The 142688-nt window shown below is 41.9% G+C and overlaps 8 protein-coding genes across 26 annotated transcripts in view; 6 read left to right on the forward strand and 2 right to left on the reverse strand.

Moving 5' to 3' along the window:
• Positions 1 to 1360: 1360 nt before the first annotated feature.
• tead3b (TEA domain family member 3 b) lies at positions 1361 to 21026 on the forward strand. Its single transcript, XM_053869215.1, has 14 exons — positions 1361 to 1382; positions 3306 to 3527; positions 11165 to 11229; positions 12507 to 12569; positions 12708 to 12770; positions 16550 to 16675; positions 16747 to 16790; positions 17277 to 17333; positions 17600 to 17661; positions 17889 to 18025; positions 18108 to 18281; positions 18489 to 18632; positions 18699 to 18851; positions 19275 to 21026. Exons 1-14 carry the CDS (start codon positions 1361 to 1363, stop codon positions 19386 to 19388), a joined length of 1446 nt encoding a protein of 481 aa, XP_053725190.1. The 3' UTR covers positions 19389 to 21026.
• Positions 21027 to 21090: 64 nt separating this feature from the next.
• smpd2b (sphingomyelin phosphodiesterase 2b) lies at positions 21091 to 28404 on the forward strand. 3 transcript variants are annotated; one of them, XM_053867500.1, is made up of 12 exons: positions 21918 to 22108; positions 22489 to 22635; positions 22703 to 22783; positions 22850 to 22946; positions 23520 to 23596; positions 23990 to 24083; positions 24281 to 24370; positions 24452 to 24534; positions 25383 to 25515; positions 25618 to 25722; positions 25799 to 25970; positions 26557 to 28404. In XM_053867500.1, exons 3-12 carry the CDS (start codon positions 22740 to 22742, stop codon positions 26922 to 26924), a joined length of 1263 nt encoding a protein of 420 aa, XP_053723475.1. In that variant the 5' UTR covers positions 21918 to 22108; positions 22489 to 22635; positions 22703 to 22739; the 3' UTR covers positions 26925 to 28404. The 3 variants fall into 3 exon arrangements, with proteins under 3 accessions (XP_053723473.1, XP_053723475.1, XP_053723474.1); XM_053867498.1 differs by lacking the exons at positions 21918 to 22108; positions 22489 to 22635 and adding an exon at positions 21091 to 21287; XM_053867499.1 differs by lacking the exon at positions 22489 to 22635.
• Positions 28405 to 28518: 114 nt separating this feature from the next.
• Positions 28519 to 43030, forward strand: LOC128760262 (plakophilin-1-like). Its single transcript, XM_053867496.1, has 13 exons — positions 28519 to 28864; positions 30479 to 30567; positions 32179 to 32567; positions 32637 to 32775; positions 34040 to 34247; positions 36120 to 36273; positions 37132 to 37249; positions 38148 to 38324; positions 39525 to 39695; positions 39768 to 39921; positions 40749 to 40935; positions 41005 to 41089; positions 41323 to 43030. The coding sequence occupies exons 1-13, from the start codon at positions 28534 to 28536 to the stop codon at positions 41395 to 41397; spliced, it is 2277 nt and encodes a 758-aa protein (XP_053723471.1). The 5' UTR covers positions 28519 to 28533; the 3' UTR covers positions 41398 to 43030.
• Positions 43031 to 44057: 1027 nt separating this feature from the next.
• Positions 44058 to 49404, reverse strand: LOC128760877 (troponin T, cardiac muscle isoforms-like). The gene is made up of 10 exons (XM_053868599.1): positions 49385 to 49404; positions 49290 to 49311; positions 48290 to 48353; positions 48115 to 48231; positions 47978 to 48055; positions 47804 to 47905; positions 47628 to 47734; positions 47458 to 47548; positions 47161 to 47201; positions 44058 to 44246 (listed from the first exon to the last, which is right to left on the reverse strand). The coding sequence occupies exons 4-10, from the start codon at positions 48211 to 48213 to the stop codon at positions 44207 to 44209; spliced, it is 558 nt and encodes a 185-aa protein (XP_053724574.1). The 5' UTR covers positions 48214 to 48231; positions 48290 to 48353; positions 49290 to 49311; positions 49385 to 49404; the 3' UTR covers positions 44058 to 44206.
• A 7027-nt stretch (positions 49405 to 56431) lies between these two features.
• tnni1b (troponin I type 1b (skeletal, slow)) lies at positions 56432 to 58983 on the reverse strand. Its single transcript, XM_053868600.1, has 6 exons — positions 58474 to 58983; positions 58361 to 58399; positions 57658 to 57789; positions 57503 to 57592; positions 56862 to 57038; positions 56432 to 56635 (listed from the first exon to the last, which is right to left on the reverse strand). The coding sequence occupies exons 2-6, from the start codon at positions 58367 to 58369 to the stop codon at positions 56531 to 56533; spliced, it is 513 nt and encodes a 170-aa protein (XP_053724575.1). The 5' UTR covers positions 58370 to 58399; positions 58474 to 58983; the 3' UTR covers positions 56432 to 56530.
• A 5547-nt stretch (positions 58984 to 64530) lies between these two features.
• nav1b (neuron navigator 1b) lies at positions 64531 to 120450 on the forward strand. Of its 14 annotated transcripts, none has more exons than XM_053867664.1 (32): positions 67516 to 67891; positions 79358 to 80022; positions 80355 to 80437; positions 92368 to 92470; positions 93927 to 94274; positions 103488 to 103638; positions 104479 to 104779; positions 105489 to 106242; positions 106981 to 107373; positions 107803 to 107844; positions 107922 to 108082; positions 108544 to 108717; positions 109313 to 109365; positions 109570 to 109593; positions 109935 to 110012; positions 110373 to 110384; positions 110870 to 110953; positions 111854 to 111965; positions 112113 to 112243; positions 112666 to 112841; positions 112970 to 113126; positions 113241 to 113427; positions 113494 to 113591; positions 113661 to 113756; positions 113914 to 114082; positions 115261 to 115508; positions 115583 to 115737; positions 115810 to 115881; positions 115957 to 116153; positions 116224 to 116342; positions 116411 to 116608; positions 116786 to 120450. In XM_053867664.1, the coding sequence occupies exons 2-32, from the start codon at positions 79376 to 79378 to the stop codon at positions 116867 to 116869; spliced, it is 5607 nt and encodes a 1868-aa protein (XP_053723639.1). In that variant the 5' UTR covers positions 67516 to 67891; positions 79358 to 79375; the 3' UTR covers positions 116870 to 120450. The 14 variants fall into 14 exon arrangements, with proteins under 14 accessions (XP_053723631.1, XP_053723632.1, XP_053723639.1 ...); XM_053867665.1 differs by having other exon boundaries at positions 115273 to 115508; positions 116786 to 120447; XM_053867656.1 differs by lacking the exon at positions 67516 to 67891 and adding an exon at positions 64531 to 64679 and having other exon boundaries at positions 113241 to 113591; positions 115273 to 115508.
• A 590-nt stretch (positions 120451 to 121040) lies between these two features.
• On the forward strand, positions 121041 to 130626 carry mybphb (myosin binding protein Hb). Of its 4 annotated transcripts, XM_053868416.1 has the most exons (12): positions 121041 to 121424; positions 122276 to 122365; positions 122486 to 122620; positions 123574 to 123741; positions 126491 to 126579; positions 127159 to 127354; positions 127444 to 127583; positions 127652 to 127811; positions 127896 to 128032; positions 128798 to 128984; positions 129069 to 129122; positions 130376 to 130626. In XM_053868416.1, the coding sequence occupies exons 1-11, from the start codon at positions 121172 to 121174 to the stop codon at positions 129098 to 129100; spliced, it is 1587 nt and encodes a 528-aa protein (XP_053724391.1). In that variant the 5' UTR covers positions 121041 to 121171; the 3' UTR covers positions 129101 to 129122; positions 130376 to 130626. The 4 variants fall into 4 exon arrangements, with proteins under 4 accessions (XP_053724391.1, XP_053724390.1, XP_053724393.1 ...); XM_053868415.1 differs by having other exon boundaries at positions 127652 to 128032; XM_053868418.1 differs by lacking the exon at positions 122276 to 122365.
• Positions 130627 to 137315: 6689 nt separating this feature from the next.
• Positions 137316 to 142688, forward strand: part of LOC128760625 (synaptotagmin-2) — a 26132-nt gene continuing 20759 nt past the window's right edge. Inside the window, exon 1 of the mRNA XM_053868175.1 lies at positions 137316 to 137531. The gene's annotated coding sequence lies outside the window, so the exon portion shown is untranslated. The remainder of the gene's footprint in view (positions 137532 to 142688) is intronic.

Below are 142688 nucleotides of genomic sequence, written 5' to 3' on the forward strand. Positions count from 1 at the left end.
GTGTTTAAGATTGGGGATGAAAAGCTTTTCTTGTCCTGCATGAACCTTACATAAAATGGAATTCTAGCCTTGGTAAGCAAAATGCCATAGAGAAAATGAGAACGGGGATGTTCCTACACAGCGTATTTATCTCACAATGTTACCACAACCCTGGTTCAAAGACTTTGTCGTGTTCAAGTAAGAGCCAATAAATTGCTCCCTGCTTGCAATCAGCTGGTCAGAGACTTGGAAAAAGACATGGCGAGACTCTGGACTCACGCTTCACCACCCATAGTTCATCAAAACTTATTTCTTGCTCATGAGCATTCGTAAGGCATGAGCCACTACCGCTAAAACCTTTATACATTTCTTTTCTTTAATTTCTTTCCTTTCTTTTTTTCTTCTAATTTACAAGGTCAAATATGAATTATTATTATTACATATGGCTCATATTTCACGTCAAATTATCAGTTATAATTGTTGTGTTGTTGTTTCTGTAGCCATTAGCTGGACAATTCACTTCCATGAATGGATTTGTCTGCCACTGTTGAATCTGTTGGAGACTTTTGCACCTTATTATTATATATATTTTTTTATTGTTATAAATATTTGCGTCATGGTTGTTCCCAGATTTTTTTAAATTATATTTTACCATGGGATATTTTAAAACCTGGACTGCAGCGCCATGACTTTCTCATCTCTTGAGAAATATATAAAAAAACATGGGCGCTCAAGTGTGGCACCAAATTGTATAATGGAAATCAATTTAATGTATTCACTGATATCTTGAAATATAGCCTGAGGCTTTAAAGCCCTGCGTGTCTTCCAAACACTTGTCCTTTTGCTCTGCTATTCTCATTAGGATGCTCATGACGTTAATTAGCTGGACGCACCGATGCTGTCGTTGGCAGTCTGGACTCTGGTCACACTCAGTGTCATCTGCAGGGTCTCGGGGGATCAGTCGAGCCGTCAGTGAGTTCTCAGTTTCAGTGTTAAGTTTTAACACTATGACCCCTTCGCATGGTGCCCGTCATAGTCTATATATTATCTTACGGCTAATATTAGCGGCCTGACGTCTGGGCGGCCTCGGGTTTTGTATGCTTCTTGTTGTTGGTGCTATAAGAGAACGAATATGAAACGGCCTCAGGAAATAGAATTGGGTGTATGAGTAATAGCTATGGCTATGGCTAGGACAAAACTTAATATCTTGATTTCCACAAACTGTCAAGTTCAAGTTTATTTTTGTAAGCCTGTGCTGCATTTTGTCATATTATTAAATGTATTTGTGTTCACTGGTTATCAAACTAACCACTAAGACAAGCAACTGACATAGAAATGCGCAAACCGTATCAATGAATTCAGAAAATGGTAAATCTGAATTATGTTTTTGGGTGGCAAGCAAGGTAACACTTACTATGTTATGACTTTGAACATCACATACGTTCACAAAATGAACATGCATGATCAATGTTCCCTTTATTTTTATTGTCAAAAACGACTTCTTAGGCCTTGCAGATGTGCCACAAACAATACATCCATTTGAGAACATACTTGAGAGGTTTAATGTTTTTAATTATCATTGTTTCATTTGGAAAAAGCAAGAAAAAAAAAGCCATAGTGGGCGTTTCCTTTTGGTCAGAGCAAATTTGATGGCTGTTATTATTCACTTAACTGCATATTTTATGCAATGTGCCATCAAAGTAATTAGTGAAACAGGGACTTTGGATGCCATAAATTCTAGAGTTCCTAAAACAAAGGCATGTTGAATGTCATCTTGAAAACGTCTTAATAAGTTTGCCTGTAGTCAACCACAGTGGACAAAGTTCCCACACCGCAAACATTCTCTGTGACCACATCTCATTAGTGAGTCCTTTTTAACTGTGTTTTATGGAATTACTTGTTTTCTTCAGTGCTTATTAAATCTAGGAAATTATAATAGTCATTATGGTGTGTGATTCAAATTCTCCTGTTCTGTTGGTGATTATGCTGTAGTGTAGCTTTATTATTAAAGCTAAAAGATAAAAGTTCATTCTGCAAGTTTTTTTGCAGGATGCTCTCAGAATTTTCACCCTTGTTGAGCTCTGTTTTGACTCCAAGAGCATTGTTGTTGTATTCTGCTTTCAGCTGTTTCAAACGATGCCACACTGAGATCAGATGAAGATGCAAAATAAACCCATTTTCCTAAGCATGATTCTGACTAAAATGAATACCCATTATGAATGAATGATTAAATCTGTTCCCATATTAAGTGATAAAATGCTGCAGTGTTAGAGCACAATACTATCTTTCATGACTTAAAACAGTCTCAGCACAATCCATTTTGTCCATCCTTATCTAGGGTTTGACAGCTGGAAATAAGTTATTAACCAGGCACCTCAATGGAGTAGCAGTTAATCTTTCTATACCCCTACCCAATGTGACCATGGTATGACCCAGTAATAGGAATTTACACGCTTTTAGTCGTTCACTGAAAATGACTGATGATCACATTTTCTTTATTTTTATCCTTATTGGTCTAATTTGAATTTCCTAAAATGATTTAGGGAAGCAGGCATTTTTCCAGATCTTATGACATTTAATTCTGGCTGTTTCAAGTCATTTAAAGTCAAATTAAAGTACTAGAAATTCAAATTGTCCGAGCAAAACAAAAACATAGCTTGCCCTGTTGGTCATTCAAAAACATCGGTCCCCGATCTATTTCATGAACACACTTTTACCAAATATATTCTTCCATGCACATCCAAATGTTATTATTTATATTATGTACATAGCAGTGGTCATCTTGGAATGATATGAATGAATATTTTTGGACTTGAATTGATGACCCAAGAAGTCATGGATAATCAATACTTACTCTTTAATCTGGTTGTTAAGTCTGGCGTCACTTCCGCTGCCACGCTTACTTGCAGGCACCGAACGCTGTCATTGAAGCTGACTATGAGACAGCAAAAAAAGTTTTCTCAAATGACTGACGTCATCAAACGTTTATACAGTTTTGCTAGCCTGTGCCAACCTTACCCTTAAGTTGCTTTAAAAAACAGTAGAAACCTCTCTGGATTGGGGAAGTATCATTGTAGGGGGTTCAAATATATGCAGCTAAAATGCTGGTCCAAACCCTGAAATTACAGGAATTGTCCAACTTTATAACATTTCTGTGGCCAATGGACTGCCTGAGCAGGTCGGCAGTTGACTGTTCAGGGAGTCTAGCTGGGCTAGCACAAGATAATGAAAGCGCTTCATCAAGTTTTTAAAAAAATACAGTTTCCAATCTCACATTTATTTCTCTGTGCTAGGGCTTCTACAGATCAGCTGACATTGGGGCTCAGGGTTGAGCCCAGGGGGAGCCGCCACCATTGCGTCCAACGAGTGGAGTGCCAACGGTAGCCCAGAAGATGGGCTGGACGGGGACAACGAGGACAAGGCCATCGACGGAGACGCCGAGGGAGTGTGGAGTCCAGATATCGAGCAGAGCTTCCAAGAGGCCCTCGCCATCTACCCACCATGTGGGAGAAGAAAAATCATCTTGTCAGATGAGGGGAAGATGTATGGTAAGTCACTGGAACAATTATATGGAAATTTGCTTCATAGCACAAAAACAACAGACCACAGAACTGTTTGCCAGAAAACATTCGCCTCAGTCTAACTTGAGGAAAATCTTTCCTTTTCTCCTGCTATCAGCGTTGTCTAGATGTGTGCTTTGTCTCAGCCAGAACTTGCTTTTACAAGTCCGTTCTTGTCGGGATGTGACCCGAGGGCAGGTTCTTCCAGTCTCACCAGCCGCCTTCGGAGCTCCTTATAGCTCTTCAGCATATGTCTGTGCCTGATTTACACCTGTCTTTCTTCTTTGAGTGTTCACTCTTTACGGCCCGTTTTTAGGTTTTATGAGCTCTTCCTCACAGCACACACAAAAGTTGTTCTTTTAATCACAGAACGTCATCCCAGCACTGCCTACTCCGCTATCACCGGGAGACTTCTGCCTGTAGGTGACTGGTTCGAGCCAGTAGAGCTCGGAAAGCGTTTGATGGTTTTCGGTTCTCTTGAATTAGCGATGATTAGCGCAGCAGGAACTGAGACTTTGGAACAAAAACATCACGTTGGCCTGCTGCTCCAGCCCAGATTTAAATATCCGTACGGGTTAAGGATCGTTCATTAAAGTGCAGGTGTTGAGCCCCAAATGTCTTGACAAGCTCCAGATGGGTTTGTTGGCACCGATTTTGCTACAATTGCTAATATCCAGGTGGAAACAAAGAACATTTTTCATGCCGTCCTTCCTTCTCTGTTGCCGAGACAGTTCAGGTTCATGTAAAGTTGAACATTTGTGGTTACTAAATTTTGCTGAACTACAATAAATGGACAGACATTGACTGTTTCACTTGGCCATGTCCTCGATGAACCTCATGTCTGCTTATTGTAAAATGATTCCCCCAACCTTCAATTATTGGCCAAACAGATTCCATCTTCAATGGAGCCATAAAAACATACGATTTTTATGAAGAGTCTCAACTGACATAATGTGTTAGAAGCATTAGCACTTCCTTTTTACTGTGCGGCCCCTCTCCGGATGCTCTCAGTGATTACATTATTTGCTATGTCATTCACCTGAAAATGGAATGCCATGGTTGTCAGGTGTATCTGGATACATTCCCTTACTTGCTTTGTTTTAACTTTAAATGCCCTTCGATTGTGTCTTTCTTGTCAAAGCTGCTTCACTCACACTTGAGGCACTCAGTCAGATTATATAGACTGAAGTATGTCTGGGCAATAAAATGATTAAGATATGCGTCACAAATATATTTCCTTGAAAGACCTGCGAGACAAGGCTGGAGAAAGCTTTGATCGATGGTCCAGGGCTCCGTACTGGGACCAAAGGCTCTCATTTTGTGACCAAAGATTGAGTGACTTCCATATCCACTTGCCAATGTTTGATGATTGAACGGAATGAGACCTGTCAATCTTTGGCATGTCGAGACTGCAAAGGTAACAGCATGCGGACATGCCGATATGATGCTGTTTGAGTGCCGTGTCAGTAGCTACAGTTACGTGAGCACTTTTGCTGTGCCACAATGTATTCTGAGAAGGATTTAAATCTTCACTGTTTACATGACACTGAAAGATCGTATTGGCTTCAGATGTGCGTGCAAACAAAATATTTGGGAACAATCTTGTCTTTTCATTCTTTTGATTTTTCATTTATGGTATATGCAGTATGTTAATTTACATCAGACAATTATTTGAGTGGTCCTTGTAAATTGCTAGCTACAGTTACTGAGCAATGGCTGTGAGAATATAAGGCACGGGCTTAGAGAGAGAACAAAATCCCACTTACAATACTGTCGTTGTATGTTATGCACTGTACGCTACGCCCACGTTATGTTCGTGAATTCATGTGCGAAGTGGAAAATGCTTATTGATGGTCACTCGAGTTGTCTGTGTTTCTCAGTTTTTCTCCATCAGTAGTTTGTAAGCGTTGCTCAGGCATAAAAAAAATAGAAGCATGTCCAAGTCGCATGGACTTTGAAGAGATGACGGCTCAAAAGTAAACCACTGAAGTAAAGCTTAAATATGTCTGAGTGTGACACTCTGCGATACATATGACTCAATCACACATTTGGGCATTGATTCATTCTGATGTCTTCAAATGCCGCAAAAAGAGTGACAGGGAACGTTTCAGATTGTCACAATAAAAGGGTTTTGTTCCATGTTGTGATATACAGTGCATCAACATCGACCCATATGAAAAACATTTGTCAAGGTTTGATTTTTTTACCCCCAAATCACCCAGCTCAATTTCAGGGTAGCGGTCTCATCTTCATCAGTGTGGTTGGTTGCCACCACAGAGTTGTAAACAATGATATGGAGATTTTGGATGGGACATCAAAGGACGAGGAGCAAGTCTCACATAGGGTGAACAGCTAATCAAGTCCTCCACGTACACAGCCATGCAATCCCAGCCCCCTGCAAACTGTAACCACTGTGTGAATCTAAAGGTTGTTTTTTTAAATTGTTTTTATTTTAATGGTGAAGCATTGCTAACGATAATGAACTGGTGTGTAATGTGCCTCCATGTGTTAGATGTCGATCATGTGTCACAGTTGGATATAAATATCAGCCACTTTTTCAATGGGACATCAGCAAAGAGGGTGGATTTGCATGCACCTCAGCAAGAAACTGTCAGAGCCCATTTTAGAGCCTGTATGTTTTTTTGTGGCACACAAAACGCGTTCTCCATTTACAATAAGTCATCTGAGGCTTTGCTGGCAAAGCAGAGGCATGCCCCAGATGAAGCCCTCTCACCATGGCATTACCTCAGACGTCTAAAAGCTGCTCTGACGTGAGGTCGAGGGAATGCGAGCGGCTGAAACGTTTGTAATACTGCCTACCTTGCAGTCTCAGACTTCCAGTGGCCACCATAAGGAGGCAAGTCACTCCGCCTCATGGGAATTCCAGATATTCTGCCAGGATTTTTCTCATTTGGTGGGAAACATTTTCACATTTCCATTACCTTATCAAGCGAGCCAGTACATCCCTGTTCAAGTCTGTGCCCTGGTGAAGCGTCTAGACAGCTCAGTTTCTTTGCCATATACAGCTCAGAGTTTACCAAGAGTTCAAAGGAAGCAAATCTGGTCTTCCTAATAGGTCACACATGTTTTCTATCACTCCTCTCTCTGAACAGGGACATGCAATCGAGCCAGATGACATAATTCCGATGTGAAATCGGCACATGTGCCATCCACCTGTTGCGTCCGGAATTTGTTGAACACTCATGTCGAATATTTTACATATTATCAGGTCTTACTGTGGAAGATTTCTGAACAAAATGATGACTTGAAGCAAGTGCAATGCCTGTCAGGATTTCATATGGATCTAGTTCTGTTATGAGAGACCTTAAATGTAATTTATTTAAAAGCCAAGGACATCAATCAATAATGATTGACGTGTGTTTTTAGCGTATAATAAGTGACACACAAAAGTGTATATATATATATATATATATATATATATATATATATATGCTTTGTCATTGTGATCTGTATTGTGCGAACGGTTGCTGCTTAGAGAGTTTGAAATAATTGACTCTAGTTGTTTAACAGCTTCAGAGGAAGTATTCAAAAGTTTCAGAAATGTTGACAGTCTAGTTTGTCACTGTGGACTGTACTGACATGTTATGCACCTGTCTGGTTTGCCAGGAGAGGCGTGCCATACCGTATATGCATTCTCTGCTTTTCTTTTCCTTGTGTCTGAAAACACCAGTGCAGCTTTGCAAGAGCCAGCAGCCAGCTTTGCACACGCACGCAGGGAGGTTCAAGATAGCTTGCTGTGATATGTGAGGGGATGCAGAGTGACCTGAAATGATGACTGAGCAAGTCTGCAGCATCACAGCCGACCCCATCCCTGAGATGTGAGGAATGTTTTTAGTCATGACTGAGCAGTATGTTAGCTATTTAGGATTACAATGTGAAAGGGGAAAGAATACGGGCGCAGGGAAGGGTGATCATGTCGTTGGGATGAAGGGAATGTAAGGAGATTTAACTTTCGTCTCTCTTTCTTAGCGTGGAAGCGGAAAATTCCAGTGGTCATGTAGTAAAAGAAGAAGATAGGCGTGTCCTTTCACTGAGGAGGTGAAGAATGGCAGCCTGCAGCGTTCAGTTGGGGTGTTGAGAAATCCACGTGGGCAATAGAGAGAGGCAGGAAATGGCAGTTGAGAGATGTAGATGCTAAAATATTAATTAAAAAGGAGCATTTGTCTTGGACTTAGAAAAAAATCTAAGCAGCTAAAATTTTGTGAAAACTCACTCACATAGAGTTGGAAATATAATAAATAAATGATCATACAGTTTTTCCCTTGCAATGTTGCTTGCAAATATGGTGATAACAAAGGCAAGATACCCAGACATTCACAGGTAACTCATCAAGACTTTCAAGGCTGCCTGCTGTTGCAGTCACAATCACATGTCTAACTGCAGAAATGTAAAGGGATCGAGATGCACCTTTCACTTTCCAAGATATTATTGATGACACTGACGAAGGCAAATGTGCCTTTCTGGGTTTTATTTAATTGTTAAATGAGGCGTGCAATCACTTTGTTAGTGACTTCAAGGCATTGGATTTAAAAAAAAAGAAAAACTATACTTTAAAAGAGCTAACTGACATGTTGTTTGTGGTTTTACTCACTTTCTCTTCCAATCCCTTGAACGATGGTGTGCTGTGCTGCAGATAAGAGTGCAACAGTAGTTCTTTCACAATAATTGGAAGTTACTTTTTCTGTCTCTGCTTTGGTGTGCCTGTTTTTCCTATGGTGTAGTGCATTTTAGAATGAAAATCCCAACAGTTTTAAAAACACACTGGAAACAGTCAGACAAAACAACATCTTATGACCTGGAAACTGATAAGAGGAAGACAAAGAGATTTTATTGCCGCTGAATATGAAAGACTGGTTTAGCCTGAAGTGCCACTGATGAGTCCTGAAATGCACAACTCTGCCTCAAGCTCACATCATGACATGTATATCACACAAAGTATGTTTTATAAAAATAAATAGTTGTGAGAGTTTAATATGGAACTAAAACGACAACAATAATTTCACTCTTCTAAATGACCGTGAGGATGTATATTGTTGGTGTTCTGAAAGCTTGATTCACTTTTGCGATCGTACTGAACAGAAATACATTCGTAACACCTCAAAACAAATCACGGTGTTTGAATTTAATGGTCTCACAATTGCTTGGATCAGCACTTTTTATGGCTTCTGTTGAAATGTTCTAGAATGAAAAGAAAAAGTAGCTTCTACTTCCAAATATAAGCAGTTTTGTTTTTTTCAAAATGAAAAGTCATTTTAGCATATAATCTGGGACGTCACCTTTCACAAAGCTCTTTGGCAAAGGGGGCTTTACTTAATGTGCTGTATTTGTTCGTAACTAAATCACAAATGAAGATGAAAATCTGATGAAGCTCAAATTTGCATAGGAAGTACATTTTGGTACACATAAACAACATGCACTGTAATTCAGTAACTCTGTCGAACAGGAAGATTTTTTTTGCACTGATATGTAATTTTTTGGTTGAGTTGTATTTGTATTTTGTTTAGTGACTCTATTCATATCTCATATCTTATTTTTTTAATGTTGTCACTTTGACCACAAGCATAATGTCGAAGAACCTAATAGCTAGTTTAGCATAGTCACGCTAACTAGGTGCTAATTTAGCAAGGCCATGCTAACTAACAGTTAATTTAGCCCCATCAATTGTCATGCAAATAGAGAGCTAGCTATCACTGCTATGCTAACTACTGCGTTCAAGGAAGTGTATATTTGTCTGTCTTCATCCCGAACCAAAATGTTTGCGTCACACGAGCAGCCATGGTTTTAGTTTAATAGCAGACAGAGCAGAGGTCAAGACGGGTATTGGCGCTTTGTCCTCGCCGAGTCAAAGTTGGACAGAGACAGTTGTGTTTGGGGGTTGAACTGCCATTGTTCTCTTGCTGCCATCCGTTGCTCGATGGTTTGCGGCAGGTGCTCGTGTCAGGGGAGGGCAGGGTCACACAGTGGTGTTGTTTTGGGAAAAGGGGCCTGCTCTGCTGCCAGGTGGCAGTTGTTGGCCGGACACAGTTATGGCTTTGTATTTCCCTCTAAGAGTTACAGCATCAGCTGCTGACCACCCCAGCCCTCCACCCTTGCTGCCCCTCACCCGGGCTCTAACCCCCGGCTTCTGCCAGAGCTGGGAGTGCGTGTCTGTTGGCCCAGAGTCTAGCTGTGTTCGCAGGCCCAGGCCAATCAGACCGACTCGCACAGATGTGTCAGGCTCTCAGGAACGTCAGGAATGCGGAGGCGCTGGAGCGGGCGTGTTCGTCCTGGGCCCGGGGCATAAGGGGGTGGGGGGGCTTACGTCAGTATCGGCAGACAGTCGAGCACAGAGGGCTCTGATGGCCTGCTGTACTTGTATGGTAATTACAATATGAGAGGCCTTCTGGAGGCCAAGAGCTCTCGAGTGTTTGAAGAAAACAGGACGTTTGAGTTTCTCCTGTTATTATGGGATGGAGCTGAGAAACGACAGACTTCCTTCAACACTCTGTTCTGTTTATGCTCGCTCGCACAACTCAATGTGTTGACCCATATAGCGTCACAAAACAAGTAAAAACACATTTAATGTCAGTGGACGTTTTTGGATATTATTGTGCCAAACTGTTCATTTTTATACGGTTTGGTGCCTCACTATACATGTAAAGAAACAAATGTAAAATTGTGACTGATTTCTGATAGGTCTACACACAATACTTATTCGTATAGTCTATGGTGTCATGTTTTTGTTGCAAAAAATACGTTTAATTTCAAATACCACAACAACATGGTCTTGGATGTTCATGATATAATAAAACTACATAGCTCTGAAAGCAGAGCAGACGTATGAATGGACACTTCTAGCAATACAGAGGTTTGGTTTGCTTGGCTCCCAATAGAGTTAAAATGATTTTCCATTTGGAGGGAGAATGACCATTGAGTTTCGTTGATCACCTTAGGTTGTGGGTTGTGCTGCAGCCTCACAGCAACAAGGTCGAAGGTTCCATGCCAGGCACCTTGTGTGCTCTCTCTGTGCTCAGTTTCCTCCCAAAAACACACTAATTGGTGACTCTAAATTGTTTGTAGGTGTGAATGTTTTATTGTCTATGTATGCCCTAAAACAGGCTGTCCAGGGTGTCCGCTGTCTTTGGTTCTTCAGCTGGGGTCGCCACCCACGACTCCTGTAGGGAATAAGCGGAAGAAAATGAGATGAGACAATGTTGACACGGCCGCACGCTCACTCAGATTAGAACTCTATTCTCACCACAACCTGTTTGTGCAGAATTTAGAGAGTAGATGTTATGTCTTGAAAAACATGGTTGTGTTTTCCGAGGCCTCTCTGTAATTAAGCTTCAGGGCCGTGTGAGCAGACAGTGGGGGAGTGTGAGGTTGCCTGATGGAAACACAAATCAGAAGAGGAAGGCTTTGAAAACTGGTCCTGCTTAATGATGGAAGACAGTTGGAAGGACAGAAACGTCAAGCGTTGATGTGGCCGCTTATGGGATAACAGCGCCACCCCTTGTACAAAATAAGTACTGCATTTTTGAGCGGTTATAGAACTGAGTAACGCAAACCTCGTAAATTTAAAGTTATATCAGCCTTAAATAAGCCTCGTTTTCTTTTTTTTACAGGTCGAAATGAACTGATTGCCAGATACATCAAGCTGAGGACAGGAAAAACCCGCACGAGAAAACAGGTAAATCATTTGTTTGATCAGCAACTAAACCAAAACTAAACTGCTTGCATTTGGCAAGTATATGAGTGAATTGAAGTGGTTGTGACTGTCCGTTCTTCTGAAACCACTTTTCTATTAAGGGGTCTGATTCGCCGCAGCAACGTTCCCCGTAGCCATGGTGGTGATCTCTCTTTGCAGGGGCTTCTTGGAAAGGAAATTCAAATGAAATGAGCGTGTGTTGCCTTCTTAGTTTGCCAAAAGCTGCAGCTCTATTCCGAGACATGTCAGCTGAGGAGAACTGTTCCACTCACTGCAACCTTGGAGCTCATCTTTCTGTTCACAGAAACAAAATATCCTTAAATTATAGAACAAACAGAAATGCTCTTATGTGAAGTTTCGGTTTCAATATCAAACAGCATGTCAACATTAGGTTTGTAAAAAAAATGTTTAGTAAATTAGTCACACGACTCCAGTGCGGGAGGAATAATCGACTCATTTATGAGTCAGGTCAGGGCAAGACAACCAGGTGCAATGCCACTTACCAATGACAAGTGGAGAACAGATGAGTAATCTGTACGACAGAACTCCTGTTTACTTTCATGATTAACTGTGCAACTATGATCACCAGTTACAACAATCTGGAGCCACAAAATGGACTTGAGAGTGTGATAAAAGAATGTCATGTTTTTGCTGGATTCATTAAACGACATTAACAAGTTGTTGTGAAAGGATTTATCACGTATGGTCAACTGATACTGAGACAACAAATGACTTTGTTGCTTTGTGGTACAGTTTTAGATGTTAACATCTTCAGAGGGGAGAGCTTGCAATGGTCATTGGAAGCAAAATTAACTTTTCGATTGAGATGATGCTGATTGGCTAGTCTAGAAGGGGAGAAAGTGGTACTGGTCTGTTTTGTAGAAAAGCACTCTGAGAGTGCAAACCTGCACCAATAAAGACTGAAGAATACGTCAAAAAACTCCTGGATCCACACAGTGATACGGAGCACCCCCAAAATTGAATAATTCCTTGTCTTAGTTCACATTTTTCCAAATTATTCCATAGCGTTTGAACACAGACAAACAGACAGGCAAAACAAAATGTATTGTCTAATTGTTTTGTACTTTTCAGTAAGGCTAATGGTGAAGAAAGGAATTGAGAGAGTTCAGACTAAATTTAGAAGGCGACGAAGATAATCTGAACATGTTTGTTGACAATACATGACACAGATGTTCACCTGTCTCTGTGCTTGCGTGTGCATGTTGATGTTGCTCAAAGACTGTTTCACACTCCTTCAGGTGTCTAGTCACATACAGGTGTTAGCACGGAAGAAAGTTCGTGAATACCAGGCGGGTATCAAGGTAGGTGGAGCCACCGGGCTTCCCAGGCCACACTGACTGGGCGTCTCTTTCCCTCTTTGGTTAAGGCTTCTCTTTCTTCCCTTCTCTCTCTTCCACTCCTTTTCCTCCTTCCCTTCTCTTGGCTATTCTTCTGTGCAGGTTTCTAGCCACTTGCAGGTTCTCGCCCGAAGAAAATCTCGCGAGATCCAGTCAAAGCTAAAGGTATGCGCTTCACCGCTGGGGGGCCGGCGTGGCTGCCAGATGCTCGGCTTTGCTCTAACACCATTTTTAATTTCTGTCTTCACTGGCTCTATTTGCTTCGACACAAGGGTCCGCTGAACTGGAGACACGCATGGCAAGCAAGACACATTGACCTTTGTGTTGTTTGTTTGTTCAGCATTTGATAAAATAAAAGGAATTATCAGATAGTGCAAAACAAAAATGTGATAATGTAAGCAGTTGCTGCAGGGGGCATGGCAAAGGTGGCTGGATTGCACACAGAAAAGCTCACTCCCATGAAGTATCTATTTAGTTCTTCAGGCATAAATTCATTCAAAAATTGCAAATAAGACAAAAGTGAAAGTTAATTTTAAGGCTTAATGAAATGCATATTCATATCATATCTAGACTTTAATCATTGGATGTCACAAATTTTAAAAACTGCTTCAGTGGGTGTCCACTGATAAAAGACAAGATGCAAGATCAGATCTAGGGAAGGGAAACAATTTGAATATTGGCTTTAATGTGTATTTTAATTTCTAAAATCAAATTAATATTTACAAATTACCTTGGAAAAGAAATCAGAAGTTTTATAGTTTCAAAGCGAAAATAAATGTCTAACCAACTAGTATTTGTTTTTGGACCAGTATTTTTACTAAGTATAAATATCTAAATAACTAGTATTTTTGATATTTTCTATTTTCTTCCCAAAAACAGTTAAGTTGCTTCACATTCCCATTTTATAAAACATATAAAAGGCACTTTGTTGATCCAAATAAAATGACTGTGTCTTCAACAGAAAATGTGTAAATGTCATTATATTTATTTGACGTTCAATTGTTGAATGTTAGCTGTAGGCTCCTCTTGTGCCTTAAGGTGAAAATAAAGGGAATTTTAATGAAGTGTTGAAGTAGAGGAAACCTTTTGTTTCAATAAATAAAATAAACATTGGTCACATTTTATCAAATTTCATTGCTTCTAGTGCGTGCATGCCGATCATAAGCCAGCACAGTCTCACCTTCATTTTCAAGTGTGGGAACCACCTGCTGCACGACTGATGCTTGAGCTGACAAAGCCAGTGCAGGTTCTGTTTTGCTGCATGATGCTTCATGGCCTGATCAAGCCTCTACAGCGTCCTGTCCTGCTCCCAGACTGACTCTATCCCCGAAATCTCTCTCATCTGACATCTTCATTTCTAATCTCTCTGTTTGTGGTGTCCTCTCTGAGTGATGTGTGATCTTTTCTCATGATGCATCTTGTTCAGACTATGATGCTGTTGGAACAAATCTTTAAGTAAGAACACAGTTGACAGGGACAAAGTCTGCTGTGAGTTATACAGTACGTTACTAAGGGCAGTAACTTCATAGGCACCTTCTTTTGAATTTCCCCTCTGGTTGCTTCACATCTATCCACTTTGCTGTCATTGTATCTTGAAATTGTTCAGCATTACATACTAGTAAAGAGGAGGAGAGGGTGTTTTTAAGATTTCTGTTTTATTTAAGTTTAAATTTGCAGTTGGTTAACACCATACATCCTAGTTTAGTGATGCGATCATCATCCTCATAACTGGTGTACGTTTGAAAAATGCACATACAGGATCACACCTGCCAACAGATGTATTCACATTTATCTCACTACAACACAAAAGAAGAAACCTCACGCTCAGTGATGATGGAATAAATCATTTTAATGCCCCCAAACTGTCCTTCTTTGAAGTGAAGATGAAACCTCAGTGTGCTGTAAAGATAAGACTGCTACTCCTCATGCAAGCTGCACCTGAGGATTACTCAACAAAATAGGGCAATAACCCATGAGTTTAATAGCTGTCATATGCACATATGATTCGTAATTCGATATAGAAATGTTATTTACAAATTTTATTCTAAAACAAATTTTATTCTAAAAAATTTGATTATATTTGTCTTGTTTTCCCAAACATTTTTTGGCAATTACAGCAGGATCTATGCACATACCCACACACCCACTGAAAATCTAGTTAAACACAATGAAAATCCATTGGATAACATTTCATACATTCAGTGACTGCAATAAGTGCAAGGACATTTGATGCTTAGCTGCTTACTTCGTCTTTATCATGTTATCCATCATAAAAATAATAGCCAAATAATTGTTATCTCATTTTGTTTTCTCCAAACTCTAAGTTGGAATAGCCGTCTTTTGTTTGTTTGTTACTTTTGCCAACCATGGTCATCGGATTCCATCAAAATCCCTTCTCACATGGCAATCGTAACTTATAAATACTTACACGTTTACATAAAGGTCTCATCTATAATGGATTAGTACTACATTCATAGGACATCATAATGCATTTCTAAGGCTTCGGAGAATATTATGAATCTTCATAGTCATTAATGAAAACCTCTGGTATTATAAAGTGCAGAACATGAAAGAATAATGTCATCTTATTTCTCATAATATTATACGGTGTGGTTGGGGCTATGGTTATGGTTAAGGGCTTTTGACGAGATAAAGTGAAGTCCACAACTTACAATAATACTTAAACATACATGATTTTACATGATACAATGAGATCTTTAAGCAAAATCTGACCCTTATCTGCGCCTGTCGCACACCAGACATTTAGTGGCCGTTTCAGACATCATCTAGTTAGAAGTGTATGTTATGAAGAGGTTGGAATCTGAGTAAACTCTCAAGCTCTTGCCAGCATTAATGATTCTTCACTGAATAGAACTAACAGTTTTTCTCTCCTTTGGTTTAGGCGATGAATTTGGTAAGTGACCCTGACTCGTATTTCTGTCTAGCAGCAGTCTGGCATGGCTTCCCTCCCTATTTGCTGCCCTGTGAAGGGCGATGCTTGGGAATCTGCCTCGTATTGCATCCTGCCTAATGCCGCACAGCGCCACTCCCCCTGCAGCCTCATTAGCTCAAAGATTCTCTGCTTGCTTCATGTGGTGTTGCTTTGATTTATTTGGGAGTTTTGCTGGTCAGGCGCCACTGCTTTAGCAGAAAAAGCATAAACTTCTTCAGCTTAAACTTCACGTCAAAAGAAAGTTTGTCTGCTCTGCGCACCACCAATTTGATTTGTCTGACTTTCAGTGTGAGAATTTCACTTCCCGTGTAAATGTTGCAGCTTAAATCCAACTGAGTTCAAACCATTTTTTTTCTTTAAATCTGACTGACACTAACACTGCACTTCATCTTTGCCTTTGTTCTCATTGCTATATTCTCTGTATTCTCACTAATATGAACTCAAAAATCCTGATCTGACTGGTGATTCTGATGAAATGCTTCACAATCTATACATTATTTGAACATGAATGTGTACGGTTGCAATGACGTGAAGGAACGCAGATAGAAACACAATTTCTTTTCCATAACTCATATCACTATTGTCAATAAACATAAGCTAATAAGCGTTACTCACTTTATTATTATTTAAGCATTTATTATCGTTGTTATTATTATTCTACATATTAATTTATCATTATTTAAAAGGTTACTGACTGACTGTTTTGTGAATTCACATTGTAAATTATGTGAATTTTTAAAATCTGCCAACAAACTTTAGTCATCATTTTATGTTATATTAAAGGTCTAATCATATGTAATATTATACTTGATACTTTTTGTGATAGTTTTTGTATTGATACTTATAAATATATATAATTTGGCGAAATATCCCCATCCAAATTAAGAATGCATTTTTTCTACAGAACACCACAAATTCTTCTTCTTATCTATCATCTTAGCTTGAGGCTCCCCCTGGTGGTTGACCCTTGCCTCATTTCTCTGTTCCATAGGATCAGGCATCTAAAGACAAAGCCCTGCAGAACATGGCCGCCCTGTCTTCAGCTCAGATCGTCTCGCCACCTATAATGAAGAATCACCTTCCACCACTTCCCCCGACCCCATACCAGCCCCCCAGAGTAAGAGACACCTCAATGGTACATTTAGTTTTGAAGATGTATTTGGAATCAAAATGTTCTCTTTCTTTTAGTTCTGGCCTGCTCCAATCTCAGGACAACCAGGACCCTCTCAGGAGTAAGTTCGTCCACAGACATCAGTGCTCATAGCTATGATGTTAGCTCGCCTTAAAAATGTCCCTTTTTTGACCCATTGATTTGCGAATTTCTGCACATCACTGTTGTCACTTCATCTTTGAGAAAGGAAGGGTCGGTGTGAGGTCGTCTCAGATCCGAGGTTTTCTTGGCAGTCAAACCAATCTCTGAATTGAACTGCCAGACCTTTGACCTTGTTGCGTATAGCCGCTGGGTTTTTCTTGATCATAGCCATGAGTGCGAGTGGCCTCTCAGTACAGGAGTCCATAAACAAAACGGCACTTCACTCAGCATATCAAGGAACACTTGGACTTTATTGTTCCCTGGGATAAAGTGCATAGAGCTCTCTGAGTACGCCTCAACATCAGAGACTCTCTGGGATTATTGGTTGGATGCCCAATACTATCTTCGTGTTTGTGTACGTCCCATATCAAAAGTCTGTTTAACGGATCACATTTTTGCACACCAGGCTGGTTCTAGATCTCAACCAGGGACGGACTCCTGGGCTTGTCCGCACCAGCCATGCGTAAGTTCCCCCCTAGCCCAGGTCCAGCTGCGAGCACCCAAACCAGTACTAACTCTGATGTTTGACACTGTATTGTATGTTTCCTGCACTGATGTTAACAACCACCGAATTGAAGTTTGGCAGCAATTGAAGCAGGTGGTCTTGCGCTTAGCTGGTGCAGCAACACATGCATACACACTAATACAAACACTTCACGAATGCAAGTCATCAGAAATGCATGACCAAGCCGTGAATGTCCTTTTGAACTGTCCATAAATGTCTTTCAGTATCAAGCCGTTTGCACAGCCGTACCAGAGCCTCTCGGGTCCAGTTCCACAGGCCATACCAAGTGAGTTTCACCTATATTTGCAGTCAATCAAAAAATCATTATAGTTTTTTGGGATTGATTAATATGATGAAATGCATCTGTAGAGGACAAAAACAATAATTCTGAAACCGAAGTGAATACATTTGTTTTACTATTTTATTGAAATGAGTCTTTATTTTTATATCAAGGTGTTGGTCCCATCACTATTTACATGTCTTCTGTTTTGTTTATGTGAACTGGATATCCAGGTTATGAGCCTCTGGCGCCCCCTCAGGCACCAACCGCCACTGCAGTACCAGTGTGGCAGGACCGGACCATCGCCTCCTCCAAACTGCGGATGCTAGAGTACTCGGCCTTCATGGAGGTTCAGCGAGACCCAGACACTGTGAGCCCGACCTTTGACCCCTCACACTAAAAGATAGATTGACTGACCTGCTTGTATGTCGCCCCACCTCCGGATCCTGCAGTACAGCAAACACTTGTTCGTCCACATTGGACAGACCAACCCGTCGTACAGCGACCCACTTCTGGAAGCCGTGGACATCAGACAGATCTACGACAAATTCCCAGAGAAGAAGGGCGGCCTCAAGGAGCTGTATGAGAAAGGCCCTCAGAACGCGTTTTTCCTGGTTAAATTCTGGGTAAGAAAATCAAAGTAGTCTGGACCTCGAACTGGATTTGTTTTTCTGTCTTGTAAACACTGCATTTCTTGTCTAAGAAATATCAATAACAGTGAAATTGTTTTTGTTTGATTTTAATGTACTTTTTATGTCTTTGCATTTTAAAGATGGTATAAAATAAAATAAGAAGCTGTAGCTTTAATGTACTGAATACAACTTGAACTGCAGGCAGACCTGAACAGCAGTGGCATGCAGGACGGTCCTGGTTCCTTCTATGGCGTCACCAGTCAGTACAGTAGCGTGGAGAACATGACCATCACGGTCTCCACCAAGGTCTGTTCCTTTGGGAAGCAAGTGGTCGAGAAAGTGGAGGTAAGGACTGCTGTTCATCTTCATGAGAAAACAACAAGTGATGCCCTTTTGTCACCTGCGTTGCAGACGGAGTACGCTCGACTTGAAGGAGGGAAGTGCGTTTACCGAATCCACCGCTCACCGATGTGCGAGTACATGATCAACTTTATCCACAAACTCAAGCACCTGCCTGAAAAATACATGATGAACAGTGTTCTTGAAAACTTCACCATCCTTCAGGTACTTCCGCTGACGTATGCTGGCTCCGCTGTTTAACCTGCAATACTACAGTTTCACCGTTAGATGGAGGCAGCGCTCACGACTTTTGAAATGTACTCACAGGTTATAAGAATTGAACTTTCATAACAAAACGCAAAAAAGCCGTGGACTAATTTGGTAATTGTCACTCATTTAATGGGGTAAAATATAGATTTAAAAATCAATTAGTCAAAATAGGGTTTGGCGTTTTGGCATAGAAATTTGCATTTCAACACCTATTCATTTCCCCTTCAGTTCATTTGAAACAGAGAAGACCGTTCCTGGACAATGGATTAGCCAGGATGGTTTTGATGTGTTAGAAGTCATCACTCCCAAATATGTCCATTTGTCTGCTTCTCGGAATCTGTTGCCATCACTCACTGTTGTGTCTTTGTGCTCTCTCAGGTGGTGACAAACCGCGACACCCAGGAGACCCTACTGTGTATAGCATTTGTGTTTGAGGTTTCCACGAGTGAGCATGGAGCTCAGTACCACGTCTACAGACTTGTGAAAGACTAACAGAGCCTTGGGAAAAGCGTAAAAAGCGTGACACAATCTATCTTCAACCACCTAGGAAAATCAAAAGTAGCAGTCAAAATCGTTTGACAGAACCTACTTGGACACAAACACAAGCTGCGTATGCAAGGATAAATGTGGACATGCAAAGAAATTCTGAAGATTTTTTTTTATTAATTATTATTTCTCTTGGACAACCAGCGTATATACATGTGTTTCAACATGCTTTCGATGAAATGGGTTGATGATGGAGCTTGACATGTTTGTTGATGGGGAGAGGATGTGTTTAGGGTTCGCAAGTAGAGCAAAGAGGTGTTGGTACGACTGTTGAAGAATCGAGAACTGGACCACAGAAGAAGAAATAAAGCAGCTGTCCCGTGTTTGTTAGGAAAAAAATGCCTTTTTCTCCAAAGATGAAATTGTTGCCATTTTTACTACCTCTTATTTTTCAAGTGAACAGAAAATAGTTTTGGATTTGGAAACCTTTTGATCACCAGCTGTTGTATTTGGGCACACAGTCGGGTGACTACATTGTACAGGGAGAAGGTTTTGTGTCACTAGAATGCCTTTATTGCGTGGCTATTTTATAAATCAGGTCTGTCAAGCATCTGACTTTGACACCAGGGATGCCTTGTGCTGGTGCTTGGTTACCTGACTCTCTAAAGACGTGTGCTCGGCTGCACTGAAAATATCAAGAAGGGGTACTAAGCAACAGCGTATTTTCTTCCTTGACCTTATGTAGCCTTTAACAAAAACTTGTTTCTGTACTGTGAGGCAGCGGATGCTAAAGGAATATGTGTTACATAGGAGTATTTCGGGGGACTTCATGTTCATATTTGTGATTAAATTACAGCACAGAGACAATAGTTGAAGAGGAGGGAAGTGAATCACTGTTTCTTTTGTTTAAAAAAAGACATGTATGCTGTGAAGTCACATCATTTACTTCGTTCTTTTTCATCCATGGTGGGAAATCCGAATCCAAGTGTTTTATATCTGACACATTATTTTATATGTATTACAAGTGAAATAATTAGACAGAGAGAGAGAATTATTGTCTCTGTGCTGTGGAGTATGACCATTGATTGTTATTTATAGGGTAAGAATCGAGTATTGGGAGGGGAGGGACGGGCACTGGAGACAAACTCATTTCCACTTTGATGGAAATTGCCTGTCGACACAGACAAAGAGTCTACTCTGTGTGGTTCACTGGACTGTTGTGCCTTTGGTGTTCAAAATGCAGTTGCACCTGGCTCTGATTATCATTTTTCACAGGCTACATACAATAATATCCAGCAGGTTTTTCTCCAACTAAACTTTTATACAGATATATTTTTTGCTGTCGCCATTATCATGTTGTTTGTTTTGTTGACTCTCAGTGTTTGCCGAACGCTTCACTGAAATTGTGTGATTGTGCTAAAAACTAATAATGAGATATCTATTGTATCATATTATGAATGGTGTGGGCAGTTCTTTTTTTGGTTTAAGGTTGTTTACTATTGTCTTTGTTTCCATTGCGCATTGTAATTTTATACTTCCAAGTAGAGGTTGGACTATGTAATCAAACAATTGTATTAACAATAAAAGACACATGGTTTTTGAGGTCATGTTCCCCATGCAAATGTATTAAAGTATTTTTGTGAATGATAGACTTTAAATGTTCAGAACTTCAGTTTGGGTTTTCTTTTGTGCGTTCCTTCTGTTTGTCATCATCCACATAACATTTCATCCAGTGTGCAGGCAGTAGTTGGGTGGTTCTGACTCAAGACTTGAAAGAGTGTGAGGGGTCTTCAGCGTCCTCATCATTTTATTGACTGGATTACTATGCCCTTTTATTTTCACCTGAGCGCAAGCTTAATATCCCATTAAATCCTAGACTATGCCTGGAATACAGAGCTGGACAAGGTGAGTTTAACAAACAATATCATGAGTCATCAGATCTGCATATGGTTATACAAAAGAATAGTGTTGTAGTCAAGACCACATCGACTGAGACCAAGACATTATCGAGACTGGAGAGTATTGATTCAAGACCAAGTTATTTGGAGGTCAAGACCAAGAAGGTTTTGAAGGCCTAGACCAAGACAAGACCAAAACAGTATAGATAGGAGTCTCAAACTGATCCACAAGTGAGCCGCAGAGGGTGCAGGCACACACACACACACACACACACACATATATATATATATATAGAGAGAGAGAGAGAGAGAGAGAGAGAGAGATGCGAGTTTGAGACCCTAAAAATGTGGTCTTGAGACCGTACGACTTAACTGAGACGTCGAAAAATGGAGAAACTTCATCTCCCATAATGCCTTTCAACTGCGTAAACATGGAAGCAGCGTATGGGTTTCAAAATAAAGGTTTACAACGTAACTAAACTTTATAATACTATAATACATAACATGACATGTGTTTCAGTGATTACACCAAGTAATGTCGGCAATACAGTTAATTGTGTTTTTACTGCAAATAAAAAACAAAACATTTACGTGAAAGAGGAAGTTGACAACCGGATGTTATGACGCAGCGCTTCTCTCTTGACTCTCACCGGCAGGCAAAGCACTCCGTGGAGTTTGGGAGCTAATATTTACTTGCGTGTGTTTCTTTCGAAAGATGCACGTACGTTAAAATGAAGCATAAGATGATGGTGATGAATAATAGCTAGTCCGCGACACTAGCTCCAATAAGAATTGCAGATAGAAAGCCCAGCAACTGACGGTTCCTCGGTAAGTGAAATGACTTATGAATAATCGATCATTGGAAACCTTAGCTTGCAACACTGGAATGACAAGCTTTTGCCTCGTCGTTGCCGTGTCATTTAGTCGACCTACTTCTCCTAGAGTGACGGTGAGCTCCACTAGCTCACTAAAACTCCCAACTAGTGGCTGCTAATAACAATAGTTGACATTGGTGTTTGGTTCATGGTTCCCTGCTCCCCCTATTTCTTTCTCTCGGAAAGCTAATTCAGCATTATGGCGATACTTTGTCACCTTTCAACTTCAATCTATTGTTCTGTCTACCACTGTTATCTTCTATTGTTCCTCAGCAAGTCTTATTTGAAACCAGTTGATGCGGTCTGTTTGCTTCCTCTCTCTCCCCCCTTAAGCTGCTGATGTCAGTGAGCCAAAACAAGAAATGTGATTTAGCGGGTTAAGTAGCTACTTAACACATGTTTTAAAGATGCCCTACTCTTCGGACTTGTTTGCTTTTTAAGAATTGTGGATTGTTGTTCTACTGCTTCTAGTTGTTTGTTGTAAGTAGTGAACAAGTGTTGGTATTCTAAAAAGACTACCGTATGTCATAATTTCATTTTGCCCCAGGTCAGTTCACCATCGTGACCTCCACTGCTTTGTCACCATGTCAGACCCGATGTGTGTCCGAGTTTTCTCTCTCAACTGCTGGTGAGTTATCATCAAGTGATTCTTGATCTGTTTTCTTGCCCATGCTGATTCTGTTTTCTTCTTCAGGGGCATTCGGTTCCTGAGCAAACACTGTGCTCAGCGCTACGCCATGATTGGCGAGATGTTGTCTAAGGAAGGACATGACCTGGTCCTGCTACAGGAGGTGCCACTAAACAGTATTATGTGTTCTTTCTGAACACATAAATACTGAACAATTTAAATATGATAATTAGTTTGGTTTTGATTAGGGCTGCACAATATTGGAAGAAACGAACCTTTCTAAACATTTCTCTGCGATATATATATTAACATATTAACACAGATTCACATGAATTAACAATACTTTTCAACACATAATTTAGTAGCTATATTTGGGAAGTATTTGGTTGATTTTTGGTCATCTGAAACAAATAGACAAATTGATGCTATTTATGACTTTATTAAAGCACTGAAGTGTTTTGTTCTAAAACCACAGTGCGCTCTTTTAGTCTATAAAATCATATGATCAAAGTATATCCATATTTCTGCCATTGATTTTCTTTTGGGGACTTTAAGCTCAAGAAGAGCTCCTTCGAGAACCATAATTTCTCAGTGGTTCTTAAGTGAAGGATAAGAAAAGTCGACACGACTCATATAAAGTGCTTGCATAACACCTATGTCCACTACCAAATCGTTTGTTTCACTATGTCCTAAAAATGGTCTCCATTTTAACCGGTAAACCAACATTGTCTTTCAGGTATGGAGTGAGAAGGATTTCCTCTTTTTGAAGAAGAAACTGAGCTGCAGCCATCCCCACTCACATTATTTCAAAAGGTGAGTTGCACCACTTCCATTATCAAATGTTTGATGTTTACCAACAGAGTTATCTGACACCTGGGTGTGCATGTTATTTGTTTAACTAGTTTTCAGGTATTCTGTTGCTCCTTATCTGGAAATGCTGCAGTAGAGTGTTAGAAATAGACTAATAATAGACTAATGTCTAAGATCCAGCACATAGGGTTCAAACAAGTTTTAAACTTCGGTGGATCTCTCGGCCAAATCACAAGACTCGGATGAATGTGTAAGCCTGCACTTCTAATCCCTCTTTGGTCTTGTACAAGTGTCGCGTCTAGTAAGTTTAGCTCTCACATCTTCCTGGACAAAATCCCTTTGGTGAGAATGTGATTTGATATTTCGCCCAGTAGCTTTTCTCTGTTTTAATTGCAGTGGCGTTATTGGGAGTGGACTGGCAGTTTTCTCCAAACACCGGATCCATGATACATTTCTTTATCGATACTCACTCAACGGTTATCCTTACATGGTGAGTGTTGAAGGAAGGGCTTTGAACGTGAATGTTAATGCTCTTTGAGGACTGACTTAAACACCTCCATGGGTTTGCAGTAGTCATTGCATTGTCTTTAAAATACAAGTTTAGCACATGTTGAATTTCCATGCTGTGGGACTGATAAAGGCCATCTATTGAAAATGTCTCATCTGCACAACCCTCTGCACCTGCAGGCCCACCACGGTGACTGGTTTGGCGGCAAAGCCGTGGGATTGGCTGTAATCAACATCGGGAATTTGACTGCAAATGTTTACGTCACACACGTAGGTTTTGATCTGTAACTGAAGTTGTCCAAGATACTGATCCTTCAATCTTACACCATATTGATACTTGACTCTGCCCAGCTGCATGCAGAGTACTGCAGAGAGAAGGACTCGTACCTCCCTCACCGAGTGGTTCAGGCGTGGGAGCTGCAGCAGTTTGTTCGGTGAACCACAGATTTGTTTGCTCTTCCCTTTCTGTTTTGTGTCGAAACTAAGGTTGCTTATGTAAGCAGCTCTATTAGCATCTTCACCAGAAACTTACTGCATATCCAGTGTTTTTATCTTCCTCTTTTAGCTCTATTTAGAACAGTAGTTTTCCCACCTAAAATGAATGACCTTTATTGTCATTGCATGGTAAAATAGCACAAAATGTTCTTATGCCAGGCCGTGACAACTTAAATGGCAAAATAGACTAGTTAGAGAATAGATTAAAAAAAGATTTGTTTTGACATTATAGCGCGGTGTGAAGTCTAAAATGGCATGAATAGACAAACTGAGATAATGAATCTAAACTTTTGACTGTTTCGCATATTTGCAATAACAAACTTAAACTCATGGACTTCATAGGAGTTAATAAGTTATTAAGTTCAATAATAGTTGATAAGAGCAGTATTCATGCGTCTCTCGCTTGCCTGTAGGACGGAGCAACTTGGAAGTCTCTCTCACTGTGGATGATGGTTGCATCAAGGATTGGAGTGAAAATCATGCAAAACACTGTGAAACACGACTCCCTAACTGACCATTTACTGAAAAAAAAATGGCCTCATAAATGTTCATTAAATCGGAATGTGAAACAAGGCTGCAACAACAACCTCCTTTTCTCTAGCTTCCATCTGCCTGTATTTTCAATGATCTTTGAAATGTTTCAGGTTTCAGGAACGGTTTACATTTTTAATGTTGTGTGTGGGTGTGGGTGTGTATATATATATATATATATATATATATATATATATATATATATATATATATATATATATTTTTTTTTTAACTGTTTTTCTATTGTATCTCTCAGCCACACCTCTGCTGGGGCAGATGTGGTGATTTTAGGAGGCGACCTCAACATGCACCCTCAGGACCTTGGCACCAGATTGCTTCGCTCTTACACAGGACTGAGAGACTCCTACTTGGAGACGGCTCACTTTGATGTAAGCAGTGGGGATGATGGGTAATCAGCGCTACTCTTGCATATGGTGCGACTGAGAGTGCAAGACCTGGTTTTTAGGACTTCTTTCATTGGAATCATTCAGGGATGTGAGAATGGCATGACCCTGATCGAAGACAATCCTTTCATCAGTAAAAAAGAGATTGTTCCTTTTGAGAAGGGCATCAGAATCGACTACATTCTCTTCAAGGTGAGTTGTTTTCTTTGTCTCAACAGAAGATCAAAGTCATTTTATCTGAAAGCCTTCCTTCACCGGTGCTGTCCAGGGTTCCTCCAGAGCCAATATGAGCTGTACGTCCTTGTGCACCACCAAAGGCTCAGTACCTGACCACCCATTCCCGTATTCTGACCATGAAGCTCTGACTGCTATGCTGAAGTTTGATCCTAGGTCTTCCAGTGTGACCGATGGTGTTGCACCAGAGACTGATTTGACTGGAGGTATTGTTCATAATCAATCCTTGTCATCATTGTCAAATAATAAATAGTAAGTCAGTATCGAGAGACATCACATTCATCCAATGTAGTTCATTTAGCAACACAAATCAAATCTTAGGAACCAAACGGTTCACTCAGATCTACAACACAAATAACACAACAAATAGGGAAATAAAACAATCTACAGAAGACATGCAACAATGAATGCTGAGTTTTAAAAAAAATGAGTGTCCGACAAGACAAAAAAGTACGTGACAATCTTTTGCTGAGACTGCGGAGAAAATTAAAACACACACACACGCAACCGCAGTGAACGGGTCGGTCCAATTGATGCGACGCTGTTGCGTCTCTAATGGCCCACCAGGTGGCAGCAGAGTAATTTGTTGAATCTTCGTTGAGCCGACGTTCCTTCGGCTGACAGGTCTGCTCTTGCCGCGGCCTTTTACTAGGTGTAAACAAGTTTTTGTGTGCGTTTATTTATTTATTTTCTGTTTTTTTTTGTATTTGATATTTTAAACTTAATGGATTTGTGTTTTTACAATAGGAACAAAGTGGGTCATTTTTGAAGATTTCTGTTTTCGTTTTTCAGAAGTTGCTGAACTCATTGACATTCTGACTGAAGCCCGTACGGAGGTCAAAGTGGGTCTGCACTGCGCAGAGAGAATGCGCAGCTCCGCCGCTCGCACCGGGGTGATGGGTCTGGCTCTGCTGGTCCTGGAGCTGGCCATCCTAGCCGTGTTCTGGTTGGCCCTGGGAGCAGAACAGCCTTTCCCGCGGGTCTCCTTCTACCTGCTGGCGGCTCTCTGCTTTGCTATCCTGCTGACCACCTTCCTGCTCTACATCTTCTACACCATCGAGATCAAGTCTCTGCAGGGGGCCGAGGACCAGATGAGACTTGCTGGTGGGAGTTTACAGGAGAAGTTGAGGGGAGTTCCTCCGCTTCGGAGCAAGAGTTGAAATGAGAGCCAGGGAAGTCGCTTCATATTTAGTTTCATCAGAAGCTTTAACAGAATCTGAAAGAATTATGTCGCTGAGATGAGTCATGTTTGAAGGAAGTGATTCTTTTGCACTCTTGTGATCTAGTCTTAATCTGAAAGTTCAGAGATACAAACCTATGCACCAACCCAGACACCACAGTACCTCCCTGATAAGGCCGCTCTTAATTTTTGCCTTTCATTCCACCCAAGTGGGTTTCCGTCTTTGGCTTCACTCTTCCACACTCCAGCTCAGAACGCACTTGAAGCAGCACTTCTTCGTTTGTACGGCCAAGTAACATTGCTTTATGAACGTTCTGTAAAAAGCTTGGTTGTCATGTAGCATTCAAAGTGATGTAGGAAGAATTGAGAGAGCGAGAAACATTGTTTCCTGTTCCCCGCAGTTTAGTTTTTGCGGATAGCTGTGGGCCTTCAGAAGTACATCGCTGTCATGTGCGTTAACAGTTCCAACTCCACTAACTTGAACAAACAAACCTGTGTACAAGCAAATACAAGCATATTTATTTCTTCAATTACAGCAAGTTCTGTGCGTCATGTTAGCTTTGTTAAAAGCAAGTATCTGCATTTCATGCACAGGTATACTGACTTGTTACAGCCAGCAAATTTTAGGGCCGTAAGCCGTAACATTATGACCACCTGTGAAACGGTGTGCAGTGGTCACTGGTTTTCAACATCTTAATTCCTTTGACCACTTTTAGTGCTGATGACGCTAAAGTGCTTTTCACAGGTTATTTTTAATGTTCTTTTAAAGGTTTCTATGTGAAAGGCGAAGAATGTTGTTTTGCGACTGAGGGTTTTACGGTCTCAATGTGACTAGTCCATTTTGTGGACAGACCATGGATGGATGATCCCTGTTGAAGTAGTTAGTGTGCTGTGCACGTATTTAACCAACGGTAACTATCAATCAATCTGTAGCCAATAGATTTGGCAAATTGAAAATGTTTCAATGCATTAAAAAAAAGGGGGATTAATTTAATCACTAATTTAGATGATAAAAGACGTCATATTTAATTCTTTTTCACAATAGGCAGCTTTCGTTTTTGGTTTCAAAATGAAGTCAGGAGGCAACAAAATACACTCTAAACAATCGATGACTGAATTATTGTTTCTCTTCATTGTAAATTTTTTAATTAATGGAACTTGTCATTGTTTTCTTTTTAATTCACTGCGATACTTTGAGGCAATAAATGCAAATAAATGAGCAATAAGATGCGTGTTTGGTGAGTGGTGACGTCAAAGGATTATTTGTAAATCATTTGATCTCAGTCACAGTTTAACCTCTTAACCGTGTAGACACACTGGACGAGTTTCTAGGGCTAGAAAGGTCAGAAAATTGCTCTTATATAAGTCAAGTTTGTGCATTCTACCTCTGCTGGACTTTGAAGATCGAGAGACTTCCGCCTCCTTTCTATTATCTCAACTCTTATAGCACCATATATCGAGCGATCGTTTCAAAATAAAACCTCTCCATGCAGACAAGGTTCTTACTTGAGCAGCATGAACTGCATGAAAGCACTGTGTGAAAAAGGTTGTCGACCTTATAAGAAGTCGCGAGCGCGTAGTCAGGAGTGATGCATGTGCCGTTGCCTCCCAGGGCGCGGTCTGGCAGAACAAGGTGCACTCCTGCTGTCAGACGAGGATCCGCGAGTGCGCAGCCGTCCGCTTCCACTCATGTCTCTGAGCCGCTCTGCAAGCCGGAAAACGCTGAAGACATGACCAGTCAGTACCCACTCAAATCCGCTCTTGCTATCGGGAACGTGGACGACACTTCCCTGGCTCTTCCCTCGGCAAACCAGCAACTCTCCAGAGAGCGACGGGTAATGGAACAAGTGCTGACCATCAAAAAGACCAAGGCCAGGCTGAACAGCAGCAGGAGCGGATCCACTTCTCTGTCCCCCGCAAGTAAGACCAGACTCCTGCAACTGCTCGGAACACTGTGAAGACTTGTCGAAGATGAAAGTGTCTTGACTTTAAAGAAAAAATACCAACATGCTAACGAGTAGCGTGAAATATGCGTCACACAAAATGGAGACTTTGATATTCCTAAACAAATTTAGCATTGCTAATCTGCTAACCTGAATAAAATGTTGACTAACCGCCTTTTTTTCATAGTTTTATGTTCGTGCGTTGTCATTATGCTATTGTTTAAGTTAAATATAGACACCGCTGAGTTATCTCACATGTCTGACACGTTATATATAAGGCCAACAACAAATACCTCGGTGGAATAATTGTTTCTTAAATATATTCCTGAGGCTGTTAAATCTGTCTTATTTCATAGCCAATAGCCAATGGTTTGTGAGATAACGCCATGCAGTTCATCGCTCTTCGACGTCATAGATTTCCGTTCAGGCAGATTCAAACACATATCAGTGTGAATACAAAAGATGAAGCTCCGTTTTTTTTGCTTGCATCAAAGTCCTGTCTTAATCAAAACTATCTTTAACATGCAGTTTTGGTTTTACCTTTTGGACAAACATGATGGCTACAACCCTCTGAGACTTTTCTTTATTTGATGTTCATCTAATTGAATCTAGATTTTACTTGTAAGTCAAAATGTGATTGCATGTCATTCATTGCTATCAAATGATTCTAACCAAATAAGCGATGAGTCAAAACTCATTCGGAAGTAAGAAGCCTGGAAACTATGGGTGCATTTGGGATATAGTGTTGATGTTATTGGACAGACATCAGAACTGAGGTGCGTCTTGACTTTCTTCTTTTTTCCTCACATAAATCTGTTTTTGCATATCTATCCATATTTTTTTTTCCTGAAAACAACCTAAAATTGGCCTGTAGTATAATTACATTCAACCTATGACATTGTTTTACAATGTCTATTATAGGGTCTATTCCTACTGAAAAAAACTGTCCATGTCCTAGGATGCACTGCAGTAACAAGTCAAAGTTTAGAATCAAATTTGCTCATTAGACTTTGTGTTTGAAGCCACTGTGATTTATGATGGCCCAGGAACTTTGGCAAGAGGGTTGTGTTCCAGGTAGATCACACTCACTGCCTTGTATTAGGTGTTAGATCTTCTCTTATCACTCATATTTTTGAAAAAAAAAAGTTTTGGAGCGGTAGACACTGGAGCTCACAATCTTAAAAGAATGAATGTTTACTTCAAAAGCTGTCGCACCTTCAAATGCTGATTGAAAAAAAATAAATGAATGCATTATCAGATTGTTGCGCAACACATCAGCGCTCATTACTGTTGTTTTTTTTTCTCTAAATAGCTGACAAAGGAGCTCTGTCCTCTGCCTTTATCTGGCATGATAAAGAAATATCTATTAAGTTTTTATTGATGCATGGTCATTGTAAAAGCTAGTCATAAATGTCACTAGCATTTTTTACGTCAATTTAAATGGTTTTGAAGCTCATTAGTTGATTGTTTATTTGACCTTTTTCTGAACATAAATTTAAGTTTTGATAACACCTTGTTTAACTTGACGGCTCATGCGTCCATTTTAAATACAATTGTTGTACTTGACCTTTGCTGATGTGTTTCTCGGCAGGCCCATCATACGAATCTGTTTTCACTGACGTTTCCAGAAGTGGCGCATCGAATGGACCTGTCTTTTTTGGCAATGGCTTCAGTAAAACAGTGAGTCACTTGAGATTTATTTCCTTGTGACACCGTGGGAAAAAGTGATTGTGACAGTTTTATCTGCACAAGCACTGATGTTTGATACCAACATGCGGATGGTGTTCACGGCCACGTCGACCCCATGTTTGACTGTGCATTATTTTGACACCCTGGCCAATGTTCGACCCACAGTGGAGAAAGGAACAGTGAACAAAACGAGACTTAATTAGCCCAAGTAAATCAAGAACTAGAATCCCCGGCATGCCCAAACTTCCGCGTAGCCATTGGGCCTCTCACCTGATACAGGGTTTCTGCGAAATGTAAATGGCTTAAATGACAGCCGCCATGGCTTCAGAATTATGATCTCTTCCACCGCAGTTCCTGGCGGAAACCCTGTGATACTCTTGAACTTTTTGCCAATGTCTCTGGCATTATTTGTTGAGATAGAACACCCCCATTTTCCAACATTAAATAATACCTTGAGAAATTCCTGGCTGCAGATAGTGAGCTAAATCAGCCCCAATATGGAATTGTGTATTTCTTATCCAATGTCTGACATGTCTGTATGATTTCATTTAAATTGGTCCATACCTTTGAATTATCTTGCTCTTCCAACGAAGCAAACAGACATATATATATATATATATAGTCTGGGACAGAGCGTTACTTGGTTTATGACTTTGTCACAGCCAAACTGCACAGAAGCGCACATTCAGAGCTGGACACGCACCGGGCACCTCTTCACTTCTGGAGAGACGTCACTCACTCGGCAACCCCTCCCACATGCAGCGGCCACACACATAGACGAACAGCGCACTGCAGCAGACACTCTACATTCACTCCTACAAAAGTGTATTTTAAGGCTTGGAACGCATTATTTCTTTTTCCGTTAATTGTAATGGGAAAAATCGATTCAGATTTCGAACAAATCGCTTCTCGAACGGCCGTCTGGAACAGATTGTGGTCGAGAACCGGGGTACCACTATATATATATATATATATATATATATAAAATGGAGACTTTATTTACTGTATTTACTGCATAATCTAGAGCACACCTACAAATGTTGCTCAGATAGAAGTCCAGGTGTCCGCCATCTGCTTGAGTAACTACATCAGGCTTCATATTTACAGCTTGACCTGTATAAATGCTGCGATGCTGCCTGTCGCGATTTTACGACAGGTTATTAAGATAGGTGATTAAGAAATCTCCTGCTAACATGAAAGCAGATGTAGAATTCTGTTTTAAAAAGTCACCGTATTAAACACCAGACAAAACAATACATTAAGTAGTTGAATAGAGTTAAAAAAAAAGAAAGAAGAAAGTATACCTCTGCATTTCTTTCACATTGGCAGCTGTATTCATATGCAACAAATAACTCTACTGCGACAAGAGAAAATCTTTCTGGAGTCAGTGTCTGTCACTCTGTGTGTTAATAGCTGCCACTATCACAGTCCGGTAGATAGGAATTATCTCCAAAGTCAGGGTTTTGCCATTGAGTTGGGACTGGATCACCAGGTTCACCGTAACTGTAGTCCTTGAGGAAACATTCTTCCACTATGGTGATCACAGTTTTCATAATGTTGATTTCATTTTTAATTGTGCTGAATGGATTTCTGTTTCTGCAGCTCAGCCGTGAGAAATCTGTCCCCTCAAGTCCTCTGCACAATAAAAGCTCGCCAAATTTCTACATGGACCGTGGTTACGGCACTATCAGCACCAAAACGATGACTCGCATGGACACCTGCCGCAGCGAGCCTAGCCTGGCCTGGCCTCGCCCTGTGTCCTACTACCGAGCGCCTGCCCCCCAGCATTATTCCAGTGGCACCACTTACAGGGGTGCCGAACGGGCCACCAGACAGCTTGTGACTGGCTCTTCCCCTCAGCCTCTACAGCTGCAGGTCAAAACGAACGGCACACAAGCGCAAAACAAAGGTTTCATTTCAGGCAAGTTGGAGATGCGTGAAAAACAGTCCACTGGGGAACTGCCGCTATCGAAGAGCCAGAGGCATTCTGTGTGGGTATTTAACATGTTTCTCTTCGTTCAAGAAGAATATTTAAACATTTAGCTGCTTGTTTTTTTCAGGCCAAATGGAAACGTTACCAAAGACCTAACCATGAAGGAGGCTGTGGAGTACCTTTCCAACCAGAATGAGTTGTTTAAATGCTGTGGAGCCTCCTATATTCAGCACAATACTTTTGTTGACGAAAAAGCAAAAGATGAGGTGACTAATCTTTTATATAATAATAATAATACTTCATTTGTAGACAATAATTGGGCTGTTTTTGTCCAGATTTTGCCCCTGTCCGAACAAGAAGGGCCAAAGCCTGATTGTATTATCTGTTACAAGATCCACAGACTAGATAACCCTGTGGTCTGAGGTGTGTAAGACTGAATTTGTCCCCATAGTTAAGGCAGACAATTGTAAATGTTGAGCGTGTTAAATATTTCCCATCAAGAGTCTTTATATATACAGAGTGCCTCTTGCTCTCCCTACTTGAATTGTGAATTGGAAGTGACAATTGCAGGGCTGTCCATTGATAAAGAAATGTGATCTCAATTTATCAGACTATTGCTATGTTAAACACAGTAAATAGTTACATTAAATGTAACTTAAAGAATGGTGCTATCAACACAACACTTTCCTTGTGCAAACACACCAGAACAGGCAGGATCATTGTTTAGAATAACCTCAGAGGCACTGAAAAGGTTCCTAAACATGCTAAAAGCATAACATTGTAACTGATAACATAAATGGGCACCCTTGTGTTCATGACACCTTCTGATAAAGTTACATTTAGATTAGATATATAATGTTATTAACTTGCCATTAAACACAAGTTAACTCTGCTTTAGTGCCATTCATTGAGATTAAGAATTTAATACAAGCCCTACAATGTAGGCATTCAGGAGGCGATTCTACTGAGACACAAAAAGGCAAAGTTTTGGTGTTATTGATTTAATGACAGTAAGAACGCTGACTTGTAATCTGAGGAGAAAATCCCTGTCCCATCTGCCACTGTCTTCACCTGGTTGGCTCCTTCAGTTGTCCAGGCGTGTTACTTAGGATCTGCAAGTAGTTACCATTGTTTAGTTGTTATCAATACACCCAAAACCACCATCATCCTGTGCACTTCCATCTTGTGTTTTCCTGTTTCTTCCTTCTTTTATCACGTGTGATCGATTACTGGCTTGGAGGACAAGCACCGAAGCGGTTGCTGGAGCAGAAGCTTGATGTGTGTGGTGTGCTGCGTTGAGATTATCGCTGCGCTCACCAGTCTTACCGATCAACGCTAGAATTTTTTATCTTCATTAGTGTTCCGCTGACTGATTTAAAAAAACGTTACAGCTAAGTTGAACTCTTAAGTCTTTAGTCTTCTGTCTTCCTCATTGAATTCTTGTTGGAATGAAGAGTGTTTAATGAGTCTTGAAGTCCAGTTCGCCTCATGAGAGAGACAATTCACTGAGGACCTCTGGTCGCCTTCCAGGTGTTACGGTTGAACGGCATCCCTCCGCTGGTGGCCATGCTGCACGACTCCAATCCTCAGGTCAGCCAAGCGGCCTCTGCTGCCCTGCGGAACATCTCCTTCAAGAACGTCAAGAACAAGGAGGAGATACATCGCTGCCTTGGCGTTGAAGGGGCCGTGACTCTGCTTAAAGAAACAGACTCAGCTGAGACGCAGAGGCAGCTCACAGGTTAGAAAACAATCATGTATCCACCATGTTGTGTGGGTGATGCATGTGTGTCCGTCTTTGCCACATTGTTTTTGTTCTGTAATGTCCTGCGGTCCTTCCTTGTATGCATGAATCACTCAAATGATGTTCCTCCATACGTAGTTGTCAGATTACAAATCTGTTTTTTATATTACTCAAGAAGTCCAGTATTCCACTCCTCACTGCTAAACAAACCTTGTTTCATCATTAATTTCTCCTCATACTCTGTTAAATGCCGAATTAGTGATGGAGTGAACTCAGTTGCAATTGTGTATTTTCACTCATGGAATAACAATACTTAATGATTGATTTCAAAATATTCCTTCGGTGTTGTCTGTAGCAATGAAAAATGTTAAATTCCCCCATATTCAAAAAGGCTTGTGTTCGATGCACGATTCATGTTTCAGTAGTGTCTGAGGTGAAACAGACTTGGCTGTGACTTATTTTTCAGGGGTACATTAGAGGTGTAAGGGAATAGTGATACTCTCAAACATTGTCATCCACAATGGCGCGATACTTTCAATTTGATATCAGATTAGATTTGATGGCCTTCATTTACGTTTATGTTTTTGAGTTCATTGAAGTTCCATCCACTGGTTGGCAGCGACTCGACTTCCCCCTTCAGCACCTGGTAATGGGCAACAAGACCTTGCTGGTGTTAGAGCCAGACTGGAATATCTGTGTGAGCCAGCCTCTAGGAATCTGAAGGGATAAGACCGTCACCTGCAGAATTCAAAGGGCATTACAGACCAGAACCGTGACGTTTGTTTGATGTGCCACACTAATATCCATGGGACATACAAACCTACGAACCTACCACACCACTGTAGCACTACCGCTGAGCTGAGTGAATGCTGTGATGACAACTATATATTTGTGTTCAAGTTTAGCCTGTCAATCTATGTGTATGCTGGTGTATAATATCTACTACTGGTCTGCGTATGCAGTGTAGCCACGATAATTGTGGGGGTTGTGTTTCAGGACCACATGCTATAGTTGAAAATGTGCAGAGGTAGCAGCACCTCAATGTAACCCTGGGTTACTGCAGGGTAGTGGAGTTCATAAATGAAAGAATATCAGAGTCTCTGTAACTACTAATGTCATTATTGAGCACTTTCCTGGCTCAAACACGTTAAAACTACGATTGTGAAAATAAATTCTCCAGTATCTGAATGGCATCTGAGCAGCAGGAGCGGGTCATAAATCAGCTGATCAAAGACGGCACGTCTGGAATCTCATCAGGGCAGATCTCATCAAAGTTTCTTGTGTTAAAAGTATCATTAAAACTACGATCATGAGCTCTGGCACGCTCAGCTTTGGTGTCAGGTTTCACACAGCGCGGAGCTGCGCTCCATGTCGTAATGTTCCAGTTGTCTACACATCGTGCTTTATGAGGAAATTTTCCCAGATTCATGTCACTTTTCATGGCCTGATTTTCTGTAAAAAAACAGCGATGAATCTAGGGATAAAAGCGAGGGAACACTGTACTGGTTATCAATGCTGTCATGAGTATTTGACGACTACTGCGAAATCGGCAGTGTCACCATTGGGACATCCCTAGTTTTTCCCTGAGAATAAATTCTGTCATTAAATGAATATTATGACATACCATTCTACTTACAGTATTGCAAGAGCTCATGATGTATTGTATCGTCACTCCTGTATTGGCATACAAATATTCCTGCCAATACACAGCCATAGATTCTATAGTCCGTCTGAATTGCTGTTGAACGTGCACCTCTGGTCCAGTGGCTTCATATATCATCATGATGTCTCTTTTTCCTCTGTCCTCATACAAAACCTGTTAACAAGTATGCATTTTAGAGCTCCCACTAACAAGGATGTTTCCCCCAGGCCTCTTGTGGAATTTGTCCTCAGCAGACACACTGAAGCCGGACCTGGCTAAAATCGCACTGCCTGTCTTAGTGGAGAAAGTGATCGTTCCATGCTCAACACATCCTGACTCGAGTAGCAGCGAGATCTTCTTTAACGCCACAGGATGTCTGAGGTAAGAAAAAGAACATCTTGCCAATTTCACGCACTGTTCAAAGGCGCACATCGGTGAAGTCATCAAATCTATCATCACAATTGTGTTTTGAGGATGTGTGAGTAATAAGCTGCATGAATGTTCCCTCTCGGTGTTATGCTGTATGTTAAGAAAGATGCCCTTAGTTTGTCAGTAACAACTGAGAAACTGTGACTACTGGCATCTTTAAAGACTCACTTTCTGCTCTCTTTATATCCTATATCCTGTGCTCCGATTGGCTCAGCGAAGTAGTGTCATTGTGCTACTTATTTCAGCATTCAGCTTCCTGTCCTCTTCAAACTTACATCCATGTGAGAGCACTGCATGTAGACTGCAGAGTTGTGTGCAACTATCGTCGAGATGTTGACACCCCTTGACGTGTTTAAGGCAATGGTGTTGACCTAGCTGCAGCAATCCAAATGTCTCAGTGTGGTGCTCTGTTTAGTGAGAAGGTGTTGCACAAAATCTCAGTTTGTCGGTCAACGGGTTTGAATTTGTTTGGCAAGGAAGATTGACCCACTTCTGCTGCTGACGATGTCTGCATGAAAGCTTTTATCGAATATTGTATGCGCACCTTACGCATGGCTTGGCTTGACTTCTGTTTTATGTGCCAACTTCTATTAGTTATATAACAACGTCCCAGCTTATCACTCAAGATTGTTCCATTTGTCAGTGAAGGCTGCAGTTCTGAGAACATGAGACTGGACTTTGCTCTTTTTTTTTAAATGATTATTCATTTGAATCCTTTGGAATGTTCTCCTATGTAAACGTTTTTTTCTGTGGCCTCCATAATTGTCTTGAATTATAAGTGTCTGATTACGGTTCTTTCCACCCCAACAGAAATCTTAGCAGTGCAAAGCAGAACAACAGGCAGGCCATGAGGAAACATCCTGGTCTGATTGACTCTTTAGTCACGTATGTGAACAACTGCGTGGAACAAGAAGAAAACGATGACAAGGTGAGATCGCTATCACAATGTAAATATCCTGCGAGCTGTCAAAGCCTGTCAATGCTGACAGCCAAGGCAAAGATATGAATGACGTCTCTGCAGCCTCTCTCTTCGAACATAAACATACGCTCTGATGGAGACGTGAAGAGGTGGATCTTGTTTATTTTGCTGTGCAGTGAAGATGATGTCAGCTGTTTAAGTTAGACTGATGACTGTTATTATCACCCGAAGAGAGGCGTGGGATTTCGTGCTTGACCACAACATGACTGCCTATGCTTGTATAATGTTTTAATTCTATGGATATCATAGGACATAGAAAGTTAAATGCTAAACAATTTTTTTCAATGTGAAGTTGGAGTTTTTGGTGATTGATTTCTTGTCATTTTTGTGGAATTTGCGTTGTTTGTGTCCAAACTTAACCAGGTGGATTAGATGAGCCGGTCTCTTTAGGACAGTGCCAGAAAATGATTTATTTTTTACGCTCAAATATTGCAATCCTTGATTGTGGTGTTGTCTGTGTATTTTAAGCCATCTGTTTCGATATTTAATACATAGGTACTTGGATATGCTGCTGCATTTGAGATATGTTTGATGCTATCGTTTTCAATTTGTATGCTGAACTTATTTTGTCCATTAAGGGAGTGAGTCATTCCTCTATTGGGAAATTTAACTGAAAGTCTAAATGGGCTAAAAAAATTAAATTGTTTTCATGCACATGGTATTGTAATGCAATATCCGATTTCCCCCCTTAAAACAATGGTTCTTATTACAGTATATTGCAGAACCACTCCTGCATTGGGATGCAAATTGTATTGCAAGATACCTGCCAGTACACTGTTGATATTGTATATAATTCCGTCATCCAGTTCTGTTGAGGTCCACATGTCTGTTTTGTCGCACCTGGCAGTCTGTGGAGAACTGCGTCTGCATCCTGCACAACCTCACCTTCCAGCTGGAGAACGAGGCGCCAACTTTGTTCAACAAGTACACAACCTTGGCCAAGGCTATCGGGAAGAGCCCCAGCCAGGGTGACACTGGCCCCATCGGGTGCTTCAGTCCACAGGGCAAGGGGTCAGTGCCTGAGGTGAGACCAGAAGAAGCTGATGATCAGTAACTGTAAATGTCTTGACTGAGTGAGACCTCATCATTCACATCAAGATTTCAGTGTCCAAGTCTCTCAATCGCTGATGCTCTCATTGTGTCTCAGTTCAGTAAGTTGCATCTATTAAAGTATGAATCATTTCAAGCTCCTCTAATACATCGTAAACATGCTACATGACAATTGTACTCATATATCACATGGCTTCATAATTGATATATTGCGTACAATCCAGTCAATATTTCTTCTTGCAAGGTACAGTAATTGAAACGGAGCGGAGTGAAGAACAGTTCTTATCATTTCTCCCACTTACTCCAACTTTCAAAGTATTTACTGCATTACAACATCCTAGTTTTTTCTTATACATCGACTTCTTCATTATTCATCTACATATATGTCTTGTTTTTTTCTGTTGTTTGGGGATGGATCTGTGGGTCTCGTGACAACGGTAATATTGAAACATACTTATTGTCTGAAATAAAAAGTTGTGGTAATTTATCTTTATTAAATTACACTGCAATTATGTGTAAAGATGTGCAAGTCTTTGAGGAAATCAGATTCATAGAGAACACGTTATTGGAATCATTATTTAGTTAGTTAGTTTTTTCTTATACATCTGCATCTTCATTATTCATCTACATATACATCTTGTTTTTATCGTCTCACTCATATGAGCAACTTCACCATCAAGTTAAATTGCCAGCTCTCATACTATAAGATTTTTCTTGTGCTACCGGTTGTTTTTCAAACATTTTAAACCTGCCGTGCTTGTATTTGTAAATATTTGGATTTTCTTTTGCATATACATAGAAATATGAATGTTCTATGCATTCCACCTCTACAGTTCATTTGATGTTGCGATGAATGTTTTAGTATTTTTTGGTTTCTTAAAAAGGCTTTATATGTTAATCAAATTTTGTTTTATTTTACTTTAATCCACTGTATTTTTTATGTTTCAATAATTGCACTTTGAAATGAAGCATTCAATTAAATATATGAAAATGAGATATATGTATAACTGAAATTCAGACTACAAGTGTCATATCAGAAATTCCTTTTTAACAAGACAAAAAAAAACAAAGAAAATAATCTCTTGTAATAAATGTGTGCTCTTATATACTACTGAAAATCCCAGAAAGTTGGTGACTGAAGGTATTGCAATAACAAAGTCTCATCTGATTTCAGCACCAGCTCAATCTACCAATAGTGGAGGATCCCAAACCATCTGGTGCCGGTTGGCTGATCCACTCCAAAACTCTGCAGAACTATCTTGCGCTACTGGGGTCCAGTCAGCGCGAGGAGACGCAGGAGGCGTGTTGTGGAGCGATGCACAACCTGATCGCACGTGACGGCATTGTACGTAAGCCGACCTCTTCAGACCTGGAATATTGATTTGACATGACGTTCTTTCTCCACTGGTGTTTTCAGGTCTCCATGGTGATGAGTCAGATTATCGTGCAGAAACTAAAAGGCATGCACGTCATCGGTCCACTGCTCCGCTCCAACAAAGTCAACCTGCAGAGGAGCTCGATGGCTCTGTTGGGAAACCTGTGCAAGAACCCAACCCTGCATGGTACACTCGGTAAGAAACAAGATTCTTTTCTTCTTCTTGCTTTGCTTATGTAGGAAGTCACGCTTGGACTGGTTCCTAGGACTCTCTTGAGAGTGACACCTTCGGGGGACTTTATTGAGGTCTTATGGCTGAGAAGAAAGATGCCCATTGCTGTGCTCAAGTTAGAGTCCTGAGACCAAAAGATATGACCGCCTTACTACGATTGGAACAACAAGATTATATTGTGGCCTCAGGGTTCAACTGCCGGTGGATCTTTGCTGAGATTGATTATAATCTGGTAATCTGGCTGTGTCATTTTGAGTCACAATGGTGAGGCTGTTACAGACTGTTCAAGCATGGTGGCAAATGACGATGACCAAAAAATGCTCTTAAACTTCCTTAACTCCTGAAAGTGGAAACACTGAGCACAACTAATGTAAGACGAAAAACGAAGTAAAACATTGCTCACTGTTGATGGAAATACTGCTGCAGTTCTTAAAACCTTAAGATGACTTGACTTGAAAATGCTCACTTGGCGAGAATCATCTTTATTTTTTGTAATATTACCATTCTGTTGTCAGGGGATGGATCAGTGGGTCTCATGTGTGAAGAACATTTTTTCTGGGTTTTATAATTACATTTTTTATCCATTTTATTTAATTTTATGTCCGTCATGTATGTTTTTTTTTCGTTTGTATTTTATGTCAAAAGTAATTAAAAAAACTAGTTTTCAAAATTGTAAAAGCTTTCCCTCGCATCATAGATAAATGGTGACTGATAATGTTGGGTGTCGTGAACTTGAGTGACTCTCGATGAACAGAGCTCTTGTTGCTCACTGCAACATTGTGTCGCTGCAGCCCGTAAAGGCCTACCTGAGCTGCTGGCCGTCATCAGCGCCGGCACCTCTGAGGGCAACGAGTCCGACGACACGCTGGCCATGGCCTGCCAGACCAGCAACTCCCTGCTACTGAAGGACAGCGAGCTGAGCAAGCACCTGATCACCAGCTCTCTCATCCGAGCGCTCAACGATCTCAGCCAGAATCGGTCAGCACTCGAGTTCACCCGAGTTCACTCAAGTTCCTCTCAACTGATATCAGCGATTTCTTTCCTCAGTTATTTCCCCAAATCCAGCAAGGCTGCCGCTCTGCTTCTTCACAACCTCTGGTCAGACAAAGAGATTCAGAGCTACCTAAAAAAGGTGAGTCATGTCTGAAGCCCGCACGGGATCAGGGTGTGTCCTCGCCTCCTCAGCGTCCACGCCTCGCTCAGGTATGTGAGAGAGACAGAGGATTAAGGCAAAGTTTTCTGCAAGTGGCCAGGGCTTTCAGAAAAGATTCTCCTGCAATTCTGTGAAGGAATCCAGCACCTCTGCTTGCTTTGTCAAAAAGCCTGCAGGTGAAGGACACTGATCTTTCGCTCTCTGTCCCACAGCAAGGAATGAGCAAGGCTTCATTTGTCAACGATGTCACCACGGCGGCGCACAAGTCGGTTCAAGTCGTCGATTAGCTCAAGTACATTTAACCTGGCAAACCCAAAGAAGTCCATCCTTCCTCATTTCATCCACAGTTGAATCACACTAAGGTGGTTTTCCACAACTTGTGGAAGATGAGCTGAAAAGAAAACATTCACCGTGTATTGTTGTGAAATAGATGTTGGCAGGGGAGTGCAGCTCACTTTGCTATTGTAAATATCAAGTGAAGTAATTCTGCTCCTCTTCATCTATGACCACGCCACACGCCTCATCGAAACCATCTATTTAAGATCATTCCAAAACTCCTGATCAGATCAGTCCGGCTTCATCTGCGATGCAAGTCTCCTGATGCAGGGATCCCCCTCAGCTTCACCACGCCTGTGCAGTACTCTGCAGTGGCCAGGTGGTGCGGCTGAGTAAATAAGCGATGGAATCCAGATCATGCTGTTTGATGATTATGTATTATTGACACAATATTTATGAAGTGATAGGTGTGTTTATTCTTAAAACGTCTCCACGGATTTGCGGACTCCAGTTACATCTTCAACGTCAAAAAATGTCCACTTTTGATTATTTTTAAAGGTTTTCCCACATGCCTCGGCAGCGCCAGGAAATATTGAATTTTGCGATTTGTCAGTGTAGATTTTGACTGGCAACACATAAATTGTTTTGGGTTTTTTTCCATCTACTCCTTCAAATATGAATAACTTAGTGGCGCATCCCAAACAAAAACAAAATGGGTTAATTGCTTTGGCAACATTGTACCCAAGCAATTTGAGTGTCAAAGAAAATCTTGGACTGTTCGACCAGATGTTTCTAGTAGGTACGGTTTTGGTCCTCAATTCCTCAGGAATGTAAAAAACTATTTCTCTCATTTTGTCTGTTCATTGACATTTGACATGTGAAAATGCCATTAAGGTGATGGCTGTCAGAGTGGACATTTTTGTGACTCCAGAGGGTGGAATCTATGTCACAATGGTGAGCTGGTCTGCACACATGCCTACTTTAAAGTGTTCATAGAAAATTTCAAATGATTTTCTTGAAGCTGAAAACAAACAGCTGCTTCCTCCTAGTGGGGGAGCCAATCGGAGTTCCTTTGATTTAAACACCTCTTCTACTCACTTTTAAAGATTTGTTTTTAAAAAAGTCTTTTTACAACATAAAACTTTGTACTAAATGTTGTATTTAATTGAATGTCACCTGTTGTCCCTACCTTTGCAGCTTTTTTCAATATTTGACACCAAATGCCTAACAGAATTGGTTCAGTATGGTCGCATTGTGAAGTGGACTCAGTCAGAACCAGTGGTGTTGCATAACTCTTATGCACAACTCCTTCTGCCAGTGCATGACTTCAGTGCAGACCAATGAATGAAATGGACAAAGGAACGAAAGCACCTTTATCATTTTCCTTTGGGTGGTTTTGTTTTAGCTTGACTTGAAACCTATCGACTACATTCCTCCTCCACTTTGTTAAAAGCCTCAGAGTCAGCTGTTCTGCTTTAGTTTGCCACAACACAATGGGTTTCTTCAATCTCTCCTCTCTGATTCAGTTGATTTGTTCATGGAAAAATGGTGGCCTGTTCGTTTACGTTTTGCATTTCTGTTCATGGTGTGTTTTGTTTGTACAATTGTGAAGATAAAACACTGTGAAATATCAATAAAACTGAATGACGCAACACTTGACTGATAAAAGCGTTGGCTGGGAAATTGGCTTGTTGCAGTGATATGTAGTTATCAGGTGTGTTATCAAATGTACTCGGTGCACTCAAACAGCAAACTATAAAGTCAGGACTGCACATTTATACAGTAGATACTTTGAATTGTGTTAATCTTTTTTTAGAGCACCACAGCTTGTGGTGTGCTCCTCCCCACCTGGTTTTCGCCAGTGAGCAGAAGATGAGCTTTGGTTCAAATAGCAGTGAGGGCCTTCAGATTTTACAGTTTATTTCACCTTGGTGCGCCTCAATTGTTCCTGCCAGAAATTGTTCTGGTTCCGTCTTCCATTCAAGGTCTAATCTTCCAAGGTAGCGGCAACTTACAACCCACCTCCATCCCTGCTACCCTTGTGCTGTCCACGTCAGTTATTTTTGTTGGCATATGTTTTCTTCAAGCTGTTCAAGGGAGACTGCTGAGCTGAACACCATCCTGGTCGCCCTCACGTCTGCCGTCCCTGACTCGGTCACATGTCTTCTCTCTTTTCAGTGGCTTCCTTAAAAATGTGATTCATTTGTTAAGAAAAGTAAGATATTTACTCCCAGTCATCTTTGTCCATGTCAGCGGTTGTTTGGACACCTCGCCCGTTGTCTCCACCCTTCCTCGCTACTAGCTTGTTCTATTGCGTAACACAAGTTAAACTTCAACCTGCATGGTTAAACCAACACCATCTAATCGCACTGGCCTATCATTTCGTTGGAACGAAGCTTCATGACAGAATTTATAATATATTTTTCTGTGGCCGAGGATTTATGATGTCATGTGAGACTGAGCCACTCGACCTGCTGTAGCACGCAACACCAGAAAGGGAGAGTGTCAAAATGCAAGAATGATCCTTGGTTAACCATTTGCCAAAATCCACTGCCTGGTTGGCAAAGGCGGTTTCGACCTGATTATATAGGGTGTGGTGTTTGTCATTATCCGAGCCACAACAACCAGGTTCCCACAACTCAAAAGAAAACTCAATGTCTCAAACTTGTCACATGGTTACACAACGATAGCTTTATTGATGCAGCTTCAGTTTTTTTTTGTTTTGTTTTTCCAAATGCTAATGGGATTTGTTTCATTCTCCGGGTGATCCTGGGACTTTGGTACGCTGCCACAGTTTCCCTCCAGTCAGCGCTGCAGGTACTATTTCCTCAGGCCTCTCTTGGTTCTGCCGCCCTTTGAACTGAAATTAAAGTCAGAGTCAGCAGAAAAAACAGCGATCAGCGACAAGCCGTCCGACCTGAATGTTGCACAGATGTGTGTTCAAACACACTGAAACCATACTAGTCGATGGAAAGTCCCGGTGCTTTCTGCTAGTAAAGTAAGATATCATCCTGTGTTGCACATTTTAATGACATCTGAAAAGTTTGTCATCAGTCATGAGTCGGTTTTCCTCACGCCTCACCTCCACCCTTACTCCTCCCGTTCAAGGGAGGGTCATCTCTGTCTTTTGAAACTTGCACTCGATTGCTCCGTTCAAAGTCACACGAGTGCACAGTTCGCCCCAACACTGTGACCACCTTTGTAATGGGTTGCCAAAACTGGACGCCTCATCGGTTGTGCTAGAATATCAACAAAGCTTAGAGAATAAAGGGTCATTAAACTGGATCCAGCAGACATCGACTTGGCAAAACTCAACCATTGCTGACTGTGATTCTAATATTCTTGGACTTGTGATTCTAATAGACTTGGACAAATGATATATGATAGATATATGCTTTCTCTGCTCATACACTGACGCACCAAACGCGAATCAGCGATGTTAGTTGCACCACACGCAAGTGCCAATAGCGTCTTCCCCGCGACTCTCACAGGAGGGTCGATCTGCTGGTCCTTATCTCCTGTAAGAGATTTGAACGCACCCGTCTCTGGGTCATAACATTCACACTTCAGTCGGTCGTCAATGCAAGCAGCCGAGTGAGTCAACTTCACTTCCACTGTCTTTGTCTTTTGGAATCAGGGATCTGATTGCTTAACGTGCCACGAGAAACGCATTGAAGATTAATAAAAACATTATGACCAGCAGTGTTATTTTACTGTATAACATCCCATTGGATGAGCGGCGTGAAAGTGAATTTCCGCTTTACACCTTCTGGTGCCTTGTTTGAGTTTTGGAAAACACTTGGCTCATAAAATGATGTCCTGGGTTAAGTTCCAGGGCTTTCAAATGCCAAATAAATCAGACATCCATCATCCTTTATTAGAACGATAGAACGATAGATACGCATATTGGAGCTCAGTCAAAACAATCGCTGCTCATGGAGTCCTTTCATGTTGGCTCCTGTCTGAGACAGTGTTTCCTTGTCACTGCGGGTGAAGCTGTTGTTTCTGAGATGGAGAGCGGCCATATTTTAGCTGGTTGGCTGCTCCAGACTTGGAGCAGAGCCAATGTGCCGACAGTTTGACTTGAGGTAACTTGAGGTGTTGCAAAAATCATTTGTTTTGGGATTATCCTCTTAAGACACAAGTCAAACACACATCTGTCATGTTGCCATGGAGCGAATCAAAGTGCTTTTCATCTCCTGACCACGAAGAGTGAACCCTCACCGTCAGAGCTGCATGCCGGTACTTCAGTGTTGAAGTGCTCCATAAATTGTTAGCACTTTTGTGAGCCAGTTGTGGTTAAAAATAGGTTGATTAAATTTTAGCTAAGCTGGAGTTGACCACTGGTCAACTTTCCAGAACGGCAGAAGCTTCCACAGCCGCCTGTTGTTGAGAGAGGATTTGCTAGCACATAGACTTCTATCTTTATCTGCTGTTGCTACCGACAGTTGCAGCCTTCCTTGGCTGTTACTGCGCATTTATTACATGTATCTGGCAAATATTGGTCGGCACTGAGTTCAGCAGCTGCAGTGTGGTGACGGTTGACTTGTTCAGTCATAATAGTAGAAACACAAATATAGACCCAAAATCAGAGTCTTACATGAGTTATTCTAAACGTAAAACCAAAGAGCTGTTCACAGTCAACTGGACCAGAGCTACAAGAAGCGCATGAAATATAATTGAATGGACAAACATAGTTCGTGTTTGCTAAATCATCATAAATCATCTTCCAGATACCTGGCCATGTCTCCCTTTAGGTTATTGGTTCTATCATTATTCTCTTCCACAAACCACTGGTGCTGGTAATTACAATATTATTACATAGCTCCTAAATGATACTCCATGTTTGAACTGCCTTCCAGTTCTACATGGAATTGGGAATTTCTGAGGTGCGAGTGCAAGTTTCTTATGGGGTCCCTGAAGTCGGATTTCCACATGGCTATGTGGGAGAATTCTTCCCACCCCTGAGTACAGAATCCAAGATGGCTTCCCTAGGTGTAACCAGGAAGTAGAAGAACAACGCCGGTGGAGAAATGCTTTTGTGTTTGATCAATATTTGGTGTCTTTGGCGTGTATTTTGACAAGGCAAGTGCAAAAATCATTTCCATGGACATCTGCATCTTGTTTTCAGACTTTGCTGACTGTAACGCATCAAACTTGGCCGTGACAACGTTTCCGGCACCGAGCTGAACGCACTGTGAGTGGTACTGACCACTGCAAATACACGAATGTGCCTTTAGCAAGTGAATCAGCTACAGATCATAATGTTCAGTATCTGAATGTCGAGTTTCTGGTTCTTAGCACAGCCTTCACACGCCCACTGTCTCTGGAACCACTGCCAGTTCTGATATCTGCGGACCTGGGTCACTCTGTTGCTGTGCTGGAACAAGTTTGACAAAATGTGAGGAGACCATGACAGTAGCGATGTCGGGAGTTGAGGACTTTACAATATTTATCTGGTGGTCACAATGTTTTGGCTGTTGATATGATACGTGTGCGTGTTGTGAAAATAGTTGGTGAGGAAAGCTCATTACTTTTGAAACAGCAAATGAAGGAGTGGTCCAGTCAAAATAATGTGTAAACCTTACAGTGTCAGTTTGATGTATGAGCTGATGACGACAGTCAGTGTCCGTCAGCTGGGTCAACATTTGTTCCCCACGCTTGCGAGATGATTATTAATGTGGTGCTCAGTAGTGCCTCCGGGGCTAGTGGAGATCATCATCATGAGAGAGTTCCAGTGTTTGTGTACTGTAGGTGTGAGTCAGGAAACTTACACTTTCTGGTGATCGCTGACCCGGTTCCTCAGCACGGTGACCTGAAGAGAAACATGAATACCATTTGTCTTTCAGTGCAACATGTTGAGCAGGAAACAAGGCACTGTTTAATTTTAGACAACTTGTATGACTCGAAAAGGAAATACATATTAAAACGAAGTGTTTGGATGAAAAATTATTGGAATTTAAAATCTAAAAAAATGCATTTTACACTAGAACAGTCCGATGGAGAAAAAGGAAAAATGTCAAAAAGGGCCGTATGCTGGTCTGTCGTGAGGGTTCAGGACCGATTCTGACCTCATACTTCTGCTTGGCGTAAGTGTGCTGCAGCTCAAACTTCTCTGCTTCCAGCTGTCGCAGCCAGTCCACCAGCTCCTTTGCTTTCTCCCTGCACACACACACACCACACACGAATGAGCTTGTGCAGCTGCACGGGAAGATTTGAAGCTTCTTCTCCTCCTCCTCACTTGAGTTTGTCCTCCCTCATGTGCTCGATGTTCAGTTCCTTACGGCGGTCGCTCAGAATCTTCTTTTTCTTTTCTCTCTCTGTTTGTCTTTTTGTCCCGGTTTGTGTCTGTATTGGTTCAGCCAATGAGATCATTCGGTGGTGTCGTCACAGTTGCCAATATAAAATGAGTGTCACCTTATATCCGGTGAAACTCAGGTTGGAAAGAATCAACTTCTTCCTGGCATCGTCGTCGGCTCTCTTCTTCATCTCTTCCTCCTCTTTTCGAGCCTTTTCTTCCTGTTTTGTGGGAATCAAGTCTGAGTGATAAGTTCAGATGATGGTCAGCAGTGACCATGCTGTAGTCAGTACCGCCATTTTGTTCTGCCGCTCTCGCTCCCTCTCCGCTCTGATCTTCATCTGCTCGGCGCGCTCCGACCGACGCTTCTCCTAAGGGGAGTTACATTTAACTCGCGTTGGCAGCCATCTTGAGAGTCACAGAAACATACGATCCGATCAGTCAGGTTCAGAAGCTCCTCCTCTTCTTTCTTGCGGCTCTCAAAATGAGCCTCGATCAGAGTCTGCAGCTCGTTCAGGTCTTTCTCCATACGTTTGCGATGAATGTCCTGAGGGTGAAGGGACATGGAGTAAAACACAAACGCGGCCGCTTGCTACTTAGCTCACATCGAAGTCGACTTTTTCTCCATCTGGGATTTTGGGAGCGGCCAAGCCGGGAACAAAGCCATGTCTGAGGAGGAAAGACCAACGTTGTTAATGACCATGACATGAATTGAGCTCATGATTTGGAACGTTTTGTTGATCCCTTTTCACAAACGGATTAATGGAGCTGAGTCACTACCTGCTGCATGTGACTAAACATGAAAGCGGATCTGACTCATGGTTTTGTTTTTTTAATCTCACAATTCAGCTGAATCCATGTGACTTACGACATAGAAAGTGAAAGGATCGGAGTCGCTTTGCCTTGAGATGCAACTCAGTCAGCGATTTATTCCACAGATCTCAGTGCATTTCGTTGACTTGGCAAACTCAGCAGGAATTGACTTTGGCTCGTGGAATCCCACAGATCTGAATGAGTCTCCAGCTCACCACAATCATGGGCGGGCCTTGAGGACATGCAAGCCAGCAGGCACTTGCTTGGAGCACCGGCCACTCGAGGATGCCAACATGTATTCCTGGACCCCACTGAGAACTTTAACAAAAAAACAAAACAAAAAAAAAAAAACAACTGCAGTGTGCACGGGTGGGGCTCCAGCCATTTCGTTCATAAAAGGTCCCAGACCAGTGTTTATTTTGCGGTTAGGTTTGTAGCTTCATGCTCTCAAATGAAATTGGTGCCAAAGATTTTGTGATGTTCATGTTGTGAAGTGGCGAATGGTTTCCGGAGAACATGGTGAAGGCGGGGAAAAGAGCAGTCTGCCTTCACGAGATCTCGCAGCGGGAAGCACTGCTTGAAAGTCTGACTCACCGAGGGCCCATTCTGCTTTTTAAATTATATTTCTTTCCTAAAAACTACAGCGAAGATCATAAATATGTTACACACTGAAACACCAGCTGCAGAACACAGTAGAGCCAATGAAAGGCGTTTTACTAAATCAATAAATGAACTGTCGCAGTCAACAATAGTCATAAGATTGTAAACCAACAATATTAACACAGTCCTTACTTTGTTTTCGGCTTGACGTCCTCTGCAAGAAGACATGAATTAGTTAGCTGACTCAGTTAAAACAACACTTTTAAGGTGGGCTCGCACCCCCGTACCTCCATCATGTTCATCACCGTCATCTGTCAGGAGATAAGATAGGACAAACCATGAGTCAGCAGAAAACATGTGAGGGGAGAAGGTGCCCTCAGGAGTGAAACCAGAGTCCAAAACAAGTGTTTGTTGTGAAGTGTGTTTTCATAACACACTGTTGTGTAAGCATCACTTACAGGTGTACATATTTTTGTGTCATTTTTCTAATAATGTTGAAACGAAATAACTTGTCATAGCCTCTTGACAAATGAAGATTGAGAGACGAGTGCTTCGTCACTTCTGATGGACCGTGTCAGAACAGGTGCACATGGTGAGCGCAGCTCTGTCAACTCCTTGACTTTTAGAAAATGTGGTTTAAGTGGTGGTGTTCTCAAAATTTAAATTTTAGTCAAATGTGAATGAACAACATCAATTATTTGGGCTGGAGATTTGGTTGAAAAGGCAGGTGGTCATAAACTCAACTCACTGAACGTTTGTGAATATCAGGTTCAATGTTGACATGAAAACACTACAACTGATGGAGTATTATTCTGAAACTTAGTACTATGTGAAACAATAAACCATCTCTCAAATAAGTAATATTTATGTTCAAAACAAAACAACACAGTTTGGAAGTTCCTTAAAGGACAATTATATCCATAAACACTGTCGCTGCCCAAGACAGGAAGTCTTTGTTTTAATGTGTCAATGATTTTAAGTGAATGCTCACAAGTGTCATTAGGGAGATGTGCATTAAGAGTTATGTAAACATTGAATTAGCATAAGCAATGCTACCTTCCTCCTCCTCCTCCTCCTCCTCCTCCTCATACTCCTCTACCTCTTCCTCCACCTCTTCCTCTTCTGTGCAGAGCAAGCATTCAGAGTTAGAAGCAGACACTGAAAACAAGTCTCTTTGGAATGATGAAGCTTTCTGCCACTTTTTTGCCCTTTATTGACATAATTATTCAAATGTTGTATAGGTATTCTAGTGGTGTTTTTGCCACTTGCATGGTGGAGTTACTTTCCTCAACATGCCTGTCTCCAGCTCAACAGTTTCCTCCCCCATTCTCTGTGGGAAGCGGTGAGACATGAGCTGGACTCTCTCTGCTCTCCACATGTAACTCTACCTCTCCCCAGTAAGCCAAGCTGCACCTAGAGGAATTTTAACAGGCCCAGAAATCAAAGTGGGTATTGTACTTGCGCCACTGACTTCCCTGAGGTCCCCTTTTGGGAATATACACTGACCTACATGTCTCTCTCGCCACCGCAACGAGAGACAGGTGAAGCTTAAGCCCCGGCCCTCACAAAGACGAGTGCTTTGAAGGCTACCTACTGTTCCATCTGGACTGAAAAAAAGACAAATCCTCCCGGGTGTTTGGGCGAGGTGAACAATTGCCAGCCTCTTATCAGGAAGGCCTGACTGCGAGGACAAAGCTCAGCAGCTGCTGGGACAGTGGCAGTAACACGCCAAAAATACCGAACGACGCGAGGCTTAGCAGATGAAGCGTGATGAGTAGCTAAGAATAAATGCAGCGTGCGTGTGAAGCGGGTAACAAAGTGGCAGAAAAGAGAATAAAGGAACACCGGTTGATATTGTTCGTAGACAAAGGATGTACCAACAATATCGCCCTCTGCAGAATTAAACCAGAACAGAAGCGTTGATGGACATACATGCAGCATTAGTGCATGGTACGTGCATTATTCTGCTTCAGTGAGGCCAGGACTTGAGTGACTTACGGTTTTCGCTGCAAGGAAAGAAACATATATTGAGAGTCAGTCAGGAATATCATCGCGATGAAGTTTGTCTTTTAACTCACTCGTGTGTGGCGTCTTCAGTGTCCGACATGATGTGGCACCTGAAAGGAAGAGGGTTTAACTGTTGACTTAAAAAAAACCTTTTATATCCTTCAGTCAATTCTCACTTGGACCTCCTTGTGAACACGGAAATTTTAAATCTAACACTTGCTACCCTCACAAAGAAGTTGTCATGAATGATGACACAAACACACACACTCTCTTCATGCTTTCCCCAGCCTTTCATCCTTCACCTCACCACCAAAGAAACCATGACTCCTAACCAAACTTAAACCCAATTTGGAGTGTTTGTCCTCACATTGAGGTTTGACATAGTGTTGTCCAGCAAAAATGTCCCTACAAGTAGGTGTGCATCCAAGAATCGGTCCCCACAAGCATAGCTATAGGTACTCACACACACACACACACACACACACACACCGAGGGTTCCGGTTCTCTCAGGTTCATCAAGTGAAAGCCCGGGGGCGTCGTGGTGAACTCGAATGCACTTTCAGTGACAACACACTGTAGGGAGCTCCTCCTCTCCATTTTGGCTTGAGATTTTATGAAAATTCTCGATCAAAGCCTGATTGATTTTTGAGGCGTGCTACCAGGAGTAACAAACTCCACATGGCAACACACAACTACGTATGTCATTACCACACATGCACACACATCATGTAATGGTTGGCTCACACTCAGGCTCACACACCCCTTGTGACTCACACCGATCCATATTCACAAACACACACCCACACATACATCCAGTGTGCACACCCTTGTGTTGTCGTAAAACCAAACTTGCACGGTCAGTTCTCTCACATGTGTGGTTTTCTCTCATACAAACTATCACTCGCGCACACATGCAAAATCACACTTGCCTGGTCGTGTGTGCATTTGCATGTTTGCTCAGTCACCCGCATGCAAACACAAACTGTACAATGGTTGTGAGTTGAATTTTAGTCGATCACATTCAGACTAGAGTTGAAGGCCACCAGTGGACTTACCCTGGAAGTGCTCTGCTCGCTCAGGACCGCAGGTTTGATGGGCGATGGAGGCGACTGCCTCTCTCTGTAGGCAATAAGCTTTTAAAGCCAGGAGCGGATCACATGGCGACGGGCGGCCCGGGCCTTCACTGGGTGGGCACATACCTGCGAACGGAGCACAGCTGACGCCAACTCGAATGGGAAAACATGCATTCTCGCCGGACTGGTGTTGACTATTTTTACTCAAGTGAACAACGTGGGATTAGAGTTCTGAAAAGGTTCCAGAGTCTCAGGTCCGGCCCGACATGAGAAGGTTAGAGATAATCCCTGTAAACCATCTCCCCGGGAGTCCACAAACACTCAAGATCCTCCTGACTTCCCTGCTAAAGTTAGCTGTCGTTTCAGCCGAACCGAACTTCATGCTGTGTAATGGCTCATCAATTATTATAGTATGATAAACCTGCTTCATATTGGGCTGCAGCTCTGCTTGCTTGTGTTTGCTCCGGTTTCTTCCTCCAGTCCAAAAACTGAGAGCTGCAAACAGAAGGGAATGCAGAAACCCAGACACCTGGACCGCACCCCCATTGAGGGACCAAATGGATGCCATGGAGTGCTGCTTTTATTCAACAATAAAGCCACATAAAAATCTGAGAAGGTTATGAGATTAAATCATTAAAGACATCCCACTATTGTCAGCTGCTGCCGGAGGCACAACAAGGAGCCTTTTGCTTTCTCAAGTGACTCACGGAGCTTCTCTGCATTTAGCACACTTGAACAGTGCACCAGCATTATGTAACCTCTACAATTTATTCCCTAAACTGGAGGTGTTATGCAAACAAGTCAATCCCATCAGCGCTGGCCAAAGACAGAGTATAGTGTTCCCTCCTTTTCTTCTCTCCTCTGATCTTGGCGCTCTGTCTTCACATGCAATAACCTGTTATCATCGCTGCGCCTACCCGCCAAGTCGCTCTTCTTTGACCTTTAGTCTTGTGGTCGCGCCTGCTGGAGGCTGGCGAAGCCAAGTGGAGGAAGCGAAACCGTCTTGTCAATTGTCGCCGCTTCTCTGTTGGCAAATGTCCAGCGATTCTAAAACAGGCAACATTCGCTCAAAGTTTTCAACACGGAGCTGCATAATTACTGTGGTTAGTGATAATGAAGGCGTGTACACGTGTCTTATCTGCGGTGGCTCAGTGCGCACTAATAGGTTAATGATTGACAGGTTATGCTACAGGACATAATCATTTACCAAACTGTAATAGCACCTGAGAGCACAAACGTTTATCAGGGAGAAAGCTAATGAGTGCAATGAAATAAGCCGTTCCTGCAATGTTCATTTAAGATATTACTTCCCAAAAAAAATAAATAAATAAATTCTCCGTTGATAACTGGAGAAAGTAACTTGAAAATGTAGGAATAAATAAGTGTTAAAAAGATGATGATAATTATTATTATTTATTTATTTATTTATTATTAAAAAAGGAGCAGCACACTACAGAAAGATAATTCTATAATATAGATTTAAAAGGGAAAAAGAACATGATAAACTAAGATAAATACAATGTGAGGAACAAGACACTTTTAAAAGTATGATTATTGACAACAGATTTATTGTTTACTTTAAACGTTTTTGATAAATAAGAGGGTACTAACGCATATCTCGGTATTCATGCTGATATCGTCTTATTTCATTATTATTATCAATAATTCTACATATATTTGCGCAAATGTTGTGTATACTATTATTCCACTTCCATTTTCCAAGTCATAATTTTATTCTGGCAATGTAGATGCCTTGACAGTAAATTACAGAAGTTACAGAATGACACTTTTCAATAGACAAGTGAGGCGGCTGTTACACATTCACCTAATGACTGTATTTTGTCGGGGTTTTATGTTTGCGGCGCGTCTGAGTTAAACCCAGCAATAAAAGTGAGTCGCTCTGCTCCTTCGACGGCTCACAAGCTTGTTGTCTAAGTTGAAGCCTTCTGAGCATGAATCACAGTTTAATATAGGTGTCACTTTTTCATACTGGCTATATTCACTTGTAGTTGCTGTTGTTTGGCTGCTGAACTCTGATAATGTGTCTGAAGGTCTGTAAATCATCACACAGGTGGGTTTTAATCGCAGCCATAAATCACGTCGTTCACATCTGAGGCTTATGGAGGCTGCGCTCGCTTTCACTGACTTCTGCTGCGGCTGGTTCCAGTGCCGGGGCCCCGCCCGTCTGCCACCATCAAGGCAAACAAAGAGACGCACTAACGCGGCCCGTAACTGACGGAACTCGACACGACACGAGTCCTGACAAGCTGACGTTATTGAAATCTGCCTCCAAGTTTAGTTTAACCCTCGAGCTCTTGAATTCACATCTCATAACATTTATTTTAATACCGTCGTAGAAAAGATTGTCGGAGACACTAGTGCGCTTGTACTGACATCGTGTGGTGAAGAGAAAAACTGAGGCAATAAAATCTCCCACGTTCACTTGCGGTTTATTTTGACTCGAATCAACTTCAACTGATGCTTCGACATAATATTCTCTCACATGACAGGTGTCCAACTATGCGCCACTTGATTCATCGATGATTATTATTTTATACTAAATAAAAATAGTATTTCAATGGTTGTTTCGTTTGAATTGGTTCCTTTAATCTATTTGTTGCAGAATGGAATCGGTTGAATATGAAATATTATTAGAAATATTATGTGTTCTTCTTCTTCTTCTTTACAAAAATAACCTCAAGCCTTTTATGATTTTTGTACTGTCTTAAAATTATGAACTGACTTATAAGATTCAAGGTTTAATATTTTCAAATGGCTGTTAACATTATTTTCCTCCTTACTTTATAGTTTATCTGAGGTATGTTTCCAAAACGGGTCACTATGCAACCATATATGAATGGTGTTGCATAACAGTTCATTTTTTTAATTTTTTTAATGATTGAAATTTTAACTTAAACGTTGAAAAGAGGTCATTTGCCTGCGACACTTTTGGTCACGTGTTAGCATGCATTAGTGTGTCAACACTATCATCTTGCCGCTGCCTCCATTCGGATACACCTTTGAAAACAAAAACCTCTTACCTTGCATCAGTTTATGGTTTCTTCATTTCAGATAAGGTCTGCACGACTTTTCCCTTTTGGAAAAAACGCTGAGGAAATTTAAATCTTACCTTCTCATTCGTGTTTTGCTTTGCTTTGTTTTGCGTTGTGTAGCTTGGTTCTCAGGTTTGCATTACATCCAAATGGTTTTTAAAAGTTTAATTCTGCACAGATGCTACAATGCATTGCCATACAATTGCCATACAAAGTAGTGTAGTAGTATTACAAACTGTTATATTCATCACAATCACGTCCCATCACAAAGTTGGAATTGAACATTTTGTTCATTTAATCAATTTAAATATCAAATATCATTTAATGGTGACTTTGTCGGAAGCAATGTTTTACAACATGCTGACAATCTAGTTTTATGAAAATATATGGTACATTGGTGAATTTGCCTTTTTGAAGAGAGAAACTGAGAAGTACTTTATTGACTGTGTTGTTAACTGAATTTCACTGATCAGCTTAAAAATGTTTGAAGGACTGTTTTAAGAAGCAAAACAAAAAATAATGGGGATGAACGCCTCGGTCCACCACTACCAGTCCCTCTTATGGAGTACTGCACTTTGACATTCCTCATGGTAAGGTCTTCTCTGGAGTTACTTCAGAGGAGAAGCGAACATCTGAATCAGAGTAGTGGTGTTTTCTTTGGCGAGAGCTGGTGTTTGTGTACTCGAAGAAGGCATTTGACTTTGCAGCTTGTGCTGTTGCTGGGGTTTCTCCATGGATATGATGTAGTGGACCCTTTAAAGATCTTATCAGCGGTTCTACTCATGAACTTAATGAGCAATATCTGTCACCTCAGCTGGAGTTGGAAGGGATTTTTGATTTCATAGCATGCCACGTTCCTCCCCCCTCTGACCTCCGAACTTGAGACTTTACAGAACCACAGAACAGTATTGGAGTTGCCAAAAAAAGGGATGAGGCAAGAATCTCAGTTATCTGGGGTAGGCTCAAAGCAAAGTCGCTGCCCATCCGAGTCGGGGCAGCCAGCTGAGGTGTTTCCGAATCTATTCGGCATGCCTTCCTTGTGATGTGTTCTGGCAATGTCACTGTGTAAAGAATAAAGAAACCCCAGGACAGACCCTGGATCACTGGAGAGATTACATCAGTATTCCACTGAGGAGGTTGTGAAGTCAAGGCTTCACCACAGTGGAGATGCAGATGAAGGAAAGAAAACACAAAAATGATGTTTGAAAATGGCGGTCATCTCAATTTATTCATTTGCAGCAGTCACATCCGGAATATAGGGATGGCATGTTTGTGTTATTGTGAAGTAGGTCTAGATCATTTACTGGGCGGCACCTTTAGCTGCATCAAACATCTTCTTGCGGCCCTCCATGCCCGACATGGCTTCCACGTTCTTCCTCCAGTCGCTCACCTCGACTGTCTTCTCCTGTCAGATGGAGTGTTTTATGAGACAGTGGGGACACACAGTATTACCCTGTGAAGTTGCAAATGCACTACCATATGTAAAAAGAGGAGCTTAATCCTTAGTGATGGTGCAGTATTATAGTCTCCAATCTAACAATGTTGGTAGTATTGTGTTCACAGATTGTCTCCAACTGTTACTCAGCTTCGTTTATCCCATGTTTGTGTAATTTTGGAGTTCTTTTGCCCACCTTTTCTGTGTCTTCCTTCTTGACTGATTTGAGGTTTGCGCGCAGATCCAGGGAAACCTTGTGCTTGGAGCCCAGTAGGGAGCGCAGGATGGCATCGGCAGAGACTCTCACCCGTCTCAGGTTGGGTCTCTTGAACTTCCCTCGCAAGTCCAGAACCTTGATATTCAGATCTTTAATCTATAGAGGAAGTTGAAGACAATTAAGTTTGCTTTATGACAATGAATTGGAGTGGAGTTGAAGAAGAGAATGGAGTTCGTGTTTTCCTTATTGATTTGAGTTACTATACAACTGAAGGAATATATAGAGAAAGTGTGTCTATGGTCATTCCATCTGAGGATCTTAACAAAAAGTGCACCATGAGATACAAGTTTTTGGCACCAAAAATGGGAATGAATGTTTCTGATCAAGTTTCAGTAGATAAGCAGCATACTGCGACAGTTTTGACCAAGAGGAATCATTTTAGTGAGACATGCAGCTACACTCCTCCTTCCCATTGCTAGCAGTAGCTCGATAAAAGTTAAATTCTGTTTCCTTCAGTAATTCACCCGGCACTGTTTGACCGTGTACGCACCATGCAAGTAGATTCAGATCCAGAAATACAGACTAACCATGAAGTGAATGTATCAGGAAAGGTGTTTTACCTCTCTGGTATTGTGCATCACTTTGGCTTCAATGTCGTACCGCTCCTCATCCACGACATCAATTTTAGCATGCAGCTCTTGACAAAGCGCCTTGAAAAACACAATGATGATATTTAAACACTAGATCATGTAAAAAAAAGTTGGTGAACTCGTACCTGCAGTTCTGCTAAGGACATGCGACTGGTCTGTATCTCTGGAGCTTTCTCTTCCAGGTACCTTTCTTTCTCCTCCTCTTTCATGATTATCTCTTGTTCAAGCTCCTCTTTGGCTTTGGCCACCATCAAGCTCTGGATAACACCAAGTTACATTTTATAAAACATGGTCTGCATGTTGTTTTCATTTGACTTCACATGCTGTAACGTAGTGGTCAGCCAAAGACAGAACATCTTACTAAAATAACACTGAAAAAAAATCCTAAAAATACTGTGGACAAAGGAAGAAAAACATAAAAAAATGGCTTGGTTATATACCAGGGACAGTTTTTTCATTTAATATAACATCAGTGCGAGGTCCAGAAGCATAGACTATATATTTTAAATTAAAGCTAACTAAAAAGTATTGTTGAATTAATTATGTATTTTTCTACATGAAAAATTACACCAACAAAAAAAATCCAAACAAAAATGTTGCAGAACAAGTTATATATGTAATATTCCCAAACAAAAACATAAATGAATGAAATACTTAAAAAAATATATACTCACAAATATTGTGACATAAAAAATGAAGTATAAACATTATGGCTGAGTAAAAAATAACCTTTTTTGTAAAATAGTGTAAATGACCTGAAAATAGTGAACCAAATGCACAATATGACAGGCTGGTATTTATTTAAAAGTGTTACAACAGAGAACTAACCTTCAGCATGAGCTTGCGGGAGGCTGAGATTTTTGATTTCTGCCAAAAAAGAGGACATTTTCACGCACTGAAACGTCATTCTGATGGTAACTCCACACTGGAGTGCGTCTTACCTCTGGTCTGCGAGGTGTCCAGTCATCAACATGCAACACAAAAGTAAGGAAAATGAAACTTTTATTTATAGCCACCTCTCATTGTGAAGCCAGGGAATAATAGCCTTCATCTGTGCTAATCTGCCTCTATAAATAAAGCCCTCTTTCAATTTGTAACTGATACGCTGATGGATCAACAACAGAAACACAATACACTTACGCTTTCTCAGGCATCTTGGTTATCTTGGTTCTCCCTGGAAGACAAAAATATAACTCTTACTCCCTGAAGTCTGGTTGTCAGAGGGGGCACCTCTTGAATCAAGCACCCCCTTGGGCCATCACCAGAGTTTCCATTTTAGCCCTGGAGTAAGTGTGTGTCTCTACATGGTGGATTGTGTACTGTGGGCTTAGACATGTATACATGTCTTATTATTTTTAACACTGATGATAGATCCGTGTGTCCAGTCATGTTGCAGTTGTGTTGTTTATCTGTGATGGCTTGGTCCTTGCTTAGTGGCCTGCTGGACAAGATCAAGTTGTCGCCTTCCTGTGTTGACACCAGGCTCTGCTGCCAAAGAGGAAAGTGATGGCAGACGAAGAGAAGAAAGAGAGGCCCACTGATAAACAACAAAGATAATATTTCCTGCTTTCGTATGCCACTTTTCCACTAGATAACACAACAGATATAACCTGAGCAAGTGTTCTCAGAACACTTTATACAGCTGATAAATTCATCTAAATCTCAGTTGCCCCACTGGCCAAATTATAGATAAAAAAATGACAAAATTGTTTTGGGATCGTTCACAAAAGTAGGCGAATGTTGTCTCAATGTGGCATTGAAGACGTAAAAGAGTTTCTTTTTTTGACTGCCATTTTATGCGAGCAGAAGTCTACTAAAACTTTTTATTTTTCCCTTGTGCCCTATTTGGGCTCCCAAAGGTTCAATGGAGAGAAGGCCAGTTTCATCTGGTAAAAAAGAAATGACAGCCTGGACATTTCGGCTGTCAATCGCAACTGAGCGACATTTAGAGCAGCCAGTCAAAGTGTGTTGAGCCTTGGGAGCCACATCGTTCTGACACTTGTTAGCAGGTGCAGCAACATATCAGCACATGTACTTAGGTGCAGCAAGGTCCCCAAACTATGAGAGCTGACTGTCTGATGCCAGACCATCTTTTGGCGTCCGCACCCCATCAGACGATTCCTTCAAGAATACACCTACGTACCACTTCCGGGCTCCTTTTTTCTCCCTTCTTTTATGTTTACAAGTTTCAATACTGATCTCATTCTGCTGTTTTGAAGGTGGGAGGCTGATCTCTAGAGAGAAATAAGGTTATAAAGCAGGATTTCACAGAGACTTGGAGTGTAGCATGTGGTCTCCTGGACAAGACGAAAGTCCATTTTTGACCTACAAGATGCTTGGCTTATTGAAAGTCTTGACTCTTTTGTCTAACGTTCTAATGAAATAATTATTATACAAGTTATCTTATCAGCTGAAAATCAAATCAAATTCCTATTTGAGTTTTAAAATTATTTTGCTGAATGATAATAAACGTGTCCTTACCTCTCTGTGTTGAAGTAGACAGAAAAAGATGATGGAAAGAGCAGACAGGAGCATTTATCTGTTGCTGCGCTTTGTCCCTCCTCTCTCTATCCTGGCGGGCATAAATAGAAACTCTGATGCACACGGCGCGCACACACACGGGAGTGGCCAGCTGTGGCCATGCTAGTGTTGTGTTGACAGGCCGCCGCTGTCTGCTTCTTCATAATAGTGTGTGAACTTTTACTCCCTGCCAGGGCTGGGTATTTGATATCCGGATGGTTGAGTTTTCCATCCAGTGGTTTTTGGTTGGTGTTTTAATCCGTTATTGCCTGCTACATTAGTGCGATGTTTAAAGTGCTTAGTAGGATCATCTCCGCTCTGGTTGTCTGGCTTGGGTCGCTGCTGTTGGTTACACAACCAGAGGGGTATTATATTGTGCCAGGGAGTACCACTGTTGAGACCTTCTTTGTCAGGTGTACGAGGCACTTCTCTGTTGAATGTGTGGTGTTGTGGAAGCGTTGTTGTCAAACTAGATGTTGAAGAAAAACAAAATACTACGGTACATTTTTACCAAATAGACATGCTCTATTTGCATTATTAAATACCAGTCTGTTGCATGAAAGTATTTCACAATACTGTAATTCCATTTGCTGGTCGTAAAAAAAGTGGTTTGAGTTTGCACTCAACATTAAATATTTATATAACTTCACACTGATTATATCACAGAAAATGCAAACACCGTTCAGTATGTTTTCCCCGTGGCTTCATATGAGCATTCAAATATGCATTTCTTGAAATTGAAAAACAAGTTGAAAAGTTGTTTTTCCATCTCTGAAGTGAAAGCGGTAAACAGCTCATTTAGGTCCTGCAATATTCATTTTTCTTGATGCAAAGGATGAAAACTGTGTCCTGTCTTCTGCAGATGGGTCAACGACCAGCACTTGGTGCTTTGGTTTGTGTCAAGACTCATTACCATTCTCACATACTTGGTAGAGCGTTATGAGTCAACAGAAGCGTGCGCCATTCTGCCATGGTTTTTCCCGAATTTCTTTGGTTACTAATTTTGAGTCTGCCTTGAAGCCCCCTCACTCCCCCCCGAGACTCCGGGCCCTCTTGCTCTGATTAGGATAATGGCTGCAGACAATGCTAAGCCGTGGTTCTAATGCCGGAATGTAGTTTCCAGTACACATTTGGCAAAGGCCCACCAACTATACATAGCCGACATGTGATGCTGCCATTCTGGGACAATTGTGTGTCCACTACATGTTTATATTGCGCTCAGTTGTGGTCGGCCAGCTCACCAAAGTCTCTATCTGTCTGCTCTCCCCTATGTTGTCTGGATCGAGGTGCAGTTATAAAATGAAAAGATGGATGTGGGCTGTGAGATCATCATTTTACTTCTCAAACTTCCTAGCTTTGTTACGTCAATGCAAATGAATTTATTTATTTTTTTGTAGCCAGATTTTTTAAATACTGTTGCAATTCTATTCTATACAAAGTTTGGCGTAAAAACTGTGGATCATTCACAATTTTTTAATCTAATCTTCTAAATAAGTGAAAGTGAAAAGTGAATTTTGTGTTCCTTGAAAAAGAAAAACTCAGTTTGTGTTTACTTGTGTTGTATGTGATTAATATTTAAATTTGCTAGATGATCTGAAACAAAATGAAAGTGTGAAAGACATGCAGGAAAATAATAGTTTCTCTCAGTAGCAACACCACTTCTTTGCCAGTGTGTGTGGGTGAGTAGGAGAGTCACCTAAATATTTCACATGGCATAGCAAACCTCTTCTCTTGAATGGGATGCAGGACAGAAAGAAAATCTTTGAGCCAGATGGGGAGGTGCAGGCTTTTACTCACAGAAAGTCAATATTTTGTTTATCAAGGTAACTATGATCACAGAGTAAAAGTCAACAAAAAAAGCTTGCTCTGAATTTGGTTTAATCTGTTTACTTGTGTTTTCAGTACAGCAAGTCCCTCCCTGGTGGCAGAGTTAGATAACGGCTGTCGCTCTCTGGAGGTCTCCCTTCATTTTAGAAATGATTTATATTGCTGGAATCTCTCTTTGCCTCATTTAAGGCCTCGTGATAAAACTCCGAGCTGCACCCCACAGGGACGATTGCACAACATCACGCGGCCTGAACTGATGAATATATTATCACAACCTCAAATCGGCAACAGAATAATGTGATTCATACAGTTGTGATCTTAAAACTGGCTGCTGGATTTCAGCCGGCTGCATTTTAGACGCTGTGTTTTTAAGATGTGATTCCTCTATTTCTGGCGCACTGTTCTCTGATTGTGACGTGATTTATGTGGCGGAGCTCTGGGCTGAGTATAATTTTTCTATATATATGGCAGCAGGATTTAAGTTCTGTGAGCACTTGCCAGTCTGTCTCCAGGAAACTAAACACTCCCTACATGTGTCCCAATGCCAAAGGATTACACTGCGGTTCACGCCACGAATCTTACAACTCACACTTCAGACTGGTTAGTATTGAAAACTACTTCACTCATCTTTTTGGATTCCTGGCCAAGGTGGTTGTTTATAACTGGGCATGTTGTTGTGGTAAAATGATAGATCAATGAGAACATTTATGTGTGCCAATAAATATTTAGACAAATGTCAGCTTTTATATGTTGGATTCAGACTGGGCGAATGGAAATCCTTGTTCCACACAGGCGAATGGGACTGCTTTAACTGGAGAGCACATGCATTACAAAATGAATGTACAGTAGCATCATTCTATTTCATTTGAAATGACCCTGGCAGTCAAGTTACAATACAAAAAAATATTCTATTATTCATACATTTAGATCGCGTAGTCCATTAATATATAATCTACTGAATTTGTCCCCAATTTGTCACTGCTGCTACAGTATCTACATTGTATCTTTGCTGCCATCTTGTGTTATACAATTGGAATTGAAAACTGTTGATTTATTTAGATTTAATCACTAAAGTTATTTTATGTTGTCAGTCATGTTATGGTCATGATCATTTTCAAGTTTTACTGAATGACATGTTTTTGGTCTACATGCTTCTATAAAGAAAGGCCGACGTCCATTTTTTCAGTTCATATCTAGACCATTAAACAATCCAAATTTAAAGCTACGAAATCCGTTTCCTTTACTGCTCATGGAATGCATTTTGGTCTGTTCCTGTTTGGCCATCAGCTGAGGATGCAGTGAGATAAGTTGATATTGACTGAAAGAGGCTCAAAGCGAAGATATCAGAGCGGCAAAGGTCAGTCAGCGGTCGGCCAAGACTTCAGGCTTTATTGAGAACAAGCCAGCGCCCTTCGTCCTCCTAAAATTCAAATCCCTTCAGACTGATGTTCTCAGAGTGTCAGTGAATCCAAATAAAGAGTAATGAAGATTTTTATAGCTGGCAAACTCCATGTATGATGTTGCTGTTCAACTTGAATACTGTTACAAGGAGGAATAGGATCAGCACCTCCAAGTCTATGTAGTTAAGTAGCTGTTGTTAATCAGAACTATGGTAGAAACTGATTTAAAATACCCTCTTCTTCCCCGGCGTCATCATTATTTAGGATTGGGTAAGTTGTCCTGCTCTATTGTGAAAAAGCCCTGTTGGTTTATTGAAGATGCCATTGCTTTTTCAACACTAGACTGTTTTAATTGTTGAATTTCTCCCACTATCGTGGTTCAGCTACAAGTCAAATCCTCGAGAAACAAGTATAGATTTGTTCCACACTCGCTGGCTCTCAACCATATCTGACATTTCTACATGACATTCTCCACTGCCTGTTTGTCTTTCTGCCTCCAGGCTAAAGACATGCTGCCGTGTAATTGCTCAGTGGTTTCGCGGCACTGAGCAGATGCGTTCTTCTGATCCATCTATGATTTGATCATTTCATGAAAAACCATTCACAGCCAGTAAATCAGTGTGAAGATGAAATGCTGAATCCTTGTGTCTTATAACATTTTATGATTCATTGTCCTCAGAGATCAGTGGGTTCTTCAGATGACCCCCAGGGCATTGGGTCAAACAGTTGTGTGGCTCATTGACTGGACTCTTGGCGTTACAGCAAGTGAAGTATTCACACTGCTATCATTATACATGGTCACCAGAAGAGTGACATCATTCTTGAATTCTTCTTTAAATAAAACCTTCTGAAACCCTCTGGTAGTAGTGGTGGAAATAGTATCAGTGGCCAAGTAACAGCAGTACTTGCAGCAGAAGTGTGTTGGATGTTCTTTAAATTTTAGTTGACATTTTGTAGTTTTACACCTGATCTACTACTTCAAAGTGAACTCTGACTGTGTCGCTGCTGGGAGAGAAGTCAAGTCAAAGGAGAGAAACACTGCGTTCTCCCTGAGCTCTGTTGGCTTTTCACCATCATTGGAAGAGACAATGATGAACTGAAGAAGACTATTTTTAGCCAGAGAGTGGCCAACGCTTAGCCCTCTGTTCGTGTGCCGTGGACGTCCGCCTTGGCCAGTGGAGGAGCGATCATGTGACTGTGCCCCTCGCATAGAGGGAAAAGACGAGTGCCGGTTAATCCAGAGGAGAAGGATGAGAAGCTGGGAAGAAGCTGCACCGTGTTTTATTCATCAGTGAACGGAGGAGAGGGACTGCAGAAGTGAGGGCTCTGACTGCCTGTCTCCCCCTGTGGACGATGGATTCACATCAACCTCTTTCACACAAGCCCTGCGAAGTTGTCAGGTGAGAGAAGAAGAGCGAGGTGACCTCTTGTTAGGATTGTTTGCACTGCTTCTTCCTACAATGTCAATACATACAGTGCTGTGTCGCTGTCCTAAAATAGACTTCCGAGGCAGCATAATTCCACAGTTTACTCATGCATCTTTGAGTGTTCTGAGGGATTAACTGTGATTGACAGTGTGTGAAATGTGGTTGTGTGCCTGCAGATTATGTTTGAAAGAATGCTTGTTGTAAAATAACCAAGCTCAGCGCCAGAGTGCTTATCCTGTGTTTGTGCAGTCGGCACAGGTTTTAAGTGACAACTCACACTGTAGCGTCACTCACCTTTAATGTGTTTAATGACCCTCATGTGGGTAAAACCGCACGTCAAGACGGACATTTCTGGTCTTTGTGGTCAGCGGTTTTCAAAGAGGAGACCTAGTGTTGATAACTGGAAATATACCGGCAGATCAAAATGAGCTTTCTTTCATTTTACTCCGAAGTCATTGCATTGATTTACTAAGGTTTATTGTGTATTCAGGGTTTCCTGCTATAAATCGGTGACAGATCCTTGTTGTGTTGGTAATGTCAACTACTGTGTTCCACCAGTTATGTACACAACAAGGTTCTATGAGAGACATTAAACATTGACTTGCCCATCACAACACTTATTTACCCATAACATAAGCAAATGGTGATGTTGGGGAGCAAATCCAGGACTGCAGAGAACAGAACAGACCAGTTAGTTGCCCGTATGGCACAATTTAATGCGATAATTTTTTGGCCGATATCACCGATATCCCAAGCAGAGATATGTATTAAAATGCACACATTTATTTCCTGATCAGTTTGTTGGCTTGTGGCAGTCCAGAAATCACGATGACTCCGTAAGTCACGCCACTTTGCAAAGAAGGTAGCACAGAACGGGGTTTTTTTTTTTCATTCTAAGTTTTATCTGAGCAGTGTGTCTCTTCTATTTGTTTTTTCCCTGCTTATATAATTTTGTTGTGCCATGCTGGCCAACCTGATGAGAAATGCTTGTCTGCAGTTTCATGAATTAGTCAGTAGAGGTCACATGGAGACAGAGAGCAAGTGCTTGAGTGCTGTTGGGCCACTCCCTAGTTCCTCTCCCTCTCTGCGGCTGGTCCAGGTCGCTGCTGATGTAAAAGATGTCAAGGACTCTTGACTGAAGCAGAGCGTGTGAGCAGCAGAGTGAGAGTGTTGAGTGTGCTGTAATTCAGAGTACAGAGGGGGAGTTTACTATGCTGCTTGGAGTCACCTCTGAACCCGCTCTGTCGCTATCTTGGCGACTTGTAATGAAAGTGTGATGATGCTGAGCTCAGTTCAAAGACTGCACTGGAGTGGGATTGGAATGCTTCTGACAGGTCTGTGTGCAGATGTTAGAAACATTTCCACGTCGACTTGCTCCGTATCTTTGACTCTAATCCTCACATATCTCCTCTCTATGAGTCAACACAGGATTTAGGATTCTAATTTGCTGACTGCCAAAGTTTATAATCTCTTCTCTGAAAAACGTTTGTCATACTGCAGTGCCAGTGTTTCCAAGAATGGTGGTTTAGCGTGTGAGGCATCAATGCGGTGCTTTGTGACCCGACTCTGGTGTTGTATCATGGCTCCAGGCAGAGGCTAAATTTGGTCAGGATCTGCAGTTTTCCTTTAACACCCTGCTGGTTGGCCTCAAGCAGAATTTGGATCATTTATAATTGAACATTGATTTAAATGGATTCCATTATATCTATATCAGGGTCCTAAAGTTCAAGAAATGTTTATTTGGAAATCTAATGCCATTGTACAGGAAGCTGAAACAAAAGATTTAATCCAAATACGGTGTTAGGATCAGTGAGGTGCGACCTCCGCTACACCTTCTGTAGCAATTTTGCAGTTGCAGAAATCTGGGCTTCAGCTGTTGCAGTGCATGATGAGCTTCATGTGACTGATTGTAGCGCTTTATTAGTTTGACTTACAGTGTTCATTGTTTTGGCCCATTCCATGTTGTCAAAGCCAATTATATAAGTTTAGCTGGCGGCGTCGGGATTCATCCTCGACGCTGCCTACACTGTTAGCACTTCCTGCTGATTATGATGACATGATGCTACAAACATCTCTGAGCACTCAGGCACGCTTCCTCATTTTCTCTTACCATCTCACACCCACAAAATTGAACCCCAAAATAAAACCGACTGATTTATGACATGACACGCATAACAATGTTCTGCATAACACAACCTCAACAGTTTACTTTATTCTCCTTTGTTTGCAAGGTGTTTGTGAGTGAAACCCTGCTGCTATTCACGAGTGACATTTGTCAGGGTATCATATTGGATCTATTTGAGATCTGCCTAAAAGCTGAAAGAGTATTTTATCTAAAATATTTGATTCTTTTTGAAATACTGTTGATAGCAATGAACTTAGGTTGTACAACATGAAAAAACAAGAGGAAGAAAGAGTGATATATCTACGGATGAGGGGTGGATCCAGATGTTTTTTGGAACATTATGTTTTTTAAAATTATTATGATTATATTTCACTCATAGACAGATAAACGTTGGCTCTTGCATACCCTCATATGTCTGGCACCACCTTGGTTAGCCACACTATTTTGCTTTCATTTGTCTTTTATTTTACCATGAAAAATTAAGCATGTTACGGTAGGTAGCATAATGGTGCCTCAGCTGTGATGCAAAATGCATCTCCATTTGTGTTGTATTCAACATAATTCGGTGCGAGTGTGTCCGAGTCTGTGTGCCGTGCATGAGCCGACTACATGCACGCAGTGACGATTCTAATCAGCCAGTGCACTGGCTCTGGCTGTGAGTCAGGACACTGAGCGCTGGCAGAAAAGATGCAGATGAAACCGGCCGAGCTGCACCGGGACAGAGAGCAAGAGCTGCACATCCGACAGTTTTCCTCAGTATATCACCAGGTAATGGCTCAGCACTTTTGTTCCGACTTTGAGTGGAACGGTGCCAGGTCCATTTGAGGAAGGCAGAGAGGGGGAGAAAGATAGTTAAGTGGACTAATCCACATGCACCGGCTGCGATAGAGAGTATTGTTATGCAAGCAGAGAGGGAGCGTTTTGATCCTGACAGCAGACTGGGATGCTGCTGTCTTCCGTGCTGCTTGCACAGGAGGACGTTCCCTGTCCCATTTAGGAATGAGCTTCTAGGGGAGAATCTTATGTTTGGTGCTGCGTCGGATTAACACCTTCATTTTAGGTGAGTTCAAAACTGCTTCTGCTCATCGTATATTTTGGATTTGGGGCTGTTGTTATATTGATGTTTTGCTCAACCTTGTCATCACCCAATTATCAGGATAGAAGTAGAAATACTGAGGAAGTTTGATCTATAAAGCATTGAAAAGCAACCATCTTACAGCTGGTTTAATGGATAAGTTATGGAGGTATTTTGATCAACTTCTGAAAAATGTAAATAATAATAAAAGAATATATGAAATAAAAAAAGATAGCAATACCTAACTCACTTAAGTTATATATCCATAAGTTACCATGCTTTGTGAGATTGTTGGTGTGTTTGTGTCAGTAAAACCACTGTGAGTTGATGAAATGACTCTTTGGGCTAGAACCACTAGAGCTAGCTGCAGTGAGGGCAATGCTAAGCTAAGAAGCAACATACTACTGAAGAGAACTGTAGCTAGAAGGCTAGTGGGCCCCCAGGGATGGGGCGTTACTTGTTTGAGATTTAAAGAGCAGTAAACATGTCAGAGAAAGTTACAACCAAATGACGGATTTGAAGCGGGTCATTTGCGAGTCATGAGACAGAAAAAGCTCAATCACTGCCAGCGGCTCTTTTGAACACTAGTAGAACCAAAACCATGAGGCAACGTTTTTTTTTTTTAAACTCTGAGTTTGTTGATTATTATAAATGACAGATGAATTCAGTGGCGTCAAATCACAAATCTCTCAGTTAATGTGCTAATGCCGTCGCCTTTATTTGTGGTGAAACTACATTGCTAAACTAGGCAGACTCACCCTGCTGAGGTAGTTAGTGAGGTTCTGGCAGTCCTGTGATGGATCTCTATTGTGTTTCTGGAGATGGGGAGTCATGGGCCCAGTAATGGTCACGCTGACTCATGGGAGTCTGAGCCAAAAGCTTGTGAAGCATTTACACTGGGAGTCTGAGGCCATTCATGCATGGCTGTTGGATGTGCTTATCAAAGGGGGAATACACAAAGTTTGTTCAGTAATGAGTTTCTTTATTTGTTCCTCTGGATTCTTGTGTCAGCATTCACTACAGGGTCCAGTCCTGTCTCTTTAAACTGTTTGCCTTCCTGCGGACACCTAGAATCGCAATATAATACCAGCACTGGAGTGTCGTTGTCTGTTTATTGTTTGTCATGCAAATCCTCTACAGAAGAAATGTATCAGGGAGCGAGCACAAAGGTAGACAGCCCACAGAAGACTGTCTGTCCATTTACAGAAGGGTATCTCAAGTGTGAGTCATGGGCCTATTCCTGGAATAATTATGAGTGGAGCTGCACAACTAATAAAACGGGATTTGATGACATCAGCATCACAGCATCCCATCAAGGGAATAGGCTACATAAAATGAATGGATGAATGATGACCCTCAGTTGTAACACCTGATGTTGAGAGGCTTTTCATACCATAGACTCAATTCAATCAGGATCAGCATCAAGAACTGTGCTTATATTTTTAACAACTGTGGACATTGGTCACTGTCCTTTATGAACTTAATACAGTATGCGTTGCCAGTGTCTGAAGGCGACTTTCCTTTCTTTTCTCTACAAAGAGACAAGCTGTTTTGCTGGACGTCCAGTAAAAGTATTTCAGTCTATTGCTTGTTACGTTTGTATTGTAATGAACAGGTGATCTCCTACTAGATTTGGACTACAGTTCCTAAAAAAATTAGTATCACATGTGCTTCTTGAATGCCGCCAGAAGATCAAGAGTACCATGAAGACATGGAAGTATCAGCCTCTCTTAAAACAGACTGACCACATTTTATAATTCATTTGTGCACCACAAAGCCTGCACAGGGGTGGAGACTGGTGAGTAACAAACTTTTAAAACTATATAACTGTTCTTTACTTTCTGGGATCCTCCATCTTCATATGAGGATGATACATTTTTTTGCCTTTCAGCACCAATATACTTGTTTTTTAAGTTGACCTACTAACCAAAATATGTAATGTTTATAAAGAAAGGAAGGCCATTCAGTGTTTACCCTTTCAGGGTTTATTTCACTGTCAACGTTGTGTATGATGAAACTGGTGTAGTAAATGTCTATTCCTTACCTATAAACTTTTTTTTTTTTTTTTTTACAATTTATTGTGCTCCTTTATTTTTCAGTTTTACTCCAGCAACATTTTCCAGTACATTTGCCATCTTTTGACTTTATTTTTTGTTCCATTCCGATAAATATATCTCACAAAGTGGTTTGATAGAAGTCATGAGGGCAGTGTTGATGAAGTCGTGATCTGGCTCTTCACTGTGCTGAACACAGTCCACACAAAATAGCTGGCGCAGACGCACTCATTTGGAAATGTACATACTCTTATAATTCCATTACATTTCTGCCAACAAATCAATAAAAACGAACTGGCTTCCCCTTTTTAGGTGGTGCAACATTTGCCTGCCAATAACCGTATTTATTTCAGCATGCAAAAGTGCTCAGTTGCAGATGAAAAACATGAAGTTATCCAATGCAAAAACTATAAAATCAGGGAAAATCTCATTTGTTTTGCCCCATTAGGCTCTATGAGTACGACTGGAGTGGTAATGGGCCAATTAGAAAATGTGAGAGTCAATGTGCTGCACTCTTGAACTTCACTCATTCATTTGGCACAGAAACTGTACAGGAATAGCATCCCTGTGGTCGGAGACCCTCCATTACAGCAGTGAAAAATGCTGTGCTGTCTCCTCACAGCAGTCTGCTCTCATATGCAACGTGCTTATTTTGAGCTCCTGGATCAGTCAAGCGGACACTTCGCAGCATCGCAAAGTGGTCAGGGAAAAGGTTCCGTTGTTAAATGTGACTATAGCCCTATCAAAAGAGATACTCAGATGTATCATTGGCTGTATTTGTATCTGAGTCTTTGAACGAGCGGTTCGTAAATGCCACGTCTCACTGTGTCCTCACCCGAACTGTCACAGTGTCCTGGCTCGTATTTGTCCATCATTTTGGTTTGCTTGGCTTGAAATGCCTCTTCTTAAGTCACGCTTCAGTGCTGGGCTCCATCCTCGCCAGCTTACCCAACATGACACGTGCCTCGTCCTTGGAAAACCCTGATGCATCATTAATAAGCTCCAAAATAAAGTTATTGAGCCTTGTCAAAAAAGGAATTACATTCTGAGTCAGAATTATCTTCAACATGGTTTTGTGACGGATAGTTCTTCGTGTGACTAAAAAAAAAAGAAAAAAGAAAAGACTTTGCTGTTCACTTGGAGATTTTTGTACTGCCCACCAACTCTTTTGTCTGAGTAATAGTTATCTTTGGCTGGTTCTGGTTCAGTTGTTCAATACATTGTTGATACAGTTTACACAAAGCTGTATTTTGTAAGTAAGTTCTTTCTTTATTTTTTCGCTATAAAACCTTGGTCGTGACTGGCTGATTCATTGCGACTGTCACTGGAAAACTGCAGAAATTGTGACATCAAACATCAAACATGGCTCATCCCCTGCTCTCATATTGTAGCGCAACATTTTTGTCGCACATAACTTTGACTTCTTATGTAAATCAGTTGCTTTTGTTGTCTACAATTGGTGGAGTTTGGTGTGAACGTGCTTTAACAAGGATTGCCAACACATCCTCAGCTGCAGACAGTGCCACGTCCACATCAGTCACATCACCAATAGGTTAGTCGCAGACACCAGAAAACACCAAAAACACCCCAATAGCAAGAACATCGTGTACAAATACAAGATGGCTACTACTGGCACCTCATTAACCACCAAGACTAGCACTGCATTTACCATGACATTATGAAAACAGCTCATTGCTGGTACGGTATCCACCGCTGGCATGTAACTACGACTGAACGGGAACCAACACCAGCGCACAACCTCCAATACCAACACACAAGAATGTCATGGGAACATCGACCTCACCACCTGAGCAACTTGCACCACTGCAGAAACACATAGTCCAAACACTATCCTTTTCAACCAATATGGTAATCCAATCTACCCACAATAGCACTATGATGACAAAACAAGGCATGAAGGGCAAACTGCTTAGACTATGACTATGACAAATCCCTGTACATAACAGTTATGTATGTTTACAATGCAAGTATGTCCACTGTAACTGAGGAACTCCAGTGTCATGGGTAATTGTGTGTACTTATTTTTGTGACGCTGTCAACTGTCCTTAAGCACTTGCATGGGCCGGGTGAAATGTGGTTGCTTTGAAATTATAGCGGTTACATAAAAAAAGAAAAACAATTTTTGCCATTCAAGTTGAGCTTCAGACGCCTAACCTGTGTGTGTGCGTGCATGTGTGGAGGATTTTCTACACGTTGGAGTGACTGGCTGCAGCGGCAGGAACTGCCTGCGGAAGTGAAACGTCAATTCAGATTTTCCTCTGAAGCTGACTGAACCTGGTGCTGACGGCACACAGAAGGCGCTCAGCGATAACTTTCTTTGACTAACTCTTTAGAAAAACTGCACGTGTGGTGATGCTGCTAAAGCATCTGGTGGACAGAGGTGGCTCTCTGTGCTGTTTTCATCTGCATGTTTTACTGTAGTATTAGGACACCAATATCAACAGTATATATAAAAACATGTAATCCTTAACTCATTTATTATGTGGTACTTTGTCTACAATAACTGCCCTTGAACTACACTCTAAAAATATATGCTGCTCTTTGCATGCATTTTTCTGGCCCCCATGAGGTCTGTCTGAAACTATTTTGTATTGTGTATTATTTTGTAGTACTTTGCACTTATTGTTCATTGGTACTTACATTACAAATGTAACTTACAACATGTACATCTGTCTGTATTCACCATTGGTATTCAATATAATTGTTGAGAGACTTTAATAAGATGTGTATTTAATTCATTAGTATAGAATAAAATTATACTTTTTAGGCTGTTTTTGTGAAGTTATAAAATATAGAAATGTATTTGTGTGCAGTATGTATCCATGCAATAAACGTACAATACAACAGTCTACACTGATAAGCTCTAATGCTTGAGAAATATTAAATGTCACTTATAAATATTTTTGTGGGATTTATAAAAATCCCCCCAATGAAAGGTCTATAAATGAATAAATGAGAATGTGGTCTTGTGCTGACTATAAGTAATATGAGCAATGATAAATCATGCACATGTTTTAGCAAATAGCCCCATTGTCTTTGTTCAAATCTTATATCATAAAGTAAGACTTTCCCATTGACAGAGGTTGGACATTTATTTATTTTAGGGATTTTTTTAATCCCCGAGCTCAAATTAAATCGCAAATGCTGCAGTGTTTTGAAGGTGTTATGCATATTACTGTCGACTTCACGGCCCTGCTTGCGGAGGCAGGCGCCTGCCCACTCGTGCTGGGCAGTCCATCTTGATTTCCTGTTTCCACAGTTCACTTCAGACAACTGTGTCAGTTGCATAAGAGCCTCGGCTGCGGAGGAAAGGTTTCGTCACTGTGCATAGGAGATTTCGCCGCGCAACATCCTGCTTTTTTCCCACCTATCTGGGGAAAGGTCTAAATTTATGTCTGGCTGAATTCAACTATTAATAATGCGTTTGAGATAAAACGACCTCACTGACCTGAGCAGCTGGAAACCCGCAGAGCATACGGGTTGTGTTTAAGCCTGTGTGTGGCTTCTACTGTTGTGTGCGCTTTGAAATCGTGCTTTAGTCAGTTGTTGCTTTTAACGTCTGTAAACAGCTTTAAGTGACTGTGCTCATCTCTTGATGTGTTGAATGTAGTCAGCGAGGAAGGATGAGTGTATGAATATTTAAAAGCGTTAAGAACCCAGGAGAGCCATAATTAAAGGAGCGGTTCTTTAACTTTGAAAATATATGTCAAAACAACATTTACATGTATAACTCTTTTCCAATTCTCCTTAAACTGAGCGCATGAAGAGACTGACCGCTGCGGACTGATTTACTTCTCATCATTATAAAGTTTTTACTCTCACCAACTGAGTAAATGTCAAAACTTTCCCCTTTGATTCATTGTTTCTCTATCATGTCTTTATTGGCTGCGTTCCCTTCTGTTTTTTTTTTTTTTTTGGTCGAACTTAATCTAGCCGAGTGGAAGCAAACTTAGCCAAGCCAAGGTGAAGTCAACTAGATCAAACTACGTCGACTCAAACTAAAAACCAAACTGCGCTGAACTGAACCAAGTCGGACAAGACTGAGTTGTTCGTCCCAACTGGGTCTTGCACAAGCATTATCACAGTATCAGAACATTACATGTTCTTGCTGGTCCATTTTGATTGTTAATACTTCCCACACCAGCTACAAAACCTCTCGCACTGCGTTTTCAGCTTTTGTTGGAAACCACAGTTTGTACCTCCTTCTTTGTCCATACATTTTCTTCTTTTTATCTGTAGTGATTTCAATTCCATAAAAAATAAACTGGTTAGACGCTAGATTCTATCGAGCTAAATGTTGGTTGTTGCTTGTCTCTGGTAGTCTTTCAATGGATGTAAAATAAAGTGTAAAATGGAGATTCCAGACTGCACACTTGTGAGATGAACGTCTTATTACATTCCACCCTGTTGCTTTAATGTGTCTCTAAACAAAGCAGCTCAGAGTACACTCTCCCACCATTAGTCACTTTACTTTAGGATCTCGGCGGCTGTTAATGATGCCAACATGGCATTGCTGACCTCTGCTTAGCAGTAAATGTGGCTACGGAACAAATCTTCAGTCCCATAGATTAATTCCTTTGTTAATCCCTTGTGACACAAAAAGCACAACTTTAATTAAAAACCAAGTCAGCGCTTGATCTTCGACTAATCTTTCAGCTACAAATAGAAGCACTTGTGATATTTAGTGAGAGTGGCATGTTTAATTCATGACAATGTCACGACGTGTGACAAGAGGAGGCACATTTTGGGAACACTGCGCTATGTAATTGTGTTTGTGTGTGATTGAGGCCGTGCTGTTGCTGTTAGGAAGGAATCAGGGATTTTTCTGTTTGGATTGTTCCAAAATGTTGTGGTTCTGATGTGTCACATTGTGGATATTTGCGGGGGTGAATATTGCTTGTTGATGTTGATGCAGAGTTAGAGAAACGCATAGTCTTGGCAATACTAGAGAGACCTGTGTCATTGATAAGCAGAGACGGGCAGGGATACAGAGATATGACATGGATACAGAGCCCCATGATGTTGCTAGAGATAAGCAGAAATACAATAAAACAGAGATAAATAAAAGAGATAGGAAGATGGATGAACAGAAATTCAGGGGTGCGTGTGTGGAGGTGACATAAAAAGACGTGATGTGAAAAGTGGAGCAGAGATACGGAGATATGACATGCAGAAAGAAAGTGAGAAAAGAAATTGATAGAGACACAAGAGAGAAATACAAAGGGGAAGACCAGACGTGGATAGGGGTAGAGTGAGCAGAATAGACAGAGAAAGTCAGAAATAACAAAAATACAAATGCTGCTTTAATAAGGAGTATGCCATTTTAATTTTTTTTTCTTAATCTTTAAGAATTTGTTAAAATTTGCCTGGCAGTGCAGACCTCATTAGTAAGTTAGCAGCAGGGGGTTGCAGTTGAGCTGCAGTTGTGGGATCTTAGTTGTGTGACTGTGAAACATAATAAAATATAATAAACCTACAGGTGGAGAAAAAAAAGCCATAAATGACCCCCAAAAATGTGTGTCTCTTCAGGGTGTGCCTTTGAAAATGTAACAAGATCCACACCATTATGACTTGCAGTGTGTATCCCTGAGCAAGTTTTGAATGACCTTTGTCCAAATTCTTTGGGAATCGGGTCCACTTGAGCTGCGGAATGAGCTATCTGGGTCTCTCTGAGCTATATTTAAAAATGAGATCAGGGCTTTTGTAAAACTAGATAGCAGCACTGTCTGGAGAAAATTCAATTAGGGAGATAATGATGCACTCGTTGCACTGAGCTATCTGATGCTAGTGCAGAAAGACAAATTGAAGCAGAGATATTCTGTCTGGGAAACATGTTTTGGGTGGATATATACAGTGCTAACTTGCTTACTTGTTTACTTTGTGATGTAGGAAAACAGGTTTTGAAGTACCCCACTGGACTTTGTGACAGTTTATGATTTAAAAAATAGCTAAAGGGTTTTCATCTTGAAAACCTAACATGTCTCAATTATGGGCTGTGTAATGCAACTTTTTTCATAGAGCCAGTTAAGTGTCTTTTCTGGAACTCTTGTTTTTACTTTTTCTTATCATGTGATGTGCCTCCTCAATGTTGGCATGGCCTCTTCAGACCTACTTTGACAACAACTCGGTGAGTCATTTCTCCAAATTTGTTTGTACAGTATCTGTGCCATATGTAGCCTCCGGCTTGGAAACACCAAAGCAAAGTACACAAGTGATAAGCGCTCTTTATGACTGCTTTAGCTGGAAATGGTATCCAGGATTTAGAGTAAGGTGTCAGAAAATGAGTTCTGCTGGAGGCAAAGAAGGAGGCTGATTGTTTTTTAAAGCCACTCAGAATACAAACAATGTGGCATAGTTTTTAAGTTTTTAAGTTTGCTTGACTTAAAGTGTCATCCTGTCTGCTATTGTTGACTGTAAACAAACCTGGAGCTCCACCTGAGGAATATTGGAATCTCACAGATGTGCCATACTCATCATCCTCATAGTTGCTAAAAAAATATCCGACTTTTCTTCAATCATGGGATTTTGCAGTCTGTCTGTATTTTGTTTTTGATTTTGTGTATAGTAGTGTGGTGTAGTTACTTGTGTTGGCTGATGGATGTGACACAATAGTAAAAGCATGTTGTTCTGTAACGTTCTGATTGACTCGTGATATTTCTCTTCTTATATTATTAAGAACTGTCAGATCAAAGTAACCTAGTAAAATGTCAAGCTAGACCATAGTTTTCACTGGCAGTGTTTGTTTGCCTATCACAAGTGATGGAATATGAGTGCTCTGGGAAATTGTGGAAGAATGTGATTTGTCTTTCAAAGACCCTGGAGCCAGAGGGCAGGCTACCTGATTGCCTTAGTGTTGTTCCTACCTCTTCCTTAGGTTACTGACAGAGGCCTCAACAATGCTCCGTCAGCATTGCCACTTACGCGTCTCAGAGTTACTGGGGTTAAGATGTCTCAGTGAAATCCGATGAGTTTGAGACGTTCACTTTCCTGCACTATCCTGCTGTACCAGCTCCCATGAATGCAGAATCTGACAGGGACAAGACGTGATGTCACCGGGGAAATGAGTCACCAATAGCTCCATCTATAGAGGAGGTGACACAAGTACTGTATGTATGGGAGGACAACAGAATAATGGAAGATAGCAGCGCTGCAGGACACAGCCTCGACGTGGTTTCCACCCATATAGAGTCTGCTGCTATTGATTTGCCTCCTTCACTTATAAGCAGCACGTGGGTTTAAATTGTGTTACTCTGAAAGCTGCATCACACTGTTAAGTGATGTTGGCAATTTGTCAGTCTGCACTGTAGCTCGCCTCTGATTCACTGGTGGATGTGTGATTTCTCTGCAGGTAAGTCTGGCATTTAAATCTATGTTGGATGACTTAAACTACAGATATTTTTCTCCACATGAAACTATTAACATTGATTTGTTCTTCTCATTTTGTTTTGTACATTGTCTAGAAATAGAAACAATAATAATCTGAGATATATCAGTCGTTTTTGAGAGAATTATTTTTCCTTCTTGTTTTTGGAATTTCCTAGATGACTGATGTTTATGTTAATCTACACATATTTGGTTCCTCTTCTTCTTCTTCTTCTTTGTATTGAATAATACAAATTAATGAACCAAAAAAACAACCCCAAAAATTATCACAAATAATGTATAATGTAAATTATATAACAAAAAAAAATCTAATCTTAATGTTATTATTGTATTATGTAAAAAATAGTTTTTCAGCTGTTATAGACATAATTTGTCGGTAAATATATACATTTTTGCCATTTAGTTTACTTTAATTATGTCAGAACCTCAATAAATAAATGTTTACCTCTGAGGCATGTCCTGTACTGCTTGAAGTGGTCAAGAAAATGGAGCCTCTGCTTCTCTCCAGACTTTACCGACTCAGCATAATGTCGTTTATCCATTTGTAGTAATAATATAGTCATGACAAGACGTGCTTGCTTGTCTACCTGTACAGTATGTATTGTGTGTGTATGAGTGTGACTCCTCTGAGTTGAAGGAAACCGCATGCATGCATGCATGCATGCGTGAGGGTTTGGTGTCTTCATACCGTCGTGGAGAAAGTCAGAGTTGGCAGGAGCTGAAAGGATTTGACACGCTGCTTCTTGTGCCAAACGGTGAGGGTCTGCCTTCAACTTCACAGCAGGTCTCATGCTGGAAAAGCAGGGATAGATCAGACAGAGCTGGGTGAACATAAGGAGCCTCATTCAGTGAACATTTATGTCCAAGGTTTAAAATTCACTTGAAACAAAATATCAACTCCTTTTCCTCTCTGTTTCTGACTGGTGTCCTTTTTTCAGCCTCCACCTTCACGTCTTCGGGTTTTTAGATTGACGTCTGATTTGTTCCTTGTTCATTATTTCTCTTGACAGATCCACTTAGACTGAAGTTCTGTCAGCGCTGTGTGGTCAAAAAATGCTTGAGCAGTGAGGCAGAAATCCCGCAATTAACAACTGGCTTTTGGTTTTATATGTCTGGTGTGTTTGTTGTCCAACATACACAGCGCTGAGTACCGTAATATTTAAACCCTCCATTAGAAAGTGCCTCAGCTTGGGTACACTACTTTCACCAGCTACACTCAATGGGATCTATTTACACATTGCATTAAATATTTTTTGTATTAAATTTCCTCTGAATTTAGTTTGAATGTGGAGGCATTTTTTGCCAAGTCATTGATTTTTAGAGCCAATTTTGTAAAAGAATCGGAACTGGCAGTCTGTAGACTGCCACTTCAAAGTCTTAGAATTTTTAACTTTGCTCTGCGCATTGGATTGTTACAAGGGTATTGCTAAATTCTAACTATAACAGAGATATACCATAACAGATAAATGTTATTTTTTATTTTTAGCTATAATTATTGTCACTGAGTTGTAATTATTCGGAGAAAATGTGTTTATATGGTTTTCTAAATAAAAAATATCTTAAATATATACATTTAAATATCATTATATTTTTTTGTTTTTATTATCATCATGCCAAAGTGATGTAGTTAGAATGGCAGTATTGAATTTACAATTGATATCAATACATTTGCATATCATTTATTGAGATTATTTATGTAGTTATTATTATTATCATTATTATTGTACAGCGCTGTGTAGTTTTTCTTATTGATTTTTGTGAAAATGGCTTTGTCGCATATGTTGATATCATTGTTAGTTAAATATGTATGTACAACTGAATATTTTAAAAGAAAGAAAAAAGCTAACCAACAGTCATAAATGTATATCTTGTGACTCAAATATATAACATGAACAGACAACAGCAGTCGGAGTTGCATTTTTCGGTCCTTGTGAGATGCAGTCGTATCCAATCATGATGTGTGTGACATGTGTGACATGTTTCTCATCTCCAGACGCAGGCCATCTGAGCCATGAGCAGTTTACCCCGAAACACTAAGATGGAACCCAAGCAGCCGTACAGCAGTGGCCTGCAGTTCCAGCAGGGGACGAAACGTCATCACTCTTTCTCCTCATCCTCTGCCACTTCGGGTCCTACAGAGCTGCTGCAAACTTCTGCGTTCCAGCACCTGCTGCAGCACAACACTGGGATATATTCTCATCATAGTCCAAGAGCTACGGCGAGAACGGACGGGACCTGTTCAGCCTACAGCAGCCCCCGCATACCAAAGAGAGAAACAGCTCGCTCCAAAGACACCCTGGATCTGCGCTCTAGTGCTCTCACCCAGAAGGCTTTACGGGATCTTCAGCTGCGGAGAAACACCAACAAGAACTGGACATTCGGAAAGTATCGAACAAGAAATGTCGATAACGCCGACGCACGTGAAGCCTTCTGTGGTAGAGGACGTCTCCTTTTCTCCAAAGGTGCAAATGGGAATGAAGTAACAGGCGGGATAGGAGGCTTCCAGAGAGAGATGAGAAGCATTTCAAATCAGGGGATTTCAGAGGCAGCCTCGTCTGGCACCAAAGGAAAGTCCAAGTGTCAAATGTTCAACATGCCACGCAGAGCCAGTGAGCCAGACACAGTGAACATGGCGGCTGTGGCTCCCTTCAGGTTCAGGTGAGGACAGTTTCTTCCTCACCCTGCTGCATCGACCAACCTGCCGCTTTCATAACTCCTGCCACTTTAATCAACACACCATAGTTCATAAACCTTTAAGGGGCTGGAAATGACTTTATATGGGGATCAACATTATTTTGGAGTGTAGGTCATAATGCTGCCCAGAGGTTGCTGGTTATCTTTTGTGGGATTTCTCCAGGTGCACCGTAAATACAAAACACATGGCAACACGTGTGACTCTACACCTTCGATCCGCTGTTGCAGTTACTGTATTTCTACATGAGAAAGATCTAAATATTATTGCTTAGCTCCTGATGTCTTTTTACCTTCAGGTTTCGGGAGGAGCCAGACACTACCACGGATGACCTGAGTGACTGCTCCTCTGACTCGATGGAGGTTTGCTGTGAGGATCTGGGTGAGTCAGCTGTCAAATTCCCCCTTTTACAGTGGAAAATACACACAGTGAAAGCCGTCACGTGACACACTCTTATTAAAAATCATAAAACAGCCCTTTCCATGATAGTAGTAGGTGTTGTGTTTGAATGACCAATGGAACATTTGTATCCATTCTTTATGTCTCTTTTCTTTCAAAACCCTGATTTAAAAACACTCAGAGAGTGCACACCTCTGCCCAAATCATCATTTTACTTGACTTTAAAAATATTTTACTCGACCGTTGAAAATATTGCAACTGAATCACAGAGAATTTCTGCCATTCTTATGTCTTCATGTGTCTTTAGAACAACATATCGGGTAGTAACAGCGACACATCGTCCCCACAGTTTCCGGTGGTACTGCTGTGTTTGGGCTGTATCTGTAAGCTTTGTGGAAACGTTCAGAAAGAGCACAGAAAGAAGGCTCTGGATATGGTATGCAAGGTCCTATATTAGAAGGTTGAGTCCTGCACGACTGACGGTGGGGGGTGTTGGCATTGGAGTCATGTTTCACTACATTTTGACAAGAAGTTTTTCGTATGCTATTTAAGAGCTGGTGTGAACCCTGACATAACATCCTCTACAGTTGTAATTCAGTTTACAGATAGGAGATAATCTATATGAATTTCTTCTTTTCGCCAAAACCCATTTGGGCTTGGTTCTGGTTTGAGACGAACCTCAAGCCCTAATATAAATATCATATGCCATATTAATGATCGTACAATTGATGTTGATGGCCCACATGTCTCCTCTGTCTGCTATTCAGATATGTGAAATCTGTACAATCTTCATTTCAGATGTTCAAAATCAAGTTGCAGCAATTGAACACAAGACACTGAGGACATGGGGGTAAATAAAAGACATGTGGTTGCTATAGATGGAACATTAAGGCCAATATTTCTACATTTCTTTGGTCATCACTGGGCTGATGGTGGCTGTGACTATAACAAAAATCTTAGTCTGCTAATTATATTGTGCTGGACCATCAAAATGATTCTGGGCTGTTTAATATTTAGTTATAAAATCTCCTTTAAGAAGGTTTTATGATGTTGGAACGGATGAAGTCGAAACTCAAATTTCCCCTCCCTTCTCTCCAAGTTGCTGATTGTGCGGTATTTTCCCATATAAAGTGTGTCTCCTGTGATACTTGTATTGACACTGGACTTCATCGTGCAGTTGCTCTCTACGGCTTCGCTGCCAAAGCTCCATAACAATGTTTAATTTATAAGCTCCACCTGTTATGCCCATTCACGTGGCCTGGAGTGCTTCATCTCCGCGAGAGCCTGCAGGAAAACCCCAAATTCTTGGCAGCACATACTTCTCAATCCATGTCAGCAACATTTTGTCGTAAACCTTGCGTGTGCCATTAAACTTAATACACTGAAATAAGATTATGTGTCGGTATGAGTCAAATATTTTTGATTGCGTTCCGTAATATGCTAGGTGACTTGTTATACGTCAAATCATACTAAGTCGAGTGGAAATGCTGCTTAACTTGTGATGAAGGTTAAGCAGCAATATCAGAATCTTGTGACTCAAAATGAGATAATGTGACTCCTAATGACTTGCATGCTGAGTTTAGAAAACAGCTCTGCTATTTTAAAAGTGACTAAATGGCATCTCATTTATGATAATGACTGTGCGGCAAAGAAGCTTGCTCTCCTCGAGGAGTGACCCAGCGAGTGGTGCGGTGACAGACTGGTCCTCTGATGCAGGTCTGGGGGGGTGAGTGCTTCCATGGGAGGATCAGCTTTCACGTCCTGTCTGCCTCGTTCTCACGTCTGGGCCAGACAAATGGGATGTTCAGTTCTGTTTCTTTGAAAGCAGTTGTCTGCATTTTGTGATGACCAAGCTGAAATTGGAAATAACAGTTCACTTTTAATGTGGTTTTAGTGCCACATCTGCTGTGATGAGTCAGCTGTTGAGAAAAATCTCCTTATAAAGTCTTGAAGATTGTGGAGGGGAGATGATTGCAGGCTTATTGATCATTTTAAATCTGTTAAAATTACCCTGAGTTATAAATAATCTGGCTTTTTTCCCCCTTGAAAACGTGCTCCTCTCTGAGCTCAAAACAAACATCATGATTTCATTACATTTTGATGTAAAAGCTTTTGTTCTGTGCTTAAATACGTCCCACAGTTCTCCACATCTGGAGCTCTTGATGTTTATGAATCCATTGTGTCATCGCTAAAAACCAGACGTGAACAGCTGAGCATCCAGAGACGTGAATAACAACCAGCTGCGCTCCGTCATGTCGTTCACTGAAAGACGTGCGATCAGATGGTCGGACTGACCGAGGATTCGCTCCAGATGGGAAAGTTACCAAGTGAACGATGCACTGCTCTCCCGGGATGAATTGTTTTTAACAATCCGAGCACTCTGTTCCATCGCCATGAAAGAGCTGCAGACAAGTTGTTAAAGGTTGTCAGGAAATTGTAAAAGGTGTTGTCAAACTGACTGCTGCGCTGCACGTTTTCAGCTGATTCATATTTGACACCTTGTCTTTAATTTGCTAAAGGCAAAGACAAGATTCTTAGAAAATGTTTGAAGTCACAGTTTTCAATAAGAATATTGACCGGAAAACAAACTAACCAGCAACTTAAACACCAGCTACGAGGACAATTTATACTATCAGTACATCTCATTGTGTGACACTCACTCAGTAATACTTTACAATGATTCATCACTGACTAATACACAGCAATACATGAATGTTACAATCTGGATTCAAGTACTTGAAAGTAGTCTCTGAATAGACAAAATGACTTCAAGTACAGAATATTTCATAAATACAATCAACTCAGCTATAGTAGGTAAATAATAAATGAAAAATAGGATTTATAATCTGTTTTTTTTTTTTCTTGAGACACTTTTTGTGAATGAAGTATCTTCATCAGCTATTCTGATCACACTTAAAGACATGTTAAGTGTATATAACGTAAAAGTCCTATGTGCTTTATTGGTGCACTTCTAATATATTGGACAACAATGAAAATAGGTAGTTACACCTTAATGCGAGCAACAGCTCATTCTTGTTTCCATCCTTTGCCTCATCCTTACAAAACCATCATCAAGGATCCAAAAAATAGCCACTGCTGAAGTTATGGGGCTGCTGTCTCCCTATTTGGCTGCAAACATTGACATCATCAGCAAAAAGTCTTGTCAGTCTTCACTCAGCATATTTCAAACCGACCTCCCCAGGACTGAGCTTTGAAATCCGGTCCTTGGAAACTCTTGGTAGCCTCCAAACCAGCCCCCACTGTGAACAAGTCTGACTCATGTGCTGAGAACCTGAGAAGACAACTCTGCTCTCTGTGTCCACTTTCCTTTAACAGGCATTTGTTTTCATAAACTGCAGCTTGCAACACATGCTGAGGTTTCCCCAAGTCGTGTGTTCGTTGTGAAACACCAGAATATGTTTGCTATCAATCTAACAGGCCGCTCAGATCCCTGGGACTTTTTTTTTGTAAATCTAAGATAAGGATTGAGAAAAAGATAAATACAGTGTTCAAGAGAAGGCCTTTTATGCTCATAGCTCAGACGACATGCCGGCTGCAGGAGGTGGTTTCTAAGGCTCAGCTTTGCGTGTGAGCACCACAGCACCTCATTCGAACCTCCCCAAACCTCCTCTGGGATGACTGGTCTATATAATCGCAGTCACATGTCTGCAAAAATATGCGTGGCTGGATTTTTAGCTTAATGTCATTATGTGTGCGCTTGAGAGTGAGAGAGAGCGTCTCACACTGTCACCAAGATATTTTCTAAGTGTGGTTTTGGGTGTGTTTCCTCCTCGCTTTGGCACGGCTCGCTGCTTACTCAGTGTGTTTAAGTGAAGTCAACAATTTGGCTAAAATCGTTTTTGGACTTTAAAGTAGAGCTATTTTTTTCAGTAGTCAGCGCACTACACTTTTTTTTAGTGCTGTACATCAGAGGGCGGCAGCACTGATTTCACCCTCTAAAATGCAGTTTTACAGCCACTTCAACACATGGAGTTAGCATTTGCCACTTGTTTGGATGTCATGATTTAGATCATGACACATATTGCTTTAGGTCACTTCAGGTTTCAAGTCAGTCAAGTCTTTACAGTTGCCCCTGCTTGACTTCTGGCTTTAGATCACTTGTAAGGGCATGTGAAAAATGATTGATTTTAAACTGTATGTATGTTAGCAATACACCTAAAGAGTTCATCTTAACCCTGTCATGGTCAAAGTATGGCCTGGGTGCCTCTCGTGGCCCTTAATTTGTTTAATATCAACCATAGTTTCAGTCATAATTCTTGCAGAGAATGGCACATAATACCCAACAATAAATTAGCACAATTAAAGTGATGTATAAGGCTTAAAATCACAGATATCTCAGTGACCTGTTTATGTCTTCAGTCCTGCAGTTGTTGCCATGGCATTAGAATGATCAATATATGTTGTCATGTAGGTTTTTCTATTGGCTGATGTTGGAATTGATCCCCTAACCTTCAGTACATTTTGTCATGACTGAACGTTGGTACTACTGCACAGAAAGAAAGGGATTTTTAGGCAAAAGGAGTGCCAGAGGTAGTCCAAAGGGCACAGGCAATGATAATGGAAAAAAAAAAGCTCCTGGATACAGACGCGGAGTGGGATCACTCCCAAGATTGAATCATTTCTTCCTGGTCCAAATTTCATCTATAACAAGTTATTTTGACCACAGACAGAGAGACTAACCTACAAACCAAGGCGGTTGGAAAAGCGGAGGTGATAATGTTTACTCAGGGTTGCGTGTTATTGTTCATTTCTTGCTTTTCTATTTTGACAACAGAGACACATAAATGTTTCATGTAGGTTGGTGGCAACATAGTAAAACCTAAGAACAAACAAGACTGCCCCTTTGACCTTGTTGTGGTGAGCACTGCAGTGTGTAGTTCAAATAAATGCTATGTTTGTCATAATATTTTTTGGCTCAACTGGAATCCAGGCATTAAATAAGCAAAATAATTTGTCAATTCAATTGCTCTTTGTGATGCTACTCTTATGTGAACGATAAATATCCTTGGTACATTGTCAATTTAATATGAATTGCCCCACCCCCCAAAAAAATGTTTTTCACTGTCTCAGTCTTTGTTTAATAGAAGTCTCCCAAAGGCTTTTGACCATATTTACTCTTAGAAAACTCCACGAAGGTTGTTGTGCGTGGGAATGCATGTAGAAAAAGTATTACCGAATTTGACAGGATATATTGCAATAAATCTGAAAATGCTAGAAAATCTACAGTATAAAGGATCGATAGTGGCTGCTTCAGTTCTTTCATTTTATGATTTGGACTTCATTCTTCACAGCGTTTAATTGCATGTCTACACTTGCGACTGGTTACACGTTAACGTCAATATGTTCACGCCGTTGCTATACTGATGATGTATTGTAGAGTGGAACCAACAGGGATCGCTGAAGGTGAGGCAGGGGGAGGGGAGAACAAAGGAATCGGCGGAGATGGTGGGAAAAACCGGTTCGCTAGCTTAGAAAGATGCTCGGTTTCCGTAGTCAGCAATGATTATACCTCTCTCTGCTCATGTTTTCTTCTGAGAGGGCAAAGCATCCTCAAATGCTGGAAAAAAGAAGGGGGGTGGCTGGGTGGGTGGATGATGGGAGGGAAGTCTGAGGCGAGGGAGAGGCAGCGGAGAGCACGGGGGGAGGAGGGAAGTCTGCCACCGCTGTCATTCTGCTGCTGCTGCGCCGTTCAGAGGCAGATTGGTGTGTTGAAGGGAGGAGAGAGGAAAAACGAAGGAAAAGGAGGACAGGAGAGAAAGGAGACAGCACTGCAACAGCTGCAGCAGCCGGTCAGGGGAGGAGAAGGACGAGGAAGCTGCTGCAGTGTGGTCTAGTTTTTCAGGCTTTTCTTTGGTTGAAGAGGAAAGACTGAGTAAGGAAGTCTTTTTTTTTTCCTCCTGCTGATGATTTCCTACGTGCCCTCATGCAGCCGGCATGCTTGCAAATAGCGTGAAAGGCAGAGAAGGAAATCTGAAGATGGAAAGGACAGACAGCACAAAGGCATACGGCCAAGGAGATGGCAAAGGAGTTGGCATGGCCGCGAAGAGACCCAAGTCTGGTGTGCCCCAAAGCACACAGAGAGGAGAGCTCAAGGTTTACCGGGCAGGAAGTTCTGAGGGCAGGATACCAGTGTCCTCCAACCTTCGCAAACAGAGGTCCATGACGAACCTGGCGGTTCTCACCGACGCCGAGAAGAAGTTGCACCTTTACGAGCCCAAGTGGTGCGACGACATGGCCAAACCTGGCGCCGGTCAGAACAGAACTGGCAAGCCAAAGGCTGCAGGGGGTGGCAGCAGTGCTGTAGGGGGTGCTCCACTTTCCAGAAACCTATCCAAGTCCGAACATTCACTGTTCCAGGGCAAGCCTAAGCCTTTTAGCCCTCTGGCTGCTCCCTCAGCTCTTGGCAAGCAGAGTCGCATCCCCCGTGCTCCCTTTGCGGAGGTGAAGCCTCTTAGCAAGGCACCTGAGGATGGGAAGTCTGACGACGAGATACTCTCCAGCAAGGCCAAGGCAAAGAAGCAAGGGGCCGGGGCTGGAGGGGAATCTGGAACTAAAGGCCAAGGGAAGGAAGGAGACAAACCCTTCTTAAAGGTGGATCCTGAGCTGGTGGTGACTGTGCTAGGTGACCTAGAGCAACTTCTGTTCAGTCAGATTTTAGGTGAGTGGAACGCTGCATGCTTACCAGGCTTCTTACTCAATTCTGATGCGTAAAACCAACGCCCCCTCGTGCAATGCCTTCTTAAAATCAGCAGCACGCCCCCTGTAATGCAGCCACCGGTCGAAACTGGCTCAGTGCTCGAAGCCCCCACATTCTCTTCATCATATATTTGTATTCTAATGTTTTCATTCCTCTCTTATTTGCTTCCTGCTTCTGTGTTTTGAGTGTTTGAAAGTCGATGGATGATGCGGTTGTGTTCCATTGTTCTCGCTCAGGTGTCTTGAGCGTGGTACCACTCACTCGCTAATGATCCCTCCTATCATAACATTACCGGCTCATTGCATGATCGAAGCCCGAGGGCCTGAGCGGGATTACGAGCAGACGGATCTCATTTCTGAAAGTCTTGTTTGCTGCAACATGTGCTGGTACACCCAAGGCTCTATTCGCAGGCCCACTCCAAAATGCATCTGAGGGAGGGAGAGAATGTTCCCTTTCACAATGTCAAATTGTCTCAATTTATTCTGAAACAAAGTGATGTGGGTCAGGTTTATTGATGCGATCATTATTTTCAAGAAGCACTGTTGAACACAGTCCAGTGTTTTTGAAATGATGATGATGTAAACTGACAACAGACGTCAAGGTACTTGCTAGGTTGACAATGTTCATTTTACAGTATGAATTTGTGGTTTCAACCAGTCACATGGAAATATGAGGAGAGAATTGTTCATCTCCTCGATCCACCTGGCTGCAGATCTGTTTAAAATAATCTGTAATGGCAAACTATTACTGACAAATGCCATTAAAATGAGAGACAGACAGTAATTTCAATGTATAATTAATACACCCCTTTGAACAGTAGTCTGTTTAATGTGTAGAAGTACTGTAGGTAGTGCATGTGTGTGTACTTTGTAGCACTGCCATTCCTACTTCATTCTTCATTCGATATCACTTGCATGTGGTAATTGTTGTGTGAATTGTTTTAACAATGTTATTTATTTAGAGTTGCGTATTGACCAGATGCGAGGGTTGGGGGCCTCACGTGGCCCTTTGGCTGTGTTTGTGTGGCCCCAGGTGGTCAGAGCAAAACTATTAGTATAGTATATTAGCAGATAAAAATATTTTTATTTGGCGAATCCTTGACAACAATATCTAATACAGTGGTTGTACTCGACCACAATCCGTTCCAGACGACCGTTCGAGAAGCGATTTGTTCGAAATCTGAATCGACGCACTTCATGTTTTCTTCAACTTTTCTTCGATGGCGTTTGAGATCTGGATTTTCGTTCGAAATCCGAAGCAAAAAAATCTCGAAATTTTTGCTCAAACTCGGATTTGTTCGAATTCCGGGACGTTCTAAAACCTAAGTATCACTGTATATCTAAAAAAATCTACAACAATATACAATGTCATTGTATAATTTCTTATTTTCTATTTGTTTTAAAATAGTTAAGTGAACTAATATTAAATTCAATACCATCCTTCTGTCTTTTGTCTTGACAGCCACTCAGAACAGTCACAGTATAATGTGTATAATGTGGCTATTTGAATTGTAATTGTCCACCTTTGGTATCAGCCGAGCTGGATGCGCTGTACATGTTAAAGCGTACACAATGAATCGCCTACTGCTACTGTAGCCAATGACAGTATGTGTCTGGGCAGTCACCTTCTGATGACAATGCAGTTTCGTGCTGGGGTTTTTGACATTTTCATTATGAAAATGATCCTTTATATTAATGTTTAAATTTATGTCATGGGAAATATGGCCTGGCTGCTGCTTGTTTGTGACTTCACGCTTTGCATTGTTCATGGTTGTCAGTATAGTACAGTCAACAAGGATTTCATTGTTTGTACCTTCCTGGATTGAAGCTGAGCGGATTGATACCAAAAGCAGAACAATAAGCGACTATTGAGTCCAGATATCCTCAGTTTCAGTTCACACGCGGAGCTACTGTTTTATTCGACATATGCTAATAACCTTTGGGAACTTGGTAAAATATTTAAAATACAGGAAAATGCCTTAAATATTGCCATAGTTTTGTTAGAAAATCAAATAACAGGATTTGTTTTGTGGTCATCATGAATTATTCAAGGTCACTTGAGATGAAAATCCCATTCAGGCAAGTGACAAAAAGGTCAAGTGTTTGTGCTTTGATTGGCAAAAATGACTCCAGCAACCTGGGTAAGGTTTATTGATTTGCAATGTGAATTGATCTTCAAGCTGTAGATAATAAGGATGGCTGAGCAACGTAATGATTTGTTTTCACAGTTAAGCATCAGTTTGGGATTATGACTGTAAATTCAGGTACATATACGTTTCCTTCTGCTGCCTGTTGGATCATGAGATTACCAGGATTGAAGTTTGGGAAATGATGGCGTGAACAAGCTGTTGTGACTTGACACACTGCCGTCATGCTTAACTTGACTAATTTATCTAACATGCTGTTTTCATTGCATGAGATTGGAGCGCTTGTCACAAAACTGGCCACCACAAATGAAGAATCTCCTTTGGGATGTTTACAAAAGGCTAAAGATCTGATCTCTCCCTTATCATGACCCATTTATCAATTTTTCTGTTTGGAATGACTAAACCTCAATCTTGCCGTACTAAAGTTCAACTTGCATGGAAAGATCCTGGATGGAGAAAGACAAAAGATCCGCTCAACCTTAGACAACCGCTGAATGTTCCTTTCGCCTTAACGATAAGTGATCGGTCATGCAAGTTCCCTGCAAATGTCACAGTCGCTCTGTGCTGCTGAAGGAATAAGGAAGACAAAAACAGGCCAAACTGTTGTCAGGGGAAACGGCTGATGCTCATGGTACTTTCATTTTATCTTTTTAAAATCAATGTGTTGCTTCCAATTGCAGGATTCTCTAGAATAGAAAATAAAGCTTTCAGACCAGTTTCATTTTGACCATTGTGCTTTGATAAATTTGTAGATTGACCCACACCCTGAATTTATTCAACAAAGACAACATCTTCCAAAAGTAGAAAATAAACACGAATACTGTAGTTTCAGCTTCTTTAACTTTTCTTTTCTTAGACTTAGACTAGAGCCGGGACACTCACTTGCTCAATTGAAGATTCAGAGCTGCTTCAATATTCAGGCAGGATTTTCCATCTGTAGAAATCACATGCATCATGCTTCACACAAACGATGAGTGTCATGACCTCAATAATTCATCAACTAAAATTTACATTAATTTGACTTAAAACATGATTTGGGGAAGAATTGAAAGTAAATTTTCTCTTTGGAAACAACAGAGTGATCTTGATGCCAAAAATTGGTGGCTTAAGACCCATCATCGCATATTAAGTCCAGTCGTACCAGCTGTGATAGCAGTAACAAAGCTGTCGCAAACGTTGCGCTCTGTTGACTTGTAAAAGCTTCTGAAGCAGGAGGAGTATTTTGCTGTTGTAATTTATGAATGGGACACACACAGAGATCAACGGGAATGAAATCATTTTAAGCTGATTCATCAAAGCTCATTCATCGGTCTGGTGTTATGCAACAGAGTAGAAGGGAGACACTTGTTCCTCCTCATCGACTGAAAAATGTTGTCTTTCATGATTTACCAGTAAGCTTAAACACAGTTATCACCAAGAAGTTCAGGTTTTACCGTTTGGATTTTCTGGAGTTCACCTGTGCACATTGTACTTTTGTGAATATACCACGATCCAGATAACATAATACTGTTTCTAGGTGAGCAATTAGATTTCCTGTGGATCCCCATCTTAGTCTGGTGCAAGACCGGCCATAAGATATTCCAGTGAAAAATATGAAAAAACTAATTTATTTATTATTTATCTTACCATCATTTATACTGTGCAACAGTATTACACAGTATAGATAAAGATACTGTCACCATTCATATCATAATTTTACATGAAGCTTTAATTTTGTTGATATAACTCAATAAATACAATTAAAAACAATTTGTTATTATATATGTTATTATAATATGTTATTATAATTATGTTATTATAATTATTATTTTTTGTTTGTTTTATTTTTTTACCTTTGAAAATCACTGAGTGCCGGGGACAAGAAAGTGTCGAATATAAAGAACAACTAAAAAAAGCATATTTTAAAAGTTAAATGAAAAACAAATACACATAAAAGAAAAATAATGTTGTGTAACAAAGTACTCTCATTTGCATTTTGACACTGACCTTATGACGGCAACATATATATATATATATATATATATATACGTACCCCTGAGCCGCACTTTGCTGATGTCCGCTGTAGACTCTGGATCTGGTTTGACATCCTACACAACATGAAGCTATAGAAGTCAGCTAGCAGTTAAATTTGATTTGATTATTTTCATCATCATTCACACTTGCTCTTAATCTGACTCCTCATCTGCCTCTGATGGATGAGCTGATCCCTAATGGCTTGTTAATAACTCATCCTGCTTTACACAGTTCGAGGAAGTCATCGGTGTCCTGAGTGTTGCCCGACATCTTCATCTCAGACTTGGCTCAGAGGAAGGAAGAAGTTGATGTTATCTGCAATGTGTCTTCTGCCGACGAGCCTGAGCGAACCTAAACTGTGCAATCCTTTCATAAGCAGTGGACGTTGTACAAAGACAAAGATACTTTTGAAGAATTGTACATCATCCTTTGGAATGAGGCCTATTAAACCTGTGGTTCTGCAGCAAGAATATAAATTAGTTAGTACGGCTTTCAAAGCATCGCTGCAGTCAACGCACCACTAACTTTGATGTTCAAGTTTTTATTAAAGTGTTAGCTGTAAGTTTAACATCCAGCATTCATTGCAGAACTGCACTCCACAGCGCACTTTGCTAGAAGAATAATTTGTGTGTCTACTCCAACTTTTGTTTTAAAATGTTGGCCTTTAATGCGTTGTGTTTTGAGGGTGTCAACATCTCAGCTCATGTGGGGGATTTCATGCCTCCCCCATACCGAGCCTGGTGTATGATGTCAGCAAAACAGAACGACTCGGTGTCATTCCTCATGCCGGCCAGTGAGGAGGGGGATGTACTCCGAATCCCCTGAGGCAAAATATGTCTGCCTAATGATGTGAACACTGGTGATCCCACCAGAAAACACCTGCCACATCTGTCCACACTCTTCACTCACACAAGATTGAATTTGTGCATGATCAACAATAAATATACAATATGCAATATACATAATCTTTCTGCTAAAACAAGCGCATCACATTGAATAATTGAGAACGTCTTGTCTTGCATGGCTGACCCCCAGACCCGGAGTCGCAGAGGAAACGCACCGTGCAGAATGTCCTTGACCTTCGCCAGAATTTGGAGGATACGATGTCGAGTCTGCGGGGCTCACAGCTGAGCCATAGGTGGGTGCATTTTCACATTGTTCACATGAGAGTCGGTTCCCCTTTGGCTCACTTCAAGTGTTTTCCTGATGAAATCATAAAACGGAAAACGTGAGAGTCATGTTGACAAGAAACAGATAGTGTTTGGGAAGAATCCGTCACTACAATCACGTGCGAAGAGTTTTCTTTGGCCGCTGCATGGGTTCCCACCTGGTGAACATCTGGCTTTGATGTTTCTTAAATCGCCTCGCAGCCATGATGTTGTTCCAGGAATCTGAGGAGGAAATGTATTTGTTGTAACAACCACGTCTGATCCAAACTGCTGCAAACGTTTGGCTCGGAAATAACCTCTTTTAGCATTTCAGTTAGCACAGTGGCACTAATCCACTGAGCTCAAGAACCTGGAGTGTAAGTTTTTACCCAGTAAGTAGGTCATCTCCATAATAAAACATAAATCTTAAGACATAGTTTTCATGCATAATGATATATCTCAATATAGCTGTGTAAAACGCTCTATCTTTGACTCGGCTGTGCATGTCGGCAACTCTCCCACCCAGAGCCGAAGCACTCACTCTCAGTAATTGTTCTTGTAGGTGTAGATTTTCTTTACAAAACAATTTGTTGTAAATTTTGCCTCATGTTTTAACTTTTGATTGATTGATTCAAGTACAATTTGATCATAATAGCAGTGAACCAAATTTGTTTTGTGATTAATCACAATTTTTTTGGAACTGCATTCCAGTGTTCCATCACAATGATCTTGTTATTTTGTGAGATAAGATATTGTCTTGCTATGAGGCGGAGGCACTAACCACTACATTACAGTGCTACCTTGATTTTTATGTATTTATTTATTTTATATATGTACATGTAAGAAGACTTGGCCAACCAAGTTATGGTTGCTGGAAAAGGTGATAAGCAGTCACTGTTAAAAGTCATGGTTTCTGAGAAGTCTTTCCGTCAGCCACTGAATTGATAAATTATCCATCAAGCCTCCAGAAAAACACTGACCTTGGTTCTGCAATATTCATCCAGTCGGCTGAAAGATGGAGTTATGTCATCTCCAGACTTCCAGCCATGTGGACCTCTCAGTTGTGACCCTGACCCACTTTCACCTCCGTTGACTTTTGTAGACTGCAATACATTCATTGGAAAGTACTGGTCATATGTAGTTCCATTTTGATAATTACAATATAATAGAAATACTCAGGGAACCCACAGTTGTTGAACACAACACCGGTTTCTTCATTTTGTTTTAGGCTGTTCAATCTGTGACGAGCTTGAGATAGCATTTGGTTCCACACTGCTGCGGATTCTTCTGCTGTCACTGTTGTTGTCGATTGCTTCATTTTGTATTTGTGGAAAAGCACAATCACACTTCATATCCTGCTGTCGGAATTGTATGATATGTCTACCCAGAGGTAACTATGTATTTTAAAATTCTTTCTAATGTGGGCGACACTTGTCTCTCCCTTAGCTGCCTGGAGAGCAGCAACGTGGGCTACGACAGCGATGAAACTAACGCCCGCAGCATCTCCAGCCTCTCCAACCGCTCTTCTCCTCTCTCCTGGCGCCACGGTCAGTCCAGCCCACGCCTCCAGGCTGGTGACGCCCCATCCTCTGCCGGTGGGTACCAGGAATCCAAGAGCGGCTCCCAGTACACCGCCCACACCATGCCGGCCCGCTGCTCCAGTCGCCTCAGCAGCACTTCTCGTATTGAGCTCATCGAAGGACTGGACGTGGACACGGATCTGAAGTCTGGATACCTGAGCGACACAGACCTCGGAAAGAGCCTCCCGGATGACGAGGCCGACCTGGCAAATGGGTATGTAGCATAAAATAGTGGTAAACTGTCATACAATGGCAAATATCTGGACTAAATTCTCCTTATTTTTGTTAAATTATTTTGTGATATGGACACTCAAAAATAATGTAGTAGTATAATGTTTGCATCATGAGGGTCACACTACTTAGACCGCACCTGTTAAGGAATTAAATAACTACAAACATGCCCACAGACAATCCTCATTAAACTTACATATCACTCTCTTTGAATTGCTTTCTGCTCCAATATGTTGTCTATTTTTTTTTGCCTCATACGTTCAAAAAAACACAACACATGATTCAGCTCCTTTCCTCTGTTGGTATTTGGCAGCTTCCATCAGGACACTGTGGATAGTCTGTCATCCGAGTGTGTCACAACACTTTTAAAGGGCTTTTCTCGCTCTTTGTGACTCAATTTGTATTTAGCCGTGTCAATAGGGAGTGAAGTGAAACCCGCTGCTCCTCTACTGAGGTGTAAACACAGTCTACTTTCTTCTTCTCTGGCTCTGGAAATACAACTTTGACAGTCTCATCATGTTTTTTCCTTGCTGTTTCCAGTCATCTGAGCTTCTTTTATTTCTTGCTTGATGCCTGCGTGGGTGACTTCAGTCAGGACAGTCCGCTTCCCTCCCAGTCTAAAAACAGAGATCCACTCCAATGGTTGGCTCTCTGGTGCGTGTTTGGTTTTGGAGTGACGGCTACTGCTGTGAAAGCGATGAGCAGATGTTTCTTTTGCAACACATCAGTTGCATCTGTCGTGACTTAGCAGTAATGAACAAAAACACAAAGAGAAGTGTAATGAAAATGTATTCGAAGAAAAAGATTTTTTTAGAGAAAGAGAAACTTCATTATGTTAATGCGACTCAAATTTAAAAGCATCTACAGATACAGATATTATATTATTGTGGTGCATCTGTATATGGCTGTATGTGTACTGTACAGTGAGTTGGTGTTGGCAGGTTCAAATCCAGCTTGGCGTCTTTCAGATCGTGTGGAGACTTTTCTCCTTCTTGTTCTTGGGTTTCCTCCAGGCACTCGTGTTTCCCTCCACATTTATTCAATGATGACAGTAAATTGTCTGTACGTGGTGTCCAAAAAATGGATGAATATATTTTGGCTTAGAGTTGCACCAATGCATGTAGCAGGGACGTCAGCATGTGACTTGTCTCACACTCCCTCTGATCACATCGATGAGTGTCTTCACCTAATTCTCTCTCCCAAGGTGACAGCTGACAGCCAGAGTCAGAGGTAGGGAGGGAAAATCCAGGACAGTTCTCCAGTGAGGTTCAGCAGCTTTATCAGTCACACACACACACACACACACACAGAGGGATTTCAACAGCACTGCTGCCTCTCAACTCCTGATCATAATACACCCACATTTAATATGAGGCTAATAATGGAATCACTTTAGTGATGAGGAGGAATTCTCAATTGCATTCTTCATATAATCCAGATTTAACGATAATAAACAAACATGTTTTATGTCCGACAGATTCCAAAAGAAATGCTATTTCAATTTTTTGAATATTTTAAAATACAACTGACATTTCACTCTGATCTGTAAAACACTGTACAGTGCAAAATTCTACATAGTTTTTAAAAAGATCTGTAACATTCAAAGAGAAAATATTTCATGAAAAATACATTTATTTTACATAAAATAGATTAGAATACATGGCCTTTAATCGTACAGGATGGCTTGAAATGAATATGGTATTAGACTTCTTTTACATGATTTTGTTTAATAAAAAATAACTCTGATTTGGTGAATATTTATATTCAAGCCACATAGCTGCTTCATCGTAACTGATATATACGGTGAATCTGCTGTGCCACATTACCATATTCTAACTGTACGTTCTACGTTCTGTCACACAGTCACAGTCTGGCTTACTGTGAGCCATTAGCTACCAGCTCTTTAAAATAGATCAGGCTCTTCCTGCGTAACCATGGAAACCAGCGAGGAAACGGCTCCAAACCCTGTCGCGCATTCTCCTCCTCGTGTTGTCTCTGAATTTCTCTTGATGGTAATGAGTGAAAGAGCGAAGGCCTTTTGTTGCCTGTTTATACTCTGATGGAGGAATATTCTGTGTCAGCTTTTGCATGATGTCGTGGAGCATGTGCAGCCGCACCTGTGTAATGGCTATTGATTTTCACACAGCAGCCAAATGTGTAAACATGCTAGTTAGGTAGTCACTGCTGCTGTGTCAATAAGCTGATATCTCACAGGCAGAACAGAGGAGAGAAATGATGCTTTTTAAATCCTCACAACCATTCAGTAATATACAGGTTCATTTTTATCAATTCAACTTCTACTATTACTACCTCTAATAATAATAGTAGTAATAACAATGAAGCTTTTTTTTCGAAGACATTAGCTAAGAACGGAAGTTTGGAGATTGGTCCTGTATTGGAATCGTTGGTGTCAAGATTGTGTGTCTTGAGGAGAGCTTGTATTCTTCCATGTTAAAAGGCTGGTCTTTTAAGAGTCGAGTGGGATGGATGGATTCATATGGGAGACTGTGCTGGTTATATGAGTCAGTGAAATGGTTCTGAAGGCAGTAAAGTAGGTGGAGATGGTGTGGTAGTGAGGGGGGGTAATCTGTCGTCCAATCTTGATGAATGAACGAATATTTATTTCATTCTCCACTAATAGATTAAAAATGTGTTACATTTCATTACATTACCTCTCTTGAAAATCCTCAAATGTTGTTTCGGCTTTTCATTTCCTTCATGTACATTTGTCTCAGCGTGGTTCTGGCATATGGTTGGTGGAAGTCCCCTCTTCTCCTCTGCTCCTCCAAATCAGGGGTTAGTTCAAACAGTCTTTGTAGGTGATCTGCAGTCCATTTCTGGCTCTTAAACATGACCAACAGTGTTTATCTCTCTCCTGGGTCAGGTAATTTCCTGCTTTAGTAAACAGTGGATTCATATTGTGACCTTGTTGACAAAAAAAGAGGCTTTATCACAGAGTTCTGTGGACTGATCTCTGAAAAGCTGAAGAGTACCGTATGTTGTTTTGGAGTTGATGACCTGGAGAAGTACACTAGGGTTGGAACTGGAGTAGTAAATTCTTCTGGCTTCCTGAACAGCCAGTTGGTAGTTTTTAAAGCCCCCCCCCCATTTTCTGTCAGTTTTATGACGAAGGGTGTGGCCCCCCTTTTATCCTTCCATTAGCCCACCTCCAGCCCGGATGGGCCCAACGTGGGCTTTAACCCAACCGGGGCGCTCCCACCCCATTTAAACAGTATTTGCTGCTTGTGTTTTTCAGCCAGTGTGACTTTCTAGACTAGATTACATCGACTCTGCATGTGCCGCTGTTTTTTAGGTCAAAATTGGACCTGTCTGCTCTTAAAGTCTGTAATAACACGTTGTCCAAATATTGTCAGAGACTGAATTTGCCACCTTCAGATAATTTCGGTTTCTAAAAGCAGAGCTAGAATTACTGTGCGGTTATGGTCTTCGCACCCGAGTGAGTTTTTAATCACATGATATTGCCCCGTCGCTGGCCAGGAATATTGTTAAGGACTGCAGTTGTAATCACATAATCTTGCTGGTTGGTTTTTCCGTCTCTGTGAATGAAGTTTTTAACCTCTTTTCCAGTCACTTACGGTTGGGCCTCTGCAGAAACTCAAAGTGAGCGTATAGGCGAGAGCTGCTTAACCCTGAAAGTGACACCAGATCAGAGGTTGTCTGTACTGTTTAATTTGTACTCCACCATAAAATAATGTGTTTTCTGAGGGAAGAGTTAAAATATGTTGCGTGTCGACGCTCCCGCCGCTGGATTGTGTCCTTAGACAGTAACACCGCCAGCATTGCGGTGCTGAGGGAGCGATTGGTTGAGCAGCAGCAGCAGCGGGATCACACCTCCTGATCATGCGGCAACATGGCTGAGGATGTGCTGCCATGGCAACCATCCTCCACTGACCCAGTGATGCCGCTTAGTGTGTCAGTGTGTGATAGCTGCTGAATGAATGTGCGCTGGGAGACAGATAGAGACAGAAGGATGGAGGAGGAAAGACAAACGGCAAACTTGTCTTTATTAGATTGTCACTAAAGGGTGTTGTGGTGATTGTAAGGGAAGCTGTGTCAACATTCATCTTGCTTTTCTTGTGGGCTGCCGGCTTGTTTAGAAGCAGGGTAGACTCTCGTTCAAGAATCCAAACTAAATATGTAAATGCATATGGTATAATTAGAGAGCTAAAGAACAAAGCAATGCAAAAAAATGAAGGTATGAAATCATCAACACAGAGAGTTAAACATAGCATATTATTTATGTTATGTTTACACAAGATTTGACATCCGATTTCTGCTCTATTGCTCAATCGCCTTTGTTGACCACAACCCTGCGTCATGTGAATAATGGACCATTACACCAGAACCCCAGGGAGAATGAATCATCCCAGGATTGCGATTCTTGGTGTGAGGTCTTGTCACTGCTCAGTGTCACAACTCCACCGTACATGTGCCTCATTTATTTCATGCTGATCTTTAAGTAAATGAGTATAGTCAGGTCATCCTCAAGTAAGAGAATTAGTTCTAGTCGACTCAGATGACTTCACTCACTGCTCTTCTATCAGAGAGCCAGAGAGACTGGTAGTCTGAGGTCTACATCAGCTGAGTTGCGGGCTTGATCCGTGCCAGGAAATGGAGACTGTGTGTTCATTTTCCAGTCCAATAATCAGTCAACGGCCCTTTTTTTCCTCAGCGTCTCTGCTGAAACGGGACGCCTGTTTCCAGACGTACAGTACTTGCTGATGCAACCAACATCCATTAAGGCAAGAACACTCTTGCTTGGAGGGAGGACTCGGCTGAGCAAAGGCAAGGGTGCATCTCAGTCATCCATCCTTGAGCACAGATCCTTTTATTGTATATGCAGAGAAGACATATACCCTCTTCTAAATGTCAACTGGTCTTGTTCTCTTTTTAAATATCAAGCAATGCCCCCGCTCTTTCACCTTCACCCGAAGCTAGTCGAATCGCTACCGTATCGCTCCTCCTGCTGGTATTACGACGTAATTACAACCAATAATATTAACTGGAATTTTGACAAATTCTTGTGTCGCAGCAGTTAAAATTCAACATTATGATGAATATGTATCATCATATTATATTACGAACAATTTGTACTATTTACTTTTTAAAATAATTTATTATTATTGTGATTTCCTACTTAAAGAGACATTTACATTTTATTATAATTCTATGTTACCATGCAGATTGGCATACTATATCCTATTTTTTTCCTCTTTCACTTACTTGTCCACAATTGTGTAAATTCATCTAACTACTAACAATTATGTCTTCGATTGTTATGTAGTATTTTCTGAGTGAACATTCACAGAACTAGTGTCAGGATCTCAGATCTTCCCTTTCAAAGCGAACATAGAAAATGATAAGTTGGTTTTTGTTTATGTTTCCTTGCTCCCCCACAGCAGTGGGGAGGTTTGCGTAGCTATCAACTAAGATACAGAAACTATTTAGTTTTGTATCCATTCCAAGTAACATTAGCTTAATAAGTATGGACTTGTTTGGGAACAGATAAACAAATGTGCTGCTACGCCTGTCTTTGGTGGGTCGGTATGCTGATTTAAGATTCTGAAACATGGAGACACAACACCCTGAGAGCAGTTTGCAGATTACACCAAAGATATGTGGAGGAATGTCTCCATGTGGGCCCACGCCAGGGTGGTGTCTAGTTCTCTGTGTGAAACCTGGCGGGCCGTGCAGACCTTTGCCTCCTGGACTGGTCATTTAGCAGAAGTCTGGTGAGATCATCACCGCGTGGTTGTTGCTTTAATGACAGGGGGGGCATCTTTTCCCCTGGTCTGACTGGAGGTCCTTGAATCACCACTGGATTTGTGGTCAGGCTAAATCCAGCCTTACCTTAGAGCCCTTTCCAGAAAGACTCCAAAAGTTATAACAAGGATGGAACATATTTTTAAGCGCCATTATCCCATAATAAATGAATGTAATGGTGCTTTTATAGCACGTGGAGGCTGTTCTTTTCCTGATGATCAACACATTGACAGTTCCATCAGTTTGCTTTCGTTAGATGGAGAGTTTAAGTAACTGTTGTAACAATCTGGGCCTGTTTACTGTGGCTGCTGCCCCTACTGTCCCACTTATCGTAGAAGCAGAAGAAATGGATGGACGAGTCACTGGCAACTTCGATCACGTTGCATAGTAAATGAGAAAGTAAAATAAAACTACGCTGTAGTTTCCTAGACATTGTTTCCTTTTCAAACACCATGTTCACTCGTTCGTCAATACATGGTACAAGGACCCAACGCATTGGCCGCAGCCCCCTCACCGCACCGCGGGCATCGATCACCTCGGAGAGTCGGCGTGTCTCTGGTTCCCTCTCTCCCTCTCTCTCTCTGGTTTCGTCATCTTCCCCCTGAGCTGAGGGGGAGTTACCCAGCAGCGGACCGATTACTTCTCCAAAGAATGGGAAAAGGGGATTAGAGGACAGCGAGTGGGTCGAGTTCTTTCACCTATTTAGTTTCGCATCTCCGTCCTTCATGAGCGGCCGCTTGTTGACGAGGGCAGCGCCGTCAGTGCGGTCACCGCCACTGGCCGAACGGAGTGTATTCCTGCCGACAAGGTAACGATGTTTCCTGCGCATCAGCAAACTAGTTACTGACAATTACTGCCTTCTTCTGCATGCGAAATATACTCACTGACTTGATATATCAGAGGAGCCATAGATAACGCCTAGATGATGTAGTGAATGGAATTACTGTCCGTTTATTTATCCATTTTCAATATGTTGCAGCATCGCCCTCCCGTGCTCTGCAGAAACTATAAAAAGTTCTGTGACTGTCATAAATTACGGTGCCCGCATTTTTACTTTTGGATTCTTAACTGTTGAATAAAGTCACTTCTTTTTAACATCTGACTAGAGGACACTGCGGTGCCTCTCGTGCCTGCGGCGCCACGCTCTCCCTCGGAGACATTCTGCCCGTGTAACGCATGAATTCACCGAAAGTACTGGTGGTAAAAAGGTGATTTGTCATTCTGCTGCGTGCCAAGTTCATTTTCTATTAGTGGGTGTGGAAGTTTGCCAGTCACGCAGCCGCATTTCTCAGATGAACCACCGGTTCAGCCTTTCTTACGTGCGCTGCACATGCATACCACACTAATAAATGGGACCACAAATCAGAAATTTGGGACTTGTGCCCCTGAAAAGAAGTTCCACTCCACTCCATGCATGTTACTGGTGCACTTCCTCCTGCACCAGTCTGGAATTCTTCCCAGAAAACGGACAGCTAAACTACTAACACAACAGTGCACAGGCTTCTGTCTCTTCTTAAATGTGGATCCCAGGGGGCTTTTTCATGGCCCCTCTGTGGCCCCTGACAGAGGTGGTATTGTTGGACTTCGTAGATATCATCTGTGCTCTGCAAATCATCTTTCTTTCTTTTTTTGTTTTTGTCGTCGACTCCAAAATATTTTTTTCACTTGGATTCTCTTGGTTGTCTGTCTGTGGCAGCTGATCCTCCAGAATGTTTTCAATTTTGTGCTGCTTGGGACTGTTGTGAAGTCCCAGCACAACCCTCTTCCCGTTTTACAACTAATGCCAAGCTCAGTTCTCAATGAGCGTGGGGCATTTTAACTCCCTGTATTTTTCTTTGGATTTAAATTTTACTGGCTTCGACTAATTGCAGGCTCTTGACCCGCAGAAGAGCCTTTCCAGCTTCACATGGGAGACAAAAGAGAGGAGACGGAGCTGACGTCATCCACTCCTTAAGCACACACTTCAATTGACACAGTTTTTGTGTAAAATAGTTCTACAGTTGTATGTACAACATACAATTGTGTACAATTAGCATCATTAAAATCCCGATGAAACAAACCATAACTAATCAAACTGTACTGACAACTGAGTAGCAATGTCCATAATAGAAATTAAATCTTTTTTCGTTTTCCAATTACGACACAAATCCATCCATTTTTCTCTGGTTGTCTGTGCATGGGTCGTGGGGGCAGCAGATTGAGTTAAGACACCCAGCCTTCTCTCTACCCTGGGAACCTCCTTCAGCACTGTTGGTGGAATTCTCTTGTTGTTGAACTGAAATGCATAATCTTTTCAGCATGTATATGGTCTGACCTGGGGTCTCCCACTGCTGCCCTGAAGCTCTGCCTCGATGAGGAGGAGCGGCGGTTGTGTTATGAGTCTCTGTGAGATGAGGCTTGTGATCATAAGTTAGCCACAAAGTCAATTCATTTAGTTAAAAGTAGTGCAATTTGAATTACTTGCATGTTGTGGACTTTTAGACAAGATGTCTATGTATATGTTCTTTATGAATCCAACACTATAGTTGTCTGGGTGATGGTGTGAGTCTTGACAGGACTGAGTAAATAGAAGAAAAAAAACAATCAAAACTTTCTTTCATTGACTTCTTCTGGGAGATACGGCTGCATTTGCAACCTCACGTTCCAGATTCACTGTCCTGACTTTGCAGCTGAATGCCTGTGAGCTTCTGATATGAACAGCACCCTATTTCTCTAGAGATAAGAGGCTGACCTTCAGAAGTTTGGCGGGGGGACAGTGAAGAGAGGTTTCTGTACTTCTCACGTCCAGCTTTTGCACTGCCTATGTCTTTGATGGGGAGATTATACAATATGGGCACAATCTATGGAGTATATTCTAAAAAAGGGACCAGGATTTTAGGAAGTATTCCTTCCACTTACTGACTCTCTTGACCATGGTTTGCTTCAGTGTAATGTTGCGTATCTTTGAACTCAGCCCGCCTCACGTGAAGCCACCGTATTTCAGCTTCTGTTTCAGAGTGAGTCTGCTGATTCTTGGCTAGGTTTAGGAGTGTCTTACTCAGATGTCCTCTTTACACAGCTTCCTGAAACTATACCATGGACTGTGATGGTTGGCCTTTAAGCTACATTCAATTATTAAATACCTTCTCCCTGAAAAAAAATGGTCTTGACCTATTTAGGTTTTAATTTTATTTTAAATTTTAATCAGAAATGATGGATGGATGAAAAAGGTCTTTCCGGAGTCCATCTAAACATGCAGCAGCTGTCGTGATATTGGAATCACCTGCTCGCTTGAGCGTGTGGCCACCGCAGGAGACGGCGTTCAAGAGACAGATGGATCCTCTGGTCCCCGCCTGGCTCCACTGCTCTCCCACAAGAGACTGTTGCTGATGTCAAGACAGTGTTTCACTGACCGAAATATTGTGTACTTCAGATGGGACGAGAGCAGCTCCATCAGCAGTGGACTCAGCGATGGAGACGGCGACGGTTCCGAGAACATCAGCTCGGAGGAGTTCAACCCCAGCTCGTCGCTCAACTCTCTGCCGAGCACGCCGCTAGGATCCAGACGCAGCTCCTCCATTATGGTGAGCCCGCGAAACTGCGCCGCAACATTTTCCTTTCTTGTGTTTGATTTCAAAAGCAGAGCTGCCGTTTGTAGCCGTGACCTCAAACATTTCCGAGACTTTTTGTTTTAATCATTCTGTGGTGGCATACTGACCTCAACATGGTTGTATAAGCACAACAAAGACCAAAACCAAATCTCTTTTCAGTCCCTCTAAAGTTATAGGACTCTAGGAAAGTGTGAATTATTTTCTCCTTTTCTTCATAAATTTAGTAATTGATACCACGTTGCCAAATGCTCAGTGAGAGAAAACGAACACTGCTGCTCCTGAATGAGCCATCTGTCTCTCTGTGTCACATTAACATTGTGCCAGAGAACCAGCATGACCAGTTTAGTCCTAAGAACCATCTCCTCAATTCACCACATGACTCTTCTCTCGCCTACAATCAACTGTACAGGCTGCAGCGACGCATTTAGCACTCAAGTGTATGTACTGTACTTCATGGCCACGATCCTCCTCTGTGTTAAGTAAGTAGGAGTCTGACATCTGCGTGTTATTTCTGCTTTTCTGCATCAGTTTTTACAGTCAGTGAGAGAGAGAGAGAGATTGCAGAGATGAGCAGAATAATTATCATTGCTGTCTTTATGTTCCTGGAGAGGAAATTTTGCTATGGGTGATCAGTCATCATGTCTTTCAGGTTTTTACTTGGGCTCTCTTCCTCTGTGTATTTCTTAGTTCCTCCCGCAGCATCTCTCTCACATCACAGTGTTTCCCTGTGGAATGTGGTTTGGATCGAACAAAGATTGCAGTCAGTTCTGCGATAACAGAGCGTGCTGGTGCTTCTTTTCTTCCTCTGCACAGCTGCGCACAGATGCAGAGAAGCGTTCTCTTGTGGAGAGTGGACTCTCTTGGTACAGCGAGGAGAGCAAGTCCAGCAGCAAGCTGGAACGTTCCGGCTACGACACTGGAAGTCTGAAGACGGAAGCTCCCAGCAAGTGGAGGAAGAAGCCGCCGAGCCTCAGCGAGGAGTCCGCCTTTAAAGCAGAAATGAAAAAGCCGCAGAGTTTGGGTCAGCCTGGGAGTTTTCGGAAGACACGCAATCCGCCTGTGGGGGTCACCTCTCCCATAACGCACACATCTCAGAGCATGCTGAAGGTCGCAGGTGAGATATGATGGCTTCAATGTTTCCTTTGAGTATTTCTGTAGCTAATCTTCAAAGACATCTGCTTTCATTTAAGAAGCTTACAGTGGAGTTACAAAAACACTAACAAATCAGATCTGTTATGAATGTAATCCTCCTGTGAAGCCCACAGCTATATTTTAACTTCTTGTTCCTCTAAAAACTACCAAATTGAGTGAAAAACCCTTAACAAACATTTAATCCCATGACTCAACATTCTGTGATACTGTCCCTCCAGCCTCTAATCTCCTCGTCTACCGACAGTTAGGTTGTGACTGGGAATAATGAGTCTCACAGCTCCGAGCGAGTTCTCACATCAGATGATGAAATGGGTCTTAGTTTTGGCAGGTTTTGCCAAAAACATACTGCAGAAGGTTTGTAAACTGACTGGGATTAGACATGGATTAGGAGGCACATTAAATGGGCTCGAGTTGTATTTTTTCCGTTCCTGAATAGGGTTCTATGATTGACACACCAGTTGTAGTATCTCTTTCACCTGAACTGCTTTTTAGAATGAATTAACAGTACAGTCAGGATCTAATTCAAGCTTTGTCTAGCCCACTTCGAGTACTTTAGCTACATCTGGATTTTGACATTTGCTACCCTTTTTGGTTCAAGACATAAAGGGTAATATTATTTAAAATAACCCAAACGATGAGTCAACTAAAATGCTCTGTGTCTGTCTTTGCAGCCCCCAAAACTGACAAGCCGCAGGACAAATCCAAAATATCCATCAAAACATCCGGTCTTCAAAGGTCTCGTTCCGATGCTGGCAGAGATCACCACTCTGAGCACCGCAAACCTCCCTCAGGTTTAGTCAAGCCCACAGCTGGAGCCTCCTTTGGCTACAAGAAACCTCCAGCAGTCACCGGTACCGCCACCGTCCTGACAGCAGGTGGCGCCACCATCTCTAGTGGCTCATCCACCTTGGGGAAAACCCCCAAGACGTCTGGCATCCCAGTGAAGCCGGTGGGGGGAGGACCACCCACTGGCCGCAAGAACAGCTTTGACGCCAGCAGCGAGCAGAGCTTCCTGGGGCCAAATACACGGAATAGTATTCAGTACCGCAGCTTGCCTCGTCCTGCCAAGTCCAGCACCCTCAGCGTGATTGGGCGACCGTCGTCCCGGCCTGTCAGTGGCACCATTGATCCCAGTCTGTTGAGTCTGAAGCCCGTGCCCATGGCATCAGCCGGTCCCAGGGTCAAAGAGCTAAGCAGTTCCAACATGAAGGTGTCCACTCGCCCGAGCTCAGGTCCGGTGAACCAGACCGACCGGGAGAAGGAGAAGGAGCGCGCCAAGGCCAAGGCCGTCTGTGCTGACATAGACTCACTGAAAGGAGAAGAATCTCAGTCTGAATCCATCAGAGAGTCTGCGGTCAAACAGCACGGACTGAGGAGGACCAGCAGCAGCAAATACCCTGAGCTGTCTTCACCCACCTCACCAAGGTTCAGACAGTCCCAGAAATGCCTTGTAACACCTGTAGTTTTGGGTTCTGGGCAGCACAGTTTAAACATGGTTTATTAAATGATGGCAGAGACTCCAATAAAATAATTTCTACCAGGATTTTTTTGAAACTGTAGCTGCAACACTGGTAATATTCATAGTAATAACAATAGTAGTTGCCGCGTCCGTCGTAGTATTGGCAGTATATACATCAAGAATGTAAGAGGTGACTCCATAATTTGTAATAAATGAAAATATAGTACTGTCAGTATTAGTCATATTCGTAGTAGATGCATCAGTAATAATGATAATAGTAGTGATAAAAGTACCCATAACGGACATTGCATTAGCAGTACTAATACCGTAAAAGTATTATCACTAATTGTAGGCCAGTGGCTTTTTTTGTGTATAGGGTGTTTAAATGATACAAATGAAATACTGTTTTTACTTAGCATAAGAACATAGTACCATTCAGAATGTAAAGAGCAGATCTTTTTGAAGTGGTGTAATGTTTAATGTAGTTTATGCCAAGCAGTAGCAGCATCATGGGTATTAGAGCATCACATGTAAAAATACCAGTAGCAGATTGCGGAGTAGTACAGCATCAGTAGTACTACTTTTACTTTTTGAAAATAATACCTGTAGTTAGGCATGACTTTTGCTGCCCTTAGTATCAACATTTATATTTGAAACACAAAAAGATTGTACCTTATTCACTCTTCTTTCCTTCAAAAATGTAGGATGCTGAACACAAAGTCTTTGGGACGTCCTCCTAGTCTGGCTCACCTGGACAAGGTGAACTCCAACAGCCTGGACTCCTGTGTGACCATCCAGGACCTACCCCCTAAAGTACCCCCGTATTCCAAACTTCAGGACTTGGCCGGCTCCCACACCGCGTCTCGTCTCACCCCCAGTCCTGCACCGGTGCTTCACATCGACTCGTACACCAGCGAAAGCCTGAGCGGGTCGCCCTTGCTTTACCCTAAACTGACTGGCATGCACCGCAGCATGGAGTCCCTACCGCTGCAGATGAGCGTGCCCTCCAGGTTTGCGACCACGGAGATGCCGGACAAGGAGAGGAGCACAGGAACATGGGGGGCTGGGAGTAGAACATCCCTCACCCTCTCCGATAGGTGAGTCCCTGCACCATAATATATCTACTGTGTCAAGATGGTTTTGTCATGATTGAAAGAGTTTATAACTTGTTTATGGTACTCATCTCAACCATGGTGTGGCTTTCTTTTAAATATAGGACACTTGTCTCATTGGGTGAAATACAGCTTTTAAAATAAAATCATTTGATTAGTTTAAGGTTAATTTCAAGTTGTTGTTTTTAAGTTATGTTCAAGCTAAGATTCCATAAGAACAAAAGGCACAAACTGCCACTTTCGACACTAGTAATTCAAATGAGCAATAATATGTATTGATGCTTGAGCTAAGCATGTGTCTTGCCAGGTGAGATGTTTTGCTGTTCCGACACCTGAGGCAAGGATAGATCACGCTGCCATTTTGTATTTTTAAACCACAACATGTTCTGAATAATTGTATTCCGTCCCCTCCAGCCCTCAGACTGACAGAAACACTTTGCCGAAGAAAAGTTTAGAGTATGTTGAAGCTTTTTAATTTGTCACGTCGGACAGGTCTGAGCAGTTTTGACATGTGAATGTGTGTTCTGTATCAGACGCTACAGCTCCAGCCTGTCAGAGAGTGAAGAAGTCAAGCCGGGCCGGCGCCACTCCCACAACATAGTCAGCATGACAGAGAGTGACAGCCCCCCTCAGCTGCCGTCACCCACCCGCCCCCTCCACCTCTCCTCTGCGAAGACCCCCCTCACCAATGTTGGTGAGCACTGCAATTTGCTGCCAACTTCTAAATCCAATCCCGCTCTGAAATGGATAAGTTGTTGAAAAGCTGTTTGTCTTGTGGTCGATCGAACTGAGCCCTGAGATCTTTGCCTGATGCTCTGTGATAATTCCTGTTTAAGTTTTGACGCTTCTGTAGTGTCAGCACAGATTATGGTGGTACATATACATTTACATGGTAGCTGCAGAGATGATTCCAAGCTGTCAGGTTTGACTTTACCCAACTTTTGCCTCCACTGGAGTCAAGATGAAGCCTCAAACGGGCAGCAGTTGAACCATTACGGATTCAAGTCTGGCTATATTTATCCTTTTAACTGTTGTAGAACCGCAGTGTTGTCTTTCACTGACTCAACAGAACATGCTGAACTGTGTGTGTGGAAGTACTCGTGGTTTGATCTGCTCCACTTCATAACTCTCCAAATGTCCTCTCATTTGTCCCAGTCGCCCCAATTTCCACTGGCAGCCCTAGAATATCACGCTCCAACAGCATTGGGCCCCCCAGTGACTCAGCCTGCGATCTGTATGGATCTTCCCCCCTGGGCAGCAGCATGTCACTGGCAGATCGGCCAAAAAGCATGATGCGTTCGGGGTCTTTCCGAGAACCAGGAGAGGATGGTGAGACAACAGAACCACTCTGTAGCCTCAAATGAGAATTCCACTGCCCTTGGTGTTTATGGTACAACCAATGAGTCATTTGTGTTTCAGCTTTGTGTTAACTACATGGCCACTTCACATGATCACTGCTGTTTTCTTACAATTCACCGGGATCAGGGAGGAGTAGTAAAAAAAATAATATGTGAGGATCAACATTTTAAGCTGTACAAGATGTAATTTAGTTATTTTTGTGTTATTATTGTAATTATTATTGTTGTTGCTGCTGCTTTTTATTTGTGTATTTATATATGTAATTAAATGTTGAAAAAAGAACACGTTTTACGGAGATTTCCCACAGTATCTGCAAGAAGAATTGTAGTTATCCAATGAGGTGACAGTATTGTTAAAGATCAGTACTATATTATTAGTAAAAATGACAAGATCATGTGGACAAGACAAACATCGGCATGGGGCTCCCACACCAGACTGACCTATATACATGAAAATAGCTTTGAAAATAATTTGAGTCTGACTCACATTGGGCAACATTATTGTCAGGGATGATAGGATTTTGTGTTAGATTCACACGCGTAATCTCTGTTTCTATCTGTTCCAGTTCACGGCTCTGTGCTCTCACTGGCATCCAATGCTTCATCCAACTATTCCTCGGTCAGTAGATCATTCATTTGATAAGATGCTGTTACATTATCGGGCGCTGTTGTGTATTCATTGTGAAATAAACAAGTGTTGGGTTAGAGTTGTAACCCTGAGATGCAGCCAGACACTGAGAGCTTTTTAGAAAGATTCATGTTCACCTCTAAAGATTTTATTCTCCTCTGTGTTGTCATTACACTGCTTTCACGTCGTCTGTAGAACGAGGAGAGGATACAAGGAGAGGTAAGGCTCGACTGTGGCTGAAAACCGAGACTGTGTTTTTCTTAAATCATCTGTCAGCCATTTCCTGTTGGAGCGCACTCACACTCCAGAAGCTGGAACATCTGGATACTTATTAGCGCGGCTCATAACTTTGGTCTTTTTATCTCATTGTCCTTCACTGACTTCAGTGACTTTCATGAAACGTGGACCACCATCATCACCTCGTCATCATTTTCTTTTGTTTCTTTATCACCTCCATTATCATGCTTCTATATATGTTTTGATGTATTTAGTGGTTGTGTTGCCATTATGAAGAGAAGAAGGTTGCAGTCTTTAAGTTTCCCCCCTTAATCTTCCTGCAGCAAATTCGCAAGTTGAGACGAGAGCTGGAATCTTCCCAGGAGAAGGTGGCCAACTTGACGATGCAACTCTCTGCGAATGTATGTTCACTATTTCATTAATATTTCTTCACTTCTGCATGAGAAAAGTTTGATTTTTTTTTTTAGCTCCAAGCATTATTTCAGAATGCCAAGCTGTGGTGGGAATAAGTGTGTCTAATGAGTACATGAGAAAAGATGTTGACAGATATTTTTGTGCAGCAAAGTCAATAAATGATTTAAATGTTCATATTTTACCTCAGGTTCGGTTTGATTTCCTTTGCTGCAGGTGCTACAAGCCAATGACATCTCGATCTTTGCTCTGATCAAAATGCCTAACACAGCTTTCCCTCTCTTTACGCTGGACTCTATGCTGCCCCCTGTCTGCTCCTGCTGACCCGCACCTCTGAATGCTGGGTGAAGCAGCTAGGCCAGGTCTGTTGCACTGCAGGGTTCTCCATCAAACAGCACTCACCTGGTGTCTCTCATTCGTGTCCCTGTCTGTTTTGAGTCTCGATCATCCTCTCATCCCACTCCATAACTGATTGACTTCTATTCAAGCTTTTGTGTTCACATCTCACTTTCACCCCAGGAACTTATGATGTCATCCAACCCAGTCATAGGTTCAGGAGAAGCCCATATGAGTCATGTGCTGTTCCCAGGTCAATAGAAGTTCCCAGCGCACCATCGGGCTGCTGAGTTATTAAAAACCTTTAACACTTCATGGTCCAAAGTCATGGCGTGAGACATCTAAGCCTGAAGGTCAAACATGCCACGCACAGTTGTCAGCCTGTGCGCCAGCCTCCCTCCTCCTTTTCCTCCATCAGCTGTGTGATGTTCCATATTAGACGTTTGCTCTCACTGTGAGTGACGTTTGTCCGATGTCTCACCCTCTGTCTTTTCTCTCCTGCTGTCTTAAGGCAAATTTGGTTGCAGCTTTCGAGCAAAGTCTGGCGCTGATGACAGCCCGTCTGCAGACCCTGTCTGTCTCCTCGGAACAGAAGGTGACACCAGACTGTGTTTAATCACCTGGAATAACAATTTACCTCCCCCTGTCTGTCTCACACTCATGAAATCAGGTTGATTTTTCTTTGCTTTCAAGACAATATCTGTTTTAAAATTCCAACATTTGTTTTATATTTTATAACAGAAACATCACTGTCAGTGTCGATGTATTCCAAAACAACCACTAAAAACAACTGTCTTTAAAATCATTTTTTTAGATGTTTTCTTTCTTTTTTAAATGTTGTTTTATTTCTTTCTGAGTTTTCATATCATTCTTCTTTGTTACTTTTTCATCTGCAAAGCTGCACTTGACTGTACATCTCTTTAATTCGTGAAGATATTTTATCTAATCATTGTTTCAACATTTACATCTATTTATCTTGTTACAGCTCAGTTTTTTGTTGGTAAACTTTTGTAAATTGTTTATTTGTTCAATTAATTTGTCAATGCACATCAATTTATTTATGTATTTATTTATTTAATATGTATTTTGCTGCTTTAAAATATTTTTTATCTGTCAATTGACATTTTAACCGTTAATTACTCTATTGATATTTTCTTGGATTTTTATATTTGGTCATTTTATTTTATTTTATTTATTTCATTCTTTTTTTAAACGTCTTTCTGCAAAAAGATCGATTGTCTCCTTTTTATCTGTTACATTACTATTTATTTGTACTGTTGGATTATTGGATTGTAAGTTAATTTCATCAGTTGATGTTTTTATTTTTGCCACGTCCGCATTTATTTTGGGACGACCGTATGAGTGCAGTTGATGTTTGATTTTTTTTCACACTTTGTGTAGCAAGTGTTCGTGCATGTCAACACGTCCGGTGAAGCAAAGCCAAGCTTCAGTTGCTGACCTGCAAGTCACATTTCTGACATGTCTCTGTCTTCAGGATTCTGAGCTAACTGAGCTGAAGGACACCATTGAGAACCTGAGAGCCAAGAACACAGAGGCGCAAGAAATCATTCAAGGAGCTCTGAGCAATCCTGACATCACACCCAAAGGTACGCGACTGTCTTCTTTCTAGACGCTGGACTGGTCTTTTTTCTTCAAGGGAGTCAATTTACGTGGTGGTTTGCTTGTGTTTTTGGACTAGTACAAGTGTATTCTGTGGTCTGGTAGCTAAAGTTTGGTGTTTTTTGTCTAAACAGAGCTGCTGATCAACCGTCAGAACTCCTCTGAGAGCTTGTCCAGCCTCGCCAGCACCACCAGCCACACCAGTCACTCCAGCATGGGCAGCTTGAAAGAGCAGGAGGCCAAGAAGAAGAAGAAGAAGAGCTGGGTGAGGACATGCTAATTTTTAAAATAATTATTGATTCCAAAGGTGATTTTTGTAATACTGTATGTGTTCTTCTGGGCTTAAGGTGAAAACAGTCAGGCACATGTGATCAGCTTTGCTTCATAAATAGGACCTCTTCTGACCTTGCTTTATCCTCTTGCATGCATCTCCTCCATGCTGACCTGCTTCTTATTTTAGGTGTTTGAGGTGAGTGTTGCCACTGTCGATGTAACTTTCCTCACTTGCGCCTGAATCATCATGAGTCATTGGTGCTTTCGGTCGAGTGGTGTCACACAGCATGTCAGCCTTGTATCATGTTGAGATATAGAGGTCACAAGCATGCGATGTGGTCTGTAAACAACACACTTAGATACATTTGTAAACACCTCAGACATCTGAGATGAATACATGTGCTTCCCCGACAGCTGCGCAGCTCCTTCAATAAGGCGTTCAGCAAAAAAGGCTCCAAAACAGCCGGATCCTATGCGGACATTGAAGAAATAGCCACCCCAGAGTCCTCGGCGCCATCGTCACCCAAGGTTCACCATGATGGTGAAAGCCCGTCTTTAATGAAATCGTCCGCTTCTGCATCATCATCAGGGTGAGATCACTCTTCCACCCTCTTGTTTTATTGTGCATTTGCAGCAAACTAAGCTAGGATACGGGAAATAAACATACATATATTTTTGACACCATTTGAATGATCATTCTATTGACTGAATTCCCCAGACTCTGTGAGGGCGGAGATTCGGGTGATGACAAGGTTGTGACCAACCTGCGATCAGAACTTTGGGAGAAGGAGCGTAAATTGACGGACATCCGTTTGGAGGCCTTGAACTCGGCTCATCAGCTGGAGCAGCTGCAGGAAACCATGATCAACATGCAGGTCAGTCAAATCTCAATCAGAATCAGATCTATTGCCATGACCTGTGAGGATCCCACATGAAATAAATGAAATAAAATGAAATAAAATAAAATAAAATAAAATGTTCTTCTGCAGAGGACAGTGGAGAGCCTGAAGGCGGAGAACGATCATCTGAAGACAGGAACTCCATGTCCCTCTCCTGGTCCGTCCAGCTCGGCCTCGCAGTCATCAGGTCTCACTGCTTTAGGGAACTCTTCACCCCGGCAGTCAGTTGCCGTGCACTTGCCCAAAAGCTACAGCAGGGGGATGAGTGAAGGAGCAGGTACTCTTATAAGTCTTCGATCAGATCAAAGGAAATGTGATTATGTTATTTTTTTCTCTCCTGCAGACGTCCTCTCTGCAGATTCCCTCAGCTTTTCTTCACACAGAGATGATCACCGTGTTCGTGTGGTCGTGTGTGTGGCGGACTTGCACGTCTTTAAAGATGTAAGTTCCTCTCTTCCCCAAACCTTCAAGAAAACATGACTGATACATTTAATCAATGCACCTCAACAGGAGGTCAAGCAGCAGGATTTCTTCATCGGCACAGTGCGAGTGAACGGCCGGATGGACTGGTCCATGCTGGATTCTGCTGTCAGTCAGGCCTTCAAGGTGAGTCTGCGTTGCTCCGGCTACTTCTTTGTGAGTTCCTGTCCAGTACTTGAGGCTTTACGTTTGTCTTAAAATGGAGACATAAAGAATATTCTTCTTGCACGATGACACTGTAAATGAAAATAGTTCAAACTTCTCTGTCCTGCTGGTGCTCTAGGTCTACATTGCAAAGGTGGACACCGCCTCCAGTCTGGGTCTGTCCACTGACTCCATCTACAGCTACAGTATGGGCCACATCAAAAGAGTCCTGGGAGGAGTGGCTCCAGAGACCCAACCATCTCGCTGCATGTCCCGCGGCCCCAGTGCCATCACCGTAGCTCTCAAAGGTGAGCCTTGGTTTCACGCAGTCTCATTTCTAAGCCCATAAGGAAGCTGAAGTGAAAGAACTGAATGTTCAAAATTATAATCTCTGAATATTCTTATCTAATAACAATGTGTCAAAATGTGTGTGATGGCTTATCCATCATATTTAACAACATTGTATGCAAATTTTAACCCTCCACATTGATCAGAGTGCGGAAGAATGTGTAGATGTTGCGTTGCAACAATACCTACTGACTACAAGTTACAATTTTATGTTTGCATATGAGCAATATTTGTAATTCAGTGTCTTTACAGATGTGAAAATGACATTCAAAACAAAACAGTACTGAGACCAATATGCAGCACTGACAGTCATGAGTCGATCCCAGGATGGTCTTGCTCTACTCCCACATCTTCAGGCCTAAAAGTCTGCAGAACTTCTCAGCTATTTCTGGAATTTAGTGGATGGATAAAATGTGCTGCTCATGAAACAAATCGATGATTGAAATCGACTACCTTTCAAGTGAGCCTCCACAGTTTCATAAAATGTCAGACTCAAGATCCAAACGTGTGTTCAGGAACTCACTGTCTCTAACTCTAGAATCTCTGTGGTGTGAATCACGAGTCTCTGAAATATTAAACACTTGGTCTATTTATGCCATAAAAGAAGAGTTTTGACATTTCTCCTCACACTGAAGACAAATGTGCTTATCCAAACCATATCTAATGCTAATGTTGCTGTGTTTCACATGAGCCTCCTGTGTTACCACCTTGTTTTGTGTCCAGTGGCCCAGTTATGGTGTCAGGAAATGACACTTCTTATCCATAAGATCTCTTTATGAGATTACAAGAAATGCTCAGTCATCTGCCTTAGACTTGGAGTGGATGTGCAGATGTCGGATGTAGAACAGCCATCGAAAGGTGTTGATATATTTTTTTAATATTGATGTATTTCGGGACCTGACTTCTGGAGGACAAGGAGTCCTGAACACGCCGCGTCGCTGTCAGCTCAGTCCATCTCTTATAGAGTGAGGTAGTATAACCTGATGATATTTCATCCTGACATCACGCATTATCTGAAATATCTGGTTATCACTCCTAAAATGACAATATCTCCTATCAATGAAGTGAAAATATCACTTTTTATTTTACTTTTTACTTTCTAAAAAACTGTTTCAGTTTTGAAATTTAACCATCACAGTTCACTCCACAGGTCTGAAGGAGAAGTGTGTAGACAGCCTGGTGTTTGAGACCCTCATCCCCAAACCCATGATGCAGCACTACATCAGTCTGCTTCTCAAGCATCGCCGAATCGTCCTCGCTGGACCCAGCGGGACTGGCAAGACCTACCTAGCCTCCCGGCTGGCCGAGTACCTGGTGGACCGAAGTGCTCGCGAGGTCTCTGAAGGCATCGTGGTCACGTTCAACATGCATCGTCAGTCCTGCAAGGTGACGCAAGCTCAGCAGATTTTTTGGGTTTTTCACCAGGATGTCACCTCACCACTGTATTTTACTCTCGCCAGGATCTGCAGCTTTATCTTTCCAACTTGGCCAACCAGATCGACCGAGACACCAACTCTTCAGAAATACCTCTGGTGATTATTCTGGACGACATCCATGACACAGCTGCCCTCAGCGAGCTGGTGAACGGAGCTCTCACCTGCAAATACCACAAATGGTAACTGACCCCTGACTGGTGCTGCAGTCTCTGCACTTCTAATCTATCACTTTTTTCCCTCCGTCTATTCAGCCCGTACATTATTGGAACAAGCAATCAACCCGTGAAGATGACGGCAAACCACAGTCTACATCTCAGCTTCAGGTTTGTCTTCATGTTGGCTCCCACTATAAAACCAGTTACAGATGAAAGAGAAATGACAAGTGATCTCGTGTTCAGGATGGTGACGTTCTCCAACAACGTGGAACCCGCTAACGGCTTTCTGGTCCGCTACCTGCACCGGAAAATGATGGAGTCCGAGGACGAGAAGAGTCTGACCAACGAGGACCTGCTCAGGGTTTTGGACTGGGTGCCCAAACTCTGGTACCACTTGCACACATTCCTGGAGAAGCACAGCACGTCTGACTTCCTGATCGGTGTGTACGAGTGGTGTCGATGGACCTGACAGGACAGATCAATGGGATATTTTTTCTTCTGCCTCTTCAGGTCCGTGCTTTTTCCTCTCCTGTCCGGTCAAAGTGGACGAGTTCCGAACGTGGTTCATTGACCTTTGGAACCACTCCATCATTCCGTACCTGCAAGAGGGCGCCAAAGACGGGATTAAGGTGAATTTAAAATGACCGGAGACCAAAAGCCTCTGGATCAAATATGACCTCTGTGGTGTGTTCTTCAGGTGCATGGTCAGAAGGCCGTGTGGGAGGACCCGGTGGAGTGGGTTAGGGGCACGCTGCCTTGGCCGTCCGCCCAGCAGGACCAGGCCAAGCTCTTCCATCTTCCCCCTCCGAGTACTGGCTCCAGCAGCCCAGGTCAGTCCCTTGAGGAGCGACCTCACAAGGAGACGACACCAAGCTCCACGGAGTCTGATCCACTGGTGAGTCCCAGTACCGCTGTTTTGTGATAATAACAGGATGATAACCCTTGTCATGTTCATGCGAGTGACTCATAAATGTCGCACAAAAAAACCCTCACTGTGTGAACTTCTGAAGTCAATAAAGTCCTCTGGTTTATTCAACCTAGATGAATTTGACTCTGCTCCCTTCTGTCGTAGATGGCTATGCTTCTGAAGCTTCAGGAGGCTGCGAATTACATTGAATCCCCCGACAAAGAAGATCTCAGCCTGCCCAAGCTCTGAACCTCGATACTTCTCTCAAAGCCAGACATCATTTTCTGTCAAAGGATTCACGTTCTCTTACTCACACGGACTCTTGGGTCACCGCCCTAACCCAGTCGGTGCTAGCACTCATTGCCGCAGACTTCAGGTCATATCCCCCAGCGGCCTGCAGTGCATGATGGGATGCCGCTCTCTCAAAAGAGTATGACAGCATGCGTTATGTTTATCACTGATCAGTACATATCTGCTGTTACAGTCTTTTTTAAGGCCAAATAATGTACATATGCAATCCAGAAGTCAAGCAGGTGATAGATGCCTTAAAAACAACGTCAACTTCAGCTGGTGCTTCCATTCACTCCGCCGCAGCGTTCACATCCACTCTACTTCGGTTCTAACAACAATTCAGGTAACTTAAATGGATTGCGCAGAGAGGAGCGGATTTACTGCTGTCATGCTCTTTTGAATCCAACTAAATCGGGGGGAAACTTGGTCTTTAATGTGGAGAGTTAAGGTCTGTGCAAGTAGGAAGATAAAATAGAATTGAAATTAGTCATCTGTGAACAGACTCAATTTTAGTCCTGTGCTGGCTTTTTGCTATCAAACTGGAAAGGTTATGACCAAACAGTCTTTAGATTTGGGCAAAGAGCAGTACAGCAGCTTTGTAGTATTTTAATGTACCTGTAAGGCGAATCAATCAAGAATATATATTAATTTCTCCCCAAACTTGTCCCATGCATCAGTGAACTGACACTTTAGTGAGTCAGTGCTTGCTGTGGTCAAGTCTGCAGCAGGTCTGCTGTGGTCAAAAACACTTGAATAAATGCCTCCTGCCATTAGATCACTTTAGATAACTTGGCAAAATCCAAAAGTTGCTACGCCTGAGTAATGGATCTGCAACAGTATTTGACAGCTACAGTTACAGTATTAGAGACTAAATATAGTTTTGTTCTTCAATACTTTTCAGTATGTGTTGGAAGAGTTTGCTTGATGATTTTTAAGCATAACAACATTCAACTCTTCCTTCTTACTAGTCAACCAGCGAGCACCAACCAGGACAAAAAGTGCCACCAAAATAAGTGTTCATTCATTTCTATCTATGAAAAACTGAACATTTTAATTGAACGAAAAAAACAGCTTTTAAAATGGTGTGTCTGCATAACTTCTGATGTATTGCAAACTCATGTACTGTATACTCGAGTGACTCATTCATTAGCCTTACTCGGTCACAGGGGGTGGAGCTTGTCCCAGCTGCATAGGGCAAGAGGCAGAGGTAAATGGTGGACAGGTAACTCCCCAAACACTCAGTGGCTCCTTCTGAGGATTTCAAGAGTCTTGCTGGAACTGGACAAACCCTGTGATGCTTGCACTCAGTTAGAGACAAGTTACAAAAAAAGGAAGTGGAGGTTTTTACCTCCAGTTACCAGGAAGCGTTGTAGTTAATTCAGCGATGATCATGTCTTCAGTCACTGAGCACGACCCTAATTCTCCACTGAATGATTGTCTTGCCGCTCAACTGTACTTTTCAGTTGCTCATACATTTAATGCAAGAAGATGCTGCTGAAAACTTGGGAGAAAGAATCGGTAGCCGATATATAATCCATATTTGACTTCCCCATACTCATATATTTTTATTTATCTATTTTAGGGATTTTGTGAATGAAATCAAATCAACCCTGAAGCTCAGATTAATGTTTTAAAAAAGGGAATAAATTGTGAGCTTTTAAAAATGAAGTTTGACTCCCAAGTGTGGTTGAGTGAACTCTTGGGATCAACCTTTCCACAGCACCAGTCATGTCACTAGACAGAAAAGAGGAGTGACATTAAAGCTACCTAATTTAAGATTTTGCACTTACTAGATATAAATGAACCTTTTTGTATGTAAATCTTGACGTGTAGAGGTGCTTTTCACAACTTTGAGTTTGGCCGCTCAGGCTGAAGTGTGTGGTGAAAATGTGAAATAGATTTTTATCTAGGCTCTTTTCCCGACAAAGACATCATGTGACACGTTTGTGTATGTGGATGTTGTGAAAAAAAAATGTGGTGAAAAATTTGTAAAGAGAAGATACGGACCGGTGCTCAGACGTCACAAACCCTGTAAATGAATGTGGAACCACTTAAAGGACCATTCCATATGTAGGATTTTCAACAAGTCTCGAGTCAACGAGTCGACTAAAAAGTAGCTGCCAGAGTTAATGAACATTGCGTGTGGTGGGTGATCAAGAATCATCGGCTGTAGCTGCTCATCTCATTCACTGGTTGTTGTGCCTGTCGCTGCGTGGTGGCTGTGATTCGTGTACATGTCTCGGGACTATGCAGCAACTTCTAATAGCGTTGGCTTCGAGAAAAGCGAGCAGAAAGTCAACCTTTTCTCTTCTCATCTGGCTTCTGATCTGGACAAACTTTGCTGACGTCGGAACTGTTGGGCGCTGCCCGGGACTGGACTGATTCTCGAAGCCAAAAACAGATCTGAGCGGCCAGAATATGTTGCTGGATAGTCTTATTCCTGCAAAGCTTCCTGGGGACTCAGTGGACGATTGAAAAAAACTGTTATGCAGTAGCTAGCTTGGGTGCATTGTGCTCACTTGAGTTTAAAACAGCTCTTTTGTTGTTCTGTGGAAATTGATTTTTTTTAAACTTAATTTATTTTTGTCAATTTTCAGTAACAGTGACTAAATGCAAGGATAATTAAGTAAAATATTTATATTTATCAGTTACATAAGACTTAAAATATATTTTAATGAATCTAAATATATGTAGAATTAGTTGATACTTAAATAGCTAATACAGTTTTATTGAATACAATTTAAATTTAAAAATGTTTATCTAGTTTGTCTTAATTTATTGCCTTTGTTTTTTTTCTGAATTAAATGTAAATTCTTCTTGACAAAAAAAGTGTCCTGGTATTAAAAAATATATACATATTATATATGAAAAATGAGCTGTTAAGATGGAAATGTATGATCTTAACTTAAGAATGATTTATATCCAGATGAATTTAGTGCTTTATGTTCTTCTGTTTCACTGAAACAGAAGAGCTGTTTTTATCTCTGGTGAGCTGCTACACTTTGGTGGTATGGAATGCCACTGACGTACAAATGTGGAGGGGTCTCTGTGTTGTAAATGCATGTAAACTCGCCGTGAGATGGAAAAAAAGTTCAATGTTTAGCTGATCCATCCTTAAAAAACAATTTCCTTTTTACAATATTTGTATTTTCCTTTTTCTTTTTTTACTGAAGAATCCTTTGTAAAGCTTAATTTGTCTATTTTGTACAGGGCGTCATTGTAAAGACTGTAAATAGGGCGAGATTCTCCCGGGTGCGGCAACAATCACAAGTGGGGTGTCAGTATGTTTCTGCAGAGGGGTCTGGCTTTGAACAGCGAATGTTTCTGGCCGTTTTCATTCACCAATCATTGTTTGTCTAAGTCAATAAAATACATGTTATATTGAGTCTTCACTGTCCTTGTTTGGTACTCACAAGTCTTTCACCTGAAATGGACCCTGGACTCATCTCATACTCATCTTTGTAATTGAAAATTAGGTTATTGTGGGAAAATTGAAAGCTAAATGCATATTGATATTTTTCTTGGGGAATACAGGTGTGTACCCAGGTTGTCCATGAGATGCTGTCTCTCCAACAGCAGACAAAGAAATCCTGGCTTCTACCCTTCTTGTGGATGAAATTAATTTCGAAGCTTATTCTGTTACCATCAAAAGCAACCAAAGTTAATTTTAAAAAGACAAATAAAATAGTTTACATTCATTGTGTGTGCAAATGCATAAAAAATATATATATATTTATCTTGTTTTATTTTACATTTTTTTGCAACATGGTTGGTGGGAATGGTGACCATAAGAACAGGAAATTAAAAAATTAAATGTGAATAAATTTATTAATTTGTTGTTTTAAATACATAATGTATAATGTCATTTTAAGATCACATCTCAAAATTATATTTTGTGTCATTGCAAATATTGGGGATGAGGTGTTTCCTCATTATTATCATTGTTAATATTATTACTATCCCCAGTAGATTTTAGGCAGCTGCTTAACTCAGAAAAAGAAGAAGAAAAAAAAAAGGTAACGTAAAACTTTTTAAAAAATATATCTGGGGTTTGTTGTTATGCTTTAGCATTTTTAATTGATATGAACCAGTGAAAACAAGATGGCGCCCGCGCCCGGTGTCCGTTACACGTCTTCTCATCTCGGGGGAGGGTCCCGAACCGGCGGCTCCCCATATAAACCTGCCTCCCCCACTCAGCCGGTGGCATTGGATCCACTTTCACGGACTTAACTGACTTGGGAAGTAGCTGCAGCCGCCGACATGCCGACCAAGCCTGCCCCAATCAAGAAGGCGGCCAAGAAGGAACCAGCCAAGAAGGAGGAGAAAGCTCCAGAGCCGGCACCGGCACCCGAACCCGCCCCGGAACCCGCTCCCGCCGAGGCTGCTCCCGCAGCCGCGGAGGCAGAAGCAGCACCTGCCGAGGCCGCCCCCGCTGAGGCTGCTCCCGCCGAGGGAGACGCCGCCGCCCCGGCAGCTGAGGAGCCCAAAGCCCCGACACCTCCACCCGCTGATGGTAAAGAGGCACCGGAAGCGCATTCTTACAGTCATCACCTCAAACTTTATTATGACTAAAATGACATTAAAGAGTGAAATAGCTGCGTTTATGACGAGCACATTCAACCGGAAGCCCAATAACACGATGTATGACGTATTCACCTGGTCATTATTGTATTTTAGGGTTGAACCATAACAGTAAGAACGGAAACAGAGAAATACAACAGACTTTCACACTTAGTTACGAGTTGTCTTGAAATGCTGTCAAGTCATGAAGTGACCTTTATTAATTCCTCAGTGGGGAAATTAAACAGTGGAGTTATTTCTGTAATAGTTGCATTTCACACGCTCTTCAGAAAAGTTTAACATTAACAGCGTGAGTGGGGGGGGGGTGTATTGTTGAGGGTGTTGAATTCATGTCCACCTGGTGTCTTGAGTGTGAGAAACACAGTTGTACATGAGCACCTAGAGTTGGTCTGAATATGGGAGCAGGATGTTTGGATCATGACCTATTTAAAGTGGTCCTGAGTCCATGCTGCTGGCTCACAGCGATGATAAAAACGTCCTCATATTAACATCCTCCGCTACTGAACCTGCTTCCGACAACCTTTTTTTTTTTTTGCCTGATCATCATGTGTGTTTTGGCCTCTGCTAAACTCAGCTGCTAGATGTCAAGCGCTCATCTCTCACTGGCGCATTCCTCAGATAAGCGTCTCCCATCTGCTTCTTATTAATAACTAATATTAACAGCTGCTTATTCTGCTATTCAGCCCTTTGTTGTTGAGCGTAAGTATTGCTGGATGATTAACCGTCCGGCGGCCGTGCGCTATGTTCCGCTCCGGTAATAATGAAGTGCTTATTTAACATCAGCTGAAGCTACTGATGATGCTGCCGCTGCTGCTGAGCCGGCCGAGCCAGAAGAGCCTAAAGCACCAACCCCTCCTCCGCCTCCTCCTAAAGGTAAACGTCCGGTCAGGACCACCGTCACGGAGCCATTCGCTTTAAACACACCTGTGTCACCTGAATCGTGGCTTTGACTCCTAACTGTGTTTGTTTTTGTCGGGGGGTGCGTGCTCGTAGAGCCAACCAGCGCTCCACTGGACCTGTTTGTTGAGGACAAGAATGACACTTCAGTGACCATCATCTGGAGCCAGCCGGAGACCATCGGAGTGACTGGTCTGGATGGCTACACCATTGAAGTCTGCAAGGAAGGAAGTGAGTACAGCTCTGCTTTTGGTCAGGTGTTCTCTGACACAGAGGTCAGATGGAGGTATTAATACATCAGCACACAAGTGTCGGCTTACCTTTAAAAGTTGAGTGGATTCTTTTGCCCTTAACATCCACTAAATGGTGTCATAAAAGACACTGAGAATAAAACAATTTTGATCACATCCTGCATTATTTACTTCATTTTTTTTGTGGGAAATTCTTGTAAATTTTTGCTCTAATGTGGGTCGGCAGCTGCAGCTGTCTGTGAGGTGTCACCGGCAGGGTTGTATCATGAGCCTGAGAACTTCTCCCTACATGGAGAGAGGCACCTCAGGAGCTGTTGGGGGTCCTGCTTTTAGACTTATGGCTCGACGCTAATACCGGCAGAGGTGAAATTAGACTAGGTTTGCAGGAGAGGGAGTTTAAGCTGAGCATTGTTTCAATAAAGACTTGAATCAACACCTTAGTGATGTCACATGGCCCAAAAATATTTCTAATGAATCTACAATTTTCTGACAAAGTGTCAATGGCTATGTCCCTGAGTGTATTCGCTTAGCGTATATGTGTTCATCATTTTTTCCTCTTTTGGCATTTAGTGAACAAAATCTAAGCATGTAAAAATATGAACAATCATCTGTTATCATTTGTTATTGAAATTTGAATATAATATTCTGGGAATTCTATAGTTTGGTTCCAAGCTTCACTTGTTCCCATCATTTATGACATCATGAAAGGTGACACATTCAGGGGATAGTTTTCTATTTGTACTTTAAATAAATGATTCATTGAAATGAATAAAAATAACAATTGGTCTTTCTTTGTTTATTTTTCCCAAACGTCATTTAGAATTACTTATGAATACTTTATAGAAGCAGACAATCTAGCTGTTCCGTGAAGCCTTTTTGTTGATGTGAATATCACTGGAACATTTGGGATCAGTTTCTAAATCTTGTCTCCAGCCGAGGACTGGAAAGCAGTCAACGAGGACCTGCAGAAGTCCTGCCGTTACGTTATCAAGAACCTGACCACCGGTGACCGCCTGAAGATCCGCGTGGTGGCTGTCAACGCAGGTGGCCGCAGCCCCCCTGTAGCCCTCCCTGAGGCCGTCCTGGTGAAGGAAGTCGCAGGTAAGCATCGACAGAACAACAGAACACTGTGTGTCTGGGAGTCATCAAACAATAAATGTGACACGTCAAAAAGAGGGTGAAAATACGTTGGCTGTTTATGAGACTGTAGATTTGAATCACATTTTTATTAGCTGCTTCAGTCAGAGTGGGAGGGTTCCTTGTCTTGTCTATTGGTCAGGCAATAATATTAGATGAATAATATTTCATCAATATGTCACTGAGATATTGAGCAGTTCTGCTGGCGTTTAAATAAATGTGGGCAACACTACCATTGTATACACCACTTCAGAACTGCACTTACAATTGCCACAAATGATCTTAAATACCTTTTACGTGGTGCATAAAAATATTAACTGTCATAAAATCTACTTGTTCAGTTCAGCATCCTAACTATAGAAAGTTAAAAGTACTTCATAGTCTGTTCATTTACATTATTAAATAAGCCAATGTTGATGTTAAAGGACAATAAAATTGAGTTTGAAAACAAGATAAGACTTGACAGTTTGTTGAACAATGTTGAAGATGAAAAACAAAATTGAACTATTGTTTTCATTTTTCTGCACATACAAAGTGCTTGAATAAATACAACCTCTCATAACCTGCACTGATGTCCCCACAGAGCCAGTTTATGTGTGAAACCTGGACTTTCGCTTCAAGTGTTGAAGTAATTAGTCGAGAGAGCTTGTAATAAAATCAGTTATGAAGCAGACAAAAAACAAACGTCCTTTTTATAGCTTTTAAAGGCATAAAGGACAGCAGAGGGACGTTTACAGAGCCGTTTATGATGAGCACGGGGACCGTGTGCAGGAGTCAAGCATCTCCGCTATGTTCTCCTGTTGCTGCAGACCTGCGTTCCTCCATGCCTGCTCTGATCCTCACTTGTTAAGAGGAGAGTTTTCCAGATGCCACACACCTCATGGTGGTAATCACTGGATATGAAAGTGATTTTTAAAGATGAGGATTGTTCCCTGAGGGCTTTAAAAGGGATCTATAAGTTGAGTGCAAAGCTGCTTTAGGGAGTCAGAGAGGGTAAAAAGGGGGTGGTTATCTGACCCCAACAGTGTTGGGGATGTACAGTATTCCTAGTTTATTTATAAATACTGTGTAGTTTCTGCCAAAAGCTTAAAGCCTGCCGGAGAATTTTCAGTATTCTTGAGAGAAAAGCCGCGTTCACAGCGTTGCGTAGTGATTAGTGGTGGTGACTGCAGCAGGGGAAATGTCAGCTTGCGACGGTATCATTTGTCGATGCTGACAAATGATACGACTGCCAGCAGGTGGGGGGCTTCACGGCAGGGAGAGGGGGTGAAGGGTGCATTCCAGTGTGTCCTGGCAGGGCCGGGTGCTTGAGTCCTAGTTCTTAGGTGACGCCCCAAATCTCCAGAGATTGAATGTTTATTTAGAAACATGCCTCAGACTTTACAGCAGGCTTGAGCAGAAGAGTCTTAACATGTAAACAAAATCTTAGTTCTACTCCTCAACTCTATGTTTTTGATTTGTTTAGACTTCTACAAGTGCTTTCGTGAGGCCGGAGCTGCGGCGTCAATCATGCGTCACTGCATGAACTGCTATCTTTATTTAGTTGCCTGACAAATGTTGCCGTGCTGGACTCAGCAGGTGGCGAGTCCAGCTGCGTTCTATTTCCGAATTGCTTCATTTGGATTAATGCTTTCAGAGGAATCAAAAGTGTGCATGCAAAATGAAGTGTTTTGAGGCTGCCAGTTTTTAGTTACTTTAGTTATGCGCAATACAAGCTCTAGAGTAGCAACCAAACTGGTGTACTGAACCACCCAAAGATGCCAAACCCTCTCACCATGAAACTAAGATTCACTCGCCTTGGTATTATATGACCTTCATAGCATTTGGTCAAAGTGACATTGACATTTGTTTTTGCATCAGGGCTGGGACTTAAACACCTTAATTTTTGACAGATTAATGTAAAAAAAAAAAATCGAAATAACTATTTTTTTAGGTCGATTGGTACAAACAACACAGATTAATGGTGTGCCAATCCTAATTTTTACCTAATTACACAATGTCATAACCAGAACATCCATGATGTGAAATTTTGTTTTAAAAAAACGTCAAGCATGTCCTGGGCACTTTATGCAGCAAAGTTGGCTTGTCAACGGAGCACTTCCTCCCTGATGCTTATGTGTTTGTGTACTGATTTGACTTCAATTTAATCATTCTCTTGTCAAATATTAAAATGCGATTAATCGATAACTCACTTCTATTTTTTTTTTTTAATTCAAGCCGCACCTCCAGTTTTTATATGAAGCCGTTGATGAAGCAAAAAGTCCCCTGCTACGTTCAACTCCTCCAGTTTGAGGGGCTGTGACATGCTGTTTTACCAACAAAACTTTTGTGCTCACCGTCACAAAAAAATAGTCACACTTCACAAGACGTCTTGAACTTTCTCATCATTTCAACTGGTGAAGAATGTAAAGTCTGACGGCACCTCCCAGATCAGTGGTCTTGATTGTTGTTGCGTACAAAAATCCTGCTCTGTGCTGACTCAAGTCATCAGTAACTCAGTCACTGCAGTGTTGATGACCAGATGATTCTATCCTAGAGGAAGGCTGAAATGGTTCTGAGCTACGCTATATTTACTGGATTAAACGCCAGGATATGCTGCTTTTTTGTTCTTCAATGGCACAAATGCAATTTGCCATGACCAATCTAAAGATGGAATAAATTATATGTGTGTTCTTTTTTCCAACTCCACTCATGCATGTCATTCTCTCCTTAGACCGTCCTAAGGTCCGTCTGCCTCGCTTCCTCCGCCAGAGATATGTTGCCTACGTGGGAGACAAGATCAACCTGACCATCCCCTTCACCGTGAGTGTCAGAAGACATGATGAATCCAGGCTTAACCTGAGATCAGCCAGTAACACGCCGTTATATGTCCCAACCAAGTGTGACTTCAAATAACGCACATTAACATATTATCATGTTTCATGAACCGGCTTGCCACGTTCGGTCTCTGTTAGCGTTCCATGCTGCACTTAGCTTAACAGAAATCGCATCTCCTCAGCTTCTCATTGTAATGTTGCTGGTGTTGGAAATGATGTGTCGGGGTTCAGTGTAGCACTGTATAAAACAAGGACTGACTGTAGTACGATTACTAGAATAGATTTACAAAAGGGGAACATCCCAGTATTGTTTCAGAACTGACTGTATAAAACATGATGATTGTCATATAGAACTATGTATGTTTATATAGTTCAATCAAAAACATGAACACATCTCAGTCTCCTGTATGTAGTCTGTCCCAACCTCATATGAGATGAGCCTGATTGTGATGTCCAATGTCCCTTGCTAAAAATTACACAGTCCACCTTTACCATGCCGTCGCTTCACTCCTCAGTAAAGGACTTAATATAACGCTTCATATTAAAATGATCGACTCTTCATCAGGGCAAACCGAAACCCGTCGTCAGCTGGACCAAGAACGGCACCCCTCTCGACACCAAGAGGGTGAACATCCGCAGCACCGATAGAGACAGCATCCTGTTCATCCGCGCGTCAGAGAGAGACGACTCTGGAGTGTATGAGATGTGTGTGAAGGTGGAGGACTTTGAAGACAAAGCCTCCCTCACCCTGCAAATTGTTGGTGGGGAACTCTTACATTTGTGTCAATTATTGATGTATTTTTTTTTTTTTTCAATCAGCTGTAACAGTTTTGGTTTCTCCTCGGCACAGAGCTGCCCGGTCCTCCCGCCAGCGTGAAGATTGCAGACACCTGGGGATTCAACGTTGCCCTGGAGTGGACCCCACCCTCTGACAACGGAAACACAGACATCACCGGTTACACGATCCAGAAGGCTGACAAAAAAACCGGAGTGAGTGTTGTTGCAGTTCTGCTCCGAGCAAGTGGTCCGGTACCATTCTCACCCGTGTGTGTTTCCAGGACTGGTACACTGTGTTGGACCACTACCATAGACTCAACGCCACCGTCTCTGACCTCATCATGGGCAACACCTACAAGTTCCGGGTCTTCTCCGAGAACAAGTGTGGAATCAGCGAGGAGGCTGCCATGACCAAGACGGAAGCTACGATCCAGAAGACAGGTTCAGTTCTCTTCAGCCATAATCTGACCTTTTCCACTCTTTTGCTGTTGAAATCATTTGTTATTTTGAACTTCTCTCACTCAGGAATCGACTACAAGCCTCCCGACTACAAGGAGCACGACTTCAGCGAGGCGCCCAAGTTCACCACCTCCCTGAGCGACAGATCCACCACCGTCGGCTACAGCACCAAGCTGCTCTGCTCCGTCAGGGGACACCCAAAGGTATTGACTCGCTGCTTCATCTGAGCAAAGTGTTTGTACGACTTGCACTGGACTTCCATTGTGTGTCCCATGCTGTCAGAATGTTCAGAAACTGATCAAGAAGCAGTCCGCAAAGAGAAAAGTTTGACAAAAACGGTTATATCAACACATAGTTGTAACTTAAAATAAATATTCTCTCTGATTCAAGATAAATTCTTGAAATGGACAATTACTCACATTAACCACTCGATAGCTGCGACAGTTGTTGTGTCAGAATGTCATTTCTGAAAATTCAGGCCCTAAACACCATCACCTGGCCTTGCATTTCTTGTTGGAAAACTACCCCCAAGTGTCCCTTTACTGTGACTGGCTTTGACAGTTCCACAGTTCTCGACATGCGGGAGTCGATTGGGACAAACTGACAGAGTCATTGTTTGAGATTCTTGTCGCTGCTGATGATAATGTTCAGGTACCAGCCATATTTCACGCCTCTCCGCTCTGCACTCATCAACTGTTGGCTGACAATGAGGAGGATTTTCACCTCCCCCTGAGTCCTCCCTGCTTTCAGCTCCCGTTTAGGCATAAAGCAGTGTCCAGGGATGGATCAGGTGACTGTATTCTTTTCACGGAGCGAAGGGTCAGAGATCAGCTTGGAAGTGGGGTCAGATGTGTGACATTCCTCCTAATGTCCCAGGAGGTGCTTAACATGTCAGAGCCAATAAACTCTCTGGCCTGCTGTGGACGAGCATAGAAATAGCAGCAGCAACTTGTCTTTTCATTCTACAGCCAAAGATCGAATGGATGAAGAATCAAATGATCATCGGAGACGACCCCAAGTTCAGGCAGATTACAGTCCAGGGCATCTGCTCTCTGGAGATCCGCAAGCCCGGCAACTTTGACGGCGGCGTGTACACCTGCAGAGCCAAGAACGACCACGGAGAGTCCACGGTCAGCTGCAAGCTGGAGGTCAAACGTGAGTTGGGGGCGCAAGTTAAACAAGAACTGGAGCTTGTCATCGCCATTATGATGTTGAGTCCATTTTGTTTTTCTTAAACAGAGCCGGTCATTGCAGATGCTGAGAAGAAATAAGTGGTCATTTGCACTCGCACAGGTCAGAAGCCTCTACTGCTGTGTTAGATGAGCATGGCAAAACATCATCATGGGTGTCTTTAGTCGAATGTGTGGGGCCTTTGTAAATTTAGCCCTGTGTTGTGGATTCAAACCATTGGTGCAGCTTGAGGAAGCTTTAAGAGTCAGTAGATATTTAAAATGACACAGAATTGGAATCAATGAAATGATACTTTGCTGCGAATGAATCAGTCGAATCAGAAATGAGTCCTTGAGCGAGTGTGGTTAAGAAGGAGTGAGTCGATGTTTCAAGAAATGACACATATAGAATAAGAAGGTCAGCCATCAGTCAGTGACTCGGAGAAGAACCACTGTTTCCCAAAGAAAGGGAAGTGTCTTTTAGGCCACTGAGCGAAGAGAGGATTAAATAATTGCTCAGGCTGTCAGATTAAATTCATATCACATAATACCTTCAAGTGCTGCATATTTCAACCCAATTATAAAACACCTTCATCTGCAAGTCCTCTGAAATAACTGGCCCATGCTGATCTATAAGAGTCCTGCGTGGCCTCAGCTGCCTCTCTGACTTACTTTCCATACATGGTGGGCACTAAACTTGGACAAGACGGCTCCTGCCTACACTCTCCGAGAGGCACGGCCCATAACTTACATGGCTGAAGGCTTCTCTCCGATTACCATGACTCAGCAGATTCAGCACCCTCTTTCGGGAGTCTGAGATGCAGCATTTTATCTGCACTTAAAATTCAATCCTTTTGGTCACAGGGTGGATTCATTTGCACTGAAATGTTTATGAGCAGCCCCATGCGTTAGAGGCTGCGCAGAGATTGTGTGGGACATGGTCAATTCTGGACCGGAATGAAACACAAAAAAGAGGAAAACAAAGGCTTTGGAAAAAGAACAGATGCAAAATACAGTGAAGATTGTTGGAAAAAAATTACCTTATTATTTATATTTCTTCATTATTATTATTAGAAGTAAAATTAGAGAACAATGTTTTGACCAACAACTGTTTCTTAAATATGCAATGAAATATATGTTTAATATTCAGTTCAAAATAACAAAAGAAATGATAAAGAATGACTCTTTTCATGAGTCCTTCTAACAGCTGTTGTTGTTGTTTGTGATGCGTTCAATCCAAACTTAGGAGTGGAAGGAACGAGGCCTTTACAGCTAAAGGTGTGTGACACGATTGGCACGTCTAAATCCGTCCCGCTTCTGGATGAACACAACAGGTTTTCTGATGGCCTGACATTGTGCGCTCCTCTGTGTCTGCAGGACTGTGCGTGGTTCCCGGGCTGAGCGTGTACATACGGCTGGTGACCTCACTAGCGCATAGTTGTTGCCTGTGACTTCTCGCTGAGCGTCGTCGTGATGGACGCTTGATGCCTTTTAAGTCCAAATCCATGTCCACCACCAGCTTTCCCCCCTCCCCCTCACTGACTATCCATGGTTCCAACATGATCAAACTCTGGAGGCACATCAAGAATTTTACAGCATGACTTCACATGTAACATCTGTGTTTTTGTCAATAAATCATTTAATTTCTGGTTTTGTTTTTTAACAATGCTTCAGACATTTACAGCTGCTAGAAAGGTACTTTTTTTTTTAGTTCTAAAGTCATTTAGAAAAAGTACTGCCAACTTCCATTATGTCAATTTAACCCATAAATCTTCATTTGCTGCAGCTAAAAATGTCAGAACAAGAAATTCAACATGTTAGTGTCTTGTTTTGTTAATGACTGAGTCATTGTCAAATTAAATATGAGCTGTTGCATTGTAAATCACATAAATAACAGTTATTTCATCATTATTGTTGCTGCCACAAACCAATGTTAAAAAGCGAGAGGTTTTCAGGATTATAATAAATGATAAATATTACATCTGCACAATAAATGATGTAATCTTCTGATATGAATGAAAAAAAAAAATCTAGCTTTACCATTTCACAAAAATGTTCCACACTTCCCAGCTAGTTTTGAATTAAATATGACTGCATTTGGAATAAATCCTGCCTCTTTCGGCATCTTTTTAAGAACACTTGCAGCACAACATATGCAAAGCAAGTGGAGAAAAAAAGAGCATTTAAATTCCCACCAAACGTTGAGATGGAGATGTTATGTCTTTACTTCATGAAAACTCAGTTAAAACCGTTTGGATCAGAGACAGTTTCACTCAGCAGCTAAATGTCAGAGAATCTGTGAACAGAAGCTCAGCTCATTTGGCTCCTCAGACTCCAGAGAGAACATGCAGTTATTCCTGGACCCCTGTGATGATAACCCCATGCCATAATAGCCATCTTGTAGGTATTTGGCCCTGGAGCGAGCGGCATAGTGATACAGGAAGGAAGGGCTGCCAGAGGTGTTCAGGGTTACAGTGGACGGGGTTCATCCAGGTGCCGACAGAAGAAGAGCCTGTACTTAGTCCTCCTCTGGTCCACTGGAGAATTCGCACTAAGCGAATCGCGACTTTATATGCCTCTGAAATAGACCTTTTACACAGTGTCTATTTAGCGCCCTCTGGTGTCGAATAATAGTGATACTGATGATGAATTGCCAGTGCAAGTGGACAGGTCATAGTTCAGACATCCACGTTGGAACCGCTGGAGGTTGTGCAAAAAGCCTGCACCTTTAAGGGCGAAGTCTAACAGTTCAGGACCTAATTCAGACACGGGAGGTCTGTTCTCTGTGACCTGATCGCAGTGTCCGCACCCAGGGAGCAGCCAGAAGTAGACCTGCGTGCAGAAGGAGAAGAACAGATGGTTTTTGCCACATAGGCAAAACTACATTTGCATTTCTTCATATTTAAGAGCACAGATTTAAGGGAACTATTTTCGCAGATCGTCACTGATCAACAATGATATTCCTTTTTTCACTGTGGCATATTTTTCTGCGATGTGATTTGTTGTCAAATATAAGAAATTGATTGGTTTTTTTTTTTAAATTAAGGTAAAAAATCTATAATTGATTTATGTTTGCTTTTTTGGTGCCTCAGTGTGCACATGAAATATGAATAAAAACTGCCAATGCCTTTTTGAGTTATGGACGTTTTTCCACCGAGAGCCCCAAGATGAGACTTCCACAACATGACTACGTCACAATGTTGTCTCTTTGCAAGTCCTGTCCATCTACTTCCGCCTTACGGGACCTGAGTGAACAAAAAACAGGAACGCAAGTCAATGGAGAAATCAAAGATATTTTCTGATGCAGCTTGGAATATGCCATAGACCTCACATGTGTCTGTGAATTTGAAAGACGCGCTGTGAGACCGCCATCAAGTTACTTTAGATATCTTTTGCGATATGTAGCAGCAAACAACAATGCTCGTCGCAGGCTCTCACTCGATATCAGGTGGGTCAGGGTCACGGTGTTGAACCATGTCAACTAATGCTTGCTGGCTTTGATGGTTCAGTACCTTTAGCATCTGCCTTGGCACCGGAGCAGTCGGGTTCTGCTGTGACGTCACACATGCAACGTTTGATTTGTTGTCCAGATAATTAGGTGTTTTCAGAAGTAAATAAATCATACATTACACGACAAACTTAGTCAAACCTCACACCATTGTTTATTATTTTACGTGAGGAACAGCATATTTGTGATCCAGGACCATGAGCCAAAGCGGACCAGAAAATAATTTTGACCTCCCCATAGACCGCTAATCACTTTTGTTCCAATCTTCTATTTGTATTTTTCAAGCAAAATAACATTTACTGGGCAACAAATCACAAGTCAGCCAGAGTGATTTTGTATCTTGTGTTTGGTGGGTTTACGAAGTAATGCATTTATTTGTCCTACCTTGGGTCCGGCACTTCACCATGCTCACTGAATGTATTAAAACAAGAAGCACCAGACCCAGCCCTTTAAAAAGCAGGGATGTTCTTCAAATGCAACTCTCATCCCTGTCAAGGAGACCACCTCAGGCACTGAAGCGTTTTCTCCTTCTAGTCAGCCTTTCAACATTTGCAGCAGCGGTTTTGGCAAACCTCCCAGCAGTTTTAATAAACATAATGGTGGAGCTGGCACTGGACAGCCTGCCCTGCTGCTCTCCTCATTGGCAAAGGCTGACCTGCAGAATCCGCCTAGTGGGCCCTTTGAGGAAATGCTTGTGTTATCTTCAGGTTCGCAGTAATTCTGTGAAAATGTATTCCTCCTTTAAAGCTGGATATTGTTGCCTGCTGTTGAATTTGTGTTGCAGTCAAAGAAACATGCCAGAAAGACAGCGGTTTTGGCAAAGGGAATTCTATATTTTATCATTGTAGATGATCGATTTGCTGAGGAACCTGTCAGCGTTGTCAATGAAAACCTGTAAATTGGTAGTCTTTCCTTGAGATGAAAAGCCTTGAGTTCCTTCAGCAGTGGTGAAGGATTCCCCCCCAAGAGAGAGAGAGGACTGCAGTGCTGGCGTGATGCAGCTCGCCGGTGAAGGAAGTCGACTCGTGTATTGATTTCAGATGGTGAGATGAGACTTCATCAAGTCAATTTAATTAAAATTGAAGCAGAGAGAGAGAGAGCGAGGAGCGATGACGGTGCACTCCGACACAGGGACCAGTTGTCCTAAGTTGAATTGCTAATCTATGATCTGCCTCATCCTTCATCCAACACAAAAGAAGGGTCCTGCAACACAACACTATGCTTGTTCTAAAGTATTTTGTTGTTCTCCTGCTGTGAAGTGAAGCCCAGGTTTCACTTCCTCCCTTAATCCTCCACCTCAACCCATGGATCTTAGCCCCCAAAACCAAGTGTTAAAGCCTATGTATGACTTAGACATGGGACACCCCTTAAATGCGGACACGGCCTCAGACTGTGGGGGGGGGGCAGCGTTTCGCAAAAGCAGCGTTCACATCACACTTTGCCCTGAGGAGCTGCCTGGATGATCTGCTGCTCTTGAAACGCCAACAAAGAAATCATCAAATAAAGAGGAAACGTGTGAAACCTGGGTCAGAAAGTCTAAATCATTTCACTGAAGTGCTATTGACACTCGGCTATTTTGGCATGTTATTTGCAGAAACAAATGCAGAAAATGTATTTGTTTGGGCAATACGGCAAAAATACATCATGATTTATTTATTTATTGAAATGAAGTGTTTTAAATAACCATTGCGAAGTTGCGCCTTTGACCGGCTTCTTTGCTGTGAGTGTGTGGGAAGAGGAGCCTTGCGCGCAACACTGCGCTGCGAGTGATGGACGAGTGGTGCCAGCATAGCTCTATAGTGTATTGATGGAATATCCATGATGATTCATATTCTGTTCACATTTAGTCATATACATCTAGACTCAAATACTCACTTTTTGTGTGCAAACAAATTGTGTGAATATACATGTTTGAGGCAACAGCTGGGAAAGAACAGTGACAGAAAATGATCAATGAGAATCAACAACTTGGGGTAAGTTCGCGATTTACTTTATCATGTTTGTGTAACATGCTAACATGAATCTGATATTGCATTATAACACTGATATTGAAACTCAATATAGGTGCTGAAGAAGTTTGTTTTCATTGGCATATTTGGAAAACAATCTGATACTGTGTGCATGAACAAAGATTGAGTGGGAGAAGGGTAGAGAAGTGGGAGAGCGTGTGGACGTTGGAAGGTTGCCGGTGGAGAGCAGGAGCTGGAGAACAACCAGGAGGACAGAAGTCCACCACGGAGGGAGATGATTGGTGGAGCCAAAACTGATGAAAGGACGAAATGGCTTCTCTTATCTCGGGTCGAGGCCGCCTGTACCGCCCGGTGCCAAAAGCATGATGGGGTAACCATTGGCATGGTTACAAGGACGTCAAGGGACCAGGAGCAATCCACGGAGACTACACCACGAGATGAATTTGATGTATATCAAAGGGTCAGAGATACTGTAGTCCTTGTCACTCTACACCACTTGAACTACTGTAAGGCTAGGCATAGTTGCTAACCCAGAGCTCTGCATTGGACTCCTCGGTCAGGGAATAAATACTTTTGGGTGAAACGGTTTTGTTCTTTAGTAGTCCTTCGCGCAAGAAGACGAACGCGTGGAATCCAGGTGAAGCTGTGATTTAATGTTGTCATATTGCCCTTCTGGACCAATGAGAATGTCTATTTCTGGACAGATGAATGTGCGGCGGCACACCGGTTGAAAATCACTTCAGTGATTCTTAACCATTTTGTTTTAAACCTTTGGGCGATGAGGGCCGCGAGACGCTCAGTATTAATACATTAGCCACATGTGGGGGCAGTAGCGTGTCACTGAATTGACAGCAACAAACTATGGAGAAGTTCTTGAAAAGAAAACAATGATAAAGAAAGTGATGTCACCACCCCCAACAGTAAAAGCTTTACTTATATCTTCAATGGAGTTTACAAAATATCTAATTTTTTACTATTGCAAAAAATAAGCTGATCAAGTTTGGGGGGCTCATCTCAGATGGAGATGAGTCGGCTTACAGGAGGGAGGTGGAGCGGCTGGTGTCCTGGTGCAGCCACAACAACCTGGAGCTCAACGCCCAGAAGACAGTGGAGATGATCATGGACTTCAGGAGAGTAACAGTTTCTCTGTCCCCTCTCATGTTGGCTGGTTTAGCCATTCCTATTCTAGACTCCTTCTGCTTCCGAGGAACCACCATCACTGAGGACCTCAAGTGGGAGCCAACCATCAGGTCCCTCATCAGGAAGGCCCAGCAGAGAATGTTCTTCTTGAGGCAGCTACGAAAACTACAACTGTTGGCGAAGTTGCTGTTGGAGTTCTACACGGCCATCATCCAGTCCATCCTTCACCTCCTCTATCACTGTCTGGTACAACAGCTCCACCTCCAGGGACAGGAGCAGACTGCAGAGCATCGTACGTTCTGCTGAGAAGGTGAACGGTTGCAGCCTGCCACTTCTTCAGGACATGAATGTCTCCAGACTGTTGAATTTGTGAACAGCCTTTGTTGTTTATTTTATTTTATTTTATTTTATTTTCTCAAATATCTTTGAGATGATCACACGGTTTCATGTCATTTCACAAGGTTTTGGTTTGTTTACATGTAAGTAGGGGCAAGAATATGTTGGAGTCCTATGATGGGGAACACAAATGTCACACAGTCCTCATTAAGGCCCTACTTGAATGGCTTCCTGTCCTCTGCGTTGGCTGTTGTTGTCAGTGTTGCCTGACCAACCTTCATGAATGGCGCTGGTGCAGGGGATCCACATTTATTTGCTCAACTGCGCTGCCAAGAACCTTGGTTCTGTGTACATATGAACGTCATCATGTCAAAGAAAAATTAAAAAATGACAGAAAATTAACATTAATTTGTCATTTTCATGGTGTATGTTTTTCTTTTTCTTAATCATGTTTACATACATTTTTCATTCATTCAGTGTCAAATGATTCCTGTCTTTGTTTTGTTTGTTTCTTGTGGGAAAAGCAATGTCCTTTAGTAGTGTTTCTCTGTGTGTATTGCTTCTTGTGTGTCTGTGAGGATTCAGTGTTCTTGTCAGTCGAGAGTGTGTTTTTTCTTTTCGTTGCTTCACCCCACCTGTGCTCGGAGGCCAACACAATCACTTCTTGTTGGCAACAATGCATCCTCCTTTGGGTGTCAGCCGTGAAGTGAGTGCTTCAGCCCGGTCGTGTCAGAGTCGAGCCTCCACATCCTCACTGACTCCTGTCTGACTTTTTCCCATCTTAATTAGACGCCTCAATTATCTTTGTCCTCCCTGATGAGGCAGCAACTGTGATGTGTGTCAGCGCTGCAGCTCGTCCTCTTCAATTATTCACCAGTTACACGGAAACAAGGAAGACAGGAGTTTTCACTTCGCAGCTCCTGGCAACATGGCCTCTGTGTGTTTTCTCTCCGCCTGGATACTGCAGCAAAAAGCCGACCTGAGTGCTCCTGAACCCCAGCACCGCCACACCCCACCTCCTCGCGCCTGGCCGGTCCCCGTGGCCGAGGGAACGGCAGCCATCATCCTGAGCTCTGCAGGCTGCCGGTCACTATCTCCATCACACTTCTCATCGATTCCCCAGCTTTTCGAACCTCCTTCTGTTCCTGCTGCATCTAATTCTCTCAGCTCAGCTGCTGGGGGAAGAAAAGTGATGGAGCAAGACAGAAAAGAGGAGGAGCATAGTTGTTAGTGCGCCACAGAGCCCCCTCCCGACCCCCCCCTCCACCACCACCTTTCCCTTTTGGACCCAATTGATGACAAGGAAGGGGGTGTTATGAAGCAGCTGGTGAGCCAATGAGCAAGCAGTGCCGGGAAATACAGCAGTGCCTCTCATGCTCGGTGACTTGTCAGTGTGTTGGACTAATGTTCATTTGTGTTTTCTCTCCTCTCTGCCAGATGTACATGAGCAAAGTCTGATTGTCTTCAGGACAGAAGCCTCCACACCCTGGAGTGCCGTCAGTGGATTTTGCAGCATCTTTCCAGGAGTGGGATTAACTCAATTTTCTTTTTTTTGCTCCACTTCTCTTCTTCGCACCAGGTATGCAGCAGTCTTCATATGAAAAAAAAACAATGAGTGACTTTGCTTCAGGAGGTTGGGTGACCAGCGACTCGCAGGAGTGTAACTTTTCCTGAACGCCGGCAAGTGCCTATGTTTGTCTGCAGCACAGTGAGGGAGATGGATCCACTTACTTTAACCAGACAGCAGTCTTACTGTGTTTTAGAGCTCGGGTTGTGTGTTTCTAGGGACGCACAGATTATGGCTGCACTTAGAGTGAGTCAGTATCTGGCCGGCACTGGCTCATGGGGAGTGAAATCTGCTGAGCCAGCAAGAGTGACGGGCCACGAAAGTCTGCAGAGGCTGAGTGCGTTGTAATAAATCTGCCTCGTCCTGAAATCAGCGCATTTGCATGAGGAGTGTTTCTTTGAATAATCCAGTGAAAAATAGGAGTCTGATGCAGGTTGGTTCTTAATTCAATTAGAAACACTTGAAGGGGACTTTCGATGCAGCTGACATTGCTTTATTGAGAGGCGTTTTACAGTGTAAGGTCTGCGTGTGTCTGTTTTGATGTGATGAGCTCATTTGGCATGGGTGGGAAAAGTAGAGGTTTACAGCAATGCACCTCACATTCAACTCACACACATTTGAATACAACACCCACTTCTCACACATAAACACACACACCATTTTTGCTCAATGATTACAAACAAGAAAATTATATTTTGTTATTTATATATATATATATATTTTTTTTTCTCAGTGTGTTCAGTCATTAGCTCTTCATTCAGTGTGTGGCTGGTCATGTGGTAAAATGATGCAGTATAAATCCGACTGTGGTCTTTATGGCTTTGTCGCCATGGTAACTCGAACTGTCTTTTATCAGTTATCAAACTGCGTTGTGTTGGTGCCTGAGGCAGAGTGGTCAGCTTGCCTTGCTGGTGACCCGGGGTTACCAACTCCATGTGAGAGGGTCAAGTGTGAACGTGAGTCATAATAGACCGTCCATGAGAGACAGTGAAGCTGTGGAGGGCAAAGGTAAACAGATCATTAGATGTTGAGGTGGTAGATCTTGTGGACAAATCTGCATCATATTCCTCCCTCACCCAATAAATTAGATTCGCCTTTATTCTTCCTAGAACAGGGAAATTTGGGTTGTTAAAGCAGCAAACATTAAAGACAAAGCAACACTACAAAAAGTACAAACTACAACAAACAACAAAAAAAAGAGTTGCCAGAACAACTAACATCACATCAAAAATGAAATCTACTTAAAAATACAAAATAAAGAAGTATATAACACTATTGTGCAGAAATATCTAGAATCCCCAACAAGTCTGAGTCCCCCGCAGTGGGCAGAAGTCCGTCTCTAGAGGTACAACCCAGCACCGCTCCTGCTTTTAGCCGTGGCTCTGTGACTAGCATTGTGCTACACTCCGCCGAGGCCGGACCAGTGCCGCTAGCTCCTCCATCATCTCACTGACGCTGCTGAGGAGAGAGACACCATCGCTGAAGCCTTTCAGGGGACATGTCTGTAGCCGTCCCACTTTAGGGCAGAGAGAGACCAGGCAAGAGGCAGAAACTCGTGCTAAGAAAAGATAATAGTAATAATAGGTGACTGCAGAAAGAGGGCAAGTATTCAGGATCAAATGAGTGCTGTCCAACACGTCTAACCTTTGGCACACACTCCTGCATTTTTCACTCATCAGTTAAACCACTTAAATGAATAAATCACTCGCCTGCAGAGCTGGCAGATATTTAGTTGCTCGATCTTGTTCTGTGATTAATGGATGGGACTAAATCACTGATGGGAGGAAGTTTTGAAGAAGGTGCTGCGCCATATAGAGCTTTATGTGTGCTTCCTCCTTGGCAAACCTGTGGAGTATGACTGTTGCGGCTTCGCAGGAGTGTCAGTACAGTCGGGATAGTTCAGGGCAGAATGCAGACTTCAGCTTTATGTTGGAGGGTTGAAGGCAAAATTAGCATAAAAAATAGCAGGCCTGTTGAAACGTGCTGCGCGGCGATCATCAAAGGATCCTTGTTAGGAGGGCACAGATTGCAGTTTTCAGGCCGTCAGAGATTTTTGAGAAGGCTGATCTGTCGATTTTAATTTGGACTGATACAGTTTTCTCTCCCACAACTGACAACATACACCTTCATTTTTTAAATCTTGTTGTATTGGAAATAATACGGCTGTTTTTTTGTAATGATTTTTTTTTTTTAGATTAACTGCATCAGTTCAGAGAACAAATTAGCTGCCACCAAGGCAGCATCCTGAGTTTTTGTTTTTTTGGGCTGATAAGACAAAAATGTCCAAATACTTCAGCTCTGTGGCTATTTACATGTTAAAATATTAATAAAAAAATAACCAACAGCTCACATGACAAAAGTTACTGAATGTGCAACATTCTAAATAGTAACAAATAATAGCAAGAAAAAAAAGGTTGCTTATCACATTTAAAAAACAATTCTATTCCTCTTTTTTTGTGAGGAATTATTTCTGTTTTTTCCACCAGAGAGGTGACTTGTTTTCTCGGCTACACATCCAGCTGAGCTGAAGCGCTAGCAATGAATGCTCATGAACGCTCGCAGCGGGCTGCTGGCTCCTCGCTCCCACTGCAGTTAGCTTCCGCACTACTGTAGCTTGATTGTTGGCCTCAAATGCTATGTGTTCAGTGGAATCATGGTGCATAAATAAGGTTTGTTGTACTTAACTATATGATTGTGCCTCGTCCACAACCTATTTTTTGTGGAGACCAGCAGTGATAGGTGGTAAAAGCTGGGTTAAAATACATAGCTATGTGGAGACGGATTTCCCGTGTAGCTACATAAAAAATGTCACTTTCGTGAGGGAAAAAAGGAAATCAGCTTGAAACCTGCTCCTGAACACGTTCTGGGTGTTTAGAGTTTCTTGGCAGCAATAGTGTTTCAGAACCGTAATAAAAGATTTGATTTAGCATCTCATTCGCCCTGCGGTCAAACCTCCATTGTGTATGTGATGTGTAACGTGCATGTAGATGCTCAGCCGCCTCTCTCTGTTTTAGTTTTACATCCTCCTGGCATATCTCTGAATTCTAATCATTTTTATATTTTGGAGAGCAGCAGCCATCACTCAGAGCGCTCCACTTCAGCGCCTCCTAAGTTCCTCCACGGCCGTGTCTCCTGAGCAAAGGTGTCCAGGCCTGAGGCGCTTTTCCTGCTTGATGGTTCATGAAATGGGTTCCCATACTGCAGCCTATATTTCTTGTCTGCATCAATGTTCACCAAACACACCGATGGAGAAAAATAAACACAACAAAGTGGCTACATGTTCCTCATGGTTTCTGCTCTTCTGTTGTTAAATGAGCCTGGTCGAGGACTTCTTCTCTCCAGATGAAGTAAAAATTATTATGACTTTTTTACTTAGTGCACCTCTGTCAGATGGATCTCGTTGCTCTGTTAGATGGAAAATCAAGTGTTTACTGAATTTACATTTGAAGATACATTTGTAAGATAAAAGGTTTGTTTTTTATGAGTTCTAAAGTGTGAATCTTGAATGTAGCCTTTAGTTCAATGATGATATCCAGCTGTATGTTGTTAGTTTTTTTTTTTCTAGAGATTTTATTGGGCCGTTTGTTGTTACTCAAGCAACACAAATTGTCCCTGACATTGTTCCGTTTTAAATGCTGTAAGAGAGATTTTTGGCTGTGATTTAGTATATAATGTAATATATAATGTAATAAATATAATAATAATAATGGATGGTTGGCAGGACTTGAGTTTCCTTCTACTAACACAGTGCCAGTTTGTTTCTGATCACATGATTTCTCCTGCACTAACACACACCACCGCTGTGCTTCATTTGGCCCATCACTAGTGGTTGCTATTTCTGTTCCTGCAACACTCCTGCAACTGATCCTCATTAAAACTGGGGTTTGCTGGTGAGACCAGCAACCCTGACCAGTCAGCACAGGCAGTGGAGTGTTAAATGAATGAATCAATTCCATTCAATAATCCATAATAATGACAGGGGTCTGTTGGGGGCGGGGCCCAGCAAGCATGGGTTGAGCAAATGAAGATGGAATTGAATGAATTGAAGTTAGAATGAGGATGTCTCAACAAAACAGTGTTTCAGTGTATGCAGCTATTGCTTCACCGCTGGAAGCAAAGTCAAGAGTTTGGGACATCAATTACCCTGAAGTGCCCAGGAGATTTAATCAGTTAATGTACTCGACCAGACTCAATAAATAATGTCTGACTTTGTTGACTCAGCAGTTTTCCTGTCACACAAAGTGAAGCAAGAGCAGACACTACGCAGCCGGGCGAACACGAGAACCCGCTCACTTCATGTCCCCGTGCATGGTGGGATCCCCCTGTCCTCGCAGTTTTCCTCTTTCTTCTTCACGTGACTGTCGACTTCCCTTAAAAAAAAAAAAGGAAGATGGTTATTATCGATGCCCCAGATCACAACTCTCACTTGTTTTCAGGACATTTTGCTTGGAATGATTTGTCTCCTGTGAGGGAGCAGAGAGGACGTGGATAGGCTGCACCTCTCCACTTCTGCGGGGAGTGCTGCAATGCAGGGGTGCACCACAGAAACACAGAGCTAGGAGGCACCTTATCCAAAGTTCTCAATCTACTATCCTCATTTTCTCTTCATTTCTTCGCCACTTTCTTAATTCATCTCCTCCGGTCAACTGTTTTGGTCCAAGTAAAGTCACAAACACCCTCACTGGTCAGACCTTTGCCTTTCCAGTGTCAGTTACAGCTGATAGCATGTGCTGTGAAGCTGCTTTTATTGAAATTCTGAAATATCTGCTGTGGCCACCCCTGAAGAGAGAAGCCGAAAGAGAAAGAAGAGCAAGATTTAGGCAAGAGGTGGGAGGGTCGCCTGTGACATGTCTGTCCGTGGTCTCTCGTCCATGGTAACAATTCATATGATGTGAGTCTAACTAAGTTTGCACCAAACCCATCGTCATATCATCTGGATATTGAGATGTGAAATCCAAATCGTTATAGTGTGTTAAACACAAATAAACACGATCGAAGGAACATATTCCATGATGTGAGTCGTCCACATATTGTGACAATAGTTCTTTTTATTTCTAGAAGAAATGTAACTTTTTAGCTTGAGAAATGTTACCACAATATAGAATATATAATTATTATACTTAGTAGCATCTTGATCTGAATGCCGATACTTAGCTTCAGATGAAGAAC

This window comes from Synchiropus splendidus, chromosome 6 (genome assembly GCF_027744825.2).
Source record: "Synchiropus splendidus isolate RoL2022-P1 chromosome 6, RoL_Sspl_1.0, whole genome shotgun sequence".
Lineage (NCBI taxonomy): Eukaryota > Metazoa > Chordata > Actinopteri > Syngnathiformes > Callionymidae > Synchiropus > Synchiropus splendidus.

Coding starts and splice junctions, on each gene's coding strand:
- tnni1b (XM_053868600.1), bottom strand. Junction 57,039..57,502: donor TGATGCACAATACCAGAGAG/GTAAAACACCTT, acceptor CTTCCTCTATAG/ATTAAAGATCTGAATATCAA. Junction 56,636..56,861: donor AGAAGGAAGACACAGAAAAG/GTGGGCAAAAGA, acceptor TCCATCTGACAG/GAGAAGACAGTCGAGGTGAG.
- LOC128760877 (XM_053868599.1), bottom strand. CDS start 48,213: ATGGAGAAAGACCTGAACGAGCTGCAGACTCTGATCGAGGCTCATTTT. Junction 47,735..47,803: donor TGAGTTTCACCGGATATAAG/GTGACACTCATT, acceptor GAACCAATACAG/ACACAAACCGGGACAAAAAG. Junction 47,202..47,457: donor ACGCCAAGCAGAAGTATGAG/GTCAGAATCGGT, acceptor GTTTCTCTTCAG/GTCACCGTGCTGAGGAACCG.
- mybphb (XM_053868415.1), top strand. CDS start 121,172: ATGCCGACCAAGCCTGCCCCAATCAAGAAGGCGGCCAAGAAGGAACCA. Junction 121,425..122,275: donor GACACCTCCACCCGCTGATG/GTAAAGAGGCAC, acceptor ATTTAACATCAG/CTGAAGCTACTGATGATGCT. Junction 122,621..123,573: donor TGAAGTCTGCAAGGAAGGAA/GTGAGTACAGCT, acceptor TCTTGTCTCCAG/CCGAGGACTGGAAAGCAGTC.
- tead3b (XM_053869215.1), top strand. CDS start 1,361: ATGTTTTTGGGTGGCAAGCAAG. Junction 11,230..12,506: donor AAACCCGCACGAGAAAACAG/GTAAATCATTTG, acceptor ACACTCCTTCAG/GTGTCTAGTCACATACAGGT. Junction 18,026..18,107: donor TTCAGCGAGACCCAGACACT/GTGAGCCCGACC, acceptor CGGATCCTGCAG/TACAGCAAACACTTGTTCGT.
- smpd2b (XM_053867498.1), top strand. CDS start 21,262: ATGCCTGGAATACAGAGCTGGACAAG. Junction 23,597..23,989: donor CACTCACATTATTTCAAAAG/GTGAGTTGCACC, acceptor TTTTAATTGCAG/TGGCGTTATTGGGAGTGGAC. Junction 24,535..25,382: donor GAGCTGCAGCAGTTTGTTCG/GTGAACCACAGA, acceptor TGTATCTCTCAG/CCACACCTCTGCTGGGGCAG.
- LOC128760262 (XM_053867496.1), top strand. CDS start 28,534: ATGCATGTGCCGTTGCCTCCCAGGGCGCGGTCTGGCAGAACAAGGTGC. Junction 30,568..32,178: donor GCAATGGCTTCAGTAAAACA/GTGAGTCACTTG, acceptor CTGTTTCTGCAG/CTCAGCCGTGAGAAATCTGT. Junction 37,250..38,147: donor AAGAAGAAAACGATGACAAG/GTGAGATCGCTA, acceptor CGCACCTGGCAG/TCTGTGGAGAACTGCGTCTG.
- nav1b (XM_053867656.1), top strand. CDS start 79,376: ATGAGCAGTTTACCCCGAAACACTAAGATGGAACCCAAGCAGCCGTAC. Junction 107,845..107,921: donor TTGCCGAAGAAAAGTTTAGA/GTATGTTGAAGC, acceptor GTTCTGTATCAG/ACGCTACAGCTCCAGCCTGT. Junction 111,966..112,112: donor TCCTGACATCACACCCAAAG/GTACGCGACTGT, acceptor TTGTCTAAACAG/AGCTGCTGATCAACCGTCAG.